The 109,988-nt window shown below is 33.5% G+C and overlaps 6 protein-coding genes across 6 annotated transcripts; 1 reads left to right on the plus strand and 5 right to left on the minus strand.

Annotated features, from left to right (window-relative positions):
• Nucleotides 1-908: 908 nt before the first annotated feature.
• On the minus strand, nt 909-8,314 carry LOC132743820 (uncharacterized; the record flags this gene model as incomplete). Its single annotated transcript, XM_060732388.1, has 7 exons — nt 8,182-8,314; nt 6,500-6,772; nt 4,447-4,644; nt 3,670-3,846; nt 2,468-2,590; nt 1,803-2,024; nt 909-1,051 (listed from the first exon to the last, which is right to left on the minus strand). Coding segments are annotated over exons 1-7 (1,188 nt in total), but the record flags the coding sequence as incomplete, so codon positions are not given.
• Nucleotides 8,315-11,191: 2,877 nt separating this feature from the next.
• Nucleotides 11,192-53,110, minus strand: LOC132743821 (uncharacterized). Its single transcript, XM_060732389.1, has 25 exons — nt 52,981-53,110; nt 51,853-52,125; nt 49,700-49,897; nt 35,301-35,477; nt 34,686-34,808; nt 33,809-34,030; nt 32,843-32,985; nt 27,163-27,358; nt 25,311-25,535; nt 24,704-24,871; nt 23,104-23,232; nt 22,559-22,735; nt 22,159-22,295; nt 21,111-21,291; nt 20,285-20,443; nt 18,245-18,394; nt 17,350-17,487; nt 16,664-16,846; nt 16,182-16,369; nt 15,340-15,443; nt 14,682-14,892; nt 13,625-13,840; nt 13,060-13,283; nt 11,912-12,154; nt 11,192-11,412 (listed from the first exon to the last, which is right to left on the minus strand). Exons 1-25 carry the CDS (start codon nt 53,030-53,032, stop codon nt 11,259-11,261), a joined length of 4,371 nt encoding a protein of 1,456 aa, XP_060588372.1. The 5' UTR covers nt 53,033-53,110; the 3' UTR covers nt 11,192-11,258.
• Nucleotides 53,111-58,282: 5,172 nt separating this feature from the next.
• Nucleotides 58,283-59,947, plus strand: LOC132743829 (myosin-8-like). Its single transcript, XM_060732402.1, has 2 exons — nt 58,283-58,303; nt 58,871-59,947. The coding sequence occupies exons 1-2, from the start codon at nt 58,283-58,285 to the stop codon at nt 59,945-59,947; spliced, it is 1,098 nt and encodes a 365-aa protein (XP_060588385.1).
• An 8,036-nt stretch (nt 59,948-67,983) lies between these two features.
• On the minus strand, nt 67,984-68,430 carry LOC132743830 (uncharacterized). The gene has a single exon (XM_060732403.1). The coding sequence runs from the start codon at nt 68,428-68,430 to the stop codon at nt 67,984-67,986; it is 447 nt and encodes a 148-aa protein (XP_060588386.1).
• Nucleotides 68,431-71,304: 2,874 nt separating this feature from the next.
• LOC132743822 (uncharacterized) lies at nt 71,305-82,843 on the minus strand. The gene is made up of 6 exons (XM_060732390.1): nt 82,676-82,843; nt 75,910-76,120; nt 73,814-74,029; nt 73,132-73,355; nt 72,570-72,815; nt 71,305-72,074 (listed from the first exon to the last, which is right to left on the minus strand). Exons 3-6 carry the CDS (start codon nt 73,934-73,936, stop codon nt 71,921-71,923), a joined length of 747 nt encoding a protein of 248 aa, XP_060588373.1. The 5' UTR covers nt 73,937-74,029; nt 75,910-76,120; nt 82,676-82,843; the 3' UTR covers nt 71,305-71,920.
• On the minus strand, nt 75,895-107,529 carry LOC132743831 (uncharacterized). The gene is made up of 21 exons (XM_060732405.1): nt 107,381-107,529; nt 103,115-103,387; nt 101,340-101,537; nt 97,390-97,566; nt 96,664-96,786; nt 95,798-96,022; nt 95,293-95,435; nt 94,587-94,782; nt 90,581-90,805; nt 89,923-90,090; nt 88,341-88,469; nt 87,915-88,091; nt 87,496-87,632; nt 86,698-86,878; nt 85,840-85,998; nt 85,244-85,393; nt 84,751-84,888; nt 84,030-84,212; nt 83,528-83,715; nt 82,676-82,779; nt 75,895-76,120 (listed from the first exon to the last, which is right to left on the minus strand). The coding sequence occupies exons 1-21, from the start codon at nt 107,430-107,432 to the stop codon at nt 75,895-75,897; spliced, it is 3,552 nt and encodes a 1,183-aa protein (XP_060588388.1). The 5' UTR covers nt 107,433-107,529.
• Between the last annotated feature and the right edge of the window lie 2,459 nt (nt 107,530-109,988).

The raw sequence follows: 109,988 nt of genomic DNA on the forward strand, positions 1-109,988 counted from the left end.
TAAATACATTCAAGATTGTTATTGAGCCTCTGTCACAACGGTCCTGTTGCATGGAATCTTCCCCTGTCCATTATCATACTATATCAAGCCTATCATTGTAGTGTAGGTAAGCTAAAAGTCATAAAAAAGTTAACACGTCGCCACTCTATCATGCTCCAAATAACATGGTAGAGGTCCCAAACATATTGTAACTGGCAGTGATTTAGAGTGCATGATTTTCTCTGCCACAGATTTATTTTCGTGCAAACCTGTATATAACGTTTAGGTTCAATTAGGCTCCAGAAACATGGTCGGTTCAAAGATAGGTTGCAATTGCAAAACAATTGCTTTGGGCCTGTATTGCCGTAAACAGATCGTCAGTCTCACTACGTCGCCTTACATGTGAACCATACTGATTTAACATCGCCAAGGCTTAACTATATAGCAAACTTCTAGTTTCTCACTAACCGTGTTCAATCATTACATCCATACCTGATAAAAGCATATAAACGACCACAATGGTCGCAAAACAGTCATATTAATATTTCAGTCTAAAGCGTAAAATATATGGTCATCTTATTTGCAAGACTTGCAAAAAAATTAAATGCCACTGTTGTGTTCAGCTTTTTTATTGGTGTTTTTACTTCGTTATAAGACACTTTAGGTCATATAGAGACTTTACAGCTTTAATAGTAGAGGAAGTCCTCAGGTGCTGTATATAAACGGACACCTAGCTTTTCTCACATGAAGAACCCGAATACGCTGGTGAGACACGAACCTAGGATCAGGAGCAAGTGGTTAAAAGTCAACGACCTTAACCATTCGGCCACGTGCGGCCCGATCGTAGCGCATAAAGAATGACAGGACATGTCAATATAAAAGAGCTTGTTTTATTTAAATTTACATGAAACTTATGAAATAAGAAATACCCAATTAGTGAAGTGAATCCGAACTTTAAAACTGCACGTTGTAGAATAACAGGACTCTGAGTTGGCCACCCGTACCACCTGGTTGAAATCTTTTGTTGGCCAAGATGGCCATATGCTGATATTTCTAGTGATGAATATTTCTCCTGAAAATAGTTTGCAAAAAAATTTAATATTTCTATAATTGTTAAGATATCAAAGAAAAACTGGGCATATTTTCTTAAGTTGATGTTTCTTCAGCCGAAACATACTGGTGTCACAAGATATAGTTTATAGTTTTCTGTTCCACAGAATAATGTTGCGACAGAATTTGGATATTTAAAGAGTATCTCTATCGGATGTATTGAAAATTTGATGTAAAAGGTAGAGCCGCTAGAACATAGAACAACTTCCATAAATTGATTTAGGACTGTCTGTTTGTAAGAGTTTTCTTCAATATAAAGTGGTAATTTTGGACATAAAACGATAATATTCAATGCCGAATTCACGGATAAAAACAAAAATATGACCGTTTCTTTACATTTGCGATTGAATAATGGTATATCTATGCAGAACACAATGTATCAAGGGAAATAACGAGTGTAAAACTTTGGAACTAGGATAATCTAACTTTATAATTATATTGTTTTATTTCTACTCTTTACAGATTAAATAATGACTGTAATTTATGTTTCATTATTTTACTTTCGTATTTCTACTTTGAAAAGTTGCACAGACACTTGGGGTATGGAGCTTAAAACACCTTTAAAATCCAAATAAAATGTATATCTGTCAGGTGTTTGAAGGTGTTTTAAGCTCCACACCCCAAGTGTCCATGAAAAGTTGCTTTCTGGGTGTCACAACTGCTAACAAAGACTGTAATATCACACAAAGGCATAAAAACAGACAAAATCTAACCTGTATCAGGATTAATGACTGCCTCTGGGAGCTCGTTCAAATCAAAAGTCCACGTAAGGACATGCCATACAGAACTGAATGCTCGGAAATGTTCCGTTGGTTGTGGATAGTCCATGTTGAAAATCGTGTCACTGCTTCCACCGTGACCAGTGCGTGTTCCATATGTATCAATTATATTGTAATCTGATTGGTCATAGCATGTAGGTGTCTGAAAACACGCCCCTAAAATGGAAATAAGTCTTAACGCCCCTAAAATGCACATAATTGTCTTAAAACACGCCCGAAAATGACAAAAAAGTCAATGAAAACAATTTCAAAGGAGTTTGCTTTAGATGATAATTCACCTAATGTGACCAAACGGACAAAATGCTATGTTGGACAAAGCCAAAATTATAAAGCACATGCCACATTGTCATGTATTGAATGATTTCTATGTTCTTTTTTCAAGCTTAAATTTCGGTAAATACATTCTCCTGCTTTACTGTGATAAGTTTTCATCAGTTGAAAATTGCCCCCCCCCCCCAAAAAAAAAAAGAAAAAAAAAACAACTAACTAAAAAAGACATCAAAACAAGAATCAAAAAGGGGAAAGAAAAAATCTCCCCCCCCCCCAAAAAAAAATAAGAAAATAAATACCCCCCAAAAACAACGACAACAACAACTTACATAAGGTAATGCTGAGATTATGGCATACTTCCCTGTGCCTTCTGTCATAAACACATAAGCTCAAAGTGAAATAGTAAGAAAATTCCATATTCAAATCTTTCCCAACTTTAACCTCTCCAGTAGCTACAAAAAAGAATGAAAACAATGAATGCTTGCAATCTGATTACACAACCTAAAAAAAATGCTATGCTTAAGGATCTAACGGACACTTGTGACCTTTCAAACAGCTAATCAGTGGCCGCTTTCACGTATTTAAAAGTCTATATTTTTACGGTTGGGAATCTAGAAACGCATACATGATATTAATGATTACAAAGTACTACGGGTAACCTTGAATCAACGCTTAGATACCAAAAATGTTATAATCTAAAGTTCTGCAAAAACAAATATTCGACAGATATACTGAACTGTTTAATTTCAAAAATCAATGATTTTTCTGACTCCACAGATGTTGACGTTTTTTGTAAAATGTTTCTGTATCATGGTTGATATGATTGTTTTGCTTAAAATAGCCTAATTGGAAAATCTAAATTGGCTAGGTTGCGAAAATGAGTTACTGACGATCAGATTTATACGTCTAAACTTAGGTCAGACTGTGAATGCTAGCTGCAGTAATCAACCACCGATGCAATAAGTTTACAGCTAATCTGGGGGCATTCAATGCCAAGTGGTAAAGGTCGTTAATTTCATACCACTCGCCTTTCACTGCTGTGGGTCCGAATCCCGCCAAGAATTTTGGATTTTATTTTGAGAAGAAACTATCCACCAGGCTTATGTTCATGAATAATAATGTCTATCTCATACAGATACATTTCATTTTAGAACAAAATCATTGTTACATTGGTATTGCAAATATTTCAAATAAATTAAACTGAAATAGTTTAGTACAATTAATCTATGATATATTGAATTAGGATCGGTTTGAAATAATATTCTTCCATTTTGTTGAATATTGTAGTGAGTTGCATTTTAACAATGCTCTCTATTGCTCTTTACATTCATATTTCACATTTTTTCTTTCATGTAGCATATTAAGGAATCGAGATATCTTACACCAGTTCATACTTCATTTGTTATATTTAGTTAGATCATTACAAAAATGGTCATTTAAAAGTATAGAATACAAGCATTTTCACTTAATTAACTGAGGCACGGAATTTGATTAGTAAATGCTTGACCAAAATACTTCTTAATATATTTACATGTGTCCAAATAGAAGAGATCGTATGTCCCGTGTATGTATGAATTCCCCGGTCCGCTGTTCTGACGATATCGTATGTAATCATAATCGTTATTGTCATCAAGAAAGGACGGAACCAATGTGTTGATAACGGTTCCTATACCAGCCGTGTCGTGGGATACACTAATTGACGACCCCGCTGGAAAGTGCCATTTAATTGTATATTAAAGACGATACATTTGCTTCTTGTATAAGAAGGCAATAGAAAAGATATCTGCATGTCTGCTTCATATTTTGGGATAATTCTACTTATTTGCCTTTTGCATGAACATAAGATCAAAAATGCAAAAGTGTCACAAAACTCATGGACATGGACTGTACATTTAAAAATGTTTTATATGTATTGGATGCAGTGAATTTTAACTGGGGGTAAACTAAACACAGAGTAACAGACGATAAACAGAAAGAAAAGAAGAAGAAAAGAGATCCGTTGGTAAGGCAATTACATTTTGATGTTTTTGTGAAAGTACAATGTAAACTTTCCATTTTTCCGGTTTTTTAACTGATGCATCAGATAAGTCGTTTAAAAATGCTTTATTTATTGTTGTGTTTAAAACGGAACTAAACAAAAATTAAGAGAGAGAAGAACTATAAGACACTTTTGAAATCAAATATGGCATTTTATTTATTCCAATGTTGTTCAAATGATATGATAGCCACAACAAATTTTAAGTTGCATACAAGGAGTTAACGCATTTATGAAAAAGTTGCATTTTTCGATATCAAAAATACAACTTACAACTGTAGTAAAATGTTGGCGGATTGGCAGCATATACGTTGACAGTGAACGATCCAGAAACGGCACCATCTGTTTCGTATCCACTTCTAGAGGCAGTTACACCTACAGTATGAGATTCACCACTATTAAGACATCCGTCAGCGTTGCATGTTGGACCACAATTAGGTGATGTACATGTCTTCTTTTGAACGGTGTTACCTGTGTTTAAAACAATCATCATTTTGTTTAAAACTGGACTATGGAGATGTTTATAACTAAAAAGCAACCGATCATAATGAGAAATAACGGACCTCGGGTTTGTGGCATGTTTAAGATGATTTTCAGAGATATTATATGAAAAAACAATGTGATCAATTTGTGTCTTAAACGATCGCAAATAATACGTATGCTTTGAATCAAATTAAATTTAACAGAAAAGTAATAAATGATCCTAATGGTTCTAGATCACACAACACACCCGAGCACTTCACCTAGACCAGATTAAAATACTGGTAATATTCATGTTTTCCTAGATCATAGTTCAATGCAACATAACCAAAAGAATAATTGAAATAAATATCATGGGCGTAATGAAGCTCAAAAAACATTGAACGTTTAAACAGAGACGGGCATCCATCGACCTGAAAAACTCACCTGGCTACTTTGTGGTCAGATGAGTAAAAAAAGAAAAAGAAAAAAATTTAAAACTCTTTTCTTTCAAATGAAATGAAATGCGTCAAATTTGGCTATAACAGTTTTGAGAAGAAATTTCTGCTTATGATATACCCTACTTAAGACTACCCTTGCAAAAAGATCTTTCTGCTATCAGTTTCTTTTGTAAACAACATCAAAAACATGATTCGCTTTTTTTATTTCAGTGGAAACATGATCGGCAAAAAGGATAGCCCCACTTATCAATTATTAATACCAACATGTTTAGTCAAAGTTTTTTTTGTTTTACTCTTTATTTGGTTCATACATAATTTATTTTAGTTCGATTATGTTGAAACACATATAAGTTTATAGACACACTTTCGAATCCGTTCCTGGAACCAACCTGTACACAGCAATGAGTGTTAATTTCTTACACAAGGAAACAACGTTTGAATCCATGCGGCTAGCAATCATTATGTTACTACTCCGACGCGTTTACCCCTTGGCCATTCCGCCACAACTTTTCATTTGATCCCACTTTTGAAACCAATGATATTCTAATCAACAATAAAAACCAGTGATTTATTTTTCTGTTGGCAAGACAAATTTCTTGAAACAAGGTGATTCACATTGTACAAAAATAGAAGGTGAGAACGTTGTTAAAAACTGATGTCTGTGCATTTATTTTTGTGAGTTTGATTTGTGAATTAAGTATAACATTTAATATTTGAACAAGATCATCAGAATTTTAATCTTTACAATTAAATTCCTCCAGATATATTTTATGCATGCTCTGCCAACATCAGATGAAATACTATACTATCTTTTTAATAATCAATATTTGAAAGTTATAAAACATATTGTTTGATCATGTACATACAACATGACCAATCAAGACCGCGGTAAGCCTTGATAATATCCATTTATTAAGATATTCACCGATAAAAATCTGGAAACAAAGTGATCCCGCGGAAACATTAATCACCACAGTTACATGAAAATTGCAGACTCTGTTTGATTGAGTCTGTACATGAGGGATAATGAATAAGTGCAACATCCCTTACGCCCCCTAGCACCTGCTTGAGCGGAACTCAATTCTCAACACTTAATAGCGCTGGCATTAATGATAACGAAGGACCAGAAAAAAGTATAACAAACACTGAAGTTAAGTACGGGGCAACTTCACCACTTCTGTTTAGTTGCGTTGGTGGTTTTAATAGAGGGTTTTTACATTATTCAAAACATAGAACGGATACAATAAGTTCATATTTTGGTAATTTCACTTTCAAATTATGAAAGTATTATTTCGTTGTCAACTGAAAAGCATGATATAAAGTTTGTATTCACACACTGATAAACCCAGTATTTCGTATGTAAGCATTAAAAAACTGTTAAATATTTCATAGATAACTTGTATTACCACTTATCTGAAAGTTTCCTGAAGAGTCTGAACTTATTTGGAACTGGTTACACGCAACATTTGTGTATTCATGCCTATAACACGTTTTCGACACGGAATAAGAGCATGTATTCTGGTTATCGTAACCACAGCTATAATATCGTCTGGTGTAACACGTGTATGCGGTAGTGTATCGTACATAGCACGTGGCCGAGATGCTCCACATGTTGTGTGTCCCATCATAGTTCTCATGTATACTGACAGATCCTGGGTTGTTGTCGATTGAACTGCCATCTACAAAATTACATTAATTTATTTGTCATAGCGATATTGTGCGGGCACTATGTGAATGTTATCGTAAAAACTAGCTCCTCTTTTTCAACAAGAAATATTACGTGACCACAAATGCAAAACGAACAAAGTGACCTTCACCAACGAATGCCATTTAAAAGATAACATTTTTGCGATTTTTTAAAACAAGTTTTGTGTTTCAATAATTTTAAGTGCAAACATCGTCTCACAATGTCAGCATTTTGTTCAATATTGTTGTTTTCGTAAACATTTAAAAAGTATTTACCTAAGCGCTGAGTGAGCGTAAGACGAACATGCACATTTTCCTCGCCAAACTTGTAAGTCTACCGTTTAAGGCTAATTAGCCTATGTTTATAATAAATTCATACATTATAATCTCCCTCTGTAATACATACACACTTATAAGGATTTTGAATTAGACAGTGTGATCTTGACTCGAGAAAGTCCAAAACTATGCATTGCACATTATCTCAGTAATATAAGTATTTCTGCCAAATAGAATTAATTTCGTAATATTCACGCCCTGCAAACTGTCGCTCCACTTCAAAATTGTGGTGTACGGTAAAACGAGCGAACGGAATTTCCGAGATAGAGCGGAATGCCTATTTAAACGGATAATTGTAAGTGTTGTTTATGTTTTGTCTTGTTATTCATTTAAGTTGTTATTTTTCGAAAAACGGAAAAATGTAGTTCCGTGTAGGATTGTTTTACGCTTTCAATGATCTAAGCTGTTACAAAAACAAAATTATATTAAGCCCGGGAGAACTTCCACTCGTTTTACCGTACACCACAATTTGAAGTGGAGCGACAGTTTGCCGGGTGTGATATTGGTTTAAAAGAAACAGAGCGGACACAAAATTTTGACATTGATACAAAATTACTAAGTGTGACCTTGACCTGATAAAGGTCAAACTTGCGCTCTGCACATCGTTTCATTTTCGTTAACATTTTTGCTAAGTAGTTTCAATTTCCTTCCACCGGTTCAAAAGATACAGACCGGACACGAAAATCTGCTAACAGACGGACAAACGGACAAACAGGTACATTACAATATGAGAGAGAGAGAGAGAGGGAGAGGGAGAGAGAGAGAGAGAGAGAGAGAGGGAGAGAGAGAGAGAGAGGACATATGCAAGTTTTTCTATAAAAACACGGGATTTCTTTTAACGCATGGTATTAAAATTGCCATAATTCACTCGAAAAAAAATCAAAAATCCTTATTTATTGACAAAACTTGAATATACTCTATTTATTTTCTGCACTTCCAGTAAACCAGTTTTTTTAATATTCGATCAACACAAAGAATCAAATTTAAATACATACACATGTATAATATTATATATTCGTAAAAAATATTTATTACTATTATCATTATAATATTTAAATTTACTAACCGGAAACTGTAAAGCAGACAAATACAATAACTAAGCCGACGAAAAATCCCATTATAAAATTTTCTTAAAAGACATGTTGTTTGTTATGATAAGTTCTAAATTTCAGTTGAAAACTTTAAAGGGTATGTACAATAGGTAATAACAAAATGCGATGACGCATATACAGGTGTCAATAGCGTATTATATTTCAGGTAAAACAAAAACGCTTAAAATAAAATGGTTCCATATGGATAAAATCTCTCTTTTTATTTTTTTTTTACTTGTATGAGGCATGTACCGAAAAACCCTCTCATTTTTTTTTGTATATGCATCCATGAACTTATACAAAGACCGTGAACATACGGACAATATTTTATTATATTTAATAAATTATTTATTTATTTTATTATTAAGGTAAAAGTTTAAGGATCTTAAAATGGCTACTGGTACAGACCCGGAAAACTTGCTTACGGCAGTAACGAGGTCCCGTCAGGTTTCCGCTAAATAGTTACTCAAAAGCTAGATATTCCCGTCTGTAACGACAGCCGGATGTTTGATTATTTTTCTTGCATATTAAACTTTAATAATCTTATTTCGGTAAGAAGTTACAAAAACTTATATTTTTATGCAGCACGTTATTTACTTATATAGAGGATATTGAATAAGTGTAGTTTGTATCATAGTTTGGGGACCTTTCTGTTGAAAAAGTGTCAGAGTTAAATCGTATACATATACATGCACAGTGCGGTAACTGGAGTGCAGGTATCAGTTACCCGCACTCCAGATCATGCCCGTTGATTGGCTCATTTTTGCTGGGGTTTACATATTGTGACGGCAGAGAAAGGGAAAGCGGCAGATATATCATATTCAGATGCTCGATCATTGGTTACTTTTTCCCGGGGTTTAAAATTGTGACAACATGGAACGTGTTTTTATGTTTGACTATGATACAAAAGAGAAAGAACACCAAAACACTGGGCAACCTGATTTATACTCGGGGGCTACGCCCCCTCGTACAAATCAGATAGCCTCGTGTTTCGGTGCTCTTTCTATTACTTAATACTAAATTTATTGAACGTGTTGAATAAGATCATATTATGCGAGCCTCTGTTTTATTCAACGAGTTCAATAAATTTAGTATTGAATCTACACGAATATTATATTCTATTTATCACATATATAAAATAAGAATAGTAAACTGTTAAAATAAGTAATTTTTCAATGACGCGCCCATAGTGTAACACTAACATTTGCGCGCTTTAACGCTATGTTTACATATAGCGCAAATGACGACACGTTAAAGTGTTATTACACTACAGTAGTGTAATATCGTTTTTATAAAATGGCTTTATTACACTCCTGCTTCGCTGTTTATGTGATAAAAAAGCTTATGACTTTACAGCTTGATTCATAACAAAACGTGACGTCATCTTATGAACGCAATTCATTCATTAAAGGCTTGCAGGAATGACGTCATTTAAAGCACGCTGTCTGTCTTACACGTGGTTAGTAATTAATACATTTTTTCCTAGCACCATTGTAAGCAGTAGATAAGCCTGCCTGATATGCAAGACTTATAGAATGTTTTACAAAATACCTTAGATGAGCTTCTTATGGATATTGTTCTATATAGTTCACATTTACGAGAATAATATATTTCGAACGAAAGGTTGAAAAATATTATATCATTATCAAAGAAAATATACCGTTTGCTTAGCAATATTTTGAAATGTTGTATTTTTTATATTAATGACGATTTCATCATGAACAATTAATCACTTAATTGCATATGAGTTAATAAAAAGACACGCCAGTCATTACCACCAATACGCACGTTCAGAACACAAGTTTCCTACTAAAACGGGTACTGTAGACTCGGCAGAAATCGTACTGAAACCTTTTTTTTTCTGGTTTAACGCCGATCGTTTTACACATGTTTCGGCCATATCTTGGCAGTCAATCTAACTTACCGACTTTCCTTGATTACTTTAATGTTATTAACAATTTATCCGTAAGTGAACGGAATACCACTCGAAAAACATAAAATTTGAATCTCTTACATAAAACATCTAGGGCACTAACAAAAAGATATGCAAAAGATGATTTAAAAAATATACACGGAAACAAGTTGAAAACCGTGTTTTGTGCTATTGTTAGCATGGTTTGAGTGAAAAACATGAAAACGCTTTTCAGTTTTGAGTCATTTTACAAGTTACAAGTAGAATTATTATTCTGGAAAAACAGAGTAAGCAAATGACTGGAAATTTTACACACAATTTATTGGTCTACACCAAGCTTACAATAAAACAATATATGCTACATAAAAGACGAGAGACGAGAGAGTTTTCAAAAAAGCTTTACAAGCTTCCTACTCAATCCGTAAATTTTATTTTATTAATTTATTATGTAAATGTGTGGATTATTATTGTTTAAACTAATAAAACAATATATGCTACATAAAAGACGAGAGACGACAAACATAGTAACTGTTTTGAGCTTTTATTTCGAAATTACATCACTCAGACAAAGTTATACATTCGATGACATGGATGCTTGTCTTGATTTAATTTTAAGTTTTAATTGTTTCTACTTTAAAATAAATTAATTTGTTTGCAGATTAAATAAATGATTAAAAACTAAATTATAGCACTATTGATTAAACAAGCACACATTTTAGAAAAAAGATACATGAAAATTAATAAATTAATTTAGAGAGAGAGAGAGAGAGAGAGAGGGGGAGAGAGAGAGAGAGAGTATTCCCCATATTACCGTGATGGTTATTATATGATTTTTTGTTTTGTTTTGAACAATATTTTAATGAATGTTATATGACATACATTTAGAGTTTGATTAAAGTTTAAACAAATGATTAAATTAAATAACGCATTCAATGCAATAAATGAATGATTGACCTTGACATTAAAGTAAGAAAAGATTAAACACTCGTTGTTTGGAACAATTACACAATACGTTTTACATTATATGTAAAAGTTTAATGATTGTAAAATTTCATCTCTACTACAACTATTCACTCTCTGGTTTGCTATCAAATCCCTCCAAAAACCTCAGTTTTCAATTAATGAAGTGCAAACACACTTCTATACAATAAACCCTGGGGCGAGTCCTCCATCAGAAGTATTATTGACAATACCACCTCTAAATGTATACATTGGTGGTGGAAGACCTGGAGTTTCTGGTTTCATTGTGCTACTTGAATGTGGCGGCTTAAATCTGCTATTACCAGTTTCGGGTCTAAAAAAGATATAGTGCTTACTTGTGTTATAAAGCAATATGATGCTTATTAACAATATAATTAACAGGTTTTCAAACCATCTTAATGTGCTTTATTGTATTATTTAGGGTGCTGTTTCGACCTTACTTGTACGTACATAAATATAGGCAAATTTCAATCTCATTAAAATCTTATTATCGTTTTTGTTCCGTAACGCCAAGAGGCGAAATGTTGTTTTATGATTTTAATGAGTTTGTGGCAATTTATTCACACTATTAAATACAATCATATAATATAAATACATGTATAGTCTATTATCATGACAATGCTATACCTACGAACGTCTATCGTCTAAAATCTGCATGTATTTACTTATATCCAGTTAAAATTCTTTAAATTTCATTTAAAACTGCGGTTCGAGTGTCGAAATAAGTAAAATCATAAACATGAATAAAATGTGTTATGTACTAGTTTGAAATAATAATCTGTTTTCTAATCTATTGGAACTATTTATCTTACCTTATATCTAAAGGTCTAACCCGGTTATCGTCGCTGTCAGATGACGAACTGCTTGATTCACTGCTACTGGAGTCATTTCGTCTTCTCCTTTCATTATTCGTCTGGCGTACTTGCATTTCTATGGCGCTTATCGTAACAGCTGAACCTACACGTCTCCCAGATAGTCCACTGCCTCCCGCTGTTTCTGACGGTCTGGAGAATTGTTTATCACTTGGAGTCTTCATATTTTGGCGTTTCTGTTGGCTATAAAGAGCAAAAGACAAAGTAATTTTAGCATACTATCTTGATGTTTTTTTAATAAAGAAACTTGTAGGTAAGTCGTATTGATAGTAATTATTATTGAAATGACGTTAATATATTAGGGTATCTCTGTCGGCTATAGAAAAGAAAACGACGGAATAATTTTAACATGATCATCTTGATGTTATTTTATAATGAAACTTGTAGGCAATTCATATTCATAGTCGAAATCATTAAAATAACGTTAACAGGGGTGGTGCCTCGTCTTTGAAATGTAAAACATACTGCATTTACTTCGTTGTTGCCATAAATGTTTCAGATATTATAAAAAACATTTTTAGCAAACTTTCCTAGTTTTACTCGGGCTTTTATGTAAGATTGCATTGCAGCAGCCATATTTTTCAAGCTGTTATAATGTAAGGTGCAATTATGGGAACGAATTTCGTCATGATTTTGTATCATTTAAAAGCAGATGATTTGAAGCAAAGCATAGTTTACACAAACACAAGAACCGAGAGCTTAATTAGAAGACATATTTTCGTATTGCATAAAAAATAGTGAGGCACCATCGGACTTGATAAGAAAAATGGAAAACCTATATATTGATGTTGTTGTTACATGTAAGTGTGAGATACATGATGATCCGCTGTTACATATTTAAATATAACAGATAATAAACATTTCAACAGCACAATATTATTGTTCATTATATTCTTGTTCGTACCAGATCCCTTTAGGACTCTTATAACATTTTCCAAGAAATATTCTATATGAATATAGAAATGATATAATTCTATATCCTTTTTTTCTTTTTTTTTTCAATATTTGATATACTTGTAAATATTCCCATTGAAGACCAAAATTTTACTAAAATTATTTTCCAATGTATCCGAGAAAATTATACTTACACAATATCGCCTTTAAAACTGCAACAATTGTAAACAATATGCAAAGCAAACAGTCCGATGACCACGCCCTCGATGATGAGTACAGCTAATAATGCCCTGCCATTACTTGTACAGGTCACACATTTTGCTTTTGGTTTCGATTTATTAGCGTCAGGATTTCCAGCCGTGAAATTCACAGAGATAGTTTCGCCATCAAATAATGGCAATGTTTCCCCGTCGGACACCTTTTAAATTTCGAAATATTATTACAAATTTGTATCATGTTCATAAATAAAACATATCCAATAATTAATCGAATAAAACAGAATAAATCAAGAAAAGCGTAAAAGTTTGAAAAACTGTTTTAGATTGTGATTTTCTGCCATAATATATAAATTGTCTGTTGTCTTGTAAGTCATGAAAATCAAATTTTAATGCACGTTCTTATAAATAATAGATTATCAAACTTCAATTTGGTTTATATTCATAGCAGAAAGTCAATAAAAATTACCAATAAAACGTAGAAAAGCAATATAATAATGAGATCTAAATGACAGAAAGAAAAGAAAAATCAATCTACACTTACTTTGACTGTTATCGAAAACATTTTATCATTGGTAAAGTCAGGCGCTTTCTTCAGTCTAAGTTTTGCTGTTGAAGTACCAGATTTGACCATTCTAAAGTATTCAGCCCCAACACCTTCACCCATGATCTCAAATTCAAAATCGTTGTTGTCACTTCGGTCTAAATCGCTCGCGCTAAATGTCATAAGGTCGATATACAAACTTGTTGAAGGGCTTATCTAAAAGATAATGAGGTGGATTTTAAGTGACATAATGCTTATGTTTTCGTTTTCAAGATGAGTGAAATAGCAATATATTTTAAAAGCTTGAATTTCTAATAGTGATGACCAATAATTAATCATTACAAATACTTAATACAGCTTAATATATAAGAGGACTATCCCACTGTATTTGATTAAATGAGCGTTTCCGATACATTCTGAATGTTAATTCATACAACTTCCAATGTGCCACGTGGGTTTTTATTTTTCATTAAAACAGAATATAAAATACGATAAGACATTGAAAACATATATGGCAAAATGTAAACTCTTTTTGATTTTTACTTGTACTTTTACCATTTATACTTGTCATGACATAATGTCTTATGATCCAGAAGAAATATAAAATAGCTAAGTATAACAAAACCTTAATGGCTCTTTTCAATGAGATTCATGACTTTGTGTTGTTTTTTGTTGTTGATTTTTTTTTAAAAACCCATCATAATCATGTGCATATTTACAGCATATTATTTACTTATTTACTTTAAGAATTGTAAAACATGCAAAATCCCAAAGACATTGTCGAAGATAGTGCTATAATAGTTAATGCAACAAAACATATGTATTTGATAAAACAACAATCTGGAAAAAGATTCCTCTGTTAAAAATCTATAAATAGTGAAAAAGATTAGGTAGTAAAGAATGTTTCATTTAATAGAACAGCTGAACAAATAAAATTTTATAAAAATAAAATGTTTAATATAAGACATTCTGATCAAAAATAAGTAGGCACATTACAAGTAGTAAAACAAAAACAACGAGTTATCAAGACATATTTTTAATAAAGACAATGAATTACTGCTATTGGTTGACTGAAACCGGCATCAATTAACAGAACAGGTGTGTGGTCGTTGACGTCTTGTACGTTCACCGTTATCGCTGTTGTTGAACTAAGACTGCCAGGATCTGAACAACTTATTATCAAAGATGTTGATGATGGTAAAGTTGTGCTCGAGTCTTCCAAATCCCATACTTTAACAAGTGTTATGCGTCCATTTTTACTGTCAATACTTAAAAAACAAGAACAATTAGCATTACATATAATTACTGTACAAGACAAAACATAAATGAGGGATAATCTTTGAAAATTACGAAAAAGTACGCGATAAAATTGTGTGTATACAAAAATGTCTCGAAGGTCCTGTCCTGAAGAAGAAAGAGTAGAAAGATTAGATTGACTCGTGAAAAGTTTCAGTTTTGATTTTTATATTCAAATCATTGGTCAACACATGTGTCTTCGAAAAACATGAAAACAACAAGAACAGAAAAACACCTGCAGTGAACAGAAATATAATTTACATTCAAACAAACATGATTAATTTAATTGAAGTCCATTTTGTTCGTGCTGAACCTTACAAGTGGTTTATGGTGCGGTTAAAAGTGTTTGAAACAAGCTTTAAATGACTAAAGTACCAAAAATCGCTTTGATTTAAAAAATTGTTGTCAGGTCCACTTACCTAAAGTAGTCATTATGAAGGCCACTCTGTATGGCATATTGTGTTGTGTCACCATCTATATCAGTGCAAGACAATCCAGGATCCGATAGTTCGGTACCCGCTGTCTGGAAATTGAAGTTGCTAGAATACATTTTTTTATTCCACAATCTTTTTCAAAAGAGATTTCCTTAAATATCAACAACATATAAAATAATAAGAAGCATCGGATCAACTGTCCCGTTTAAGAGACACTTTATCTCCATTATTCTAATTATAAAGCAAACTTACTTTGTTCAAATGTTATGGACACGATAATCCATATGAACAAAAGCAGTTCCAATTTGAGACAGACGCTGTATCAATTATTTAGTTGACGCAAGAGGTTTTGCAAGCGAAAAGTCAAACAGATAATGATTCGATAATGCAGCATAGTCATATATGAATTGCATTATTATCACAAGCCTATATTGACAATACACATGCATTAGTTCAAGCTATATTGTGTTGTAGTTTTTAAATCTAAAAACAATAGCAAAAAATATGTCAAACTGTTCTGTTTTCATACGTAACGATTACAATGAATGTATTTATTAAAAGAATAACTGTTACAGTAAAAGTGTGAATATTGAACTAAAGTTTTACATTTACAATTCAATTGCATCCGAAAAAGCTGGTTCACAGAATTAAAAGTACTTTGTATACTTTAATAAGTATAACTTCTTTAAATCAAATATGAATGAATGCTTTGAATCAGCAGGTTCATCGCAAAATGAAGTTAAAACAATTAACATTATCAATTAGATGCAGTTTGTAGAATATATACGAAATTATCGATTGAGAGAATCAAATGAAGCTCTTATTACCGTATCCTCTGTAAATGATATAGTAGTTGTTGTAGCACTTATAGAGTTGCCTTCATTGACGTTTGTCACGGCAACTTTAAGAGTTTTCTCCGCTAGTCCATCAAGATGGTCATCTCTTATGGAGAACGTGAACATATAGCTGTTGACACGTTCATAGTCAAGAAATTGGCCAAGAGACAAAATTCCATCTAAAAATGAACTCAAACATTAGTGATTAAAATACTCGAAGCATGAGTATACCATTTTATAAATGGCATAAAAGGTTGTTTTGTTTTTTATTTTTTCAATATACGAATACTAGTATACTATTCTATTTCAATTAAATTGGGTAACTTGCTATGCATTTTCGTTTGAGATGTGACAGATAAAATTAAAGTTGTTGAACAACTAAAATAAAACAACATTTTTGCCAGTAGCAATCTAAATTAAGGAACAATATTGCATTATATTAGTGCCAGTGTATCTTTATAAAAAAAAAATACTTGACGTATCCAAGGTGAACACAGATAATTCTGAATTCGGGTCAACTCTGACGGTAACAGTAGTAGTTTCGCCGACGTCAGGGTTTGATATCGCCGCCGTGAATAAAGCCGTTCCGACGGAGGTATCTTCTGGAAACGATGCTGAATCTGGTAAGTTGGTTATTTCTGGGTGAGTTTTAACTCCTGTAAAATGATAAACTTGAGAGATGGCAAATTGTATCAAAACAGAACGATATTGTACAGATGGAGTATCACTTACTCTTTTACATTTATGAGATTTGTAAATTCAAATTGATGTATTATTCAATAAAAAGAGTATTTACATTGTGACTTTACTTTAGATTGATTGTAATAACATTACGTTTTTATGTATCTCTGACACTTTGGTAATATAAGGCCCAGTGTAAGTGATATAAAGGTAATATTACACTAACAGCAAAATATAACAAATTATCGTTTTTACAAACCATATAACCTGTTAAAATCTTCAAAACAAGTATAATATAAAAACATCATTTAGACACAAATATCCTCTCTATAATTGATATGAAAAAAAATCAGTTCGAAAATTTACAGTACCAGTGTATGTAGATTATCTTTTTTGTGCAATGAATGCATATCATTTCTTTCTGTAAATCTCATAATAAGATAAATGTCAAAAGGTAATGATAATTGCTTTCACTTACGAGTAAACGTGACATCTAGATCTCCACATTGGTCAGCATGTTTGGCGTCTTTCATGCAAATTTGGACACTGTATGTCTGACCATTATCATCAACTATTCTAAGGTCCCGATTTATCTTTAACTTTACAGATGTTGCTTCTAGAAAATACAAAAACAGATATTATTTTATTCATTTTGGTTGTGTCTTTTCTTCTCACAATGCTACTTTTTTGTTCCTCTGTCAGAAGATCCACATACTTTCCACATGCTCAGGTTATGATCTTTTGTTAAGGTGACTTATATGTCCTATGGGCCGGGTGTTCATCTTTGTGTCTTTATGTGTATGTATATACGTATAACACATGTCACTATAATAAAGAATTTACTTACTTACTTACTTACTTACTTACTTACTTACTTTCTGTAAAAAGAGTTTTGATACCACTCCATACTTACTCTTGTTTCTCAAAAAATCGGAATGCATTTCTTTTCAATGACATTCTTTCGGTCGAATAATACAAACGTCTTTAAGATAGAAAGCGAATTTTAATAACTATCATCATGGTAAAGTAGAAAGTACGCGTCAACACAAAACCAACATAGTGCGTTTGCGACCAGCATGGATCCAGACCAGCCTGCGCATCCGCGCAGTCTGATCATGATCCATGCTGTTCATTTACAAACCCTATAACAAGTAGAGAAACTGATAGCGAACAGCATGGATCCTGATCAGACTGTGCAGATGCGCAGACTGGTCTGGATCCATGCTGGTCGCAAACCCATTATGTTGGTTTTGTCGGGACGCGGCTCATATATTTCAATCTTAAAAAGAAATACCTGTAATTTTAGCAATGATTACCTGTTTTACATTCATACAACAAACAAAAACATATGATTCATTTTCGTCAAATGTTACCTGTTTCACATTCATAAGGTACTTGCGAGTTGGCTATAGTACATGTAAAGATAAGATCATCTCCTTCATTGTCTGTAGCGGCCACTGTATATAGTGTGTCACCAACCTTATAATTCATGGGATCTGCAGAAATTGCGTTTGTCGTAGCGGCTGTTCAGAAAAATGAAAAAGCTTGAGTTTAAAGATAAGCTAAAATCAATGCCAATAATTAAATAACCAAGTTTACATTAAAGCAATTGCATTTCTCAAATGGACATTTCCGGCTTCAAGTTCTATTACTGTCAAATATCAATTAGGGATAAGAAGATAAGTGAGTAATAATTCAATTAGCCAGTTTTATTTTATGCTTTTCAGTGGATTACCGATTTATCTGTGAAAATTATATTTGATAATTTCACAGTGAAAATTATCAAAATATAATTTCACTTTTTTCAATGATGAAACTACTTTTTTAAGATTTTCCCCATGTGGTACCTCAATTTTATTTTTACTGACAATTCTGACAATGTCAGGCTGTTAAAAGAAATAGCAAAGCTGAAATAGATAAATAACTTAAATGTCAAAAGTAGTAAAGAGAGAAAACTTACTTCTATTCCTTCAAATTCCAATCACCAAATTTCGTCTCTAAATTTTTTTGTTTCGTTTTTACAGTCTGAAAAATACATTCCTTCCCCATGCAAAACTGCTCTTGATGACATTTGGGCATATTAAAGTATCCTACGAGCAATAACTGCCGTATGCTTTATGAAAAATTGAAAAGCATTGACAGCCATCACTCGTAAAATAAGTAAAACAACCCAGCGTTCCTTAGCAAGCTTCCAAGTTTTCCATTTTCCTAGCTTCTTTTCTGAATGTTTTCACTTCTGTCAACACTTATTTTTTGTCTGTTACAATCCTCAAATAAGTTTTCTTTCTTTTAAAAAGGTGTATGACCAACAAATCCAAATTATATCCTTCTGAATCTTACACAATTATTTTCCTCCCATGAAATACAATACTTTAAAAAATGGCTGCCGCTTACATTTTACAAAGCCAGGTCTAATATAAATTCGCAGTAAGTAACAGAAATATGGATGGATGGTTGGACTTTTTCTCCTACAAAAATTGTTTGTTTTTATTATTTAAACAAGCGATCATTCATATTTTTTTGATAAAATGAATAAATATCACCGTCATTTAACCTTGATTGGCGGACTTATTTTACAGCTCAAGACTTCTTATTTTAAATGAGAAATTCCGTCTAAATGGGGCTCTCAATGGGGGAAATAGATTTTAATATTAACGTTAAAATTATGGAAATTTCGTTTTAACTTGTTTTTAAGCATAAAATAAAAAGAAAATTTGTCTGTTTGTTGTGTAAGATGTAATGTTATTTCATCTCGTGAACTTTAAAAACAGAATTGTCACTCGTGGCTAGGCCACTCGTGAGAATACTGTTTTTAAAGCCCACTCGATGAAATAGAATTTCATCTTACACACAAACAAACAAATATCCTCTATATATTGTTATAGAGACTAGTATGATACCAATTAAGATATCATAAACAATTTAATCTATGAGTTAAGTTAATTCTTAACCAAATTATCAAAGCACAAGCAAATGTGTTGGTTTTCACCAAAAATGTTAATGTTTATAAGTATGGTTTGGAGCGTTTACAAAACATCTAATGGTAGATATGCTTTGTAAATATTGACGGTTATTTACCTAAAATGACACTATGTAGCAAATTTTTTGATAACGTGTTAATCCGCAACATGTCCAGATAATAGTCTCAACCATTCTCCTCATGCTTCAAGTAAAGCGGCCAATGCAATTTTGAGGTAAATTTGCAATTCTTGGTATAAAACTGGTTCCATATGTTGCAGTTGCAGGTTGAATACAGGTGGTTCGTACCATTGCCGAAATAAAATTTAAAATTTCAGTCGTGGTCATGTCCAAATTGAGGTAAAATGCTGGTTGTGAGCTATATTCTTCACGTGGCGGTTACACACATTATTAAAATTTTGTCTACATAATATCATATAAGCCAGTGCACATACTTGAAAAACTTGTGAAAATCGGAGCTTCGTTCAGTGTTACAGTAATTGTCAGGACGTCTGTATCACTTCCGCTATGACTGTCCGTGCACTCGATTGACACGGAATATGTTGTTGTAGCAGACGACAACCCTCCGTCCTCTCTGATAAGTATTGCATAATCTGTAAAAGATATATATAACTTACGGAATAGATATATTTTGATATTTCATCAAATAGTTTATAAGTGCCTCATCAATGTATTTTCAAACTGGCTATAACTAGAAAATGAAATAAGCAAAAAAATGTATCTTCTTTCGGATTTTCGATAAAAACAAATGTCAACGGCTTATAATATGCATGTATTTGTTATTTATATTTTCATAAAGTGTTAAATTTATGTTCGCATCAGTTGATAATGCCCATCATACTTTATAAAATGATGCAAGTTCAAAAATAACAGTGATTATTTTGCGATTAAGTGTTAATTGGATTTTGTCTTGGAAAAAGGCAAAAAAGGAAAATAAAATTTAAAGTAAAGCAAGAAATTTTCTTTATCTTTAAGAATTATGATTGACAATGATGAAACAAATTGATGAAAAAAAGTGTAGGTTATCAGCCTACTTTTAAGTTACCTGACCCTGAAAGTGTTTTGAACTTTTAAGTCATATTCAACGGCAGATAAAATTAGTGGTTTTGTACCTTACCTCGGTAGGAGAGCATATTTAATTAAACTTCCAAATATCCACCTTTTAAAGAAACTTTAAAATGACTGGTTCAACTTTTGTATCATTATTTCCATTACATTTACAAAACCAACGACCCAATTACTGATATGCTATAGTCTTACCTCCAGATATAGGTGGAATTCTATCAAGGTAGAAAGGTTCCACTGAAATTGTGTTCACAATTGCACATGTGTATGTATCGGCAGGGTTATCATCAGATGTAGCCACTGTAAACAATGTTTTTGTTGTTGTTGTGTCCTCTGATATAGGAACAGTCGCTGGCAAATTTGTTATCACAACCGGCTTTAATAAAAAAGGCCGAAATTTTTAATTGAAAAGAAATAATGGCATATATAAAATTAATTCGATTCAACGATTGCTTTCGTATTGTTTTATGGTCCTTGCAAGTTATTCAGTTAAATTTTATGTTTTATCGTCATTTTATCTAAAAATTCGTAACGACAGTTAGATCTCAATACATATACGAATAATTGATGCATAAGGTACCAACTTATATGCATTTTTTTAATCACAAAACGAAAATAGAAGTATAAAAATGCAGTGATATAATTTTTATCAAATTAAATATCTGTTTTTATATTTTATACGCATGCAAATGCATAGTGAGTTTTCTTTTTTCCTACACTGACAAATACGTTATTTCGCATAGATCCCTATTGTAATAATGTTCTACACATCAAATGGGTGTTTCCTATAGCTTTGTTCATGCTGGGATTTTTTTCTGACATCCGGGACGGGGTTGGGCGGGGGCTCCAGATGTACTTTATGCTCCAAAATAAAGTTATTTATGAAACTGCGTGCTTACGATGGCGTCATTTCGCTGTATTGTATGAAGTTGTAAATTTGTACGCCTAGCGAATGAAATGACACCAATTTTCATGAAAATTAGTTAATTGAAGCTAACCATTTAAACTATCGTCGAATATGCAAGGAAATATCTGGCATGTACAACTTAGCAAGCCTCGTTACTGGCCTATTGGCGGGAACACTCGAGACGGATATTCCGATCCGAACTGTAACACATGTTATTTATTATCAATTAGTCATAATTTTTTTATTTATTCAAATACTTGCCCTGTGCAAATTTGGAAAATAATCGGGGTTTCCTAAGTTATAACATATACAGATGATGATTTATCAACAACTTACGTAATTGACGGCGGAAACTACAACACTAAGTTGACACTGGGCATAACTGCATGCTCCTCTGTTGTAAACGTATGCAATTATCGAATACGTGGTCGAGTCAAATATTTCATCGAATCTTTCTGCCAATGTCACAGATCCTGAACCAAAAGGAATCGTCTGAATTATAAACTTTACCGTCGTATTTCAATGCTATGAGCAGGTCTACTTAGTTTTAACCTTTACAAAGTTTTTAAATCTTTAGTTTATATGAAAATGTTATCTAAGTTTAACATCGTTACAAACGTTACAAGAATCGAAAACAAGGAAAGACATGTAGACGATTGACTTTGTTACTGGAAGTGATAACCTTTTGCACCAAGAATGATGATGTTTCCAAAATGGCAATAAAAAAGAACTATACCTGTTAAAGAATCAAGTGCAAATAACGAGGAAGGGTTTGACTTTATAGAGTAACTGAGGTCGTTAAAGATACCGCCGAAGACCAGAGATGATATGTCAAACATTTCGTCACCTACACTAGCCTCGGTATCCGTGGAAAATGTGGCATCATTACATTGAGGCGTGGCACTGCAATATTCTGAAAGGAATAATTCATGTCTATATTTTGTAACATTAGAGTTGTGAAAAGCTGGAAATGATTAAGAGCTATTTCTTATTCACTTACGTACGCACTATATTTGTAACATTATGAACTTTTAATGCTTTGTCTAGTTAAAGTGAATGCATATTTCTGGGCTGCACAGAAGTGCTTCTTCCTGTTGATGGTGACCGGGTATCATGAGGGTATTCTTACTAGATAACGCTGAAAATTCCCAACTTCATATACATATTGTCATAAACGTAATTTAAAATAAAACAAAAACAAAATACTAGCGTTGAATATCTCGTTAAGAAATATTATTTATTATTAACTTCATTAAAATTAGTATGAAATTTGTATTCTACCTTCTAAGTCGACCGTGAGATCTTCACAAATCTCGTTTCTCCTCTCGTGTCCACAAACATGAATCCTGTAAGTTTTGTTGACTTCCTTATCCCATAGATATGTCGTCATGGTTATATTGCCTAGTTGATCTAGAAACAAATAATGAAATTGGTCAATGAGTTATTTGTCTCAATCATAGTTAAATAAAATAACTCTGTAGAGGAGATAATTGAAACAGAAGCTTTTATTGAGTCTGTTCAGGAGAGATAAGTAAAAAAGCAATATCTCTCTTCTCTTCCCGCTAGCACTGGCCTAGGTTTAATTCCTAAGTTTTAATAATCACTGGCCTAAGTTTAATCCTTAAGTTTTATTATCAATCAAATAAAAGGGCTTGAAAATATAACACCACTGAAATCAAGAATGATGAACTATTTTAAAGCTGGAACACATTGTTGTGAGTAAAGACATCATCATGAATTCAATAGAGCACAAAAACAATCCAAATCGGATAACTGGATATCTCCGACTCAATTTCATTGAGCTTGTTCAAGGAGATCTTGGAAACTACACTATTTGCCTCGCAACCGAGAATCGGTTGATTTATAATACACGTTAAGAAACAGTCAGCATTAAAAGTCTTGGAATAAATGATCCCGAAGGACCAGGAGTTCATTAAAAAATAAAAAATGAAAGAGACAGTACAACTTTCCACATCTGCCACAAAGCAATTAACACATGTGGTTTTAAGCTTAATAAGAGCTGTCCGTTGACAATAAGTTAAGGAAGATTAATCTATAAAAAAGGTAGCTCAGAGATATAAGACCTGTGCAGATCATGAAAGATAATCACAGAGAACAAGTCTGTGAAGTTCGTAGCTATTCCCTTCAGGAGGTTTGGAGATACTAACTTAATCCAAAAAGTGACACCAACACTGATCATGGGGCAGTACAATACATTTTCATTTTCTTCCATCAGTTGAGTTAAAATTTGCGAAGTCAAGTTGGTATTTACACATCAGGATTGCGTTTCATGAAAAGTTCTTAGTATTTTATATGATTTAAGATCAAAACTGAGAAAATGTTCGTTTAAAAGTCAATGTCCTAACTTGTGAAACTTATGTTTAGACTTTTTCATTTCTAAATAGCGATGCAGATGGACATTTACGTATTGTGAGTAGAAGCGTGTGCCATTGTATTTAGTAGCTTTCCTCAAGAGAATAAATCTAAAATGTTAACTTAAGATGAAAATATTTACTGAAACGGTCTAAAGTTAGTCCTTTACTTTGTCATAAATTCTGGGACTTAGGATACACTTAGGACCTTTTATGACACAACAGATAGAGGTACCAAGTGTGCACATATCATGCATCCAATTGCATGAGAAATGAAAGAATCAGATAACTCATTGCTTAAATGAACATTTTGAAGTTTATGAACTGTGTGTCATTTGCAAAAATATGCTTCGGACTGGTTTGTACTTCGGACTTGTTTATCGTGTGGTAAGTATTATCTCACTGAAACGTCACATAAAACACGTCGACTAATGTCAGTCTAGCCAAATATTCAACTTTTATATATAAAGATCATCCTCTTCGTTTCTATATTGACATTCATACTTAACTGTAATAGTTTCCCCAAGTTGTTCCCAGAAAGTAGTTCGGATCAACATTAGTATCAACGTCTTGGTATGTATATTCATAAATCAAGTTTTCGTTTTCAGCGTCTGAGTACATTATCTCGAAAATTGTGTCCAGATATGAGACGTTCTGTCGATTAAGATCAATGTGAGCTGAAAAGAAATATTTACTATATAATTATATTAAAATATGATTTTGGATGGCCTTGTATAGTCATCTTATATCGTTCCACTTCGCTTTTGGTTTAACATTATTTCACAAATGTAGACTGCTTACAATGTTACTAGGATCGATACTTATCATGGAAACGGAATTTTACTGTCACATTTGGGCAATTTGCAAAACGTTTTCTTTCAAAAAATTTATTTTTGTCACCTAGACCCCCCTAGAAATGATGTGTACAAGTGTATATTATTATTTCTTAAAAATGGTTTTAAAATATGTAAACTAGAAAAGTGTCGTTTGTTAGTCAAAATGCAAACATACATTCTATTATGAAAGAAAAGAGGTTAATGCGCATTTTTATTCGAAATAGTCAAATAAACAATATCACTTTAAGAAGATGATGATGAACGGTTGAATTTATCTTACTAGGCAAATGTCTATAGACTGGAACTTGATTCTTATCAATGTTGAATGTAAACACTTCAACGTCGGTTGAGTTGTACGCGTCCCAACACTGTATTGTTACGGTATATTGTTGAGTCCGATTGTGAGTCAAACAACCGATATCAGTATCACAGTAATAAGCCCTTGGTTGTTGGTATTTGTAACCACAGCCTGGTTGTTGACATCTCAACTTATAAAGGCTGTATGCTAAAATGTAAATTGTGATAAGCTAAACAACCACGCATGATAAACATGGGCAACTTTGCCGCTAAATACGCCGGTCACAAAAGCTTTTGACAGAGATGTGGGCATTATAGATATGCATATATGAAATTTGTGATGGGCAATATCCGGATAATATCTGGATATTTTATAATTTATAGTGACATTGACCTTGCAAATATTAACCTAAATTACATGGGTCACACTTGTAGTCATGATAGTTATTATCATTTGTGTAACAACCCATCGATAAAAGATGACTTAATTTTCCCTGTACACATCATCAATTTAGCTTAACTTTGACCTCTCTATGTGACCTTGACATTGGTAGCAGGGACCTGGTTTATGCGCGCAACACTAAGCCTCAAAATAATGAACATTTGTGCAAACTTACATGAAAATGTTGAAGTTTTGTTACGAACAAGCGTTTCTCATTAAACTTTGAGTGTTACATTTCAAACGACACTGCCTCACTAAAGTGATCAATTGTGCCAAGTTATATTGAAGTCCCTCTATGCATGTAGACGTTTTGTTCCGGACATGCGTTTTTCAATGTCCTCAAAGTGTAACATTGACTTTTGAACTTCAAACCTAGTTGATGTGCATGGCATTGCTTCTTATAGTTGTAAACATTTCTATGAAGTTAAATTTGAATCCCTCAATGCGTGTAGGAGATATGCTCTGGACAAACATTTCTATATTAATCATCTTTAGTGACCTTGTTCTTAAATATATTAACCTTCATTACATGTTTCACACCCGAAATCATGAAAATGACCATTTGTGTTTTAATCCCTCAATAAATGATGACTAAATGGTCCGAATAAACGTTTTCATATTTTTATCTGAACTTTGACCCAATTTATAGGACCTTGACTTTGGCCGCAAGGACCTAAATTTTAAATGCAACAAAATGGTGAACATTTAAATTAAAATCCCTCCAGACAAGCGTTTTCAATTATCTCTAAGTGTGACCTTGACCTTTTACCTAGCGACCTGGTTCATGCGCATGACACTGCATCTCACAGTTGTGAACATTTCTATTGCGTGCCACATAGCTTCTGATAGTGATGAAGTTTCATTAAAATTCTTCAATGCGGGGAAGATATGCTCCGGACAAAAATTGGACGACGTCCGACCGGCACCAGACCGCTCCCCAGGGTGAAACTATAATACAACACGTTTTTATTATATATATATATATATATATATATATATATATATATATATATATATATATATATATATTAATTATATATATATATATATATATATATAAAAAAAAAAAAAAAATAAATAAACTAAGTTATAAAGAGTGACGTACCGGTCAGGTACACTATTACGGTGTAAACCGCTATTAAGTTGCAAGATATCAATATGGCAAACAGTTTAGTGATATACATGTATCTTACGAATATTGAAAAACAATATTCCAATTTTCGTCGTAGCAAAGTTTGAAAGGATGTCATCTGTTTTATGGAAATGAAATTAAACACACCAAGAAGTTATATCCAGTACAAAACCAGGATGGACAGATCTAAATGGGGAGATTTTATCTACCTAGTTCTTACTATTTCGATATTAAAAAGGTACTTCTTAAACTGATACTTACAATCAAAGTCAAATTTTCCGTCATGCCTGAGTTCAAACATATCATCCTCTTTAGGAAACCAGTCAATCATTTCACACGTGACATTGTCTTCCTCGTGATTATTATAATCGTAAGTGATCAATGAATGTATTTTGATTTCCAAATCATAATCCTCGTGAAGGTTAAAGCTCTCTGGTAAACTTAGAATTTCTATTGGCTGAAAAAATATGCAAACCTCCTTGAAATATTATTGTTTAAGAACTTAAATTATGAAGACAGTAACATTTTAATAGGGCGGTTATATCACTTGAAATATCCTTCAACACACAATTTGTTTTGTAGAATCATCCCGAGATGTCGCCCAAAGCCATTGTTATTACCCCTGTAACTAAATAGTTTTTGCTGTTTCATCGCAATTCATATTTTTAAAACAGGAGGTAGCAGCTAACTACAGTTAATGGAAGCCACAGCTTCGAGTGGCCAGGGTGGATTTTTGGATATAGTGACAATTTTAGATTTAAATGATGCATTTTCAGCATGAAAAAGATATTTGTGACATTTAATATGATCATTGGCAAATTCAAAACCATGGCCAGAAAGCACATGCTGTTGATAATAGATGTCATTTTTTGTAAACATTGCTTTTAAACAGCATGCTCGGTGCAAAGAAGTCATTCCACAGGGGGTTCAAACTTTAAGCAGTAACAAAAAAAACTACAAAGTCAAGCACCTGTTTTTGTGATACTTTGCATGCATATGGAGTTGCTAAAGCAGAGGCGGTGTTTCTTTAGCCTGAATATTTGCAGGGTTTTTTTTTGCCATGGACAAAATGTGTTGTTTTTTGTCTCAGGCCACAGTAGATTTTGGGCTTCAACGAAATGAACTGCACCTTTTTGACTTCCTGACTATTGCAGATCGGATAATTTCACTGTACATTTGCAATCTTATGTCATATATGTTCTTAACAAAATGTTTTTTCCCACAATGTGTAGTTTGGTATCATTATTATCAGACGTATTGCCTGTAGGACATTGTCGGCAGGAACTTGAAATAGACTATGGAGTGCTACTGAAATATGCAAAAATTACTATGTTCATTGTTTTTCCCTCTCTTGTGCCCTTTCTCTTTCGTTTCAAATATAAACACTAGAAAAATGAACCAATACCACTTAATACATTAATCATGTTCGTGAAGCTAGCCAGACAGCCGGAGCAGCCGGAACAAATTTTTGTCTCGTCCGGCTGTTCCGGCTACTCAGGCTTGCCGGAATCAGATTCCGGCTGAATCGGCTAGCCAGAGAATATACAGTAAAACCTGTGCAATAGACAATTGGTTAATTCCATAATATAGTTTCAAATTACTAAACACCTCGATCTCTGTCTATTCCGACTGGCCAGAATAACCAAAATGAAGGCTATTTAAGATGAAAAAATAATCCAGGAACAGATTTATGAATAATTGTGTCGTGCAAAGTGTGACCGTGGGTCCGCTGGCAAAGGTGTGTCCGTCGGGAATGCTCTAGTATTTTGCCGACGTGGAGCCAAAGATCGTGCCATAAATTGTAATTTCAACTCATATCTCGCCAATTCTGGCTGCCCTCTGTGAGTCTCATCCTCAATTGCACAGAACCCCCATATGGTGGGATGGCTAGGAGTCTGACCGTGTTTTCTCTGGCATAGTTATATCCGTCGGGAATACTCTGGTATTTTGCGGACGTTGAGTCGAAAATCGTACTCTACATGGTCATTTCAGCTCATATCTGGCCATTTCCGACTGACTCCTGTGAGGCCCAGCCTCAATTGCAATGAACCCCATATGGTGGGATGGTTAGGGGGTCTGACCGGGTGTCCGCGGGTATATGTGTGTCCGTCGTAAATTCATGATTTGAAAGTTGAAATCATGAACTCGTACAGTTGAAATCGTGAATTCATGAAGTTGAAGTTGTGAATTCCTGAAGTTAAAATCGTAAATTCGTGATTTCCGTATGTTGAAACGTTAACAAACGAAGTTGAATTCGTGAATTCACGAAGATATAATCGGGAATTCATGTAGTTGAATCTGTTTTCGGATTTAATTTTATTTTTTCATCTAAGATAATTTTGGTTATTTTGTTCAGCCGTGTAACACCGCACTTTGGGATCAAACGCACTTTTGGGTTCAACCCCAAAGCACTATACATTAAGAGCAGAGCTTCAGAATAATGTAAAATTCTCACTGGGGTACAGAGGGGTATCGATCTCCCCGAGGGTTAAAAATAACGTTTTTAAGGCCCATTATGCTTTTATTTGTTTTTCTTTAAAGCTTTTTTATTTTGATGTTCTTCTATATTATCCAAAAAATACACATTGGCCAATTACCTGAACCATCTTTTTCATCTGTTGCTTTTTGGCAATGATGAGTACAGTTATAGTGAATAAGTAATTTTTATGGAAGTCAAATACAGTGTTTTGACTTCTTTTATGACGAATAATTTCACAGTTATCGCTACTTTATTCAGATAACTTACAGTTCTCTGATACCATTATTTTAACATAATAAAATTCATGTTTGCTCTTTCTAAAGAAGTATGTAAGATTTCCCATAAAAAAAGCCTCTGGCGAACGGTTGTTACGCAGCTTACAAAAACCCTTAAGTTTGTTGATAAGCTTAATAATGTATTTGTAAAAATCACTATTTATAGTCCGATCGAAAAACTTGATTTTTCACCAGAACATTGCAATAGAGTATATTTATAGGTCTTTGGAAAAAATATTAACTGCATTTTATTTCATTCCCAACATATTTAAAATGGGGCTCAGTAATATGGCACCAAACGTTATCAAGTAAATGACCGACAGAACGGGATATTTTTCGCAGCATCTTTTAATTCTAGGAATACACAATTTCTGTATGTGAGTATTTTGAACGATGGCATAAAAGTGACAATTGTATTTTTTTATACTTTTTTTTTTCGTACATATTTTTGGTTTGTTTGCCGTACATAATTTTTTAAGTTTTGAATACATACTTTTTTTAATTTTTGCATACGTATTCTTATTTAGTTTGCATACATATTTTATTTTAGTTTTTTTTGTACATATTTTATTTTTGTTTTTTCGTGCATATTTTTACATGACGCCATTTGCAAAGTAGAGGTTTGGATAATTTCACCATTTGTTAAACACCATTTTCAAACACTTCGCCATCTGTAAATTACAGTATCCCATTTGCAAATGCCATTTGCAAATACCAACATTTTCATTTTTGGAGGTATCAAAAAAATAACAACACTTTTTAGTATCCGCGGTAACCCGAAGAAAGGTTCTGCAGGTTAACATTGGTCACAAGGTGCCTTAAAATCCTTCATGGGGTTTCGGAGATAAGGAGCGGACATGAAACCCAAGTCTTTATCTTTTGACCTGTAGGTGAAAACCCGACCTTGAGCCGGCACATCTGGCAAATAGTTCTGCACATTATCTGGATGTGCTAAAGAATTGACCTAATTTAAGTTTCGTAATTCTCAATTCTCAGGGGTGCGGTTGAGTGGTGCATATACATGGAATAATAACTGAACACCAATCAACAGCCCTTTCCAAATAGGCACTAATATAACAGTATATAATAATAAAAAACAATAATTATATACAATACATATAATATAAAAAAAAATGGGCCGAAAAGGGTCGGCCGAAACCAGACTTGCACGGCCGAAAACGACTGGGTCGATTCCAAAAATGGGCCGAAATTTGACCAAACCACTATGCTAGTTTTATACTCAACTATGGGCTGTTATGACATTTGAAGGTTGTTTTGATTGGCTAAAATATGTATGAAAAACAAAAATAAAATATGTACGAAAAACAAACATAAAATATAAATGAAAAAATGAAAAAAGTATGTATACAAAACTAAATAAAATATGTATACAAACAAAAAACAAAAAAATGCAAATGTCACTTTTATGCCACCGTAATTTTGTTATGTGAACACAATTCTTAGGTATTTCAAGTGGTTAAATTAATGAAACTTTTATCACTTAAGCATCATAAAGTATTGACCGCCATCTTGAACTCTACCTCAAATATTCCAAAGTCGCAGATAGAAAATAAGTCAGTACTCAGTATTAAAGCAGAACTCAGATGACACCTGTAGACCTCTGGAACCCAAAGTAAGTGCGTTGATATGTAGCATATTAACGCATTTTGGGGTCAATTTCTCGATTTTGACCCCAAAGTGCGTTTGACCCCAAAGTGCGGTGTTACACAGCCAATCAAGGTGATAAGTAATTTTAAACTTCATTATGGAATAAACCAATGGTCTTTTGCACAGGTTTTACTGTATCTTCTCTGGCTAGCCGATTCCACCGGAAGCGGATTCCGGCTAGCCGGGGTAGCCGGAACAACCGGACTAGACGAAAATCTGTTCCGGCTGCTCCGGCTGTTCCGCTTGTCTGGCTAACTTCACGAACATATCAATAAATTTATGGCTTTTTTTGTTTGCTTCATGGAATGTGTGATACCCCCTCCCTATTTCAACGTCTATAAAAATCTAAACTGATACATACAAGGTGCAGAAAAAAACACAGAAAAAAAAACTCATCTGTTATAAATTAGTTTAGTTTTTTCCCTTAATGATTCCATGAAAAACTGTATTTTAGCATCAATATAGTTTCAAATCATTGAAAGTGTATAATGGGTTAGTCAGAACAAAGAAAAAGTTCCAAATCATGCTATAAGACAAAGGGGATATTGTGAAGAGTGTTAGAATGTTAAACAAACACACAAAACAAAACAATACAGTTCAAGATAAAGAAATTCGTTTATAAGTCTATGTAGGAGTAGAAATAAAAAAACAATTTGAATTAAACTGTAACAACAACAACAGCGATCAGCGATAATATGTGTCGTCCCCTGCCGATAGCCAATGAAGCAGATCTTGGACAATCTGTTCCTTATACGTCGTGGCTACTTTGTAGCATGTTAGGCTGCTGTGTAACAAGGGACACAAATCATTAAAATGTCAAAACTGTTTTATTGTGTTCAAGGGCCATAACTCAGTCAAAATAATTTAACCAGAAAATCGTTAAATATGCAAGTACTTACGTACCGATCAATCATGTGAAGTGTTATTCAAATTGCATCATTTTCATGAAAAATTGAAATATGTATTGAAAACTAAACCATTGTGAAGTGTTCAAAAAAGTAATATTCATATTGCGAGCTACACTTACAATCTACGCAAAGAAGTCAGATCGTTCTTTAGTAGGTCTTAGTGCATTAGTAACGCAGTACAAGTATCGTGATGAATTCTGCAGTCAGTCATCAGTCGCTTATAAATTATAAGTGTTTTCTGGAATATCAAGTCTTTTTATTTTTAATATGATTACATTTTAAAAACTTTGTTTTCGTGAAATTTTAGTTTATTTGGGGAGATGAAGCTCGAAGAAAATATGATCGAGTTCTATTAAGTGAAGTACACTTTGAGAATGCATGGAGATCTAAAGCTATTTGCACGACTCTTGTATTACGGGTTATACAGGGTGATTTCTTAACCAAAATCGGGTAGTGCATAAAAAGGATGTTAACATTTTGAAGCATGTTAGAATATCAAACAAATCGAATTTTCATCTCAAAACTGTCAACGTGCTTTATTTACTTCTTATAAGTTACTGCAGTTTTGCGTCAACCTCAGATATGTCAATAAATGAAAAAATACTTCATACCCAATTAGTGTAGTGGATTCGAACTTTAAATTTACACGTTGTTGAATAACAGGACTCTGAGTTGTTTACCCGTACCACCTGGTTGTAATCTTGTGTTGGCCATGATGGCCATATGCTGATATTCCGGGTGATGTATATTTCTCCTGAATATAATATAAACATATAAAATTATTTGATATTTCTATACACACTGTTGTACAGCGTTCAAATAGCAAAACATCGAAAACGAAAGTAAAAAGGTGTACGTCGAGTTCACCAGAGGTAATCTTTCAACTACTTTCTCCATCATAACCTTTCCGATTTTTCCAAACTAAACAATTTTGGGAAGTTGAATATATCTGGTTTTAGAGGATTATATGGTTTTTTTTCTGCAAATTTAATAATACTTTTGTTAAATTGGCGATAAATTATAACGTATTTGTTGACATTTGCGAACGATGTTGATATTTACCCAAAGCGCATTTTCTGTATCACAATTCCTCTTTAATAAAGACAAAACATAGACTTCTCTCTATTTGTATTTGAAAGGTCACCCATCAACTCGAGCTTCTTTTAGCAAATTTGCAAAATCGACTGCTAGTAAGTTAAGATGGAGAAATAAGTTGAAAGATTACCTCGGGTGAACTCGATATTAACCTTTTAACTTTCGTTTCCGATGTTTTTAGGGGCTATTTCGGGTGAACGCTGTACAATTAGGGAGACTATCTTCTGAAGTCAAGTAACTACTGTACAGCCTGAATTTAATCTTCCTGCAAGTTTGCCGTTTCATCAAATTATTTTGCAACATAATAAGAAATTCATTCTCCGTCTGTTTTGTCTTATAAATAACTTTATAGAAAATGTATTTGAGAGACTAATGCAATGCATATAGTTCCGGGATAAAAATATAATTTCGATATGTTACTTATCGTGGTGTTTATTTTCTGGAATGCAAAACAAAACACCAGAAAAAAAACAAAAGCTGACCTGTATCAGAATTAATGACTGCTTCTGGAAATTCATTGCTATCAAAAGTCCATGTAAGGTCATGCCATTCGGAACTGAATGCTGGGAAATGTTCCGTTGGTTGTGGATATTTCATGTTGAAAATCGTGTTACTGCTTCCACCGTGACCAGTGCGTGTTCCATATGTATCAATAATGTTATTATCGGATTGGTCATAGCATGTCGGCGTCTGAAAACACGCCCCTAAAAGGGAAAATAAAAGTTTGAAAATACGCGCTTAAAATGGTATAATTCCTTTCATATGTATGTTTCACTTTTTGTCCGTAATGCTATCTAGAAATATTCCTACAGCTTTACAGTAAAAGGTTTATTTCTTCTCATTTTTAACATATGCCATATGGAAAGTGCAATGCATTGTGTATACTCGTATTTATTTATTTAGAATGTATTTCTGTTTAATTGTGTATATATAGAAATATATGAGCTTATAGACACTATTGAATTACAAACCAGTACTAAGCAATGGGTATAAAGTTTCTTTTTTAAAGAAAGGACAAATTGCACCTAACGGGGTTTGAACCCACGCAGCAGATTACTGATCTTTAGATAACTAGCCCGATACGTTAACTGCCACAGTACAATTGCAATTGAAGACCGCTTACACTAAGCACATGGCATGGTGCATTCGATATGCGTACCATGTTTATAATTTCGATGCCCCATCGTTAACAGCTTAAAGCGTATAAAGTATTATTATTGTAACATGCTGAATATTTGTTATTCTCTTTATTCAAACTTCAATTGTGGCATATCTGGAAAATATGGATCTTGTATAAAATTGTCGTTCTTTTTATTAAATTTGTAATTTACGTTTTACTGGTCATGAAAAGAAACTTACGTAATGTAATGCTGAGATCATGACAAACCTCTCTGTGCCTTCTGTCATAAACACATAAGCTCATATTGAAAAAGTAAGAAAATTCCATAGTCAAATCTTTCCCGACTTTCACCTGTCCGGTAGCTGGAAGAAATAGCTAAAATTTACCTGAAGTTTTAACTCAAATAACACTACATATACTAAAATAAGTTGCTAATGCATTGATTTTAGAATAAGGCCAACGAAGACCTTTAATAACCAAAACTATAAAAAGGGATAAAAGGAATCTCTCAAAACAACTGAAACAGTAAAATTGAAAATGTTGCAGGTTCAGTTTTAATAAGCATGTTCAAAGATGGTAATGGAAAATGCAAGCTACCGAACACACCCTACAGCACCTGCTTAAGCAGAATTTAACATTTAACATAAATTTGAAATATTTTGAATTACGATGCTTATGATGAAACCTCCAATGTGACGCGTAAGTTTCATTCAATGAAAAGCTATCGAGCTAGCTTACAGATGAACTGGAGGTTTTTCCTAATAGTACATATGTACATTATATTGTTTCCCCATATGACGGACAGGCAACGTTTTATTGGTCTATAATGATTTTTACTTCCTGAAAATACCTACATGTGTCCAAATAGAACAGATCCGGTGTTTCATGTTTGTATGAATTCCCCGGGCCGCTGTGCTGACGGTAATAGATCCTATCATAATCGTTAACGTTATCTATATAAGTCGGAACAAGAGTGTTGATGACGGTTCCTATACCAGCCGTGTCGTGAGATACACTAATTGTGTTCCCCGCTGAAATGTTTACAGAATTAATTAGAAAATAATTGAGAATACAAATCCTGACGAAAGAATACCGTAGATAATATTAGGTGCATCTTCATACATTCCCATCTAATTGATTTTTTGTCCAAAATGGCACCAACACTTCTCATATAAATGGCTGACAGAAGAGAGTGCTTTTTCGAAACATCTGTAATCTACAATTTAAGTAGTTTGTTATAATGTCAGTTTTGTGACATTTACAGTAGTAAAATTCATAAACAATTTATCACTTACATTTTATGAGATATTAAAACTTTTTAATAACTGGTACAGCATAATATAAACGGCTCTAAGTAAGATTATTTGATTGCACAGTGATGTATCTAAGTATCGACCGTCATCTTGAACTCCGCCATAATTATTTCATTGTTATAGATCGAAAATAAGTCAGTACTCAGTATTTAAGCAGAACTCAGTTGACACCTTCAGAACCCGAAGTGCTTTGATATTGTAAAGATATGTATGTTAGCGCTGTTATGCACGACAACATTCAACACGATCTTACTAAATATCCGTTGGAAATTACAAGATGTCAAAGACATTGATCAGAAAAATATAGAGATTTTATATATGCATTAAAGACATTGAAATATAAGGAAGATTACAGAAATTGTATGGGATAAAACCCAGATAACACAGATGGAGACTAACATTGACACATTTCAGCTGATCCCTGGTAAACAGACTTCCCAAAATTACGATGACCAATAAACTTCCAAAATTATCGCTTCCAACATTTGCAGGGGTGGGGGGGCGGGCTTACTTCAGTGGCAGACATTCTAGGATTTTATGAATCATCCTTGCATAATAAGCCTTCCCTCAAATATATGCAGGAGTCTACATACATGTAATATTGAGCTCGGACAGAGGCGACAAATGCCAGAGCCAATGCCGGTTTCGTACACACAAATGTTAAATACTCTCTCGAGCGGTCGAATTGGGACAAATATTTGGACAAATACATAAGGTCGAACACATTTATATGTAGATGAATATGGAAACAAAGTGATCCAATCCCTCGGAGGCATTAATCACAACAAAGTTACATGAAATTGCAGACTCTGTTTGATTAAGTGTGTGTATGAGGGATAATGAATAAGTGCAACATCCCTCACGCCCCGTAGCACCGGCTTGAGCGGTACTCAGCAATAGTAAGACTTACTAAAACTTCCGGCGCCGAATAATACTCTTAGCAGCCTACTGAAATAAATTACTTTGAGCTAGAAACCAATCTAATTCAAATCAAATCCTAAATAACGCTACATTTTAGGATCTGGCGATCAGTTATATGTGGTCGCATTCTCGTATCCTTTCAAACAGCTAATCTTCAGCGAGCTTTTATAATTTTGAAAGTGATGCGGTTTCAATTTTTATTGCTGAATACCCAATATTGCATAGGAATTTTTTACGATTTTGAGAACAAATATTGTGTTACGCATACACCAGGCAGTTACATGTAAGCTCATTAAATAGAGGATATTTGTTTGTTTGTGTGTAAGATGAAATTTTATTTCATCGAGTGGGCTTTAAAAACAGTATTCTCACGAGTGGTGTAGCCACGAGTGAGAATACTGTTTTTAAAGTTCACGAGATGAAATAAAATTACATCTTACACAACAAACAAACAAATTTTCTTTTTATTTTATGCTTAAAAACAAGTAAAAACGGAATTTCCATAATTTTAACGTTAATATTAAAATCTGTTTTCCCCATTGAGAGCCCCATTTAGTCGGAATTTCTCATTAAAAACAAGAAGTCTTGAGCTGAAAAATAAGTCCGCCAATCAACGTTAAATGACGGTGATATTTATTCATTTTATTAAAAAAATATGAATGATCGCTTGTTTTAATAATAAAAACGAACAATTCTTGTAGGAGAAAAAGTCCAACCATCCATCCATATTTCTGTTACTTACTGCGAATTTACATTAGACCTGGCTTTGTAATATGTAAACGGCAGCCATTTTTTAAAGTTGTGTATTTCATGGGAGGAAAATAATTGTGTAAGATTCAGAGGGATATAATTTGGATTTGTTAGTTATACACCTTTTTAAAAGAAAGAAAATTAATTTGAGGATTGTAACAGACAAAAAATAAGTGTTGACAGATGTGAAAAACATTCAAAAAAAGGAGCTAGGAATATGACAAACTTGGAAGCTTGGCTCATGGAACGCTGGGTTATTTTACTTATTTTTCGAGTGATGGCTGTCAATGCTTTTCAATTTTTCATAAAGCATACGGCAGTTATTGCTCGTAGGATACTTTAATATGCCAAATGTCATCAAAGAGCAGTTTTGCAATGGGGAAGGAATAGATTTTTCAGACTGTAAAAATGAAACAAAAAAATTTAGAGACGAAAATTGGTGATTGGAATTTGAATGAATAGAAGTAAGTTTTCTTCTTTTTATTACTTTTGACATTTAAGTTATTTATCAATTTCAGCTTTGCCTTTTCTTTACACAGCCTGACATTGTCAGAATTGTCAGCAAAAATAAAATTGAGGTATCACATGGGGAAAATCTTAAAAAAGTAGTTTCGTCATTGAAAAGTGTGAAATTATATTTTGATAATTTTCACTGTGAAATTATCAAATATAATTTTCACTGATAAATCAGTAATCCACTGAAAAGCATAAAATAAAATTGAGTCTATCATTTCGAATTTACTTGTTTCAAATCACTTCAAACATTTTTTTTTTTCAACAAAACGTCACGGACAACTTTATTTAGATTTTACGTCTAATGCTTATCTGTAAAAACAGGTATAATTGCATTGCTAAAATAGCTTTCTCGGGAAATCCTAATCATAATGAAGGCGAAACATATACGATGATAATCAGATCTACATGTAAGTAATAAGTTGATCTAAACTTTAGTCTGATTGAACTAGAATCATAAATTCGCGATTTAGAATCCCTTTGTCAAGCTCAAGAAAAATACGGATCTCTATTTATACAAGTAGTGATTGATTAACTTCTGGTGGAAATATGGAAAAATCTAACAAGAGCACTGTTAGGCGGAGCATTATGTGCCCGAAAGTGTTTTTTTAGCAAGAATGAAGCATTTGTAAGGCATGGGAATTAAATAAAGTAACAAAAGGGTTCTACCCAATATTGACAATCATCCTATGAAGTTTGAACACTATGGGCCAAATGGAACTTAAGTTATGCTCCGGAAACTGTTTTCAGTTTTAAGGTAATAGTGACCTTGAACTTTGACCTTGTGACCCAATATGGACAATCATCCTATGATGTTTGAATATTGTGGGTCAAATAGAACTTAAGTTATGCTACGGAAACTTTTCAGTTCTAAGGAAATAGTGACCTTGACCTTTGACCTTGTGACCCCATAAACAATAGGGGTTCTCTACATAGTATAGACAATCATCCTAAAAAGTTTGAATATTGTGGGCCAAATGGAACTGAAGTTATGCTCCGGAAACTGTTTTCAGTTTTAAGTAATAGTGACCTTGACCTTTGACCTTGTGACCCAAAAATCAATAGAGGTCTTTTACCAAATATGGACAATCATCCTATGAAATTTGAATATTGTGGACCAAATAGAACTTAAGTTACGCTCCGGAAACCAAATTGCTAACGGACGGACGTACAGAGAAACGGGCGCAAGGGGGAATAACATAATATGCCCGAAATATTTTCGGGCATATCAAAAGGGAACAAAGAAGCGACAATTGGATTTTACCTTACCTTGGAAAGGCACATGATGAAATCTTTATTATAAATGTGGGGCAAACAACACTCGTACCGGACGTACATGCGCTTACTGCATTATTTTTTTTCACCGGAACTAGACAAAAATTAGACACATGAGCACTAGGACAGTCTACCAAGTCTGACAATGACAATATTAACAAATGATAGCTTAGAATATAAAAAGAGAAATCTGTATCAAAACTTATCTAAGAAACAGCAAAACGCACTTGGGTTACATAGCATTATTTACAAATTCAGCACATATAGAATACTTCTTGGTGTTGCAGCATACGTACTTTGTCGGTCATTGCAAGTCAAGAACAACGAATCCTAAGGTCTCTACACCATTTACTAGTACTACACAATGGAAAAGGTATGGCTGAAGAGAGAGTTGTCAGATTAAACTTACAGTGTTGAAATTTCAAAGCTTAAATTGTCTAAAACTCGCCTACTACTCGTATAAAACGGAGGATTTTTCTGTTGCAGCGGAATAATTACAACGCACTCCTTTGTGGAAAGACAATGTACCCGTATTAACTTCCAGCAGAGCAAAATCTTACCCACTTTGTTATATTAGACGCTTATGAACGACATCTACTCGCTAAATGTAATTATCAAAAATTTTGGCTTCCGTCGATCTGTCAGGCAGCTAAAAATAGAATAGATAAATACAGAATCCCTAAAGAAAGCCCAACACGACAAAATTTAAAATGTTGCAGACTCTGTTTGGTTGAGCCTGTTCATGGATGGAACTGGAAAGTGCAAGTTACCGTTCACGCCCCCTAGCAACGGCTTAAGCAGAATTCAACATTTAAACATGAAATAGTAAAATTTTGAATTAAGAAACATCCACAGATGTGTTCATACAGCGGTTATCATGGAACCTTCAATGTGACAATACCGTGACATTCCATGAAAAGCAGCGTATGATCCCAAAGAAATAAAGAGCGTTAGCCCTAAACGAGAAAACATTGGGCGGAACTAATTTTGGAATTTTGAAAGGGGATCAGAGGTTATGAAGCCTGCATATCACAGATAAGACGTCAAAAGACAAATTTAAAAAGCAGGCAACAATTACATGTCCTAAGGGTGATTCAACATTATTCAAGTAGGAATATTTGAACCACCCAGCGAGAAAATGCCAAGTTGAAACTAAAAATACCACAAGCACAACAATAAGGGTCTCCCTAATTACCGACAAGAACCGTCAGGAACCGACAAGAGCCTATATATTACAAATAAACAAATACAAATGTGTTTTTATGATTGTTAAACATGCAGGGCATATATATTTTTTATATTTGATAAGGTTTTTCCTGTATTTTTATAGAAAATTAAATATATGCGTACCGACAAGAAAAAATTCGAGTGCAACGCGTACTGTTACTCTTGTTACGTTTGACACCGACAAGAAAAATTTGTTATTTCCAATATAATATAAATAATATAATCAGTTGCAAAAGTTGTGGTCAGAATATCTTATAAACATGTTTCAACCTTATCTGTAGTCATAAAAATAGTTTTTCATGACATTGCATGAATGTATATGCAACCGACAAGAAAAAAACAGGGATCATGCGTAATGAAGATTTACCGACAAGAAGAAATTGAGAACGAGCTGTAGTGTAGATGTAGAACATGGTATATAATCTTTTTTTTTGTAATTAAATAAACTTTTAAGACTTTAAACTTTCATATTTTAATGCATATAAGAAAAAATATTTGTGTTTATTCCATTTAGTTTTAAAATATATATTTAACAAATCGATTACCGACAAGAAAAAAACAGGGATCATGCGTAATGAAGATTTACCGACAAGAAATTGAGAACGAGCTGTAGTGTGTAGATGTAGAACATGTATATAATCTTTTGTTTGTAATTAAATAACTTTTAAGACTTTAAACTTTCATATTTTAATGCATATAAGAAAAATATTTGTGTTTATTCCATTTAGTTTTAAAATATATTTTAACAAATCGATTACCGACAAAGAAAAAAACAGGGATCATGCGTAATGAAGATTTACCGACAAGAATTGAGAACGAGCTGTAGTGTACAAAGAACATGTATATAATCCTTCTTTTGTACTTTTTTTTCAGTTTTTGAAGAAATTGATGATGACTTAATTCTCACCACTGAGAAGAAAAGACGGACATCATGACGTACAAAGATGTGATCGATGTTATGCATTATACGCTTGTATTTGTTTAATGAAAAAACAATTGAAACCTATATAAAATTTCGACCACAGGTCTCATCGATCAGGTTGTAGTTTCATTTCTCCACTTAGAGGTAAAGAAATAAACAGAGATATCCCCACTATAGGTTTTAATATTTTATATCATAAAACTTACGGCAGTTACGCCACGCCAGAGGTTGCAGAAAATTTTAACTTTTTTATTTAAATTTAAAATTATTTACATAAGTTACAGCACTGAAAATGTATTGTAGCTAAAATTGATAATGTTTGGTAAAGATAGGCCAATTATTGTGTATTATACATATGTTATTCATATGCTTTTTTAAGTAATTTCGTATCTCAAATTAAACATTCTCACATCACACAAACCATTATTTTATAGTCAAGTATATAATTTTTTTATAATATAATTCATGTCATGTGTCATTTATGTATTATATGTTGTATTTGTATATTTAATATGGTGATAAGCTTTTTATGCTTAAACCAAGTAATAAAGTTTCTGTTCTGTTCTGTTCAATGTACGAATTATCTCTTCTTTCTCGAAATTGTTTTTGCACCTTTTCAGCCTTAAAGTTTTCACAGCTTTGATTAAATTAAATCGCTCAAAGTTAACTGAGTGAGAAACACACGCGCACAAGCTTTAATTGAGTAATATCAATCAATTTTGTTTGAGCAATCAATTTTGAAATTTGTACTTGAAAAACCTAAAAAAAAATTTTTTTGGCCCTGAATATGTTATATGTATATATGCTAATACAATAATTGAATTTTGAATTTATGTTTTCGTCATTATTTTATTTTATTTCTATATCCTTATTGTAATGCTTTACCGATGTATTTGTGTAAAAATTGTAAATGGATTATAATTGGATAATTTAAATGGCAGGTATGTAAAAAAAACTTTATATATGAAATATATTTTTGATAACAGTTATGAAATACTATTATTTTAAACAACTTTAACTGATCACTTTCATTAAATATGTTATATCATGCCTATACATAATGTCTCTTTAAATAAAACATGATCATGAAGCATGATAATATTTCTTGTCGGTACTGTAGGCATGAAAACATTTCTTGTTGGTAGACATGAACACATTTCTTGTCGGTACAGAAATATTGCCTAAATGCAGGATATTTTGTAATCAATGACAACGAAATGTTTTAAAATTATTTATTGAATAGATAGGCTGACAATAAATTATTTGAACACATTTAAAAACCTACGCCATTGATAGCAATAATGAAACTTTCTTGTCGGTATCCGCTAATATTCTCATATCATCATTCATTAATGATGATATTCTTAATTGAATTAGAAAACATTTAACATAATAATTATTATTTATAATACAACATAATCTTAATAAAAATAATTATGATTTAACACTTATACACAAATTCTTAATGTAATATCAATGATACGAAGATGGCCGAGTTCTTGACGGTGAGAAACTGAGACTGACTTCTTGTCGGTATAGATATTTGCCTATAAACATGGTTCACAACGAATTTATTATGTTTTTAATGTAAAAAATATTAAGAATTGTTATTTTTAAATGATGAATAAGTGAAATTAATTCGTATTTTCCTATTTTTACTTCCTGTCGGTTCCTGACGGTTCTTGTCGGTAATTAGGGAGACCGCAACAATAATGTCGTGCTGAACGATCTTCAAGGATCGAAAATATAATATCCTTGAATAAATGTACGGGGAGACTTTTTACAGCCGTCACACGGCACAAATTACACGGAGTGACCATAAAATAGATAATGCAGAATCCCTAAAGAAAGAAAATGCATCATTTGTCGTAAAAACAGATGGGAAATGATTTGTCTGAAGAACATTGTTTAGATTTTCGATTGTTTGTCCGTGCCTTTAATAATAATTTTAGACAGCGCTTTAACTTACTTGGCAGCAGCTTACCACATCAAAACTAATGTTTGCAATCAACACTTAGTCGCATGAGTACACATGGGCAGTTTAATCCTAAACTTTTACTATGGTATGGCAGTTGGTGGAAAAGACTTATTGTCCTGACAAAAATAACATTGAACAAGCAATTATCATAGTATTGCAAGCAATCCATAAGTCCCCTACCGGTAAGAGCCCAAGCAACATTCTGAAGGGCCATTGGCCATTCACTTATGTTCCTATTTTAAGTAAATTTGTTAAAAAAGTTATTTAAAAGTAATCACAGGAAATAGTTTTTATGTACAGACTGAAGGACACTCTAAAGTTATTTTTTAAACATCCCTGTTATCAAAATATAACATTTTTAAAATCCTATCATGATTGAAGAAGTTGGAGTAAAAATTACCAATTTCTCAAAAAAAAGTCTAAGTTCAAAAGGGGCATAATTCTGGAAATAGTCTTGCTAGAGTATTGAACACTCACAAATGCTGAGTGATAATAAGAAACATTTATATGTAGTTTGAAGTAGATACATTCAAAAAAAGAAGTTATTAAAAAAAAACAATGTTTTTTTCATGAAAATTTTAAGTTCAAGGGAGGTAATTCTGATAAATTTTGTGCTAGAGTTGTAAACCTTGTCACATATGATGTGGTTGATGACAAGCAACTTATATTTAAAGTTTGAAGAAAATACCTTAAGATATAAAGAACTTATAGTGAAAAAACTTAAAAACTGGAATCAGAAATCTTTAAATTCAGTCTATTTGTTGCCATAGCAACCAGAATTTTCAACAAAGGAAGATAAGGAAAGGATGTGCATAACTTCCATACTGCCATCTACCCATATGTCAAGTTTATTAAACATATTTTCAGTACTTTTTGTGTTATCACTGGATCCAGGTTATGTGTAAAATTTGCCATATTTTCAGTCTATTTGTTGCCATAGCAACCAGAATTTTCAACATAGGAAGAAAAGAAAAAGATGTGCATAATCTTCATACTGCCATCTATCCATATGTCAAGTTTCATAGGAAGAAAAGAAAAAGACGTGCATAATCTCCATACTGCCATCTATCCATATATCAAGTTTCATTCAAATATTTTTAGTACTTTTTGCGTTATCGCGGGATCCAGTTTTGTGGACGGACGGACTGACGGACGGACAGACGGACGGACTGACGGACGGACAGACAGACGGACAGACGGACGGAGGGTAAACCTAAAGTCCCCTCCGGTAAACCGGTAGGGGACTAAAAACATACTAGGACGGACATACGTACGTTATTCTGATTTTCTGCAAGCAACACTTAGTCACAAGGGTACACAGGGGCAGTTTATTCCTAAACGTTCACTATGGTATGGCGGTTGGTGTCAAAGACTTGACAAAAGCAACATTGTAAAATGTATTCGGACGGACATACGTAACCAATGAAACTTTACAAACAGTTATAACGGAAGCAGGCGACGTGATGAATGAATTAATGACCATTCACATACGTCACTTCGATTTTTTTATTGCCAATCCACTTACTTTACGGCCGAAGATTATGAACAAAGCAATATCAAGTTGTTCTCAATACACACTGCTTACTCCAGCTTTAGATATATAACGGGTATAACAAGAAGAGCCAGATTTAAGAAAAATCTGTTTGACCACTTCCTGGAGAAATAGAGACACGAATTTCTTTCTGCCTTACCTGTAAACCACCAGACGACATGAAACAATATTCAGACGATAGCAGCTGGGAATGAAGCGCAAAGTCACGTTTTTCAGTTGTAACGAGCCAGGCTTAACGAGAAAGAAAAGTCATGTTTACAAATACCTGAAGTCCAAATAAAAATGTAAATTTCAAATGTCTAGTCTGATCCTGGAATGATCCCTTTTTGAATAGCACAGTTAAATCCAAGTAAAATCCAAGAACACTTTAGAATAAATTCCCACAATAAAATCCACAAGAATAATTTTAACTATTTTAAAATAATCCAAGCTCCAATAAATCTAATAAATACACATGTTGTTATTTAACAAAGTTTCACAATTATGCAATACAATACAATACAATATCTTTATTTCACTCAAGACATGCACAATATATACATGACAACATGAGGTAAATAATACAATAGATATAAATCGAGGCACCGATCAATCATAAATCCACTTGGAAAGATCGAAATTCTATGAAATAAATAATTGTGTCTATACTAATTTATAGCGTCATTCTCGAAAACAGTGAATGAAAAAGAAAACAAAAAAAAAAACAAATACAATCATACATAATTGTACATATAGCATGATATATTTTAAACCTGCTAAATCTGTGTGTAATTTCAATATAAAGGAAAAAAAAAAAAAAAAAAAATACATGATATTTCTCAGGATATTTCATCACCAATAGTAACAACGGGAGAATAACCAAAATTGTTTAACCCAATATTTTTTTTCCAGTTACTATATAAACAAAATTATTTCTTTGACCATTCACAAAATTGTCTATATTCCACTTTTTTAAAAAACACTTGTTTTCCCATTAATTTCTTTATAAATAATGATATTCGGTCTGTTGTAATATGTTGCTTTTAACAAGCGCTTACGAGTGCCTAACAAAAAAGAACATTCGAAAAGATAGTGGAATTCATCGCCAATACCATTGTTGCATTTCGTACAAATTCTAAGATTTAATGGGATTCTATGCCAAGATCCAGTTTCTACAGGGAGTCTATGGCTTCTTGTTCGGAAGTTAATCATATATCTTAAGTATTTAGGTGGTGTATTTATTAAGTATTTCTCAAATTCAAATTTTGTTTTAAAAAGTTTATAATTTGCACATTTGCTCGAATTTTCAATATTTGAGTACCAATCATTCAAGAAAAGATCAGAAAGTTTCTGTTTTACAGTAGTTGTTAACCATTTGGTGTTTGGAAACTCGTGGTGCGTATTTATGCAAACACACCAACGCGTAATATTAGCTGTTAATTATTGAACGGCGATAATTATCACTTTTATACAATACAATACAATACAATATCTTTATTTCACTCAAGACATGCACAATATATACATGACAACATGAGGTAAATAATACAATAGATATAAATCGAGGCACCGATCAATCATAAATCCACTTGGAAAGATCGAAATTCTATGAAATAAATAATTGTGTCTATACTAATTTATAGCGTCCATTCTCGAAAACAGTGAATGAAAAAGAAAACAAACAAAAAAAAAACAAATACAATCATACATAATTGTACATATAGCATGATATATTTTAAACCTGCTAAATCTGTGTGTAATTTCAATATAAATAAGGAAAAAAAAAAAAAAAAAAAAAATACATGATATTTCTCAGGATATTTCTCACCAATAGTAACAACGGGAGAATAACCAAAATTGTTTAACCCAATATTTTTTTTTTTCAGTTACTATATAAACAAATTATTTCTTTGACCAATTCACAAAATTTTCTATATTCCACTTTTTTAAAACACTTGTTTTCCATTAATTCTTTATAAATAATGATATTCGGTCTGTTGTAATATGTTGCTTTTAACAAGCGCTTACGAGTGCCTAACAAAAAAGAACATTCGAAAAGATAGTGGAATTCATCGCCAATACCATTGTTGCATTTCGTACAAATTCTAAGATTTAATGGGATTCTATGCCAAGATCCAGTTTCTACAGGGAGTCTATGGCTTCTTGTTCGGAAGTTAATCATATATCTTAAGTATTTAGGTGGTGTATTTATTAAGTATTTCTCAAATTCAAATTTTGTTTTAAAAAGTTTATAATTTGCACATTTGCTCGAATTTTCAATATTTGAGTACCAATCATTCAAGAAAAGATCAGAAAGTTTCTGTTTTACAGTAGTTGTTAACCATTTGGTGTTTGGAAACTAGAAACCTACTAAAACGTGTTCTGAATAGTAATTGTATTTTTGCAGTTTGATTCTGACTTTCAAATTAAAAGGTGTGAACATAGATTATACTTGATTTACACATTTCAAAAATATAAGTAACTCTTTTGAAATCAAATGTCAACGTATGTTCCTGCGTGGTATTTATTTACACCTAATATTAACTGCAGGCAAAACATTTTTATTGGCTGCTCAATAATCTAATTTGCATAATTTATTCACACAATTGCTGGTATTATCCATTTGTTCCTAGTTTGCACCAAATGTCAATGTCACACTGTATACTGACGATTTTTATTGCTCAGTGTATTCCTCTGTGGAGAAAGCATACACCGACAGACCTTTTGATCATGAAAAAGAGCTAATAACTATTTCCAGTTTTGACTGGATGACTAACCCAACGGACAGTTTTGTTTTCATACGATATTAGTCTGGCTGCCGATTTTCCTGCGCCAGTCTCATTTTTTTAGCGCCAATGGCGCAAAATCGCGTCCTCATCAGATCTCTGCATATTAGATTTTACTGAAAAAAAGATACATGACCGGCGATGTACCCGATTCACACATACAAAGGACAGCTTGTCTAGCGAAAACTAAGTACAAAATAAAAGGATTTATCGGCAATTTGAAGGAGCTTCTCATTCAAATTAAATTTACCAAATAAATTAAATGGTTTATCTTTGAAAATTAAGCAGTCATTGGTCAGGGATCACCAGCAAGCTTGATCATCGAACAAATGTTAATTAATGTCGCAGCGTATTAAAGCAATTCAGTTCAATACGATGTTTTATAAACTTAATTGATTATAACATATAAATAAAAACTTGAATTGAAGATGATGATAATTATTAAGTTAACGTACATGTAACAACCATCCATTATCGGAGAAAACATTCAGTTTGACAAAGTCCGAAACATGCAATAATTTCAATATTGATATCTACATAATTATACTACTTATTTATACTATTGTCAATGCATTTTTTGTAAAATCATTTTAATACATGCATGAATGTGATTATAATGTACGTAATGAGATTAATAAGTTCTTCATCAAGATATATTTCTGTTGTACCAGCGTGTACACCTATACTGTAAGTGGGTGTAACACGTCATAATCTCGGTCTCGTCTGTCTCGCGAGAGTGAAAGAACGCCAAAATGGCGGCGCCCATGAACTTATTTCTCAAGTAAAAAATAGTGTCTTTAAACACGAATTTCTCAGTTATACGCTTGATTTCAACAGAAAAACTGTTATGGTACCTTTTTTTAAATGATAAATATTTATATAAGACAGACATCACTCTATCCATTCCTATTCCTTTAATTTCCAAGTTGAATAATACTCAAAATATATTGATGTCTTAAAAGGTAACTGATGACTTAAAAGATCACTGATGACTTAAAAGGTAATACGAAAGAAAAATGTCTCCTATATATATTAACTAAGAAGTTTCTAGAATAGTCTTCCATTTTCTAAAGTAATCATAATCTAGCAACTTCAACAATAAAGATCATTCCGGAAATTTCTATTCAAATATAATGCATGAGTTTTCTACAACAGTTAAGAAAGTTCTAGTACATACAATGTAGTTTATGTTCTAAAAATAGAACAATGACAATATTGGAAATACCAGCTGGTCAGATATAAATTATATACATGTAATATGTTGCATACATAACACAGTGGAAACTAGCAGAGGTTGAGGAACTTGTAACCGAATAAGATAGCTTAACACTATTCACGCTCGTGTTATACAACTACGGAGTCGCTATAGCGGCACGGGCATATGGTTAAAGGAATTTCCAAGTAACAATATCAATTTCCAAGTGTCAATATCTATATAAATTTCTATATATCAGTAAAATTTTACTTGAAAGAGACAGTGTTAAAATTTATTAAAGACTGCATTTAAATAACTTTAAACGTAACTATATTTTAGAGCGTTTTTAGCATAGTGTACATGCATTTAATATCATTTCGCGGCCCTTAGTTTCAAAATATGTACGTAAGCGCTCTAATGCACGTGACATTTACCGCTTTATGATATACCTCATTTGCATACGCCCTTCTATATTTAATATGACGTCATCCGGTCCATAAACCACATACAGACCGGGGCGGTCCATAAATCTTATATAAACTGGATGACGTCAAATTTAATCTTAAAGTTCGGGGGGGGGGGGGGGCCTGTTTAATTTGATTAACAAAAATTGAATAACAAAAGATGTACATTTTTTTTTTTGCTGTATCGCTTGAAAATTAAAATAATAATTCCGACTAGGGTTTGAAATATTTCACACACTGAACAAATAAATTATTATTTGAAAGTAAATTATAGCAAAAATGTCAGCAACAAAAGGGATGAACGGATTTCGCTTTGACCTCAAAATGCCTTTGATTCCAAATGTGCAGTGTTATAAGGAATTACTTAACACAACTTACAATTGTAGTAAAATGTTGGCGGATTGGCGGCATATACGTTGACAGTGAACGATCCAGAAATCGAAACGTATGTTTCGTAGTCAGTGTTATAAGCAGTTACACCTACAGTATGAGATTCACCACTGTTAAGACATCCGGCAGCGTTGCATGTTGGACCACAGTAAAATGATGTACATGTCTTCTTCTGAACGATGTTACCTGTGGGTTGAAACTACAATCATTATATGTCAAACTCGGTTATGAGGAACTTAAAATTACAAAAAGCGTTTTTATATTATAATTCATCTATACGAATAATTAACAATTGGCTTCTTATTATGAGAAAAAACGGATCTCAGGTGTGTGCCATGTTTACAGTGAATGGTCATCATTTTATAATTCATCATAACGATTACATGTTTTAAAGCAATATAAATTCAACAAGAGTTTTATAATTTGTAGGTCTCCGGATTACGGCAGGGAGCCACATTGACTTTACTAGAGCACAGTTCAACAACCGTATCGTCCATGGGTAAGCTGTCAAGCACTTAATTAATTGCCTTCACTTTCACAAGGAGCTGATAAATTCTGTACATGTCAGCGCAGAGGTACAGTGCCAATGACCTTAGAAAGGATTTCATGATCAATCGGAAATCGAACATTAGCAGACCACATTTTTTTCCTTTTTTTACACATTCGACTCTTCATGATTAAAAATATTTTATTTCCTCAAACGATTGTGAATATTTTATTTCCTCAAACGCGGTAACCGTTTGTTAAGACGACACTTAAATTTGTATGGTGTTGTTGGTTGTTTACCCTCCGGATCAAAACAGTGAGCTTCATTGAATTTACCAGAGCACTGTTCAGCTACCGCATCGATATCGTTCCTTGGTAAACTGTCCAGTTATGATGTGGGGAGGCATCAGCTGGGACGGACGGGCTGACCTGTGCATAACATAGGTAAATTGTCTGGTTAGCGGTATATAGATGAAATGTTCGATACCCAGGTTAGGCTGTTTACCAGGACATTGGGTTCATTGGAAGATAATGCGCGTCCCTACAGCACCCGGCTATTGAAGGACTACCTGCAGAGGGAGAATATTGAGGGCTTGACTAACCAGCCCGATAACCCGACGTAAATCAGATTAATGGCATGTGGCGTAATCACCAGGTACACCGGGTAAATATAGACGGATCCAGGAGCTTGCAAGAATGGGACGCCATCCTCACTAGAACTGTCAGAAACCTTATAGGGAGCAAGAGAAGGCGTTACCAAGAAATTGTCTTAAAATAAGCAATGTGTCACACACGCGCTACCGCGTCTAAATTTGTTAACATAAACAAGGTTGTAAACATTTAGAAAGCAAGCTGCGTGTCCAAAAGCCTTGAATATTGAACGTCTTCCCCTTTCTTACACATAACTAATGCAAAACCAGTAAAAATGTTGAATTTCTCTTTAATTGATTAAATATGAAATAGACATTATAAAAAAATGGACGACGGTTAACAAAGCTTAACCGAAGAGATATTCACATCAAAAAATTTGTGCTAAGCAAACGTTGAGTATTATATGCGATGAAGAAAATAATGCATAGTATAATCAACTAAAATATGATATTGTTATCGAGCAGAATTGTGTTCGTCTGTTTAAATGCCGAAAATTCTGCAATGCACGATTAGTAGAACTATTTTGACACTATTTTGATACAAAAATGTTCTGGTGTTGACAAGGCAGAACATGAATCAAGATTTATTGACAATAGAAGTGCAAGATTTGGTCATAAGCAATATGTGGTCGGGTGAGTTGAAATACATGTACAGTGTATAACTCCGGCCTCTCAAATAAATTAAACTAAATCAAAACATTTTGATAAGCTCTTTGTGTCGAATTTTCAAAGAACTCATATTGACAAAGTCCATTATTTCATAAGTTAACATTTACCAAAAAAAAAAAAAAAAAACAACAACATATTATATGACATGTTATATAGATCTAAATAATGTTTAAAAGACTTTTTTTGTTTATTCAAAACAAAGAACGGAAACAGTAATTTTATGTTTGATAATATCACTTTAAAATTATTTAAGTATAATTTCATTGCCAACTTAAGTTTTGTAGTCACACACTAATAAAGGCTATTATAAAAAAGATTATAAATAACTCGTATTACCACTCATCTGAAAGTTTCCTGATGGGTCTGAACTTATTTGGAACTGGTTACACGGGACATTGGTGTACGAATGCCTATAACACGTTTTTGTCACGTAATAAGAACATGTATTCTGGTTATCGTAACCACAGCTATAATATCGTCTGGTGTTACACGTGTATGTGGTAGTGTATCGTACATAGCACGTGGCCGAGATGCCCCACATGTTGTGTGTTCCATCATAGTTCTCATGTATACTGACAGATCCTGGGTTGTTGTCGATGGAGCTGGCATCTATAGCGGAAGATTTGAATATTATTAATTTGTAAAAAACAAACAACAGTTGAATGGGAGCAAAATCTACATTGAAACAGTGTGGGGAGGGGAAAGTTGAAAAAAATTGAGGTTGTTTTTCATCTTTCATCATTTTTCTTATTTACAAATGATACCTATATTGTATATTGACAGACAGTTATTTGTTGAAATATTCTTCTTTAGATTTCTGGCATACACATGTTTTTTACATATACGTTATATGTCAATAAGTTACACTATCCCGGCGAATATACATTACTACAAAATAAAACTGATTCATAAGAAAAATGTTTTAAAACTTTAAAACTGCATACATGATATATTGTGATTGGATGTCCTCTTCAATGTATGCTTGAATTTATATAAAAACCTATAAAATTAATCATAAAAGAGCTAATAAACTGATTTTTTTTTAAATGAAAGTAATATATACCATGAAGAACCAAAGCGCGCACAAATAATGTATTTCTACATCGTAGGCCGTTAACTATAAAAGTATATAAATACTTTTGGGTTTTGCCCATTATGGCAAATTTCTCGGCTAAAATATCTTTCTCCGAAAAAGAAAAAAGAAAATAAAAATAAAAATAAATAAATGCCTTATTATAAATCTGTTGACAGAATACAGAGCCTCTAGTAATATTTGTGTCATTCATTATCTCATGTACATCCCGTCACTAATAAAATATTAAATTGGAATGAAAAGATAAGTTGAAGATTATTATACATGTACCATAAAATATCATCATACATTTGCCGAAATACCAGTTAATTTTGTCGCGAAAAAATCATCTTCATCACCATTATCATACATTTTAATTAAATTAAACTTACCGGACACTGTAACACATTTTAATACAAAAATCAAGCAGACGAAAAATCCCATTTTTTAATGTTTATAATAACATGATTTTTATTATCGGTTTTAAAATTCCGTTTTAAAGATAAATTTCAAATTGGCAAAAGAAAAAATATTGGTCACACAAACGTATCGTATTTCAAGTAAAACAAAAAAGGCGAAAAACTGGAACCGTACAGATAAAATCATGTAATTTGTTGTTTGAGACATGCACCGTAAACCCTGTTTAAATTATTAATCTTTGCCATTAGTACGAGATTTCCCAAAACATGTATACAATTGCGCACCGAAAATAATTATATAAAATTGAATATATACACTGGTGGTCAGGTTTTTGCATATCAGACTGGTGTTTCCGTAAGTTTTGCACTTGCCGGAAATTTCATCTGGCATGTGGCTGCGGGTGGGTGCCAGATGAGTCGCGTGCTATACAACCGCATGCTTATGCTTAGGATGACGTAATTTCGCCGTTAGGAATAAAGCTGTAATTTCTTACGACGTTGTAAGAAAAAAGTAAAGGGTGTAATGACATACATGTAAAGTTCCATGGAAAATTGTTTTATTAAGATAAAGAGTTTAAAATATGATGGAATATCGTAGAATATGCAAGAAAAAATATCTGACATATGTTTGCGGTTTGGATTAGAATATCCGTCCCTATGGGGAAGGGGTCCCCGAGGGACGGACATCCCGATCTTAACCGCACATATGACATATATTATCATTCTGTATACATGGTGTTAATGTATATAAACATACTGACAGCCGGTTTGACTATGTTTTGCATTGCGTACTATCTATGGTCGTGACCAGCGTAGGGCTCGAACCAATGATCCCTGGGTTGAGAGACAGACACCTTAACTTCTAGGCCACCTCCCCCTTTCTCAGATTTTCGTTTTAAGAAAAAAAACTTTCTTCAATGAAAGTTCCTGTGGCATCGCCAAGACAATATCACTAGATGGACTTAAAAGTTAAGTGACACATTTTGTCTACAATTATAATGGACACTTTTGTTGGCCGGCAAATGATATTGAACATAAATTGTTATTGTGATCAAGATTTTTAACCTAGATTTATGTTTTATAAGATTCTTACAAATTGTTAATACTTTGATATCTCTGATGGTGTTTACGATTAAGTCTTATCAGATTCCCTACACATTTTTTTTTTGAAGTTTTATATATTATATCGTAAACGGCTTCCATTCTATGCCATGCGAGTACACTGTTAAACAATATGTTAGGCCGGTGAAATTGTGAGAGAAATATTTCCCAATGACATGCTTCAGTGTGTTTTTCCTATTGACTCGAGGTATAATTGTGTTCATTCCACACCCTCTCTATTGCATGCGCAACGAGTGAAAAAAGAGAACAATAAAAGTAATCAGAAATTTAAAACGAAAACGTGAATGTGAATGCTCTTTTTCTTAATATTCCTTTCATAAAAAGCACACTTTTATAATGAGATAATGTTAATTGAATGCTCTCTTGTTTCTATATAACAAATATATTAATAAGAATAATTAAACGCCAATTCTAGACAAATAATATGCTTCTTTTCTATTCTTTTTCTATATGTGCTTTTTTTTTCTCAAATTTCTCAATAATAAATATTGTTTTATAGACAATTTGCAGTATGTAAACATTGTAGTTCAATTTGATATGGAAAAAAGTAATATTCATAAAAAGCATAATTATATCCACGGGAAGCACGCTCTACTTAATAACATGTATCATTAATTTACTGCATATGTTTTAAAATCAAATTATTATATTGAAAAAATCAGTAATATCTAGGAAAATAGCTGGGACCCACGGGGGAGGGGACGGCGACAATATTCAACCGTATGCATGATACAGACTACTTCACTCAATATATATATGCACAGTTGACATTGTGTTAAAACGCAGTTAAAAATAAAATCGACCAAAATTAGGCTTTATCTAATTATCTACGTGAAAAATTGAGGTCAACACTCTATTGTTGACATTGCCAATATGGTTGACCAAGCGTATGACAGATTTTTGAAAAGCGCTATTTTAGTGCCTTGATTTAAACGTACTTGATCTGAATTGTATTAAATAAAGTGACTTATATTTCTATTTAATTTCAACAATGACCCAGTTCTCGCTGACATTGATAATTGTCTTTCAGGATCGGAAAACTTTATTGTGTACAGGAGAAACACACGTAAAAATGATAAATTTACTTTAACTGAGGAGTTTGAGGTGCTTAATTACACTTTGATGATAAAGCTTGCCTTACACATTGTATTATGTGTCAGAAAAAAACAGTATTGTTCATTTTTCATCGCCTCTTGTTTAAAATCTGGTAGTTTTGAGTAAAATTTCCAAATTACTTGCTCATTCGTACATATTGACATTTTCATTTGTAATCCACTTCGTTTCTATACTTAATAACCTTATTTTAATGAAAAGTTGCAAAGGTAGAGCCCAATCTAATAGATTTATACCCGATTTTTCAAATGTCAGTCAAATGGAGTTCTTGTTATAACTCTGAATATGTCCTAGAGTTGTTATGATAACTTTTGTTACTGCCAGTGTGTTTCTTGTGCTTAGTCACGGTACGTATTAAAGTCTTTTATTTGTCAATAAGTTTGCAAATCCAATATGAAGCGTAGTGCACACAAATTTGGACATATACTAGTAATGTTGGTTTGGGGTGTATTTCAGTTCAAGAAATACTATTTCTTGTCTCGTTCCTGTGGGTTTTTTTAATTAATTATTTATTTACTTATTTTTCATTTTATATAATTTCTTTGCTTACACAGACTTCGTAGACTGAAAAAGGCTTGATGTAAAGCATGGACATACAAGATAAAATACGCTATGAATTCAATACTCAAGCATGATGTCTTCATGTATATCTAATTCCATTTTACATGTAAAATGGTTTGCAATGATATTGAAGTAGTATCTAGCTTTAATGAGGTGGGGTCATCTTCAGGTTTTTCACTGGATATTTTGATTTCTAATCAAATATATTGATATCAAATTTTGTCATAGAGAAGTAGAAAATTCTTTTACAACGATATGACAATACAAAATAGATCTGAGTCTGTTATAAACTATTGACGAACGGTATAAACAGAAACAACATTTAGTTCATTCGTTCGGTTTTATAATGTCAATATGAAGTCGTATAACTTTAATTAGAAAAATATATCTTGAACTAAAATACGCTCCAAATCAACATTATACTTTTCATAATGATTTACAGATTTACACATTTATTGAATAATGACATACGCTAAAACGTGCCGTAACTTTGCGCAAGAAGCACATCGGCAGTAACAAAGGTTAGCATATGAACTCTAGGACATCTTCAGGGTTAACACAAGAACTCATGATATTTGGAAATACGACATAAAATGTAAGTAGGGGCTTTATGTTTGCAGCTTTCAATCATAATTAGGGAATCGTCAATGTGTACAAATGAGCAAATAATTTGGATCTTTTACTCAAAACTATCAGATTATAAGCAAGTGGCGATGAGAAATGGACTAAATAGCTTCTCCTTGCACATAATACAAGATGTAAGCCTAGCTTAATCATCAAAGTACCACTACCACTTTTCTCGAATGCTTCCCCGGTACATAAAATTTCCTATGAAATTCGTAGCGTTTTCCAGGAACTCCGTGACAGTTATCATAAAACTCCGTGACAGTTATCATAAGAACTCTTGACAAGTAATCATAAGAACTCTATCCTTCGTGTTAAAGTTCCTCCGCCGTGAATATATGCGGTGATTAAGTTAAAACAATTTCGATATGTAACGCCCTCATTCCCCACAGGACATTTATGATGATAACTTTGATTTTTTGTTTACTTAACAAAGATCAATAACAATGCGTAAAATAGGTGAGACAGTGTTACACCGCACTTTGGGGTCCAACACTCTTTGGTGTCAAAATCGAGAAATTGACCCCTAAATATTCTACATCTGAAGGTGTCAACTGAGTTCTGCTTAAATACTGAGAACTGATTTATATCCGATCTGCAACATTGAAATATTTCAGATGGAGTTCAAGATGGCGGTCGATACTTTGTTTGATGCTTAAGTGATAAAACTTTCAATAATTTTACCATTTGAAATATCAAAAAAATGTTTCCATATAACAAAGTACTCTAGTACATAAATTGTGAATGTATTCCTAAAATTAAAAGATTCTGGGAAAAATATCTTGTCATTTACTTGACAACTGTTGGTGTCATATTAATTAAGCCCCATTTTAAATATGATGGGGATGAAATAAAATGCAGTTATTTTTTTTCCCAAGAACTATTAATATACTCCATTACAATGTTCCCCTGAAATATCAAGTTTTTCGATCGGACTTTTAGATTTTTTAGATAGATATTTTTACAAATACAGTATTAAGCTTATCAACAAACTTTGTTTTTTTTGTAAGCTTCGTAACAACCGTCCGCCGAAGGCTTTTTTAATGGAAATCTTACATACTTTCTTTAGAAAGGGCAAACAGGAATTTTTTATAATGCTTAAATAATGGCATCAGAGAAATGTAAGATGCTTGCTACCTGAATAAAGTAGCGATAAATGTGTAATAATTTGTCATAAAAGTAGCAAAATGTAAACATTGAAGTATTTGACATCCATATAAACTACAATTCACTATAACTGTACTAATTTCCAAAAAGGAACAGATGAAAATATCAGGTTCATGTAATTGGCCAATGAGTAAAGGCCTCAACAGACGGTAGGATTTAGTTGTTCAACACTAATTAGAGATATGATGTACAATTTTCAAAGCAATACAACACTTGCATTCAGACAGTAATTCTGCATTGTAGGAATCATCAGCTTTCCCTCAAAAAAATTCCCTCCCAATTGATCCCTTACATATTTTACTCACTAACCGTAGATAATTGAAACACTTCCATTTTTTAAAAAAAAGTCTATTATTGTCACAGGGCGAGATTAATGTGAAGCCTGACCGAGACTCGAACCTGGGACCCTCGGAATACCGTACTTCGGTTCTACTGACTGGGCTATCCAGTCGCTAACAAACTACCTCCACTGATTAGTGAACAGTTCAATACTGTGACACTATCATTTTCTGAATAATTTGGGATCCTTAAGTGTTTTTCAACATTATTTTTACCCCATCTTACAACTATGTTTACAGCCCTAATTGTTCTGGAATTTCATTCATTAAACACATTATCAGCGGATAATTGGGAAACATGACATCTGCCATCGTGGGAAGTCTATACAACAAGTATTAAGAGATAGAACATGTCCTATCCTTTAAATCTAGTATAAAGTTGTATGAATTCAAGAAATAGTAGCCTTCACACATAAAGATTTGCTTGTACATCTTAGTTTTAATTGATGTTGTACTTCAAAATCCTACCGTCTGTTGAGGCTTTTTTGGATACTATAGGATTACACCAAAATTAAAAGCTTTTAAGAAATACAAGTAACAGCATAATGGGCCTTTAAAACGTTATTTTTATAATCTTGGGAGGGGGGATCGAAAATCCATGTAATCCTGTGTGCCTTCATAGCGCAGTAGGCAGAGCGTCTATATTGTATTCATGCAATTTACATGTTCGAAACATTGTTACAGATGTTTGTTTTTTTTCAAACATTTTGGACACATGTTTGGTTTCAAATACTTATTTTAAATCATTAATATTTCATACTCTTAGTACGCTTACAATTGTTCGGCTTTTATATGTTTAATAAAATCTTAAAAAAAAAGATTCTAAGATTCTTATCATTTGACTTGTATATTTCATAAAAATTGGTTCACAAATAAAATTAACACATGAAGACATGAAGCCCAGAAAGTTGAACGAAGGCATGAAGCCCGGATTGTAGATTTTACATGAAGCCCAGAATGATGAACGAAGGCATGAAGCCCGGATTGTAGATTTGAGACATGAAGCCCAGAATGATGAACGAAGGCATGAAGCCCGGATTGTAGATTTGATACATGAAGCCCAGAATGTTGAACGACGGCATGAAGCCCGGATTGTAGATTTGAGACAAGAAGCCCAGAATGATGAACGAAGGATTAAAGCCCGGATTGTAGATTTGAGAAATGAAGCCAAGAATGTTGAACGAAGGTATGAAGCCCGGATTGTAGATTTGAGACATGAAGCCCAGAATGATGAACGAAGGCATGAAGCCCGGATTGTAGATTTGAGACATGAAGCCCAGAATGATGAACGAAGGCATGAAGCCCGGATTGTAGATTTGAGACATGAAGCCCAGAATGTTGAACGAAGGCATGAAGCCCGGATTGTAGATTTGAGACATGAAGCCCAGAATGTTGAACGAAGGCATGAAGCCCGGATTGTAGATTTGAGACATGAAGCCCAGAATGATGAACGAAGGCATGAAGCCCGGATTGTAGATTTGATACATGAAGCCCAGAATGTTGAACGAAGGCATGAAGCCCGGATTGTAGATTTGAGACAAGAAGCCCAGAATGATGAACGAAGGATTGAAGCCCGGATTGTAGATTTGAGAAATGAAGCCAAGAATGTTGAACGAAGGTATGAAGCCCGGATTGTAGATTTGAGACATGAAGCCCAGAATGTTGAACGAAGGCATGAAGCCCGGATTGTAGATTTGAGACATGAAGCCCAGAATGATGAACGAAGGATTGAAGCCCGGATTGTAGATTTGAGACATGAAGCCCAGAATGTTGAACGAAGGCATGAAGCCCGGATTGTAGATTTGAGACATGAAGCCCAGAATGTTGAACGAAGGCATGAAGCCCGGATTGTAGATTTGAGACATAAAGCCCAGAATGATGAACGAAGGCATGAAGCCCGGATTGTAGATTTGAGACATGAAGCCCAGAAAGTTGAACGAAGGCATGAAGCCCGGATTGTAGATTTGAGACATGAAGCCCAGAATGATGAACGAAGGTATGAAGCCCGAATGTAGATTTGAGACATGAAGCCCAGAATGATGAACGAAGATATGAAGCCCGGATTGTAGATTTGAGACATGAAGCCCAGAATGTTGAACGAAGGCATGAAGCCCGGATTGTAGATTTGAGACATGAAGCCCAGAATGTTGACCAAGGCATGAAGCCAGGATAAAATTCTGGAGACATGAAGCCTAGATTGCTAAACAAAGACACGAAACCCGGATTATTGAACGAAAATATTACGCTCGGACTGTAGAGAAACAAACACGTATGATGCAAAAAGCACAATAGGATAATAAAAAAGTGACGCGCGTGCCAGGTCCACTATTACCGATATCATGTTGCAAGATATCACTTAGTGATACTGCAAGTGTATCTTAGCTAAATGTTTGAATAGAATAATCCAACTGTACGCGTTACGACAGTTCGTAAGATGGTCATCTGTTTATGTAATCGAATTAAAAACCAGAAGTATAATCCAGCACAAGATAAGGATGAACAGATCCTTACTCAAAAACTTTTATCAACCTGGTTCTTGGCTATTTCGATGTTAAAAAGGTACTTTTAAAACTGATGCCTGAGTTCAACCATAACATCCTATTTAGGGGACCAGTCTATTAGCTGGCACGTGGCATTGCCACAAGTGATTATAATAATCATAAGTGATCAACGAATATATTTTGAATCCCAAATCATAATCCTCGTGAAGGTTTAAGCTCGCGGGTAGACTTCGAATTTTAATTGTCTGAAAAAATATGCATACCACTTTTAAATATATACTTTAAGTACTACAATTATGAAGACAGGAACATTTAAGTGGGCGGTCATATATATCACTTGACATATCCTCTAATCACACACGATTTAATTTGCAGAAACATCCCAATCTGTCGGCCAAGCCAGTGTTATACCCCCGAGTTTTCGCTGTTATATCGCAATATCATACTTTTGTAACAAAAGGTAGCAAACTACACTTATGGAAGCCACAGCTTCGAATGGCCAGGAAAGATTTCTTGGATATACTGACTTTTCTGAATTTAAATGACTGGTTGTCTTTAAAGTGAATTTTCAGTCTGAAATTGTAATAGTGACATATATATTTATCACTGGCAAATATTTTATATGATCAATGGCAAATTAAAAACATGCTCAGGATCACATGCTATTGATTATAGATGTCAAGGCCACCACTTATGTAAACATTGCTTTTAAATCGGTACAAACAAGTATTTTACTGGGGGGGGGGGGGGGGGTACAAACATTAGGCAGAAACAAAATATATACAAGGTCAAGCACCTGTTTTTTTTGTTATTTTACATGTAAAGGGACTTGCTTAAGCAGGGACTGTGTTTCTAAAGCTAAAGCCTGTATATCTGCGGGTATTTCTGCAGTTTTGATTGCTTGTATGACATTGACGACAGGAATTTGAAACTTAAAGATTGAGGAGACTATCTATTTAGAAGTCAAATTAACTACAGCCTTAAATATACCTGCAAGTTGAACTTAAAAGTTTGCTATTTTACAAAATAATGTTGCAACAGAATATGAAATTCATTCTCCGTCTTGTCTAATAAATAACCTTTCAGAAAACGAACGACCAGTATTTGAGAACGTGTCGTTGTGACTTAATTGCAAATGCATATAATTCCGGGATAAAAACTATCACTTCATTATTTTATTATCGTGTTTTTTATTTCCTGTAATGCCAAACAAAACATCAGAAAACAAGCAATAGCTGACCTGTATCAAAATAATTGGCTGCCTCTGGGAATTCATTGGTATCAAACGTCTACGTGAGGTCATGCCATACTGAGCTGAATGCTCGGAAATGTTCCGTTGGCTGTGGATAGTCCATGTTGAAAATCATGTTACTGCTTCCACCTTGACCAGTGCGTGTTCCATATGTATCAATAATGTTATTATCTGATTGGTCATTGCATGTTGGCGTCTGAAGACACGCCAATAAAAGTCTGAAAATACGCCCTTAAAATGGTTTAATTATTTTTATATGTTTCATTTTTTTCCGTAATGCTATTTAGAAAAATCCTTCAGCTTACTTCAGCTTACTTTTTTGGTATGGCGACTTGTCACTTGTCAGAGGTCATCTTGTGTGTAAATTTTAGGTATGTTATTTAACCTTGAAAATATTATATTTCATTAATTTATGGATGCTATTTTGTTTTCATACATTTGCGCAAGAGTTTTGTGTATTTAAGCAAAATAGAATTTCGACAAAAGGCGATGGATGTTTTTAATAAACAATCTAATAACTTAATATTTCTAAAGTGCGGGGGTGGGGTCAAATGTTCGCCACTACAAACATCATAGGGCGCAAACGTCCGACGGGCAAATGTCCGGATATCTAGCAGACCACTTAAGACTTACATATGAATATTGTTGGCAAGGTTAAGATACATGATCCGAAATTATATTTTATATAGCAGATTATAGAATGTTCTAGAATAAAATATTATCGTTCATCATATAGATTTTCATACTAAATCACTTATCAACATTTCTTTTTCAAGATTTTTTTTCAATAATACATTTCTATGGTCTCTACAGTATCGACATTTGAAATACTATTCTAACACGACCCGCATTTTTCCCTATTGAACATAGAAGAACCGAAAGTGTGTGTTATTATGCAACAGAGTCACAGTTTTACGTTCTATATTTAGACATGTGACGTCATCATTATACACGTGACGTAACCACCAAAAATCCAACGCGCTGAAAAAAGTACGGAAACAAATCAGGCGCAATTTTGCTTAATATCAGGTACGGCAGCATTTATTTGTTTATGTCGTGTTAGAATCGAAATAATATATCCAAATCGGTGATTTTATCGCTTGATAACATCACTGTTTGTCGTTCGGATGCGCATCATTATATCACTCGGGCTGCGCCCTCGTGATATAATTCCTCGCATCCAAACTCCAAACAGTGATGTTATTGAGCGATAAAATCACTGTTTGGGATATATTATTTCTTAAATAGGAGATGTGCCCATTGTAGACCAATCCACTTTAAGTACTTGTATATGCATGTCGCTATAAGCAAGTTTTTGGAGTATATCAATACAAAATTCTTTTAACGTTCTTGTGAAGCATTCTTTGAAACCAAGCCCTGACTTCGACGGTTTTCAGGGGCTTTCAGTTTTGATTTTTCGCCAGTTGAATAGAGAGGCAGGATAAAGCCTAACAGGGGGGGGGGGGGGGGGTAAATGTGGATGTGGTCCTGCAGGTGGGAATGATACAAGGGACTTCGCTATTAACTGTGGGTAGTTACGGTTTCCAATGCAAAGCGTATTCAAACGGGCGTTATTTGTATCACAAATGCGTTTGAAATGGATATATTATTGTTATATTTTTTCGATATGACTTTTTGTACAATTTTATGTTCTGTAAAATTTTAAGAACGTTTAATACGTTATGGATTAGGTGATTTAAAATCGTGATAAGTTTGCTGCGATAACTGCTATATAGTTTCATAGAAATGACCTTGAAGCGTCCATTTTTTGTTATCTTGTGAACTTAATGATAGAAGAACCGCTTATATTACTATTACTTTGAAAAATAAATGTTACATGTGTCCTCACTTTGATATGCCATCCATTATTTTTATTCAAAGATTTAAAATAGAGATTTTGGAATGATTGCTAATTTTGTAAGACAGGAATATTATGACATTCATTTACATTTTATTTTCATTTTATTGCATTTCATGTTTTCTATGTCTGCTCATAGGCAAGTCTATTTTCACATGTTTTTCATGACCGGGTCTGTCTGACTAGAACAGACCTGTGCAACCGAAAAGATAGACCTCATAACAGACTTTCTTTTGTTAACACAGGTCTATCCGAAAACTATAGACGACCCGTCACAAACAAAATTGAGGAGGTGTGTAAGGCTAAGTATCGTCTATGTCTCATATGATGTAGCGATGATGGCATTGGCTTGTGAAGTTGGCTCATACAGGACAGGGCTGTATTTAACTTGGTCTATAGGCATACTAACAATTCTTAAAGTGTCCAACTTCAAATTAGCTTAGTCTTACAAAAGTAAAGTAAACTTTAAAATATTTAAAACATGTCATTTTTGTTTGGAGATGTTATCATCTAAAGAGTAAATTATATGTACTTATTCCATTGTAAAACAAGGTATAAGTCTGACATAGTATCATGTTATAACATGTTAAAGGGACTCCACTGATGTTTTTAGACATGATGGGACTGAAAATATTTTTTTTCTGATAAATGTACCATTTGATGTAGGTTTAGAGTTTCAGATCATTCGCGCACTTCTTTTTTCCATAATAATCATTCAAATTGTAAAAAAATCACCCAAAATGAAACGCGTTTTTAAAAACACGTTCCATTCAAATCGGATTGAAAAGCATAACAATACGGATTTCAGTCTATTTCAAAGAAATTTTCCTGAATATCTTTGCATATATTTCTGTTTAAAGTGCCCCAGCTCATATATGTAAGAAACTCAAATGTTATGATTTTAGGCTTGCTTTTAAACCTCAGTGGATTCCCTTTTATTAACAAGTTACTGAATGTATATGTACAAACTCATGATTCCATGTTAGCCTTTACATCAAAATGACATTCGTCTCAGCCTGATTGCCAGCCTGTGGTTCTTTTTGTCCCTTTAAAATTTAAAAATACATTAAGTGTGTTTTTGTGCAACTTGCTGTTAAAATATTTTTCTAACAGTTTATCAAGTCATGTAAGATAAAAAAAGGATTTATAAGAAAATGTAAAATGACATAAAACATAAAAATACCATTTCCTTTATTAATATTATTTTAATAATTTATTAATATTGAACACCAGTGAACGAAGGAACACCAGAGAACGAATAAATTGCCTTATGTTGGAGTGCTCTATGCTTAATGAGGGTCCATCCGCCCTTTTAGGCACTGAGATTGCGGACCCCTGACATGTCATCATTCATGTCTTTAAATTGAATTCAGTAATTCACTGCATGATACTAAATATGTATGCAAGTGATTTTGGTGTTGTTTACTATTATGATGCACGAGAGGCTGTTGACACCATAAAATAAGATGTTCTGCCAAAATAAATGACTATATATTTCGGACAAGCTTGACTAACTGATTTATTTTATGCAACTGGGATTAGAAACTAAAATAATATATTTAGATTTTCACAGACGAGTTTTGCATGAAAATTAAGCTAAAGAATAAAAAGGTTGGACTTCTTTTTTCAATTTTGCATAATAATGAGAATATTATTCTCATTAATGAGTGTGTGTGTGTGTGTGTGTGTGTGTGTGTTTGTGGGGGTGCGTGCGTGCGTGTGTGTGTGTGTGTGTGCGCGCGCGCGCGCGTGCGTTCGTGTGTTTACTTATATGCGCCACTGGTTGCCTTCAAGCGCAAGTCCTCCAGAACAGTTTTTGTCATTTCAGAATTTTTGGAGGGTAATGACAGATACAAAAAACTCCGTAAATTCCAGAAGCTCCTCCTATGTCTATAACGTGCAAGGTGTTGAAGCACTCATACATCGGACCTCGATTTAAAGACTCATCCGAAAGACTGATAAGTTATTTTAGATGGACAGGAATCGAGTCCACGATGTCAAGATTACAAGTAAATGAATGTATGTACGGATGCAGTCTATGTTAAACAATGGTCGATCTGCCCAATAAGGTACAAAAAGCAGCTTTCGCTATCGAGTTACCTCGGACATGCAACTAATCATGCCCTTAAAGTGTTAATTTTGACGAAAAAAGTGGTTATTATTTACTTTCATGCATTTTCCACGGAGAATTAGTCAATGATATGAATTTTGCATCAAAAGTAGGTCACTGTACAGCAGTCAATGATAACCCAAAGGTACAGTGACTTATAACAATAATAAGCGGAAAGCCCTTGAAAAGGCTGTTTGTGCCAAGCAAAAGGCCTGCCGTACAAGCTGTCTATCTGTGCTTGGAACTCACCCTAGCACACTATCCTCATCGATTAAGCCCCCACCTCTCGGCTTAAGTGAGGAATCAGCAGCTGGTCTGCAATACAAGTTCTGATGATTTCTGCGCCATCTCAAGTCTACAGATCTTCTGCCAATGTCCTGTGCCTTCTCAGTGACGTACACCTCCGATTGAAAGTGAGAATACAAGTTCTCGAATCGCCAAATGAATTGTCGTAAAAATGGATGTATGTATCATTTACAATTTGTAGTTATTTAGTGAATTTTCATATTTAAGTTTTAATTAATGAGATGTAAATTTTCAAAATTTTCTAATTTACAAAAGTTGTAACATAGAATCTCTCTGTTAATAAACACATGAATAATCTACGTAAACAGCAAAAAAAACAATAATCCGTAACAAAATATTATTTCTCTAATTGAAGAAGGGTTTCATCCATTTAGCAATGATTTTGTGCATGCGCCATTCGCTTTTAAGTTACCATATTCATTTCAAACAATTATTTTAGAAGTAAACATTTTTAAAAATCTAAACAAATATTTTTGCACCAGAAATATAGCTTTATACACTTCAAATAAAAGATAACCATTGCCATAATTGTACGACTTGCCTTGCACTTCCGTATTTCATTAAAAAATCAGAGGTCTGATACTGATTGGGGTTACACTAATATATAAGTGTATCACAAGACAAGGATATGTCATACAATACAAAAAATTTTCTTATATAGTTTTGAAATAAATTGCCATTTGCTACAATTTCCTCAGGTGACAAAGGGGCATATGTCTGGACAAATGATTGTTGGTGTGACCTAGCTGCTCTTGGCTTCAAAGTGTAACCATCAGACTGAGTTTATTCACAAGGAATCGCATCACTGAATAGGCACCATATAATTTTACAAAGGAAGTATATGACAATGTTGAGTAAAATTTATGGTAGAAGCCTTAAAATTAAAAGATAAAAAAAGCCCTTACCACAAGGATGGTTATGTGAGAATATGAGCCAAAACGTAATGTAACATAAGCTTATGTTTTAATAATTATTATAAAATGGTGCATATTGTTGAATGGAAAATTCAACTCGCAATACCTCATGCTCAAATACTTTAATATTCACAGATGGTATGAATAATCATTCTGAAAAAATTAAATTGGAAATACTGAGGCACCTAGAACTTTTGTTATATTTACTTCTTACGAAACTGAACTCGTCGTCATGTTGAAAAACAAATTCAAGACTTAAGAAAACAATATGAACAAAAACTTAAATAACCAAACCATTTCTACATTAAAAAAGAATATCAAAATAATTATCATGTTTTTAGAAAAGCTCAAAAACACATTTTAAACATTTTGTTGCCTGTAAATTAAAGTAACTTTAAACATGACAATATTAACAAAATGAACATTTTAAACATGTAGTGCTTTTGTTTTGTAACCATTTTCCCAAACTCTAAATCAAGGCTGCCAAGATAACGATGGACGTTCTTGTTACCATGGTTCAGATGAAATGAAAAATTGAAAATAAAGAGTGGACATAATACATATATACAACTGAACTTGAAAATTAAATAAACGGTGAACTAAGAACTTGGATATACAATTCTATAAGATGCCTAATTCGTTTAATGTGTCAAAGTAGTATGACGCTATCACTGCGGCCGAGTTGTTGCTGTTTGTTACTTCGAGCCATAAAAAACGTCGACTGTACCCGTCGATCGCTCCGCGGATGCAGAATCCATATGGCTTTAACTTGACATAGCAATGTACATGCCCTACAAAGTAAGGAAGTTCGAGACATATCTTCGCCGAGATCATGAGTGTGCATGAGTTCATTAGTTCCTTCGGGATAGATTTGTGGCGTTAGCTTTATCACAGAATCTCTAGATATTGCAACCAGTAGCCAGTCTCCAATTTGTGCTATATCGATCGAAATCTACACACCTAGCACTCCTAAGGATTACAACAATAATGGGGCCCTATACTTCGTCCTTAGGTGCACGTTTTTTGAGTTGGACAAGATTGTTTGATTTAGTATTGGTTAATTTTCTTGTAAAATAATCTTTGACAATATTTGCTAATGATAGCATATCACTAGTATTCAATTCCAGTTCGCTGCACTTCGAAGGGTCTATAATAGTAGATGACCCTTCTGTTACCAGATGTTCTTATATTCAAATCAGAAATAATGGAAAGAACTGTTCTGCTGTTAGTGATCCATTTAGTAAGTCGAAAACCGCCTTTATTCATGATCGACTGCAGATCACGAACTAAATCAATAACGTTCTGTTCATTGTCTACTGATTTTAAACAATCGTCAACGTAGAAGTTTCGTTTAACTGTTGTCACAAATTTCTGTTCAAACAATTGCGCGTGATGCTGAGCAGTCCTTTTCAACGCATAGGCTGAGCAACTTGGATATGAAGTTGCACCAAGAAGGTAAACTTGCATATCTGGAATTCTCATCATGTCCCTATTGGACAACAGTAGACATTGCAGACTATCGCAATCACGTTCAGTTGCGCGCTTTTGGTGAATCATCGCCTCGATATCAGTCAAAACTGCAATATTATCTTGTCTAAAGCGAGTAAGTTTACCAGCTAAACTATTTGTTAAATTAGATCCCTGAAGTTGCTGCTGTTGTGTCTATTTATATTTTGCCGCGCAATTGTAAATTTCTCTTACTTTGCCTGGTGTGTTTGCATTAACTATAGGTGATGTTGGAGAGACCAAACACGATCTTTGTTGTTCTCATTGTTGAATAATTTGGCCTTTCTCAATGTAATCTGTCACTGTCGCAGTGTACATTTCGTGAAGATCTTTGTCACGTGACAATCTTCATTTTAAGTGATGAAATCGTATTTGTGTATGTATGTTCATCTCGCCACGCATGATGTCCATCAGGCACGTGAATTAATGTTGTTTTATAATTGCCATAGACTATCTATCTTTAACTGATATAGCATTTTCTTTTCAATGAATTGCATCTCAAAGTCTGTTGTCATGTTGCTTTGTGACGTCATCAGATTGGACATGGTTGATGTTAACTGTGCTGCCTTTGCCAATGACGCCACTAACTCTTCCACAAATTGCCCATCAAAACAAATGCGGACACGTACGGTTGGCCACTTACCCACGCTCGCATTTCTAGAGGTACATGCGCGTCCTGAATATCCGTCAAAATAATGTCGTCACTTACATCACCGTTAGGAATTTCAATGTCCCACAGGCGGGATATTTTCGAACCTGATGTCTTCTAGCGGTAGATTTAGTTGTTATTGGAAGTGTTTTACTGTCCAAACACCCTTCATGTCCAGATATTGACCTTCCGACCGAACTTTCAGTAGCGATAATAAATTTTTTTCCAGGTTGATTTAATGTTTGTAACAAACGGTCATCCTTAAAGTCTTATCTGCATTGTCGTTGAGAAGAGCATAATTATGTCTTGCACGTGCTTCTGTTCTCGTTATTGACCTTTACGGATTTAATATCTAAGCACAACGTAATAAAGGACCCACTTTTAGCAGCACAATTTACTGACAGATGTGTAACTGTGACATGAAACAACGTGTTATGCTTTCCATTAAAATCAGGAAAATTACAAATCTCCCCGTACTGCCTCTTTCCGATCAGCTAACAGATTTTTCTACAATAACTGACAGTGAAATTATATACAAAAAAGTTATCTTTCAATTCTGCGAATGTTATCATTTTAGCTAATAAATGCACCAATTTTCTAAAATTTTACTTGAATTATTATTATGAATCAAGGAAAAATCATGACTGATCCATTTTCCTGTTCTTCAAGATTTCACAACAAAATATAAACTGCACCACATAAAAAGTGTCATACAATGTTAAAATATAATCAGTTATGTATTGTGGAGAAATGTTGACAAACTCAACTTCAGATAAATGGTAATAAACAATTTTAACCTATTTATTTTGCCATTTTTCAATCTTAATATCAATTTGCAGTGGTAGTGGTAAAGCTGTCACAATTGGGGTATGGATGTACATTTCAATTTGCATAACAGAAAAAGCATGTTTTGTGAATTTTTTAGGAACCTAGGGTCTATATGACCCCATTCTAGTGACTGCTTACTTAAAAGTTATCAGAGAGAATGTTTTCCTTGGTTAAGTGACTGTTACTTTACTGATGTTTTACCTTCCAATTAAGAATTGTATGGTAAAATATGTACATATTAAAACTATAGCTTTTGAAGTGCAGTATACATTATGACTTCATGATATTGAAACAGTTGTCCAACTAAATATCTATTTCTGCAGACTGACAAAAAACTGAGTAAAGAACTGAACTAAAATACTAGCATTTTCTATTTTATCGCTATAATTGACATTGCTGCTGATACATGTAGTCAAGGTGAATACAAGATGTGCTAACAGTTTGGTAACATGATAAATAAGGTCAAAAATAAAAAAAAAATTCTAGGGATGATTGAAAGTGGTTGTGATTGAAACTAGCTGTATGTGGATATGTTGTTTATAACATGTATCTGTCATATGTTTGCCTTTAAGACTTGGTAAAACCATTCCAAAATGTTGTTATTTTATGTGTACCTTGATTGCAAGAGATAGAATCAAACAACTTTACAGGAATGATGGTCAACATAACTGTAAAGCTTTGCATGTGAATTTATTTCTAGTCTTGAGTCTTTGCCCTTGACTTTGTAAAAATTATAGGCTTTTTAATGTACAACTCAAAAAGTATTTGACGTGTAGTTCTAAAAGTATAGAAGCATCTTGGTCATCATGTTTAGTTATGCACGTTGTTTTTTTAATTTATCAAGTACGATTATTGTAGAGTTTTTTTGTCATGGATAAAAGATTTTCAGTTTTCAACTTGTGTCACGTATAGCCCAAAAATCATTTGACTTCGAGTCAGAAGATTGACAAAATAGTGGAATGTGGGGACACCCGTGTCCTATGGACACATACCCAGTTTCATTTATCTGTTTTATTTTTAATGACGATTGCGTCAAGAACAATTAATCAAATATAAATAAAAAAAGGAAAAAAGACATGCCAGACCTTAACAATAGTACGCATGTTCCCTACTAGCATACTCCCTACTTACTTTGATTGAAAACAAGGTCGGAATCTTTTACACATGTTTTTGTCATACCTTAGCAGTCAAACTACCAAACCGAGTTTTCTGGATTACTTAAAAGTATTTACCAATTTATACGCAAATGAACGAAACTGCACTAAGCCCAAAAGCCGAGAAACATTAATATCTTAATATCTTAAATAGAATAGCTCGAACATTTAAAACAGAAAGATGTGCAATAGATAATTGAGAAATATTCTCGAAAAGAAGTTGAAATCCGTGTTTTTGTATTATTCTAGACCGATTTGGGTGAAAAGCATAACAACGCTATTCAATTTGAGTCATTTTCACAATTACATTTAATTAAATATTTTGAAAAATGGAGTGAACAATGACTTGAAATGTTGCACACAATCTATCGGTCTACACCAAGTCTAACATAAAACTGTTAATGCTTCTTCAAGAAAAAAATGTCAAATACAAAATATGAGCATTTTTCTTCATATTTTTTTTTAGATTTATCAGATAAAGTGTTGCATTCAATGGCAACGATGCTTTTCTTTACTTAATTTTATGTCTGAAATGTTTATACTCAATATCTATAACTTTTGGTGTTGGTTTGAATGAAAGAAATGAAAGCAGTATTCCTTAAAAAATGAATATAAACGAACGAACACATGAACAAACGAATAGAAAATATGGCATGAACAATATAATTGTGAATTTAAGAAAAGGATACAGGTAGGTAGGTAGGTAGATAGATAGGTAGATAGATAGATAGATAGATAGATAGATAAGCTTTACAATTTACATCACATACAAATAAAATGAAAGTGTAATGATTGTAAAGAATCATCGCTCCGACAATTATTCACTCCATCGTTTTCTGGGTTATTATATCCCTTCAAAAAACTCAGTTTTCAGGTATTGAACAGCGCTAACACTTGTAAACCAACACTTCTATACAACAAACCCAGGTGCGAGTGCTCCATCAGAAGTATTGTTGACAGCACCAACACTAAATGTATACATAGGTAGTGGAAGCCCGGAAGTCACTGGTTTCATTGCAGAACCAGAGTGGGGTAGCTTAATTCTGCTATAACCATTTCCTTGCCTAAAAATATACAGTGCTATATAACAATGTAATGCTCTTAAAGTGCTTTATTGGTATTATTTACGATACTGTTTCGACCTAAAGGTACTTCAAATATCAGCAATTTCAATCTCATTGAAATCATACTATTGCTTTTACTCCGTTACTCTACGGTCCGAGGCGAAATGTAATGGACCGTCAGTAAGGATATAGTAATGAAAATTAATGAAAATTAATGAAATTACGACAATTTATTTAAATTATCAAATAAAATCATTTAATATAAATGCATGTAAAGTCTGTTATACTGACAATGCTATATTTTCCTACGTACATAGTCTAAAATCTACACGTTTGTCCTAATAATCAGAAAAAAAATTGATTTCATTTTTAAATGTTTCAAAGATAGAAACTAGTGAAAACATGAACAAAAAGAACATAATGTGTGTTAATGTACTTCATACTAGTAAGTTAATAATAATCTGTTTTCTTACCTATTGGAACTATTTATCTTACCTGATATCTAACGGTCTAACCCGGTTATCGTCACTGTCAGATGACGAACTGCTTGATTCACTGTTGCTGGAGTCATTTCGCTTTCTCCTTTCATTATTCCTCTGGCTTACTTGCTTCATTTCTATGTCTCTCACTGTAATGGCTGAACTTACATGTTTCCCAGACAGTCCATTGCCTCTCGCTGTTACTGACGATCGAGGGAATCGTTTATTACTCGGGGTATTCATATTAGGGCCTCTCAGTCGGCTATAAAGACGAAAGACGAAGTAATTTTAGCATGGCCATCTTGATGTTTTTCAATAAAGAAACTTGAAGGCAATTCGTATTAATTAAGAGTCGTTATAATTAGAATAACATTTATAATTGTGGTTCCGTCTTTAAAGTTTGAAACATGTTGCATGATATACTTTATTGTTGCAAGCAATATTTTACATGCCGTTAATCGTGCAAGATATTTTAAATGTGAAAATTTTCCCATAGAAGACCACTCCACATTAACTAAAATTATTGTACAGTGTACATGTATCACAGAATCAGAAAAATAGGTGTAAGATATACTTACACAATATCGCCTTTTGAACTGCAAAAATTGTAAATAATATGCAAAACAAACAGTCCGATGACAACGCCCTCAATGATGAGTACAGCTAATAATGCCCTGCCATTACTTGTACAGGTCACACATTTTGCTTTTGGTTTCGATTTATTAGCGTCAGGATCTCCAGCAGTGAAATTCACAGAGATAGTTTCACCATCAAATAATGGCAATGTTTCCCCGTCGGATACCTTTTAGATTTAGAAATATTATTACAAATTAGTAGCATGTTCATAAATTAAAAATATCCCAAATTAATGTATAAACAAAGAAAAATGAAAATATGTAAGCGTAAGGTTTGAAAAACTGTTTCGGGTTGTGATTTTCTGCCAAATATGAATAGGGTATTTATGTCAGTCTAATAAGTAATAAAATTCAAAAGTTAAATATATATATTATCAAACTGCCATTTGGCTTACATTGTAATAGCACAACATTAATATGCAAAACCAATAAAATGTAAAAATATCAATACAATGTAATCTTTTGATTTATTTATATGTGTGTTTGTGCGTGCGCGTGCGTGCGTGCGTGCGTGTGTGTGTTGGTGTGTGTGTGTGTGTGTGTGTGTGTGTGTGTGTGTGTGTGAAAATGCAATACATTAAAGGCAAATTTAAATTACAGAAAGAAAAAATCTATCTACACTTACTTTAATTGTTATTGAAAACATTTTATCATTTGTAAAGTCAGGCGCTTTCTTCAGTCTTAGTTTTGCTGTTGAAGTACCAGATTTGACCATTCTAAAATATTCAGCCCCAACACCTTCACCCATGATCTCAAATTCAAAATCGTTGTCATCATTTCGGTCTAAATCGCTTGCGCTAAACGTCAAAAGGTCGGTATACAAATGTGTTGAAGGGTTTATCTAAAAGATAAAGACACTGTATTTTTTTAAGTAACATAATACTTATTTTTTCGATGCTAAGTTAAGTGAATAAGCAATACATTTTGAAGACTGACTATTTTAAGTGATGACCAATTATTGATAATTACAAATATAAGAACAAAATACAATAAAACAGCTTAAAATATAAAAAGACTATCACAATGTATTTTACGAATTGAGCGTTACCGATACATTCTGAAGGATATTTACACAAAATCCAATGTGCACGTGGATTAATAATTATTCATCGAAAATCGAATATGAAATACAATGTGACATTGAAAACAAATATGGCAAAATGTTATCTCATTTTGACTTTTTCTTGTACTCTTATCATTTATACTTGTCATGACACAATGTCAAATTAATTATCAAGAAGGGATGTAAAATAACTTATAATAACTAAAAAACGAGAAAACGAGAATAAGATGAACAATGCAAAGGCAACGTTCACAGGACCCAGCCCCAGACACACCCAAGCCACAACAACAGGTCACCCTGAAGGAACAAAACCAAAACAAGAAGTGGAAATACGGGCGGCGAAAGGAGGAGAGGGACACGTTATGTGTGAAATGATAAAAACTAAAACTTTAATGGCTCTGCTCAATGAGAGTCATGATTTTATGTTGTTTTCTTTCTACAGTTTTAAAATTCAATCATGTGTGCATATTTACAACATGTTGTTTAAATTCATACAAAAAGAATGGTAAAACATGCAAAATCCCAAAGTTATTGTCGAAGATTAACATATTGACACGATCTGGAAAAAGTGACATCTGAAGCTTTTGTATTTAAAATCTTTTAACAGTAGGAACATAACACAATACCATGTAAAAATGTATAACTACGTCAGCAAGATTCTTAGTGGTAAATAATGCTTTATTTTAAATAGCAGCTGACCAAATAGATTTTATAACTAATTTGTTTAATGAAAGACATTCCAATAAGTAATAAATTAAGCACATCACAAATCTATGGTTGCATACTTCTGTCACCAGATAACCATAAAACTAACTAGTTAATTAAGAGGTTGACTAGTTACGTAACTAGTTAACCTCTTAATAAACTAGTTAGTCATATGGTTATCATAAGGGGAAATAAATGCATGTTAGTGCCTACAACTGCCATCCTTTTATCATTTTACCAACTAAATGTTCAGTGGTTAACTAGTTTTTTAACTAGTTAACCGCTTAATCAACTAATTACTTAAGTGATTAACTAGTTACATAACTAGTTAACCAGTTATCACTTATCTATAAATAGATATTGCTTAATATTTGGAAAACTGTACTGTACCATAATCATTCTTCCGCATATGCAAAACAGGGTTATAGATTAGTGATAACTGGTTAACTAGATACGTAACTAGTTAATCACTTTAACTAGTTACATGTAGTTATGTAGTTAACTTGTTACGTAATAAGTTAATCACTTAAATAACTAGTTAGTTATTTAGCTAACTAGTTACGCAACTTGTTAATAAATTAACCATTATCCTAAATATCGCTAACTGGTTAACAAGTTAACTAACTAATTAATTATGAGGTTAACTAGTTGAGTAACTAGTTAACCACTTAATATTAAGCTGGTAAAATGATAAAAGGGTGGCAGTTGTAGGCACTCAGATGCATTTATTTCCCGTTATGATCTTTTTATTTATTGAAAAAATTAATTAGTAATATAACTTGTTTACCACATAACAAACAAGTTAATTAAGAAGTAAACCAGTTACGTAACTAGTAAACCTCTTAATTAACTAGTTTGTTATATGGTTATCTGGTGTCAGAAATATGCCACCATACAAATCTTTCTAAAACCGGTTTATCACAGATATACTTTTACGATCAAAAATTAATTACCGCAATAGGTTGACTGAAACCTGCATCAATTAAAAGAACAGGTGCGTGATCGTTGACATCTTCTACGTTCACTGTTATCGCTGTTGTTGAACTAAGACCGCCAGGATCCGTACAACTTATTATCAGAGATGTCGATGAAGGTAATTCTGTGCTTGAATCCTCCAAGTCCCATACTTTTGCCAACGAGATATGACCATTGTTACTGTCAATACTAAAAAAACAAGGGCAATTAACATTGAACATTAAGTAAATTGTAGAAAAGACCGAAAAAAGTAAATAGGAGATAGACGTCGGAACAAGCAAAAACAGACAGGTAAATGTGGTAAAATTTATGTTTATGCAAATATTGCTTGAAGATCCTGAAAAAGGAAAGGTCAAAACATATAATGACCAATGATTTAGATATAAAAGTCAAAACTGTGTATATCTCTGAAACCTTTCGCGGTAATTCTACTTTTTCTTCTTCAAGACCTACAAAATTCTGTAAACAAAGTGACATTTTTTATCGCGTATAACGTTTTGAATGTTCAACGTCTATCTCTTATTTATGTTCGTTATTTTTTTGTCTTCAAGAAACATGAAAACAAGAAGAACAGAAAAAAATGTCTGTAGTTAATAGAAATATTATTTACACACAAACAAAATAATTTATTGAATGAGTGTGGTCACAAATTTATTTTGTAGCAACGTACATATTTATGTTGGATTCATTGAATCATTATTTTTTCCATCTATTCAACATACCGGTAATTTACAATTAGTGTTTATAATTGAGACACATATTTTTCGTGCCTATTATGCGGTAAAAAGTATTTGACGAATGAAATACCAAATAATGGCTAAAAAATGCATCAGGCTACAACCCTTTTAACGACACGGTCCGTTGCTTTGAAAAATCGGTCGGAAGTATTATTTTATCGCGCATGCACGATCTGCGTAGGGCAGCAAGAGCATCGCTCTGTATAAAAAATATAATTGAAGATCATAGACAATTTCGAATTAGTTTAAAGTAAAAATTATAAAACTATAGCATTTTACAAAACATAAAAGATGTCAGCAAGTTTGCCATAAAAATGAATGGAAAAGACGATTGTTTAAGAACTCTGCTGGTATACGCAGCCGGCAAAGCAATCTAGCAGAGCATTCCAAAATATAGTGTAAAAATCCTCTGCTGGTATGCTCAGCTGGCTAAGCAATCGAGTGGGTCATTCCAAAAATGTAGTGTTAAAATGCTCTGCTGGTATGCTCAGCTTGCTAAGGAATTTGGCAGGGCATTCTTAAATAAAGTGTAAAAATGCTCTGCTGGTAAGCTCAGCTGGCCAAGCAATCTAGCGGGCCATTCCAAAATATAGTGCGAAAAATGCTCTGCTGGTATGCGCAGCTGGCTAAGCAATCAGCTAGCTAGGCATTCTAGCAAGGCATTCCTAAATATAGTGTAAAAATGCTCTGCTGTTATACTCAGCAGACTCGGCAATCAAGCAGAGCATTACACTATATTTCAGAATGCTTTCCTGGATTGCCTAGTCAGCTAATCATTCTGAAATAGAGTGTAAAATGTTCTGCTAAAATGCTGAGCTGTCTAGGCAAACTAGCAGGGAATTCTTATATAAAATTGTTCTACTAAAATGACGAGCTGGCAGAGCAGTCTAGCAGGACATTCTTAAATACAGAGTAAATAGTCTTCCTCTTTTACTCTTATGCATCCTCTTGTAATCCTTAAAATGTTATTTTTGTTGCGGGATCTATTTCACTGGTCTGCGTCTGCGCCTGTGACTGACATCCTCGAAGACTTCCAGGATATTGGTACTGGATTTATTATATTGGAAATGGATTTATAACCTATTTTGGGTTCTAGAAACCCTCAGTAGTCTATTTCGTTGATCTGCAACTGATTATTGGGCACCCATGACCTTTCTAAAAATATTAAGTGCCAATGCAGATAATGACATTTTTACTTCTGCCTGTCCCTCAAGTGTCTATTTGTTTGGTCTGCGACTGATTCTGGGACAATGACAGACTTTTAGGTATTTTGGTAATTATGCAGAAAATGACATGTTTTAACTCTAAGGTTCATCCAAAGTCCATTGTGTTGGTCTGCCACTTATTCTTGAACACTGGCATACTTTTAGAAATTTTCGGTGCCAATGGAGATAATGACATTTTTTCATTAATCATTCCATAATTAGTCACTTATTGTTTCGTATATCTGTTATAGATTCAATTCACGTTTTAAGTACTTCCTGTTATAATTCATCCAAAAACTACTGTTTTCTTGGTGCATAACTTGAAATCGCGTCTATTAAAACTGTTGAATACGATAACTTGTTGTTTTCCCCCACGCAGAATTGCAGTATATAAGCACCGAAACACGAGGCTATCTGATTTGTACGAGGGGGCGTAGCCCCCGAGTATTAATCAGATTGCCGAGTGTTTTGGTGTTCTTTCTCTTTTGTATCATAGTCAAACATAAAAGCACGTTCCCTGATGTCACAATATGAAACCCCGGCAAAAATGAACCAATGAACGAACATCTGAATTTGACATTTCTGTCGCTTTCCCTTTATCTGCCGTCACAATATGTAAACCCCAGCAAAAATGAGCCAATCAATGGGCATGCTCTGGAGTGCGGGTAACTAATACCCGCACTCCAGTTAATACCCCGGTCACATATTCACGGAATACGCCCACGGAAGAGCTACGGATTAATTCCGGCATCGTCCGTAGCTACCCGTACTGGTCAGTAGCTCTCCGTATTGTAACCGTAATCCATCGTAGTAGTCCTTGTATATCCTTAGCGATCCTTGACAATTTTTGAACATGCACAAAAATTTGCTACGGAAAAATCAACCGTAGCGTATCCCTACTAGTCCGTAATAATCCGTACTGATACGTACTGGTCCGTACGAAAACCGTAATAGTCCGTACTGATTCGTAGTCCACCAACTTGTCAAGGGTTTCCACGGTTTGGTACGGAGAACTACGTATTTGTACGGTTACCCTACGTATAAACTACGGTTTTAATACGGATTAATACGGCATTGTCACGGAAAGCCACGATCGTAATACGTTGTACTACGGAGAGGCAAGGATTAGCACGGTCTTATACGGTTTATTGCGTTGCAACACGAAACGGTACGGAATGGTACGGCCCACCACTGTTTAGTACGGATGAATTAAGTATCATGTACTTTTTCAAGGGTATAAATACTACCTTCTTGTTAAAAACAGACATATATATTTGCGGAAACATTTAATAAATGATAATTTCCATTTACTGGCTGCAACTTTATATTGAAATGGCTCAGAATGCGGAGGCAGTGGTCGAGCTACTTGATGACATGTATAGAAGTAAATTTTATATAAGTAATAGAATTATATTTAATGTTACATATTTTACAAACATTGGATTGTGAAATTGGAGTAAATATGTACATAAAACGAAGTGTCTCATAACCCTCGGACACTGGCCCGTGAGTGATGATATGATTAATTAACAAGCGTTTTACATATTTTTAAAACATAAACATCACGATAATTAATGTAATTGTAAGATGAACAGAAAATCTTAAAATTAAAAGAGAAGCAGTATTGATCAACATTTTTCATTAATGATTACAAGTCCATATCTAATCAGGTAAGAGAAGACAGACGAGATGGTGGACTAGAGATGGGCTTTTACGAAGACCGCTTCATGTTTAGTATGAGATCATGGCCGAACTTGTTGAGGATCCAGCGTCCTTCAAGAAATTCACTTTAATCGGACCTGATGTGTCTCGGGGTTCGGACGCGATTAGGCTGAGTTCTCTCCGCCAAAATCATTGAACGCTGCAATTCGTTTTCTATATGTTCTTTTCTTTGAGGCATTTTGAAAATGAGCAAGCAACAGGTTGTGGACGGATGTATTAGGTCCGTATAGATCCGTGGCAATTCGTTCTTCTCCGTATCAATACGTTCTTCTCCGTATCAGCCCGTACTTATTCGTACTAACCAGTGCTTATACCGTAGCAGACCGTAGTGTATCCGTAGTGCGTCCGTCCTGATTCGTGTCGCTCCCTATCAAACCGTGTCGCTCCGTAACAATCCGTGTCTCTCCGGGGGCTTTTGGTGGAATCCATCGGACTCCGTACTCATACCGTTGTGTGTCCGTACTGGAACCGTAGCGGACTACGGAATTTCACATTTCCGTAGTAATCCGTGAACAATTAGACCGTAGCTGTTCCGTGGCATTATCCGTGAATATGTGACTTGGGCATAACGCACCGTGCATTGTAGGAGCACATTTGTCTCGGAACATATTTGTCTCATGAAGTGTGACCGATGTGTTCGTAAACATTCATATTTGCGACAAATTGGAAATGAGACAGATGTTTTCGACACACAATAGAAAGGACACTCGAAGCACATTTGTCTCACATTTTTTACATAAAAGATAATACTTATGTCCATCTGTATACCGGCTACCAGCCATTGTTCTGTGTTTTCTGTATTTATAATATCGTTTTGAGGTCACTTCCGGTCAGTCAAAAACTTCCTGCCTTTGCAAAGGAGTCATATACTAAATTAAAGAATATCCCTGTTCTCCATGTCACAATATAAATTTCTACAAGTGCAGCATCCAGAACCTAAACACATATGCATCAAGTCTATTCTTATCGTTATCAATTGTGATACGTCTATTTTCAATGCTTAAAGTTTTATAGATGATTAATGGCACTAGAAATATTCTTAGCAAAAACAAGGTAGTATCTACGATGGCATAAAGGGGACATAGAATTTTCTTATTTATTACATGCGCACACAATAGCTTTTTCCGTGCCCACGCGATACTATTACGTGCGCACGCGATAGCTATTACGTGTGCACGCGCATATGTATTGCGCATTTGGACCCTGCCCGGGATCCTCGCATGAATAGTTCGGCGCCCCGTGTATGTGTCGAACCTATAGCGGTTAGGGGCAAGTGTTTTTTTTTTAATCACTCGGCTACGGAGGCCCTTAAATAATCCATGGAAAAAATAAGAAGACCATTACACACGTTTTTTCCTTTTCATCAGAAATATATGTATAAAAAGTCGTCATTTTACAAGAATTTCGGCTTTCAGACTCGCAATCGAAAAGGCACTTACAACATGCAGGAGTTCCTAAAATAATCCAGGTAATGTCATAATTATGGAATATAGGGCCACTCAGAATCGGGCGAGACGCGACATTCCGAATGATACACCAAGCGAAGCACGATATTGTAACAGAAGATCTCGCAATGTTAAACTATCCCGTACCAAGAGATTTCAGAAATGAATAAATTTTTACTTCTTTAGATAGGGCAAGTATGAATTTATTAATATTCAAATAATAACTTCAAAAAAATCGCGATAAATGTGAAATAATGCGTCATAAAAGTAGCAAAATGTAAACAATGTAGTACTTTGACTTTAATACAAAAATCTAAATCAGTTCAACTGTACAAACTGCAAAAAGCAGCAGATGAAAAATGCTTCAGATAATTAGCTAATCAGTAACTTTTTGGAGCTAAAAAAGTATACCAATGAAGAATACAAATAAAAGCATTTCTCACGCATAATGGGCCTTAAAGTGATTTTATGTAGACTATAAAGGGAATTCTGCTTAGCGGTATATGAGCTGGAATCAATTTCTTGTCTTGCATTGACGAACGGCATGCGAAGCGAGACGCAAGATTTCGCGAGACGCAAGGTTTCGGTGAGATGCGAAACGAGTCACGATATTGTATCATTCAATATCAACCGATTACGGTGTTCCGTTTGGACATAAGTAACATTTAGTCTCCCTGAACAGCTATGCACAATGGTACAATGGTGAAATTGAGATATTACGTCGATGGTACGATGATTAAAACCTGATGACATGATGGTGAAATCACGATGATGCGATGACACGATAGAGAAAATAATATCGCGTGTGTTTTCATCATCATGTCATAGCAGTTTCATCATATCGTACCATCGTATTTTCACCATCGTAACATCGTCTTTCACCATAGTACGATCACGTTGTCATCATCGAGCCTTCGTTGTTTAACGTTCGTACCATTGTGTTTTCACCATCGCACCATCGCGTTTTCATCAACGTACAATCGTGCCATCCTGCTGTCACTATTGTTATATCATGGACGGGATTTAGTATGTTTCAGTGTACGCCTTCAGGTTAAGTCAGTCAATTTCTTGAATTAGAGATATTATAATTAATAGTTCACTGTAAGTTTTCATAAAATTTAATAAAGCATAAGCAAACCTATTGATGATTACACTAGAGGTAAAACGGCGAACCTCGATTCTAAAAAAGAATTTCTGCCGTGAGGAAATATGTGACAAATAATTCATAAAAAAATGACATGAGACAAATGTGCTTTCTTGTCCCTTAAAAACACATGAGACAAATGTGCTTTCTTGTCCCTTAAAAAACTTGATCGGAGCACATTTGTCACGCAAATGAGTTTTTTTGGTTAGACATTTGAGGTCCCATTTGTCTTATGTGGGACAAATGCGACCGCATCGGTCTTACGTAAGACAAATGTGCTCCGAGACAAATGTGCTCCTACAGTGCATGTATATGTATACGATTTAACCCTGACACATTTTCAACAGAAAGGTCTATGATACAAGTGCAACATTCGCTACTATGGAAAATCGCATTGTAAAAAAAGTCTTTAGTTATCAGCAATTTTAATAAATGAAATTGGTTGTTGAAAAGTAATCCCTTTGATTTACAAAATAGTCAGATGCACTTACCTAAAGTAGTCATAATGATCATTAATCTGTATGGCATATTGTGTTGAGTCACCATCTATATCAGTGCAAGACAATCCAGGATCTGATAGTTCGGTGCCCACTGCCTAGATATTGAAGTTTCAAGAATACAATTTTACTCCACATTTTTTTCATAAGAGAGAGAGCCTTTGCTTTTAACAGACAACACGTCTGTACATTATGCTTATTTTCCAAAGCATTATATAAAGCAAACTTATTTTGTTTCAAATGCTCTAGACTCAATGAGACAGACGCTGTATCGATTACTAGAAGTTGACGCATGAGATTTTGCAAGTGAAAAATCTAACATTGACAGATAGTGATTCAACTTATGCAACATTTCCTCTCAAGTTACATAGCCATTTTATAGCCAGAGTCATATCAATTCTTTATTTATGATCACGAGTCTAAATTGCTAATACACATGTATTAGTTCAAGCTACATGTATTTTGTGTTGCAGTTTTTTTAATTTAAAACAATAACAGACATATGTTCAGCTGTTTGTATGCGATTACGATGAATGTATATATTAACATAGCACCAGCAAACTTGTAGGTATGATACAGCAAGAAACGTCAACAACGAACGAATGTGTCGCATTCTTAAGTTGTCATCCAAAAAGTGATTCACAGGGTTAGAAGTACATTGTATAAATCAATCAGTAACTTCTTTAAAATATATTGATATCAATTACAAATTTATGCTTTTAATTGGCAGGTTCATCACAATATGTATTCAGACAATTAACTTTATTAATTATGCAGGATGTAGAATATAAACAGCTTTTAAATACAAACTTATCGATTGGAAAAGTAAAATGAGACTCTTGTTACCGTATCTTCTGTAAATGATATAGTAGTTGTTGTAGCACTGATTGAGTTGCCTTCATTGACGTTTGTCACTGCAAGTTTTAGAGTTTTCTCCGCTAGTCCGTCAAGATAGTTATCACTCACGGAGAACGTGAACATGTAGCTATTGACACGTTCAAAGTCAAGAAATTGACCAAGAGTCAAAATTCCATCTTAAAAATAAACTCAAACGTTAGAGATTAAAACAGAACGAGTTTACGAATTTATAAATGGCATAATAGTTTTTTTTATTCAATAGATTTAGTAATAAATCCATACGAATATACCATTTAATTTCAGTTAAATTAGGTAACAACTAATTTTCGTTAAAGACCAGGCATATAAAAATCAAATTGTTGAACAATTAAACTAAGACAACAATTTTGCCAGTCGTATCTAGCACAAGCAATCTAAAATAAGGAACAATATTGCAGTATATAAGGGTAAATTTATATTGTATATTGTATTCAAACATTCTTTTATTTACTTGATGTATCCAAGGTAAATACAGATAGTTCTGAAGTCGGGTCAATTCTGACAGTAATGGTAGTTGTTTCGCCGACGTCAGGGTTTGATATCGCCGCCGTGAATAAAGCCGTTCCGACGGAGGTATCCTCCGGAAACGATTCTGAATGTGGTAAGTTGGTTATTTCTGGGTGAGTTTTATCTCCTGTAAAATTATGAATTTAAAGGATAACATGTTGTATCATAAAGAACAATACTGTACGGAAGGAGCATCTTTTTTGTCATTAATGAGATTTTTATTATTCTATTTAAAAACATTGGATGGGTGTCATGTTTACATTGTGTCTAAGATTGTTATAATATTACGTCTTCATGTCTCTCTGAAGCTTTGATATATGACTTTGGAAATACAAGGCACAGTGTAATCGATATTTAGCTTAAATTACAAGAAAAGCAATATGCATATTAAGCAAATAATCATTTTTACAAGCCATATAACCTGTTAAAATCTTTATAACGAACTTTTATAAATAGGGACACAATATATCCTCTCTTTAATTGACATAAAAAATTTCAAAAAGTATAAGAAGATGATAAATAACATCAATTCTGACCAATGAAATACGATCATATATACTGTCATATATTTCTTTCGAAACCTTTGGTGCAATTAATATAATTTCTTTCTGTAAAACACATAATTAACTCAATATCAAAAGGTAATAAAAATGGTTTTCGCTTACGTGTAAATGTGACATCTAGATCTCCACATTGGTCAGCATGTTTCGGATCTTTAAGACAAATCTGGACACTGTATGTCTGACCATCATCATCAACTATTCTTAGTTCCCGATTTATCTTTAACTTCACAGATGTTGCTTCTACAAAATAAAAATATATTTAATTCATTTCGGTTGTGTCTTTTCATGTCACGCCGGCTTTCTTATGGTGGTCATCCATTATTTCTGGTGGAGGAAGGCCCCCTTATGAGAAGTATCACTCGGCTGCAATAAGAGCTTTAAAACCACTTTATCCTCTTACTTTTGTTTAATGACAAGGCAAACACGAAATTTGCTAACGAAATTATTTTTATCAAAGAAATTCTCCATTCAACCATGGAAACGGCTTTTAGATGAAAAAGTTAGCGTATATGACTGCTATCATGGTAAAATTGAAAGTACTTGTACATACGCTTTTATTTGAATAGGAAATACCTGTTATTTCAGCAATGATTACCTGTTTCACATTCATAAGGTACTTGCGAGTTGGCTATAGTACATGTAAAGATAAGATCATCTCCTTCATTGTCTGTAGCGGCCACTGTATATAGTGTGTCACCAACCTTATAATTCATTGGATCTGCATTAAAACTGTTTGGCGTCGCGGCTATTCAAAGATAAAAACCAAGTTCGATATCTTGAGTTAAAAGATAGGTTTAAAGCAATGTCAATGCCAAATTCGATATCTTGAGTAAGATATGTTAATTAGAGGCAATGTCCATACTAAGTTAAACTCAAAGCCATTGCTTTCTCACATTGACTTGTTCGGCTTACAGTTCTGATATTGTGATAAAAAGAGTAGAGAGTATTGATTGTCCATTATCAATTAGGGATAAGAAGATTAGTGAGTAAATGTGTCCATTATCAAATAGATTAGAAAATTAGAGAGTAATAATTTTATCAGCCAGCTATATTGTTACAATGGCCAATAGGGTGGACAAATGATAAGGGATGAATGTAAACATTTTAATACTATTTTCCATTGAAAACATTACAAATTAATCTAAATATTCTTGATTATTAAACATCACCTTAAGTAAACAATGAACATACTTGTAAACCCTGTGAAAGTCGGAGCTTCGTTCAGTGTTATAGTAATTGTTAGTACGTCTGTATCACTTCCACTATGACTGTCCGTACACTCGATTGACACGGAATAAGTTGTTGTAGCAGACGACAACCCACCGTTCTCTCTGATAAGTATTGCATAATCTGTAAAAGAGATATAACTTACAGAAGGATATATGTTAATGTTTCCCAAAATTGTTTGTAAATGTATGTCAATGTACTTTCAAACTGGTAGTAATTAGAAAATAAATTAAGCAGAAAAAAATATTTCTTTCAGATTCTCAAAACCACTAATATCAATGATTTAAAATAAATGTGTTTTTATATTTTCATAAAGTGTAATGTTAAGTTTTGCATCAGTTGATACTGCCAATCATAAACCAGATGTAGGTCTAAGTTTCAAAATTGTTGTGATTATTATGCGTTCAAGTAATTTGAGAAAAATTTAAAGAAAGGCAAATAATTTGCTTCAACTTTGCATTGAATCATTAGGAAATGTGATTGAAACAAATTAATGCAAAAGATGTGGGTTATCAGCCTACCTTTTCAGTTACCTGCCCCTATAAGAGTGATTTTTTTTGTTTGTTTTTTTTACTTTTTTTCTTTTTATCTTATAACTTAATGTTCTAATCGAAGGCCTTATACCTGAATTTTGAATAGAGTAGCATTTTTCATTAAGCAAAAACAATTCCTTAATTCAAAAGTTTAAAGATATTTAAAAAGACAAGTTTGAACATGTACATGTATTAAATGTCTTAGGACTTAATGTCTTTATATAATGTCTTTTTTTGATTCTTGGATTCCATGTACTTCTAAACATTGAAGTATATGCTTTATTCTCACCTCCAGATACAGGTGGATCCCTATCAAGGTAGAAAGGTTCCACTGACATTGTGTTGACAATTGCGCACGTGTACGTATCGGCAATATTATCATCAGATGTAACCACTGTAAACAATGTTTTTGTTGTTGTTGTGTCCTCAGATATAGGAACAGTCGCTGGCAAATTTGTTATCACAACCGGCTTTAATAAGAACGGACGAATTTGTTTATATTGAAAAGAAAAAAAGAAAAAATGGTATATATAAAAAAATCGAATCAACGATTGCTTTTGGACTTTTGTGAAAATACAAAATGTAATTCAAATAAATGATTGCTTTGGTGATTTTAATGATATAGACTCTATTGTAAATAGTGACATTTATATCAGATGTTTGTTTCCTTCAGCTTTAATCATACTGGAAATCCGGTGCATTCCAGCTGTATCATATACTCCAAAACTGCGTTCTTAAGATTGGGTAATTTCGCCGTTATGAATAAGGTTTAATATTCATATGCTATGCGGGTGAAATGTAATTAAAGTTTTATGAAATCTCATTAAAGAAGGTAAAACATTTATACTTTGGTAGAATATGCAAGGAAAATATTTGCAATGTACATGCACTTATGTTTTTGGTCGGATAACTTAATTAGGCGGATACCATCGAGACTGTTATTCTGAACCTAACTACAATACATGTCAGATATTATCATTATCAATAAGTCATTATCTTTTCAATTATTTGAATACTTAACATGTACACATTTTGAAAATAATCTGACAATCTAAAATATATAGATGATGATTTATTTGCAACTTACGTAATTGACGGCAGTCACTATAATACTAATTTGACACTGGGCATAACTGCACGCTCCTTCGTTGTAAACGTAAGCAATTATCGAATACGTGCTCGAGTCAAATATTTCATCGAACTTTTCTGCCAAAGTTACAGATCCTGAACGCAAAAGGAACGTTATTTTTTATCATCGCTTTAATGCTTTTGTGCATGAGGAATAATCTTCAAAAGAAATTCTAAGTAAATCTGAACATGTTATTTAACTTAAACGCCGTCATCGACGTTACAAGAATCGAAAACAAGAAAATATTTATATGCTTGTTTTCGTTACTGATATTCTCTTAATTATATTGTTATCATACTTTTTTTTAAAAAAAGTGCGCATAGAATGATGGTGTTACCAAACTTTGTTTTATGAAAGGCAATAAAAGAGAAATATACCTGTTAAATAATCAAGTGCAAATAATGAGGATGATTGTGACTTTATAGAATAACTGAGGTCATTAAAGGGACCGCCGACGACCAGAGATGATATGTCAAACATTTCGTCCCCTACACTAGCCTCGGTATTCGTGGAAAATGTGGCATCATTACATTGAGGCGTGGCACTGCAATATTCTGAAAGGAAGAATACATGTGTATATTTTCTACATTTGATAAAAATGCACTTTTAAATTGTGAAAAGCTGGAACGTTTAGGGACTATTTCTTTTTTCTTATACTTACGCACTACATTTTGATTATTATAAACTATAAATGCTTTGTACAGTTTAATTGAATATATATTTTGGGCTGAACAGGAACATTACGATAGGAAATCTAATTTATCATTAACTCCATTAAAATCAGTATAAAATTTGTATTAAACCTTCTACGTCGATCGTAAGATCTTCACAAATCTCGTTCCTCCTCTCGTGACCACAAACATGAATCCTGTAAGTTTTGTTGACTTCCTTATCCCATAGATATGTCGTCATGGTTATGTTTCCTAGTTGATCTAGAAACAGTAATCTTAACCATTAGCTTGTAGGAATGAAATTGGAAATTGAGTTAGCATGTATGAATTGATGGTAGAGGTGGATCCCTTACTAGCAATTAGAAAAGAAAGTTACAAATCGCAGACTTAATTTTATTAGATATAACAAAAAGATCGCCCTGCGCAGAACGAGCAAGCGCAAAATGCTACACCGTTTCTATAGAACTATCGTATTCTAAAAAGGTTCTGAATTCAATCAAGCATGATGAACCTTTTTTACAGTTGGCACTCGTTGCTGTGGGTGAAAAATCATCACGAATCCCACGAGAGCATTATAACAAACCTAAGAAAGTGAAAATCCCGACATCTTTAGAGACTGTTTAAAAGATATATTGGTGACTGCACAATTTGCATTGCCACCAAACACCGACTTATCGCTTAAAATCTTGGAATTAATGATCCCGGAGTACAGGAGATGAAACTAAGCTCAAAAAAGAACAACCGTGGGTGAGTACAATATTTCTCTGTTTTCGCAGATTAGTCGAGTTAAAAATTGTGATTTAATTGTGATTTGCATTTACACAACTACACACCTCACGCATCCGATTGGAGGCAGTACACAGTTTCGGTCGTTTAGGTTCGAATTGGCCAGGGTCAAATTTACAAATAAGAGACAGTTTTGAAATTGAAGTGGATATTTGAGGTTCTAAATGTTAATAGTTACTATATTTCAAGTTTCGATGACTAGTATTGTGTTTCAGTTATTTAGTAAAATTGAATTTAGTGGCATTAACCCTTGCTTTTTGAGAGAGCACCTGTCAGATTTTGGAGCTAGGCGGTGAATCAGCTCTTCAATTTTAACAGGGTATCAGAGCTAAAAATAGTGAAAAGAAGTAGGGTGCATGACTCCTCGTTTGGATGTTATTTTCAGATAGTGCATTGTTTAGAAGGAAGAATTCACTATAGCTTGTGATTTAATCTTTTGACGTTAATATATTGTTGTATTTTTGCGAATAGGGGTAATCCGCTCTTTTTGTCGTTGATTTTCGCGACCAAAACAATGAAACACACAGGGCTATGTGGCAGAAAACTAGAAGGTGGTCATGTATTTTTAATTGTTTGCTGTGAGATACATATGTATATGTTAAATCTGAAATGCATTTATTTCAGGTGTGTGATTACAGACTTGTGTGTGAGGTTTTGATTGTGGCGCAGTCAGTTGTTTGCCGAGATGCCTTGAAAACTGTGTATTGCCCCCAAAGCATGTGAAATAAATAATAAGATAACTGAGAAGAAAATGTTCTTTTTGAACTTGTTTGTCATTTAATGCAAAAATATGCTTCGGACTGGTTAGGCATGTGTATTTCTCACCAAAAAGTCACATAAAAACACACATAGACCGATGTCAGTCAAGCCTGGAGCTCAACTTTTATAATTCCTCTTCTTATTTTCTTTTTTAACATTCATACTTAACTGTAATAATTTCCCCAAGTTGTTCCAAGAAAGTAGTTCGGATCAATATTGGTATCAACGTCTTGGTATGTATATTCATAAATCAAGTTTTCGTTTTCAGCGTCTGAGTACATAATCTCGAAAATGTTGTCTAGATATGACACTGTTTGTCGATTGAGATCAATGTGGGCTGAAAAAAAACAGAGGAAAAAACGTGTTCTGATGGACAGTTTTGACGTGAAACAAATGTGTTCTGAAAGAAAATTTATACATAAATAAACGTTATCTGAAAAAAGTAAGGCAAAATAAACATCTTATGTAAGAAAAATTAGACGGTAAAAAAGTAAACGTATTCTAGTAGAAAATATAGACAAAAATAAACGTATTCTTGAAAAAAAATCTCGAAAAAATCATATTGAAAATAAAGTTGACCAAATAGGTTTGCTTAAAGAATATTGAAATTCTGCCTTTGATAAAGTCTAAATAAACAAGGATTCACTTTTTAATCAGTGACATATATGAAATAAGCAAATTAGTAATCATATTTGTGACTTTAACAGCCGCAACACGGCATATACAGATGATACATAGCATTTACACAAAAATTTCATTAAAAAAAGTTGTGTGTGAGTAAAACAAAAATGAAGTAACGAAAGTTTTAACAAGGTTATCACTCTTACTCGGTAAATGCCTATAGGCAGGCACTGCATTTTTAACAACACGAAACGTAAAGACCTCAACGTCGGTTGAGTTGTACCCGTCCCAACACTGTATTGTCACGGTATATTGTTGAGTCCGGTTGTGAGTTAAACAACCGATATCAGTATCACAGTAGTAAGCCCTGGGTTGTTGGTATTTGTAACCACATCCTGGTGTCTGACATCTTAGCTTATAAAGGTTGTATGCTGAAATTTTCATGTACAGCGAAATGAAACCCGCATTCATATAATTTCATGTTATTGGAAAGCAGGCTGTATTCACAAAGAGAGGTAATGCATAGTGAAATTTGGTTTTACTTCATGTGAAGATAGAGACGTGGTGATATAAAACTATGCCACATTGACATGAGGAAGGTTTACTTTGAGTCTAAAGGTAAACAAAGTAAAAAGTAGCAGAAGACATAACACAGCATATTAATTTGAACAAACGCAGCACAGAGTACAAACAAATAAAAATTATATTATTCCTCATCAAACAATTCATCTAAAATTCAAATATTCTCTTGTTTTAAGTATTGCTGTGTTTTCTGTAAGTTTATAGTGCTCCCCCTTTAAATGGGACGTGTTTTTTCTTTTTCATTGCATTTTAAAGATTTTAATATATGGTCAGTAAAAGACCGTTCCAAAGTAAATGCAAGACGATTCCTGTTGTAGTTTTTACAAAAACGAAGAAAGAGAGCTTAAGAGAGCGACCATGGGTTCCATTATTTTTAGAGATTTGAGTGCACATTCCATACAGTTATTTTATTGGTTAAAACAATCAAGCTCTTGCAAGTTATATGCTCTTAAGGATATTAATTATAAAGTAATACCATCATTTGTGCCTAAGATAGATGTATCTACCTGGACTCTATTAATATTTATTAAATTTACTGTTAACAAAGAAGGAATTTGATGGGCTATACGTTTTAAAAATTATAATGTTTTCATTTAATATTATCTAGTTCCTAACGTTCATACATCTTTGATTCGACGTTTTCTCATAAACGGAAACAATACGAATTATTTATCTTCATAAATTCTTTATCAATATTCCTTATCAAATTCTGTTTCGACTAAACAAGGAACAGCATTGTAAAGAGAAGGTTGCCCAGCGGCCTAGCAGTCTTGCGGTGTGAAGTAAGTGACATTGCTGTCTAGTTTGTGGCACAGCGGCCTATCGGCGTGAAGTCAGCGGCCTGTATTTTTAATTTTGTAGAAGTTTGTCAAAATAATTAAAACGAAAATTAATTAAATATTAAGAAAAATCTTGTCATTTAAAATATACATAAAAAGAAAAAATCACATTTTTTTTTTATTTTTATCATATTTGTGAAGTTGGCGTCCTAATTTACAGTTGTAAAAGTTAATACTTTAAATACACTAAATGAAGATCTTAAAGCATTTTTTGTTAATTAAAACAAAAAATATATGAGATAACATTTTATTCCTTATCATTTTTATAAAATTGGTGGGTTTGCGGCCTAAAATTTTACAGTTTTAGAAAAGTTGTAAAAACAATAAAAAATAACATTAGTTCTTAAGATATCTTTAATGTTGTAGGAGTTGGTCAAATGGATTAAAACGACTCTTAGTAAGCTTTCACCCATTACTGCATAAGCATTTTGTTAAATTCCTCCTGCTACAAGTTAAAATTGCTATGAAACTGAATATTCGTCAATTTTCATCAATATTCATCAAAATTGGCACACATGTTGACTGTAGCCTTTGTAACGGCATAATCTATTTTAAATTTCAATTAACAATGGCAACGAGGTGACAACTCAAACTTGCCAAAATCACTATTTTGCGTGGATTTTTTCTATCAAAACTGATTTAAAGTGCTGTAAATTCTCAATGGATTGGCATTGAGTCAAAAGCTTTTCAGCATTTCTAACACGTTACCTTTGGATCGGCATGGGCTCTCACAAGTCCAAAATATTCTTGGCGATGAAGATGGATGCTGCCCTCTGGCACACCCTTGGTGTGTTTTTATAAGGGATGGCACCAAATATATGATCACTTTTTTAAATAACATTTTTCAAACGAAAAGTGTTTGTGGTCTAAATAAGGCATTTTCCAGCACTTGAGGCTACAAAGGGTAAAATTTAAAGCATATCTTATTCAGTTTAAGCGCTTGAGTATAAACTCTTTATTTTTACACTATACGTCACAGTATTTTTGCAATGACCTGTATATTTGGCTCCTCCTCCTAACATGTCATTTAAACTCGTTCGTGCATGCTTAGTAGACTGGGTATATAAACTGAGCACGCTTTGCAAATTCCTTTTCGATCCAGTCTCCGAGCTCCTGAAACTGCCCTGAACCAACACGGAAAAATATTGGAGAAAAAAATATGGAGCGGTTCTGAACTAAGGCCCCCACGGTTACACGTTTAAACGGATTCGTTTCGATTTTCATCCATTAACGTTTACAATAATTTTTACCGTTTAATCGAAATGACCATATTGTCATACAAAATATCTTAATCATGGCCTGTAATCATGAATTCTATCAATTCTAATTTGTTTATTCATTTATTTTCAAAGTTTCCCTAAATCTTTAAAAAAAGTATATTGGTATAATGTTAATGAGTTTAGGTTAAGGTTTTGAATTTTACATTAAAGGTGATCATTGGTAATTAACGGCATGCCAAATTTTCTTTTCAGAATTCGTATCAAATGGAAATTGTTGCATGCATACGTCTGTTAGGAAACGATGCGAAAAATAAAAATAATTTTATAATTAATACAGCTGAGAAATAAGAAATTTTCAAATAGACAAAATATATGGACCCCTGAAGAATAAATGAAGTGTGATGAAATTTGCTTTCATCTTATATTGTTTATCTTAGAAATAAACACTAAAACAAATATTAAATAAGAAAAATTCACTTTCATAGAAATTTTTGATTTTATCATTTTTGAGAAGTTTGCGGTTAAGATGTCAAGCGGCATGCCGGCCTTAAGTTTTACAGAAATTGTATAAAATATTATATTATAAGCATTTATTAAAATTAAAGATAAATATTTGTTTAAACAAAAAAAATATTTTGAGAAAACTCTTTGTTTTAATCATTTTTGTGAAGTTAGTAGCCTTAACATGGTATAAAGGGCAACATGTTACGGCTGCCCCCTGCTGCTGTGAAGTATTAAAATCTGGAAGAAGTGTGATCCATCCGAAGCATTAATCATAACAAAATTATATGAAAATGTTTATATGTCTTTTAAATAACAAAAATTGTCTTAAGAACTTCATTAAATGCCGGTTATTTTGTTTTATAACATGTCTAAAACAGTAAAAATTTAGGCCCACAACCGGCAACCTGACAAAAATGATGAAATCAAAAAAACTTTCTGTATGTGATTTTTTTTCTGTATGTGATTTTTTTTAACTTTTTTACCTGTTTACATGAAAAGATATGTCTCTCAAACTTAATAAGAAGTTGTTTTAATTACTATGACAACTCCTACAATAACAAAAAATATCGTCAGGCCGCTTGGCAGCCAACTTCACACAAATGATAAAATCAAAAAGTTCTCCAAAAGTGATTTACTTTGTTAAGATATATTTTAAATAATAAGAATTGCCTAAAGAACTTCATAAAGTTTCGTTTTTATTGTTTCGTAGCATTTCTATAACTACAGAACCGCCAATTTCCCAAAAAGGATTAGATAAAATTTCTTTCAAAGTGCTTTTTATAAATCTTTTACATCTCAAGATGCACCTTTGGTCTCAATTTAGGGTCGTTTTAAGTACTTTGACAGACTTCTACATGATTCAAAGGTTAGATTGTTAGGTCGCTGGGTGGCAAGGCCGCAAACTTTATGCCGTAAGGCCGCCAACTTCATGACGTCATGCTGCTGGTCAGTAAGGCCGCCAACTTCACGTGGCTAGGATTCCGGGTCGCTAAGCCGCCAACTTCACAATTTTGTGTAAATGTATATTTTATAAACATAGCATTTTTAAAAAATATATAATAACTTACAATTATAGGCATGTCGCCCGTCATGTCTAAGCTCAAACATATCAGCCTCACTAGGGGACCAACTGATTATCTGGCACGTGACATTGTCTTCCCAGTAATAATTATAATCATAGGTGATTAATGAATGAATGTGTATCTCCCAATCATAATCCTCGTGAAGATAATAGGTTGTAGGCAAACTTCGGATGTCTATTGGCTGAGAAAATGAAAAACTATGACGTCATTTTTTACGCCTCATTGTATCCAAAGAACTACATTTTTTTATTACATTTATTTGATGGTATATGATATTTGTTATATCTTTATTACCCAATCTGTATTCTCGCCAAGATTATATGTTGTAGGCAGGCATCCGTAAAAAAAAGAAAAAATATACCATTCATGATGCCATATTACATGAAGGGTTAGAGAACTGCATACAATACTTCATCCTCGAAGAAATAGGTAATAAAAAAATCAATAGCTAGATTTAGTATGTCCACATTGCAAACAAGAACAAACAAAATCGATCTATTGTTGTCAGTCTTCTTAAACTGAGCAACTTGATTTACGATATGAGAGAGAGTGTACTTTTAACAACAAGCTCGTTGCGATTCTCCTACAGCTTTCGTTTCCAAGGAAAGCAGACGATATTGTTGTGGCAAAGTGTGGAGAATCTCTTCATCTAAGTTCATTTAGGCTAACTTTTTTTTTCAAGCACACTTACCCAGTTTGTATAGTGGATTCGAACTTTAAAGTTACATGTTGTTGTATAACAGGACTCGGAGTTGGCCACCCGTACCACTTGGTTGTAATCTTGTGTCGGCCATGATGGCCATATGCTGATATTCCGAGTAATATAAATTTCCCCTATAAACAATATGAAAATATAAAACTATTTGATGCTTCTATAATATATAAGATATCAAAGCAAATTGTGGGACTACCTTCTGAAGTCAAAGCATAAATTCATCTGTAAGGTGAACTTTAAAGTTGGCTGTTTCAGTGAATAATTTTGCAAAAGAATATAAAATTCATTCTTCGTCTTGTCTGATAAATAACCTTTTAGAAAACGAACGACCCGTATTTGAGAACGTATCGTTGTGTTTAAATTGCAAATACTATACATGTATTATAGTTCCGGGATAAAATTTTATTTAAATATTTTACTTATCGTGGGTCTTAATTCCTTGAATCCCAAACAAAACAACAAAAAACAAGCAAAAGCTTACCTGTATCAGAATTAATGGCTGCTTCCGGGAATTCGTTCAAATCAAAAGTCCACGTGAGTTTATGCCATACAGAACTGAATGCTGGGAAATGTTCCGTTGGTTGTGGATAGTCCATGTTGAAAATCGTGTTACTGCTTCCACCGTGACCATATGTGTATGTTCCATATGTATCAATAATGCTATTATCTGATTGGTCATTGCATGTTGGCGTTTGAAAACACGCCCCTAAAATGGAAAATTTAGTTTGAAAATACGCCCTTAAAATGGCATAATTTTCATTATATATGAGATATACTTTGTTACGTAATCTAGATATACTTCTTCATATTACTTCAGAATAAAAGTTTGACATATGCCATATGCAAAGTGCCATGCATTGTGTATATCTTATAGTAAAATCAGAATTTATTTAAGAAAGATATAATAGCCTTATAGACACTATCCTGTTCCTGGTACCAACCAATACTGAACAATGAGTATGAAGTTACCTCATGATAAAACGACGAATTGCCCCTAACGGGATTCGAACGCATGCGGCAGATTACTGATCCTTAGATTAATCTTCAGATTACTTGCCTAACAAGTTTAGCAATTGGTCAACGCCGCCACAATATAATTGCATTTGGAGACAGCTTACACAATGTGCATGGTACGGTGCATATATGATATGCGTTCCATCGTAAATAACTCAAACAAAGATTTTAAAACATTATTATCATCATCATCATCCTTATGTCAAATATTTACCATGCTGAATCTCTTCATTTCTTTGTTCAAGCTTCAATCGTGACATATCTAGTCTATAATTCTTTTCATAATATTTACATTTTAAATGTAGGCATGACTGGTCTAGAAAAGAAACTTACATAATGTAATGTTGAGATCATGACAAACCTCCCTGTGCCTTCTGTCATAAACGCATAAGTTCATATTAAAATAGTAAGAAAATTCCATAGTCAAATCTTTCCCAACTTTCACCTGTCCGTTAGCTGAAAAAATAGCTTAATTTATCTAAAAGTTTTAACTTAATTGACACTAGATTCACTAAAATAAGTTTCTAATGCATCAACTGTATAATCAGGCCAACGAAGCTTCAACGAAGCAATTCTTCATTAAAATAAAGATATAATAAATGTCTTATCCAGCTTAAAACCATTAAAACTGAAATTGAAAATGCTGCAGGTTCAGTTTGATTACCGTTCAAAGACAGTACTGGAAAATGCAAGCTACCGTAAACGCCCTAAAGCACAAGCTTAAGCAGAATTCAACATTAAAATAAAATGGAAATATTTTTAAATACGTCCCGTATCATAGAACCTTCCATGAGCTAGCTTGCATATGAACCGGATATATTTCCTAAAATAATGCGCCAATGGTGATTCTAGACCTTTCTTCAGTAAGGAAATCTCTATATGACATTAATTTAGTGCTACTTAGAATACGATAAACAAACAAACAAACAACAAACAAAAGAGTCTTCTTAGGTGATTGTTTTAACGTACATATGTACATTATATTGTCTTCCCATTTGACTGAAGAGGCAACATTTTTACGTTGCTCTATAATGATTATTACTATCTGAAAATACCAACATGTGTCCAAATAGAAAAGATCGGATGTCCCGTGTATGTATGAATTGCCTGGCCCGCTGTTCTGACGATATCGTATGTAATCATAATCGTGACCGTTATCTATAAAGGATGGGACCAATGTGTTGATGACGGTTCCTATACCAGCCGTGTCGTGAGATACACTAATCGAGTTCCCAGCTGGAATGTTTACAGAATTAATTAGAAAATAATTGAGAAAAACCATCATAAAATACAAATCCTGACAAAGAATATATTCCCTAAGTATCGGATGAGAAAAATCAACTACATGACATGTTCATATGTTAATTGCAAAGTCATGAAAGTAGGTATTAATATACGAGTTTAAATTCGGGAGAAATTAAATGACGAGCAAAGCTGAAATTGTAGTATCAGCTATATATTCATACAAATCATAGAATCACTCGTTCCGAAATAATTTTACATAAATATATGGGAGTACAAAATATGCAATTAAAAGTTTGCAACTGTCACAAATAAGCTTATATACGACGGTTATGAAATGTTGCAAATCAGGGTTTAAGAATGAGTACGATAGAGTACGAAGCAACTTTTTACAACTATAACACGGTATTTTACAAAATGTATAAATTCTGAAAATCCGTGTAAAGCGTTACAGTTGAATAGATATGCTTTTTCCTACATACCGAAATATAAAATGTTAGACGGAGGTTTCAACCTTAGATCGTATGATTCCAATATGTGCAATAACTTGGCTAAACAATTAACAATCGACATTAAATGTTTAGGTAGACAATCAACATGCAGCTCAAAATTCGATCTATAATAATAATCAAACAATTCTCAAGGTGAATGTCGAGCTAGACAATCGACATTCAGCTCAACATTCGACCTGTAATGGTAATCAAAGTATTCTTAGCTGATTGTTGATTGTCTAGCACAACATTCACTTGAAGAATACTTTGATAATTATTACAGGTCGAATGTTGAGCTGAAGGTGGAATGTCTAGCTCGACATAAGAAATTTCTGAATGTCTAGATGATCGTTGATTGTTAAGCTCAACACTCACTTTGAGAATTCTTTGAATATTATTATAGATCGAATGTTGAGCTGATTCCAATAGCAATTGCGATCATTTGCCGCAAACGAACAAGTTCTTGACATCGACACAGTCACAAAAGTAATTGGTATGGAACTTAGACACAGACGAAATATCGTTCAAAGACAGACAAACATTTTCCCGTTACAGCCTAGAGTGAAGGTTCAATATTAAATTTATCGAACGAGTAAATTGAATTTATATCATGCGAGCCTCTGGCGGGAATTCAACGAGTTCAAAATTTTTTCATTGCTCTAACACGAATGTAATTACCTTTTTCACGGGGGAGGAAGTGTTACACGAAGGATGGAGTTCTTATGATAACTTGTTCAGGAGTTCTTGTGATAACTGTCACGGAGTTCGTAGGAAAACATCTGTATATACTACAAAAACACTCGTTAAAAATGGTTATTTTCATCTTTCCAAAATGAGTTTTAGGTGCTAAATTAAACTTTAATGATTAAGCTTGTCTTACATCTTGTATTATGTGTCAAAAACTAATTCACAGGCTAATTTTCATCGCCTCTTGCTTCAAATCTGGTAGTTTTGAGTAAAATTTTCAAATTACTTGCCAATTCACAAGTTTTGACCGGTTTATTTCTGGCATTCATCCTTTCCATACATAATTACCTATTTATAATGCAAAATTGCAAATATAAAGCACCGGCTTACAGATTTATACCCGATTTTTCAAATGTCCCGGAGTTCTTGTGATAACTCTGAAGATGTCACAGAGTTCTTATGATAACTTTTGTTATTGCTAGTGTGTTTCTTTGGCTAAATCACGGCACGTTTTGGCGTTTATTATCATTCAATAAGATTGTAAATCATTATGAAATGCAGTACGATCACCCTTTGCACAAAAAATGTGGATAAAACGTTGGTCTCAAGTGTCTGCAAAGGATAATAGGTGATAGGCTATCATCTACAGTAAAATTGAACCAGCAGCCACTGATATTCAGCAGTATAATGGCTTAAACAACAAAACAAAAATGTCTCAAAACGTACACGTTGTTCTCAGTTTCACATGTTTTAAGCAACCACCTTTCTTAAGCAGACAATATATAGGCATGCTTCCCTTCCCTAAAGGCTAAGTAATTTGTATCATTTTATACCATAATAAATAAGTATATAACCAGGATAATTTCCACACCTATGTCTTTAAAAAAAAGTACGATACATGATAAAAACTCAACTGCGGTTGACTCTAACTACCAATCTCTCGAAAAAATTTGAACTGTCCCTCCAGGTTCCAGATTTACCTAGAATGGGATTTATTGTGCATGGGCATTCAAACTATAATTCCCCAGGTGTTGCTTGTAAGTGTCGCAAGTCCTCTAATGTAACTTAAAACAACAGACAAAACTCTGAAACATATTAATCGCTGTACTATTATAACTGCTGTATTACATAGAAAACAAATGTTTCTCTGATTGATGCAGTAACATAGATGCTGTACTGAGAAAAAATAGACTGTATGCCTGGATGAAAATGATAAAGGGCCAGAAACCTGCTAGGGGCCGGAAACTGCAAGGAAACCAGTACATAAATCATTTTTCAAGTCTACGAAATCTAAGTCAAACAAAAAAGAATACTATGAAAAAGAAACAGGGGGAAAGAAAAAATATCTCTTGAACTAAAATTCACTCAAAACCAACGTTATATATCCTATTTTTTTGCGCAAAGGATGAGCGTACTACATGTCATAATGATTTACAATCTCAATGAATAACTAAAAACGCTAAAACGTGCCGTGATTTAGCGCAAGGAACACACTTGCAATAACAAAAGTTATCATAAGAACTCTGTGACATTTCAGAGTTATCACAAGAACTCCGGGACATTTGAAAAATCGGCTATAAATCTGTTAGCCGATGCTTTATGTTTGCAATTTTGCATTATAATTAGGTAATTATGTATGGAAAGGATGAAGACCAGAAATAAACAGGTCAATACTTGTGAATTGGCAAATAATTTGGAAATTTTACTCAAAACTACCAGATTTGAAGCAAGAGGCGATTAAAAATGGCCTGTGAATTAGTTTTTGACACATAATACAAGATGTAAGACAATCTTAATCATTAAAGTTTAATTCAGCACCTAAAACTCATTTTGGAAAGATGAAAATAACCATTTTTAACGAGTGTTTTTGTAGTATATACAGATGTTTTCCTACGAACTCCGTGACAGTTATCACAAGAACTCCTGAACAAGTTATCATAAGAACTCCATCCTTCGTGTAACACTTCCTCCCCCGTGTTTTTATCACATACCAAAAATAAAAATTGTTTTAGTGAACAAAATTATGTTTCATTTACATGCCTTTGGTATAACATTTAGCGAGTCTTGACGCAAATGATGTCACGTCAAACTATATTCAGGCCGTGTAATACAATAACGGGTATTGATTAAAGTGATTTTTATATCAATTTTAAAGTGACAATATCTTTATCAATTTCGAGGTGACCACATCTATATATCATTGAAAATTGACTTTAAAAGAAACTTTGCTTAAAAGTTACTAAGGTGGTATTAAAATACCTTCAAATTCAACAATATTTTAGAGCTTCTTTAGCATATTGAAAATGTATATAATATCATTTCATGACCCTCAGTGTCAGAATATGTACGTAAGTGCTCTAATGCACGAGATATTTACCGCTTTTTATACGTCCCGATGTAGACGTCACATCTTATTTACATTATATTTGCATATAACATTAAAAGTACGAACCTGGAAATACTGCACTTTAACGAACTCCGTTTAACATGAAGCATATTAACGCATTTTTGGGTTCTTTCTTGCTCTAATCCCAAAATGCGTTTGATCCCAAAGTGCGGTGTTACAAGGCATTACTAAATACAACTTACAACTGTAGTAAAATGTTGGAGGATTGGCTGCATATACGTTGACCGTGAACGATCCAGAAACAGAACCATCTGTTTCATATCCAGTTCTATAAGCTGTTACACCTACAGTATGAGATTCACCATTGTTGAGACATCCATCAGCGTTACACGTTGGACCACAATAAGGTGATGTACATGTCTTCTTCTGAACGGCGAAACCTGTGGGTTGAAATTGTTATCGTTATGTGTCAGTCTCGGCTATAAGCAACTTAAAATTACATAAAACGCCAATTTATATAATAACTCGTCGATAAAAATAACTAACCATTCTTCTTGTAATGAGAAAAAACGAATATCGGGGTTGTGCTATGTTTACAGTGAATTTTCATCATCACATGTTTTAACCAATATAAATTAAAACAAGAGTTTCATAAATCATGGGTCTCACACAATTATGGTGTTGGTAGTATATCCTCCTGATTACGACAGGGAGCCTCATTGAATTTACTGGAGCAAGTTCAGCAACCGCATCGTTCGCGGGTAATAATTGCCTTCACGCAAAAAAAAATCTTCTATTAATACAAACTTAACCCATAACTTCATGACCTTTTTGTGAAAAATGGCTGTTTTCATTGAAAAGTCTCCCGTTACAAGTTCAAATTGCTATAAAACTATAAAAACTGCTTCAACACTAATCAAACTTGGCACAAATGTCGACTGGACCATTGCCTTTGTTACAACATGCTCAGGTTTAAATTTTATGTTACCATGGCAACAAGGGGGCATCTCAAAATTGCCAAAAATCACTATTTTGCGTTGATTTTTTCCATCAAAATTTATTTCAAAGTGCTGCAACTTCTCATTGAATTGAGATAGAGTAAAATACTTTTCAGTGTTGGTAACACATTACCTTACAATCGATCTGGGGTCATTTTAGTCTCTCACAAGTCCAAATTTTGTATTCATACAATTATAAACCAAGTTTTCAGTTAAAAACTATTACATATATAATTCATGAAATTTAAAGCGTAAATTTGAAAGGAAGTTGGAATAACGAACTACCTACTAGCTGATAGATGTGTATTCCCAACTATTTTACAGCAGGCAGTTGGCAATTCAGTCCGCAAATGTGCGAATACATTATACTTTTAAAACAGAAAAAAGAAGGTAACCTATTTGGTTTTTCGCGTGAATCCCCAACTAACTACCAGCAGGTAGTTGGTAATTCGAAATTACTTCCTTCTGCTTGGTAGTTTGGGATTCACGGGAATAACAAACTGAGTCCCCTGGTCGACGTTGGGAGACAGGATGATTACATTTGGTAGAGTACATTTATCTCCTTATAATATTTGTTACTTTTATACTGAAAAATTATTCTCTTACATGTCATGTTCATATTGCCAACTAACCTCTGTTTGGAAGTTGGGAATTCACGCTAATAATCAATTTTTCCCCTGATCGATTTATTGTGAAGGGGGTGTAACCATATTATAGGAAATACATATCTTGTTATATAACCGTAACATTTGTGTCAGAAACATACTTTTTATTTTAAGAGGAAATTATGCAATAACCGAATTACCAACTTTTTAGTAGGTGGTTATAGGTATTTGCGCCAATAACCAATTATTCTGTGTTTGAAAACGTTTTATGTGTTCGAACATTTATCTACCAGCTGTAAAATAGTAAGTAATTACGAATAACCAGCTGCCAGCTAGTAGGTAGTCGGTTATTGGAATATCAAACTACAAAATATCTATCAAATCGACGCTTATTTTATTAAAAGCTTGTATTACCACTCATCTGGAAGTTTCCTGAAGGGTCTGAATTTATGTAGAACTGGTTGCATGCGACATCTGTGAATGCATGCCTGTAACACGTTTTTGCAACGTAGTAATAACATGTACTCCAGCCCCACCAACCACAACTTTGAGAACGTATAGTACTACACTGGTATGAGGTAGTGTATCGTACATAACATGTTGCTGCAATGCCCCACATGGTGTGTGTTCCATCATAATTCTCATGTATACTGACAGATCCTGGGTTGTTGTCTATGGAACTGGCATCTATAGCGGAAATTTTGAATAGAATGCATTTGTTAAAAAACAGTTTAATGGGAGCAAAATCTGCTTTGTAACAGTGTTGGAAAATGAAATGTGAACAAAGTGATGGGTTGTTATTCGTATCATTTTTTCTTCTTTACAAATAATTCAGAAAACCTAATAGTATCAAATGAAATGAAATATATTACTTGTAAGGCGTTATAACTCGAAACAAAATGCGTAATAACGCAACACAAAAGGCGTAGTAATTAATGCGAAAAAGACTTAATTACGCGACACAAAAGGCGTAGTAATTAATGCGAAAAAGGCGTAGTAACGCAAACCAAAAAGCGTAATAACGCGAATCAAAAGGCGTTAAATATTACGCGAATAAAGGCATTATAACGCGAATCATGAAGTATATTGACAAATGTCAAAGAGTCTTCATTAGTTTATGACAAATAGTTTATATATTTACTTTGCAAATGGAATGACAGTTATTGTAATGTATATTATATTATTATATACTCATTTATATCTCAAGCAATTAATTCATATCAATATTGTTCTTCCTTTCCCACGTTACAAGGTCATTTGATCAGTATACATATAGAGGATATTAATTGAGTGTAGTTTCAATACTAAAATTATTGAACGAGTTGAATAAAATCATATTATGCGAGCCTCTGGCGAGCATAATATTGTTTTTTCAACGAGATCAATAAATTTAGTATTGAATCTACACGAATATAATATTCTATTTATCACATATATAAAATAAGAATAGTAAACTGTTAAAATGAGTAATTTTTCAATGACGCGCCTATAGTGTAACGCTAACATTAGCGCGCTTTAACGCTATGTTTCTATATAGCGCAAATGACGTCACGTCAAAGTGTTATTACACTAGTGTAATATCGTTTTTATTGAATGGCTTTATTACACTCCTGCGCCGCGGTTTATGTGATAAAAAGAGGATATTCAAGTTTTTTCTATAAATACATGATTTATCTTCATCGAGTGGTGTGAAAATAAATATTTCATGAGTGGCGGTAGCCACGAGTGAAATATGGTAATTTTCATGCCACAAGATGAAAATAAATCATGTATTTATAGAAAAAACTTGAATTTTCTGTTTATTATATACATTTTTCTCTTTTTTGACATTAAAATTTGAAAGACTTTCCCTTAAATTTTGTGTACTGGCAGAATTTAAAAGAAAGTAGTCCGGCAAGACACCAGTGAAAATACGGAAAATATGTTTCACTGCAGTGAAAAATAAATTTTTACAGTGAAAATACGGAAAATGAAAATAAGCATTTTATTTCATCAATATTTCTCAATATTTCATTTATAAGTATATAATAAACGTTAATACGGTATCAAATTGGCGTTATAACGTCATTTGATTTGGTTTTGCATAGTTGTGTCTTTTGATTCGCGTAATAACGCCTTTATTCGGGTTTATTTCGCCTTTTTGCGTTTCAATGCATTTTTCGTTTTATTACGCCTTTTGTTTTGGGTAATTGGGCGTTTTAATTCGCGTACAAACGCCTTTATTTGCGTTTCTATGCCTCTATTCGCGGTACTATGCCTTTCATTTCGCGTAATGATGCCTTTTGATTCGTGTTATAACGCTTTTAATCGCGTTAGCCCGCCTTTTGTTTCGCGTAATTACGCCTTTTGATTCGCGTTATAACGTCTTTTTTCGCCATACTATGACATTATGTGGTGCTGGTGGTGGGTATAGTTTTCACTCCGGATTACGCCAGTAAGCCACATTGGATTTACCAGAGCACAGTTCATCCCCCGCATCGTTCCTGGACAGGTTGTTTACCAGTACTAGTTGCCTTCACTTTCGCAATATTATTGTATGGGTCGGAGGTGTAGGGATTTGAAAATAATTCTATTCTTTCTCAGTTTCAATTGAAATTTTATAAATATTTACTTAAACTTAAGATGTCAACTCGTTCGGTGATGGTCTTGGAAGAATTAGGTGCATTTCCTATTGAAAATGTATTACATGTACTTGCAGAATGTTAAATTTTTGGAGTAAACTAGTTAAACTGGTAAAATTGATGATAATAATGTGTGCTTCTTTGTATCGCACTATGTATAATTTTCATGAAAAAGGTATTTTACATTGTCAGTGGATTGTGAAAGTAAAATCTACTTTGAATGATATTGGTTGTTCTGAGTTTTGGATAACTCAGATTGTTACAAATTTTAATAACTTTAGATATGTAACAAAATCACGATTACGAGTATCAAGTATAGAATAGTGATGTTTCCAAACATGTACTACTAAGTGTTAAAATTATAGAATATATAAAACTCAATTTAAATTAGAACATTATTTACTATGTTGAACAAGTAATTTAGCAATTACTCTTTGTAAATTTGGATGTCTCAATTCTGATCTTCCTATAGAGAAAAATCGCTTTTTGGTATTGAAAGAAAAAAATAGAACCTGCTCACTTTGTAACTAGCAAGATGTGATGAATTTCACTATATCTTTAAATGTAGTTATTTTGCTCACGAAATACACGAGTATATCAGTATTTACTATTCAAGGTTTCGTAGTAATTAAATTCCAGACTCTAATGTGTAGTGATAACAGAAATAATTTATTTAATCCAGCCATATTTGTTAAGCAATATAATGCTGAAATTTCACTAAGTCATCTTCTTTATTTACTTATATACTTCTAAGACATGTTTGTATCATTATTTGCTACATATTGTTTGTTTGTTCACTCTTATGCCCTTATGGGCCATGAGTTTTTGTTTATAAATAAAGCAAGAAACTGATTACTTCTGTATGTGCAAGAGCAGAAGTACAGTGCGAATGACCGTAGAAAGGATTTCATGATCATTCAAAACGAAAGTGACCTGCGCCGTTCGAGAATCGTACCCGGGTCGCCCGATTTACAGCCCAACGCTCTACCTATAGAGCTAACCGGACGGCTCTACGCCATATTCGCGTTAGTACGCCTTTTGTTTTGCCTAATTACGCGTTTTGATTTGCATTATAACACCTTTTTTCGCGTTACTTCACCTTTATTCGCATTGCTACGCCTTTTTCGCGTTATTACGCCTTTTGTTTCGCGTTATTACGCCTTTTGTTTCGCGTTATTACGGATTAGGGTTATTAGGGTTATAACGTCTTTTTTCGCATAATAACGTCTTTGCATTTTTAATTTTATTTTAATTGATACAATTAGGCTTTCGTACGCTTTTGTAGGCTTTCGTACCAGCGAATATACACAATTATAAAAAAAAATGATTCTTCAGAAAAAAAATTCAAAGCTTCAAGAAATGCAAACATGCTATATTGTTAATGGATGACTCCTACAATGTTTGCCTGGATTTATATAAAACCATAAATGAATCATAAAAATTCAAACAAATTAAATTTCGCTTTAAATATACCGAAAAACCGAAGCATGCACACATAATATATTTCCACATCGTAGACGTAAAAGTTGCTTTTGGGTTTTGTTCTTTTATAATTTTCTCGACACAAATGTAATTTCTTCAAAACAAGTTAAAATTTCCTAAGCCTTTTTTGACTTGATACTTGAACTTCGCAAATCCGTTGAACGACTTATTCACTTGCGCCTATTTTTCCGCGCTTCTTTGAAAACAGATTAAAAGTGATAGGTTTTCTCATGAACTTGTCCATTACAATTAGCGCTATCATTAATTGGTTATATATATGATGCTGAAGGAATATACGAGAGAATATAGCCTTACTGGTAAAACTATAACCCTCGGCTGTGCCTCTGTTCAAAATTTATCTCATTCAGGCTATATTCTCCCGTATGTCCCGTTAGTAATAAAATATTAAAATTGGAATGAAAAGATAAATTAGAAGTTCGGATGTAGCAGTTTGTTATGCAGGCAGCATAAAATATCATTACACTTTTGCCGAACTGCCCGTTAATATTGTCGCGAAACATCATCATCATTATCACCATTATCATCATAATCACCATTTTAATTAAATTCAACTTACCGGACACTTTAAGACAATTTAATACAAAAATCAAGCAGACGAAAAATCCCATTTTTTGATGTTTATAACATGATGTTTATTATCTGTTTAAAATTCAGTTGAAAAGATAAATTTAAAGTTGGCAAATGAAAAAAATTTTGATCACATAAATGTATCGTTTTTCAAGTAAAACAAAAAGCGCGAAAAACTAGAACCTTATAGATAAAATCATGTAATTTGTTTTTTTGGAGACACGCATCGTAAAACCTGTCTAATATGAATAAGTGCGAGCTTTCCCAAAACATGTAATTGTATGGTGGCTGTTTTGGAACAATTTTGTGCGTCGTGTTGGCGCTGGCGACAACAGGAAAAAGCACCAAACGGCGCGTTGTCGGACTTTCGTCTTGTCGCCCTGTCGTTAACGATGTACGCCAAACGGCGCGTTGTCGTGCAGCGTGTTGTCGCGATGACACATTGTCGCTCGGTTCAAATCGAAGGATTTGCTTATAAACCAAGCGACATCGCGACAACGCGCCGCCCGAAAGCGCGCAGTATGGCGTGCTTTGCTAGAGCCAGCAGGACGACAATGCGCCGTTTGGTGCTTTGTCGTGTTGTCGCTAGCGACAAGTCGAAAAGGCGATCACGATATAGGTGGCGTTATCGCTATTGACGACGCAACGCGCAATGTACTAAATCGGCCACTATAGTAAATTAGTTAGTGATGTCATATGAGGAATCATGATATGACCCGAGAAGGGCTCGAACACATGATCCCTGGGTCGTGAGGCATACACCTTTACCACTAGGACCCCTCCTCTTTTCACAGATTTTCGTTTTTAGGAAAGACTTTCTATCACTTCCTTCAATGAAAGTTCCTGCGGAATCGCCAAGTCACGGTATTTTTGAAAAAGCACAACTGATATTAGTTTTGGAACAGCCTTTGTAATTCAGCGTTAGTATTGTTTTACACACATCCTCTATTGTATGTATTTCGGATAGATCTATATCTAAACAATAGAAAATTCGTTATGAGGTGTATATTTTGCACGCGCAAACAAATGAAAAGATAGAAAGAAGAAAACAATAAAAGTAATCAGAAATTAACAAGACTCAAACGTGTGGAAGACTACCTCACTCCATACTTATACACACAGAAGTCATTGTGACCTAATTGTGTAGAACCAAATTTTAAAACGCAGTTAAAGATTATATTATCCATAATTCGGTCAGTATCTACGTGAAAAATTGAGGGCAAACACACTTTTGGTGACATTGCCAATATGGTTGACCAAGCGTATGACATATTTTCTGATTAGCGCTATTTTAGTGCCTTAATTTGAGTATCGGATGACGTGACTTAAATTTCTATTTAATTATAGCAGTGACCTAGCTCTCACTGATATTACTAATTGTTTTTTTTTTTTTCAGTATTATATGCGGTGATTAAGTTGAAACAATTTTCTTATACATGTAACGCCCTCATTCCCTTTATAATAGGACAACTATGCTTTGTTTACTTAATGAAGAATAATGCGTAAACTAATAGGTATGGCAGATTGAAGCCTCATAAATAAAACACAATGCAGAAAGTCATGTAATCGCGCAGTAAGCAGAGAGTTTATGTTTGCATTTACATGTTCGAATCATGATTAGATATTATTTTTATCATTTTTTTGTGTGTTTACGGTTTCTATTTCACACATTTTGGACACATGTTTGACCGGTTTTGTTTTGTACTTCTGTTTAAATTATTACAGGTGTAATATTTCGAAATCGTAGTATGCTTTTTTACTGTGAAGTAAAATCTAAAAAAGTTGTTTCATCAACTGGCGTGTATTTTTTATAACTAATAAGATTAAAACGACACAAAAAATTGAAATTTAGGAGAAAAAAAATATATATTCAAAATATCATATAAAAGAAAAACAAAGCTCATAAAACGAAAAAACAACAACGTCGTAACCACAGGGTAAAAAGGAAGGGCTCGAACCTATGAGTGAAAATTACTGAATGGTTTTCCAAATGAGCCGGGATAAGACGCTTTGATCTGACATTATTCTCTACCCTTAACCACCTCCCCTTCCCTCAAGACCAAGTTACAATCAACGAAAATCCAGTTCAAATCTATTTTATACCGGAGCTACGAAAAAATATAAAACGGACATTTTTTCGTCACTGCCCGGAATACACTTATTTTATCATAGAGCGACGATCTTTTGAACGATATAAGGTATTTGTTATGGAGGCATGAGAGTAGAAGAAAATGTCCGTTTTGCTTTTCTTCGTTTAGTAGAATAAGACGGTATATATTTTCGTTGGTGGGTGTCATCGATCGTTTAGTTTTTACATATGCAATGGTATTTCTTACGCAACATTGCTCGTGGAAATTTCAATGTTTGCGTGAATCAGATCTTGTCATATTTTACATAATTACCGGCTGTTTCGGTGTTCGTATAAAACTAAATACTTAACACTGCTTAATATGGATACATATATCTAAACTCCATTGATCGGGACAAGTTGTTTTTTTAAATATATAGATATTTAGCTGAGTTATAACATTTAATGTAAACTTGGGTAGAATCCAAGCACTGGAAGGGCGAAGGAGTTGCTACCCTTGTATAACTAA

Source organism: Ruditapes philippinarum, unplaced genomic scaffold (assembly GCF_026571515.1).
Source record: "Ruditapes philippinarum isolate M1 unplaced genomic scaffold, ASM2657151v2 ctg412_1_1_1_1, whole genome shotgun sequence".
In the NCBI taxonomy this organism is placed as follows: Eukaryota; Metazoa; Mollusca; class Bivalvia; order Venerida; family Veneridae; genus Ruditapes; species Ruditapes philippinarum.

What these genes read in the sequence shown, in the direction of transcription:
- LOC132743829 (XM_060732402.1), top strand. Translation starts at nt 58,283, where the DNA reads ATGTCCTATCCTTTAAATCTA. An exon ending in TGTCCTATCCTTTAAATCTA is followed by an intron (nt 58,304 to 58,870) that starts GTATAAAGTTGT and finishes CCCGGATTGTAG; the next exon opens with ATTTTACATGAAGCCCAGAA.
- LOC132743831 (XM_060732405.1), bottom strand. Translation starts at nt 107,432, where the DNA reads ATGGGATTTTTCGTCTGCTTGATTTTTGTATTAAATTGTCTTAAAGTG. An exon ending in AAATTGTCTTAAAGTGTCCG is followed by an intron (nt 103,388 to 107,380) that starts GTAAGTTGAATT and finishes TTTCCGCTATAG; the next exon opens with ATGCCAGTTCCATAGACAAC. An exon ending in TCCAACATTTTACTACAGTT is followed by an intron (nt 97,567 to 101,339) that starts GTAAGTTGTATT and finishes TAAACATTCCAG; the next exon opens with CTGGGAACTCGATTAGTGTA.
- LOC132743821 (XM_060732389.1), bottom strand. Translation starts at nt 53,032, where the DNA reads ATGGGATTTTTCGTCTGCTTGATTTTTGTATTAAAATGTGTTACAGTG. An exon ending in AAAATGTGTTACAGTGTCCG is followed by an intron (nt 52,126 to 52,980) that starts GTAAGTTTAATT and finishes CTTCCGCTATAG; the next exon opens with ATGCCAGCTCCATCGACAAC. An exon ending in TATCATTTACAGAGGATACG is followed by an intron (nt 15,444 to 16,181) that starts GTAATAAGAGCT and finishes TTCAATTTCCAG; the next exon opens with ACAGCGGGTACCGAACTATC.
- LOC132743822 (XM_060732390.1), bottom strand. Translation starts at nt 73,936, where the DNA reads ATGGGTGAAGGTGTTGGGGCTGAATATTTTAGAATGGTCAAATCTGGT. An exon ending in AGTTCAAAAGGCGATATTGT is followed by an intron (nt 72,816 to 73,131) that starts GTAAGTATATCT and finishes TCGTCTTTATAG; the next exon opens with CCGACTGAGAGGCCCTAATA. An exon ending in GTTAGACCGTTAGATATCAG is followed by an intron (nt 72,075 to 72,569) that starts GTAAGATAAATA and finishes GTATATTTTTAG; the next exon opens with GCAAGGAAATGGTTATAGCA.
- LOC132743830 (XM_060732403.1), bottom strand. Translation starts at nt 68,430, where the DNA reads ATGATTCACCAAAAGCGCGCAACTGAACGTGATTGCGATAGTCTGCAA.